General features: G+C 41.7%; 1 protein-coding gene and 1 long non-coding RNA gene across 4 annotated transcripts; one reads left to right on the top strand and one right to left on the bottom strand.

Moving 5' to 3' along the window:
• Window positions 1–41,456: 41,456 nt before the first annotated feature.
• Window positions 41,457–110,872, bottom strand: TMEM260 (transmembrane protein 260). 3 transcript variants are annotated; one of them, XM_047736644.1, is made up of 16 exons: window positions 110,596–110,871; window positions 105,690–105,721; window positions 104,816–104,967; window positions 87,549–87,726; window positions 86,352–86,465; window positions 73,015–73,194; window positions 70,960–71,000; window positions 67,458–67,541; window positions 65,479–65,593; window positions 64,016–64,185; window positions 61,428–61,599; window positions 57,216–57,364; window positions 49,923–50,099; window positions 48,385–48,438; window positions 46,360–46,450; window positions 41,457–42,383 (listed from the first exon to the last, which is right to left on the bottom strand). In XM_047736644.1, the coding sequence occupies exons 1-16, from the start codon at window positions 110,753–110,755 to the stop codon at window positions 42,129–42,131; spliced, it is 2,124 nt and encodes a 707-aa protein (XP_047592600.1). In that variant the 5' UTR covers window positions 110,756–110,871; the 3' UTR covers window positions 41,457–42,128. The 3 variants fall into 3 exon arrangements, with proteins under 3 accessions (XP_047592600.1, XP_047592602.1, XP_047592601.1); XM_047736646.1 differs by lacking the exons at window positions 61,428–61,599; window positions 64,016–64,185 and having other exon boundaries at window positions 110,596–110,872; XM_047736645.1 differs by lacking the exons at window positions 64,016–64,185; window positions 65,479–65,593 and having other exon boundaries at window positions 110,596–110,872.
• On the top strand, window positions 110,146–122,877 carry LOC125104180 (uncharacterized). Its single transcript, XR_007128602.1, has 3 exons — window positions 110,146–110,326; window positions 111,489–111,608; window positions 122,764–122,877. It is a non-coding gene; the product is annotated as an uncharacterized LOC125104180 (long non-coding RNA).
• Window positions 122,878–144,179: the final 21,302 nt, after the last annotated feature.

Raw genomic sequence — 144,179 nt, 5'->3', positions numbered from 1 at the left:
AGATTTAATCACATTTCTCCAACATCCATTGAATGAAAGAAATTATCCCTACACACGAAGGCTTCCTAAAAGTAGATTTGGGGTATGAGCATGAGCAAAGAAGAAATACTCCAGAATTTTAGGGCTGTAAGAAAACTCTGAGATCACAGACTCTAGTCCACAGATGGCGGATGCAAGAGGCAACCATTCTCTTGGGAGACAGCATGGCGGCTGGGCCTCATGACTGTCCAATGAGGCCCCAGGAGTCTCATCTCCACCTCTCTCTAGGCCCCTGCTACCAACAGGGCTGCAGCAGCACTGACGTGGGATCTGCTATCTCTGTTCTTACAGCACCAAGGACAGCTGTGGGGTTACCTGCTGGGCCTCTACCAGTATTCTGACATTCGGCAGGGCTCCCATTCAAAGTTGACTGGGAGCCTAATCTAGGCTTGGGAGGCCCTTCCCAAGGGCACATTTAGGAGGCCAGGGGAGCAAGTCAGTGAGTCTCTCTGGTGGCTGAAGCTATAAGACAGAAAACTCAGGAACAGTCTGGGCTCTGCTTTTTCACCAGGGTTGGTGATGGCCCCTCATCTGTTCAACTCTCCCTTGGCTTCCATGATACTACAGTAACCACCCACTAAATTATCTTTCTGAGGTATGAGGATGATTTGGTTTCTCTCATTTGGAAGCTTAGAGTCATAAATGAGGTATAGGACTAGTTTCATGGGTCTGAGACCTGGACCTTCACACAGGGCTCTCGTCTTAGAAAGGCACTGTGCTTCGTTTAATGTTCTGCTGTTGCCATATTGAAATTCCTAATTTTTGAATAAGGGGCCCTGCATTTTTATCTCGTATTGAGCCCCCCAAATTATGTAGCTGGTCCTATGAATATGCCTTTATTTCATAAGATGAGCTAATTAAGACTGAGATGAAGCCAGTAATTTACCCAAAGTTGCAGGGGTGGGTACAGAATGTACCCAATGTTCAGTCCAGTGGAGTCCAGTTTGGGACTGAGAAACTAGCATAAATGAGTGAGAAAGGGGAGAGGGAAATAATTTTATTTCTGTTGCTTTTTCCAAGATGCAGAAGTTTCCTAACCCAACTCCCCCCCCCTTTTTTAAAAGATTTTATTTATTTGAGAGAAAAAGAGAGCACAGGTAGGGATTGAGGAGGGGCAGAGGGAGAGGGAGAAGCAGACTCCCTGCTGAGCAGGGAGCCAGATGTGGGACTCCATCCCAAGACCCTGACTGAGATCATGACCTGAGCCGAAGGCAGACGCTTAACCAACTGAGCCACTCAAGTGCCCCCAACCCCAAATCTTAATAACCATTGTTTTGCTTCTCAATTTTTCCCATAAATAAGCAGGAGAAAGGGTAGGTTGGAAAAGGCTGGCTGGTGTCACAGACCAATTGTTCTGAGAGAAGGAAACATTTGCCATGTTGCCAAAGCCGACCTCATTTCCCAATTTCCCAAAGACCCAATTTCCCCAGCTGCTTTGTTGACATAGCAACAGTGAACTCTGAAAGGGTTGTTATAATATTAATATGTATTTCATGGTGGGCTTGCCCTGTGTTCTTCTCTAACCTTGTGATCCAGACCTGAAAAGAGGGGCTGTTGGCATCTGGCCACTGAAAATCAGAAACCTGAGGCCCAATTCTCTGAGTGGGATGAGAAGTAAGTAAGGAGCAGTTGCCTCCATCAGCATGTTCAGACAGCTGGTAGAAAGGTGGGGTACTCCAGCCCCCCAGGCTTCTCAGCCTTCTCCAGAGTGAAAGGGCTGGCTATGTAGATATTTTAAGTTAAAGCTGCACCTTGGGATACATTTCCATCCTCCTACTACTCAGGGTGTTAAATGTAGCACCTGTGAGCCATTGTGTAGAAAATCAATTATACCTTGGGCGCAGTGATAAGAATTCATCCCCCCCTGAGCTCAATTTTCAAAAGGCTTCAAAAGGCCTCCCACCTCTTTCCTTTTTTCCAATGCAAATGAGCAACACTCAGGAAATTTGCATGCCAAATTCCAACAAGGGTTGCAAGCGAGTAAGTGGTCATATTTATTAGTAATAGCCGTAGTTAGATGAGTACGACGTATTTAATAAATGTATGTTCAGTGAGAAGCATTTTTGTAGCACTTAACAGTTTTCAAAGCTTTCCCCCCTCCGTACATCATCTGATTCTTTTTTTTTTTTTTAAAGATTTTATTTATTTATTTGACAGAGAGAGATCACAAGTAGATGGAGAGGCAGGCAGAGAGAGAGAGAGGGAAGCAGGATCTCTGCCGAGCAGAGAACCCGATGCGGGACTCGATCCCAGGACCCTGAGATCATGACCTGAGCAGAAGGCAGCGGCTTAACCCACTGAGCCACCCAGGCGCCCCATCATCTGATTCTTAAACAAGCAAACAAACAAACCTAAAATCCCTTCAATGAGGATAGAGGGAGAATTTTACCCTCATTTTCCCGATGAAGGAAATAAGGCTTGAGGAAGATTTTATCTTGCCTGATGTTGCAGAGCAGATTCATAATGGTCAGTTATGACTGGAAGTTGAAGGTGACTGGCTGGCCCTAAGTCGCCACAGTGCCATCCCCACGTGGTATTTCAGAAGGGACAGAGGGACAAAATAGAAGTTGTATCAAGGGACTGCAGAAAGGGCAATCAAGAATAGCTAAAATCTGTTAAAGATTTATTATGCATCTGTCAAGGATATCAACTTTTTAGTTGGAGATAATTGTAGATTCCCATGTAATTGTAGGAAATGCGAGAGAGCCTGTGTCTCCTTTACCCAGTTTCTCCTGGTGGTAATATCTGGCAGAACCATAGAACAGTGTCAGAACCAGGATATTGACATCCATCCAGTTGAGATATGCAGTATTTCCATCACCACTGGGACCCTCCTATTGGCCTTCTATAGACATACCTACTTCCCTCTCAGCCCTTCCCCTTCTTAACTCCTAACAACCACTAGTCTGTTCTCCATTCCTATAAATTTGTCATTAATGTAAGTGGAATTATGCAGCACATTATCTTTTGTGGGTTTTTTTCCACTCAGCATAATTTTCTGGAGATTCACCCAGATTGTTTCATGTGTCAACAGTTCATGCCTCTTCAGTGCTGAGTACTAGTCCATGGTATGGACATGCCACCATGTATCTAACCATTCATCTGGGCAAGGACATCTGCATGGTTTCCAGCTTTAGGCTGTTACAAGTAAACATTCCCATACAGGTTTGGGTGCGAACATAGGTCTTTATTTCTCTGGGGTGAATGCCCGGGAGTAGTTATTGGGTTGTATGGTAGTTGCATGTTGGGTTTCTTAAGCAATTGCCAGACTGTTTTACATTCCCACGAGGAGCATATGAGTGATTCAGTTTTCCCACATCTTCACCAGCATTTGGTGTTGTCACTATTTTTTATATTAGTCTTTCTGGTAGATGTATACTGATATTTCATTGTAGTTTTTTTTACATTTCCCTAATGATGGTGAACATACTTCCATGTGCTTATTATCATTTCTACATATTTTTGGATGAAACGTCTCTTCATGTCTTTTGTTCATTTTCTATTGGATTTTTTTTTACTGTTGAGTTTTGAGTTTTTGAGTTTTATATATTGTAGATACTAGTCTTTTTTTTTAAAAAAAGAAGTTTATTTATTTATTTTTAAAATAATCTCTATACCCAAGGTGGGGCTTGAACCAACAACCCCAAGATCAAGAGTCACACGCTCTACTGGCTGAGCCAGTCAGGCGTCCTGATACTAGTCTTTATGGGAATATTTGCTCCCACTCTGTAGCTTGTTCTTTCATTGTCTTAACAGGGTTTTGTGCAGAGCAAACTTTAAAATTTTGATGAAGTCCCATTTATCAATTTTTCTTTTTATGGATCGTGCTTTTGGTGTCAAGTATAAGAACTCCTTGCCTAGTCTTAGATCCTAAAGACTTTTTCCTTATGTTAGCTTCCAAAAGTTTTATTTTAGGCCAAGGTCCATTTTGAGTTAATTTTTGTATGTGATGTGAAAATAAGGGAGGGCCTCCCCTGCACCCCACAGCCAAAGGATGTCCAGTGGCTTCAGCACCAGCAAACTTGAAAAGACTATTTTCCTCTATTCAATTTCTCTTGCATCTTTGTTAAAATTCAGGTGAGCATATTTGTGTGGCTCTGCTGCTGGGTTCTCTATTCTTTCTCGTTTCCTTTTTAACAACCTCTTGCAATAGATACTATTGTTATTTCCATTTCACAGATGAATAAACTGAGGAGCAGAGTGGAAGCAAGTTTCTATCATCCAGCAGTTGCTATCGTAAAGGGCAACCCATGAACCCATGAATGCTAGCAAGGAAGAAAAGGGAGAAAACTATATTAAAAATGGGTTCAGTGGCATTAAAAGTCATTCTACAATAAGTCAAATCAGCAAGAAGTATCCATGCTTGCTTTGGAGACCTCCTCATCGAGCTTATCAGAAAAGCACCAAGACACAAAATAACTAATCTCAGACACAATAAAGTGGCGGCCAACTGGCTTTATCAGTCTATTAGGCTCAATAAACATCACTTTGTTTTCCCTCCTAAGCTAATGAGACTCATTATTTGTTCAATAAGGTAACCATCAAGTGAAGAAAAAAACAGTGTCCATAGGGGGCCCTCTACCTGTTGACAGACTGCTGGGATGGGAAGCCTGGCACTGTCCTGATGGCTCGAGAGACTTTATAAAAATCCAGATTCTGGAGCCATTTGAGCAGAGTCTCCAAGCTGGGGCTGCTTCTATTTATTTTTTCACCTTTCTTCCCATTTGTGCAAGGTTTGAAAGTTCTCCTTTCACTGGATGGGCCAGAGGACTAAACGAAGTCTTAAAAAATGTGGCAGATGTTACCTTTTAGAGAAGAGGAGTCCAGTCCCATTTGAGGGACTTGAGGGGACATGATAAACCCTTTTAAGGTGTGTCCTAGATTTAGTTTTGTAGGAAGTTAGAGCTTCCAAAAGTTCCCCACCTACTTCTTTCTCATACACAGGACTGGGTGTGATTGCTAGAGATCTAATAGATTTTTAATTTAACAGAGATGGCTCCGCAGGGTCGAGAAGCATATTTTATGGACTCTCAAATAGTCAGTTGTGAAATGCAAATGAACCCTGATGTCAAAAACTCTGTATCTCCTGATTCAAATTGTTTAGGCAGAAGGGACTTTTCAGGTAGAGGGTGGTGGTGTGTTTCGGTAAGATTCTAAGACAGGTAACTGGAATTGTCATTCTTTTCTCTGATGATCAAATCGAGGAATGGGTAGTCAACGTATGGTCACTCCAAAATGACCTGTTCTGTGATTTCTCAAAGCTTTAGATTTGTTGTCTCCTTAGTGTACAAACCACCTGGAACAGATATATGGTTCAGTCCCTAACACCCATCCCACTCTAGATCAGCCTATAAACACTGCTCACCTCTCTCTCACCCCCTCGGAAGTTGGGAACACTGACAGAGACTTTCTGACACCCTCCCTTTTTCGTTCTTAAAGTCCATCCCTAGGACACGGGAAGATCCCACTTCTCCAACCCCTTGCAATTGGATGGGCCATGAAGGAAAGTGACAAGTACGGCCCCAGGGTTTAGCATTAGACTGTTGCACAAGACCTTCCATCCCTCTCTTCCTCTGCTCCAGTGATTATGGAAGAATGTTTGGAGATGCAGGCACCACAAGATTTCTGAGCCAACCCATGTGGATCACCATCTTGGAAAGTCTCTGGACTCCCAGTAGACTTTGCATAAAACAAAAAGTAAATGTTTGCTGTGTGAAACCAGTGAGATTTGGGGAGTCCATCCTTCCTCCCTCCTTCCCTATTTTCCTTCCTTCCTTCCTGACAAAAGCTGCCCCATGCAGCACCTCATTTGAATGTATCTGGAATCTTAGAAGCTTGACTGGACTCACCTTCTACAACTAGACCTTTAGGACTTGTTTGAAGTTACATGAATACCTTTGAAGGAAAATCCTCCTCTATCAGCTAAGGTTGCCCTTTTCCACTGACTGGGCAGCTTTGGGAGGGACACACGTGGAGCCATGAGGGAGAAAGGGGACACTTACTTAGGCAGCCAGATCAGCCCAATCAACCTTGGCCATCAATGAGATGACAGATGTTACAGCCGGGTCACCCTCCCATTCTGGGGATTATTTGTTTCTAGAGTATGATTACATTCAAGCTAAGACCCTTTTCAAGATAGGAGATAAAGTCAGATGGGGGATCTTTGGGAAATGTTTCCTTTCTCCTAAGAGGAAAACACTGGAAGAGGTAGTCTTTCTTTTTCCTCTGGATTCCGGGGTCTGGGTGTGAAGCCCGGGACTGACTGCTACAACCTTCTCGCTCTCAAAGGTGAGGCCAACACTAAACCTGATGGAGTAAAGAGTCTGCGGTTCCTTGATGACATCTTTGAGCTGCTGACTTCATCAGCCCGGGAACTTAATGTACCTCTTTTCTTTCTGTTATGTGAACTAATACATTTCTTATTGTTCAAAGATATTTGATTTAGAATTTCTGTTATTTGTAATCAAAAGCCTCCTAACCGATAAACCCTGGCTATTAGCAAGGCAAGTGAACCTTACCTCAGTCGGCTATGACTACCACTCTCATAGCAGACATTGCTCTGAGCTCAATTTCTCATTTAAAGGGGAAACTACATTTAAAAAAAGATCATGTACAAACTTGCAATTGTTTCAAATGCTTCATAGTAAGGCTTTTAGACTCCACTTGAGCTAGTGAGAGAATCTGCCTTCCAGCTGCAGGGACAGGGTGCTGAGCCTTCTTGGCCAAAGACGGGAGCATGGTCACTCCAGCTCCAGTCTCCCCATGGAGGTCCTGCCCTCCCCCCGCCCCCACCTGCTGGGCTCAGCATCTCCCCAGGGGGAATACACAGGTCGTGGAGAAAAATCATCACAGTTGCAGGGGAGTTTCAGATGGAGGGTAAGGAAATCTGAACAGAGCTTGCTGGCACCCTGAGACACCTTTCTTTCTTTTTTTTTTTTTTTAAAGATTTTATTTATTTATTTGACAGAGAGAGATCACAAGTAGATGGAGAGGCAGGCAGAGAGAGAAAGAGAGGGAAGCAGGCTCCCTGCTGAGCAGAGAGCCCGATGCGGGCCTCGATCCCAGGACCCTGAGATCATGACCTGAGCCAAAGGCAGCGGCTTAACCCACTGAGCCACCCAGGCGCCCCTGAGACACCTTTCGAGATGAGTTACTCTCCTTGGTGCCGGCTTCCCAAGATGGCGTGGTCTTTTATTATAGGGACCCAGGTAAAATATGGAGACTATGTGCCTGTCACTCCAGTTCTGAGGGATCCTAAAAACTCAGAGAAAACCTGAAATTCTTGATAGGACTCCTTTATCCCCTAGAGGAATACCTGAAGGAAAGTCTATGCAGATCCAAATTATGCCTAAAGGATCACCTGGGGAGGCATTAAAAAGGGATCAAGTTGGGACCAGCTACTCAGTGGCTACAAAGCAAGAGGCTCAGGAATGATGACCGCGCGGGGGGTGGGCACAAGTGATGACAAAGGTGTTCTTTGTGTGTGTGAGCATTTCTTCCTCTAAAATGTACGTGAATCCTGTGAGATTGTTTTTATATTATGTTATGTTTGTATTTTGGGGATGTAGATGTGGTTAGATAGGGTGAATTGTTAACTATGATAAGTGATAGGGGGCCATCTTAGGTCCCTTGCACGCACTCATTCATTCTTCCATCCATCGAGAATATGTTTATCAAATAATGACGACTTCATGTCAGACACGGCGCTAGGCACATGGAGACAGCAGAGATACTGTCCATGAATTCAGTGTATTGGAGAGACAAACCAAGAAGCAGGTCAAGATAACCTAACATGGCAAAAGCCATAAGAGATTATACCTTGGTAACTATGGTTTAGGAGCACAGAGGAAGAGTGCTGCCCCCAACATGTATCCCACAGCACAGAAATTCTACCTGTGCAGATGTATTTTCTCCAATTAAGAAAGTCTTCTTAAGAAGTCTTCTGTTCGAAAGATGTTTTGCCTTGGGTTCTCCCAAAAAGGAGGGTCTGAGATAAGGGCCTGTGGGCAGGCAGTTTATTTTGAGAAGTAACCTTGGGGATCTAGAGTGGGGGGGGGGACCATAGAGAACAGGGAAGGAGGGGGAGGCAAGACAGGGTGCATCTGGGAACTAGCTACCATCATGGGCAGGTGGGTTGGTCTCTCAGGAGGAGCTTCTGAGCAACCGTGCAAAAGGCACAGGAGAGGGGAGTCTTAGCCATGGGCCCCCGTCTCTGTTGGTCCAAGCGTGCTCTGGGGAAGTGCTGACTGTGGCACACCCACACGTTTGTGTGTGTGCGCGCCCACTCATGTGCGCCTGTGCAGACACGCGTGTGTGTGAGCGTGGTGGACTGGCTCCTGCAGGCCCCGGGGAGCAGAACGTAGAGGGAAGGAAGCACAGGTGAGAAAAGGGGCTCCAGGCTGCAACAGAGCATAGCAGCTGCCATCGTCCCAGCTGGGGGAACAGGCAGTCTGAGTCTACACTAGCCCGGGCCCCAAACCTGTCTGGCAGAAAGGAAAGGTTATCTCTGGGGGAAGAAGTCACTATTACGTCAGGCTAGCACCCGTGGCTGAATGCATTGTTCACATTATTCAATTCTAATCAAGCTTTTATCAAGCTTTCTACTAGGGTGCTGGGATGCTCATTCAGGGTCCTCCTAAGGAAATGGAGCAGAGAACGGGTACAACTTGACACATTGCCGGGAGGAGAACAGTTTGGGGGCAGTGACTGATGGTAGAGACAGGAGACCCAAGGGGCCGATTCAGGTCCCCAACTACCTGAGGAGAGCCTGGCAAGAAGCCTGGGGTCCCCCGTGGAAAACAGGAGAAGGCACCCAAAGCAAATCACTCCAACCTCACTCAGGAGGACTCCCTCTAGGAAGAGTTCAGATGAAGATGCTTCAAGACAGGACGGCGTGAGGGACTTCCAGAGGGGGAGGCTGGCACACTTTTGAGAGCTCCGAGAAGCCTGCATCCTTAGCCTACTTTCTGAACGAACACCACACTGCAAAACTAGGCCAGTCCACGTGATTGAAACAGAAGACATGCTTCCGCAGAAGGCGAGGCCAGTTTCTATAAAGATGGGTCACTAGGTAAGCTTTCTCATTGCTTCCCCAAACTTGGGTTTCATAGGAGTTGAGTTACCCCACTGCTGCTTTCCACACACAGAGCTGGGAGCTGACACACCTCTTCCATGGCCATAATTCTGCATTATAACAGAGTAACTGTCAGAACCCCTAGCGTCAGTTCTGACTCCTCTTTCCTTATTGGTGTTCGAACATACTTTAGATATGTTTCAAAAGAAATGCCCTAGTGGGGCACCTGGGTGGCTCAGTGGGTTAAGCCTCTGCCTTTGGCTCAGGTCATGATCTCAGGGTCCTGGGATCAAGCCCAGCATTGGGATCTCTGATCAGCAGGGAGACTGCTTCCTCTTCTCTCTCTGCCTGCCTCTCTGCCTACTTGTGATCTCTCTCTTTGTCAAACAAATAAATAAAATCTTTAAGAAAAAAAAAATGCCCTAGTATTTTATCTTGGAAGGCTAAACATAGTCTGGAATTCCTCAAGCACCCTGGGCCCCCATACACCGCACTTGATTTGTTTAGTTGAACGCGCAAACCTGGAGTTACAATGATGCATGGCTGTAATTCTCAAACCAGAAGAAGATAAAAGAGAGACAGTGAGCCACAAATAAGGAATCAGAGTTTCAAATCTCACAAGCCATGGGCATAGTTACTAACTAGAGCTACTGTTTCTCGAACACTTATTCTGGGCCAGGCCGCATTTGGCTCTTCCAATACAGCATGAAGTAGTGTTTGTTTCCTTTTTTGTTAGTTTTTTAAAAAGGTTTATTTATTTATTTTGAGAGAGAGAAAGAGAGACACAGCATGGGGGGTAGGGGTAAGGGCAGAGGGAGAGACTGGTAAGCAGACTCCCTGCCAAGCGAGAAGCCTGTCACGGAGCCACAGGACTCTATCCCACAACCCATGAGATCACGATCTGAGATGGAGCCAAGAGTTGGACGTTTAACTGACTCAGCTGCCCACGCACCTCATTTTCCCTATTTTACAATTAAGGAAATTAGATAAAGTAACTTGCTCCAGTTGCCCAGTTTGAAGGGGAAAAGCCAGGACTCACACTTGTGTCTGATTCTGAACCCCAGGCTTCAGATGCTGAGTTGGGAAAAAAGTGATTTTTATGAACAAGAATAAAAATATAACTCATGAAAACATCCTCTCTCCAAAGGGATAGAGTTGAGACATTTCTTTTCTTTTTCTTTCTTTTTTTTTTAGATTTTATTTATTTATCTGAACGAGTGAGAGAAAACAGGGGGAGGGGCAGAGGGAGAGGGGAAGTAGGCTCCCCGCTGAGCAGGGAGCCCTATGCAGGGCTCCATCCCAGGATCCTGAGATCACGACCCAAGCTGAAGGCAGACACTTAGCCGACTGAGCCCCCCGGGGTGCCCCAGTGGAGCCATTTCTAATAATTTGTGAAAACTGCTCCAGGTTCTCCGCTTCATGAGCAGAGATGTTAGTTACCCTTTCTCCTCCTTGATGATTCCTCTACAAAATGAGGCCACCCAGCCACCACCTCCCCCGGGGCTCCCCAAACTATGACCAACTCAGTCTACACACTCCTGCTAATTACCCAGAGTTAGAGGCGGTGGTGGGGCCCGCTGGCCATAGAATATCTTTCTTCCATGAGGAATATCGCTTTCTGGTGCCGAAGACTCTTCTTGGAGACCCAGAGCTAAGCACATAGTAATGTCGCCGGGCCGAGAGACTTTTCTTTCCTTTCTTAACTCTAAGGATGTTTGATTGCGTCCCACAGTGCTGAAAGGAGAACGCGCTGGGTAGATCCATCGTCAATTTTGGCTCTTCCTGACGGTCAGGCTGTGGGATGATTGATCCGCCTCTCTTTATTACAAGACTTCCTCTTTCACACACACGGATGCCCACTGAACCCTTCGGAGGCCACTTGTCAAGTAAAATGAGGCTCTTGAAAACAACTGAATGAACAACCTCCTTTCTCAAATTTTAATCGATACTTTCATTTTGCCCTTGCTCTTGGTGGGGGACTTAGCATTGTCAATGTGCACCTTTTTTCCATCCTGCCCTCTTACCTGCTCTAGGGGTCTTTCACCTTCTCCTCGTGAAGCAGGATCGATGTTCTCTTATTCTCTGTCATTTGGATGTTACCTTGGGCAAGCGGGAAGGGGTTTTTTTTGCAGGGGATGTTGTTGTTGTTTTAAAGAACATCAGGAGCTCTGGTGCCCACAGAAATCAACAACCAGGAGAAGCAGGAAGTGGATTACTACCGAAATCCTTTTTGTTCTAAATTGTAATCAACTATATTGGATGCGAGCGTTGTCCATTTTAAAAATTTAATAATGGGTTTTGGCCCTCTTGGTTCTATAAAAAGGGCATTTATAAATATTAATATGGAATACCATGGAAAGAACAATACATAACAATAATGAGAATCACAAAATCCCATCACATTTGACACTGTCATATCACCAGCTTAAAGATTAGCAGGTTAACCTTAGAGTTAAAAATATTGCTTCGTGATTAAAAAAAAAAAAGTCTCTGCATTAAAAAAGCTCCTTGTTGCATTATATATTCCTTTTGCCTTCCTTATTTTTCTTCAGGTTATGGGATCACTGCTTCGATTAACATTTTTGGGGAGAGTGGGCTTAGGGGAAGGTGGTGGGTTGGGTTATCTGCCTTCTTTCTTGCCCACGTTGCGCTCAGCTTGGCTTTTGTATAATTCTAACCCCTGACACTGCTTGAGTCAAAGGCCTGGTGACTAATACCCCCATTTTAGCATTTTTTTTTTTATCCACCCGAAGCACCATTTTAAATGATAAAGTTACCCAAGGTGTCAGTTTTCACCAGTATTTCTAAATACATCTAGTAAAAATGCAGCAATTTCATAGAAAATCCAAGCTATTGAGATCTAATCACGGCTTAAGCGGTGGCTTTATTCAAATCTGGATCACCAATATGGCTTAAGATGTAAATGAAGTGCAGAGAGAAATAAAGCAAGAAAATCTGTGATGGCCTTTCTCTGTGCTGTTTGATGCCCGGCCCTTATCAGTCAATTAATGCCGCTCAACTTCAGCGGCAGCTTCCGCGGAGCGGCCCCAAGAGCGGCGGTCCTCCTCCAGCCCGAGCCAAACAAAACACACTTTCAGTAGCCTTAATAGGAAATGGGGGGGAAAAAAAGGTCAAAATAGACAGGCTTTGCCAAATAAATCCCGAAGATCCATTCTAATTTCCACCCGTGGATCTCTTAAGTTGTCCTGGATGCCCTTTATGATACGTTGATCCACACTTAGTTTCATTAAAACTTTGTGACTTGGTATTTTTCAACCTGATAGCTTCACTGAACTAGTTCTCAGAGTGTTTGCTAAGCCGCTATGCATAAAACTACTTTGCTTCATGGTGGCTTCTAATATCACCTAAATGCAGGCAGCGGCCGTTCTGGAAATGAACCTGATCTACATGCATTCCATCTGAGCTTGGGAATTACTTTGCTTTTGCTTTTCCTGGATGTCTTAGGAGGGAGAGGTGCCGGCCTCCGCAGCCCCCACCCTAAGCTCTCCTGAAACCGAATGCTAAATTATCTCCCACCCCATATTTGTTCTGGAAGCAATCTACACGGACCACGACTTTTATCTGCTAAGGTTTCCAACTGGGATTAACAGATGCTAAAACATTTGGGGAGGAGGGAGAGAAGGAGGGGCCCGCAGAGGAGAGAAAAGAATTAAAATGAAGGTCTCTTCCAACAATGGCACAGCAAAGACGGGGGAGATCCGGGACTCAGCTTAAGAAGCAAGAGGTTTCGGTTTCGCTGAGGGGTGCACCATGAACCTGGCTTCACGGACGTGAATTTTAAAAAGGTGAAAGGAAAAAAAAAAAAAAAAGCTGCTCTGGGCTCTGGGCTCCCCTGAACTTTAACTCCAGGCTGGCTGGGCGTCTGTCCTGATTAGTGCCACCTCAGCTTCCCTCTTCACCCTGACGTCTGACAGAGGTCTTTAGTTCTTTATCAATGGCCGTGGGCCATCTACGTCACTGCAGCTGACAGAACCCTTGGCAAAGGGTTTTGAAAGAGGTGGAGATCATTTTTCTACGGGGAAAGAGATTAAACATAAAATAAATAAATCAGCCAGGCAGGTAACAGACTCCTAGCTCCAGGTGAACGTGTCCTTGTCCTATATTGAGGTAACACAGTGTCCCCCAACGTTCCACCCAGCATGACAGGAGGACGGTCTTGCTCTTTGGCATCCCCTTGCTGGGATTAATTGTGAGAAACCAGTCCTCCCTCAAGCCGACCTGGCCTTCTTCCTCGGGCTCTGTCTCAGGCTGGGAAAGGAATGGGCCAAGAGCCAACACCAGGCCTGCATTAACACTGATCGATTGTCAGGCTTTGCGATCCAATCAACTTGGGCTGGAAACCTGACTCATGAAGCAGCCAGCTTCTCGAAGAGATGATAGGAGCGCCCTCTGCAAGGAGAGATTAAATGAGATACTTTGTGGGAAGCGCCTGGCCTGGTTGCTGGCACCTGCTTGGTGCCTCATAACCAACAGTTTCTGTCATGAATGTTTTTATTGTCCCAGGAGGACTCTGCAAGTACTGAGAGCTGGCCTGAGAGTGACTGTCCACGGAGACTCCTGGAGAAAGCACACACGCCCCAAGGCATAAACCTCCACTTGGCTAAGGGTTATGAAAGCCTCTCCCTAGAACCACACAGAGCCCGTGTCCCCCCCGCTCCCTGCTTGGGAGACAGGGATATTTAATTCCAAACCCTGCCTGTTCCCCAGATGGTATGTGGGAGAAGGTGAGAACCATTACCGGGCGGGCTTGAGTGCCCAGGAGTCCTGGGACAAAGTGAACAGGCTCATAGGGGAACTCTCAGAACACAGCACAGTGGGGTCCGCTAGGGGGACTGTGGCCCTGCCTGCCTGCCTTCTCCCCTAGGCTCTCCCCAGGGCATGTTCCAAGATGGCCGCAGGTGCTCTGCTCCCAAGACCCCACTCAACCAACAGTTACCGACAATGCTCAATTCTGCTTTCTTTGTCAAGAATCTGTAAGCTCTGGTAACCTGGTTCAGAAAAGCAAAGCCTTGCGTTGAGAGACTGATGGGTGTAAAGACCAGAGGGGTGAAGGGGGAATCAGCCATTCGGTATACTTCCTATAATCCCGAAGAATCCGGTTTGGAGCTGTGGCTTCAGGCTTCCAGAGAAGTGTGCTGATCACATTTACTGATGCATGAGAAATGAGCTAGCCCCCTCCTTTGGGTGGCATCAAAAATTCTCTGAAGACACGGGGTGCTGGTACAGGCCTCCTTCAAAGACGAGTAGGTGGAAAGAGCATTGGGTAAAGGGGTCAGGAATCCCTGTCCTTGCTCTGCCACAGAATCACTGACCTCACCTCTCTGAACCCTAGTGTCCACATCTTGAAAATGAGGGATTATATCTGAAGGGTAAGATGACACAAAGAGCTTCCACTCCTCACTTGGGATACCTTGACTCATTAAAAAAAATTATTTTTAACAGCATATGGGTATTGCTTTCACAATATAAACTTTTTTTGAAGTGTATTTATGAAATTTTTTTAGTCATCTCTATACCCCACGTGAACCTCGAACTCATGACCCTGAGATCAAGAGTCACATGCTCTTCTGACGCCTGCCAGGTGCCCCTGTGATATAATCTTTGACAATGAAACTAAAGTAAAGGGCTGGGACTAGAGGTTCTGGGAGACCCAGATTTAATGGTATGTATGCATTGCAGAGGCGGCCAAGTCAAGACACAGTGTGGGACAGCCGAGGAAGCCATCTCTGAGCTCTTGTCAAGCTCAGGCAAGACAGGGTCTGGAATATTAGCACCAATGCAATCAGATGAAACTGGGCCTATAACACCCAGGTCTTAGTGAGACCTGCTTCTCACAAGCTGGACAATGGTTTGACCAACGTAGCCTCTCCCTTCATTCAGGCTGCTGGTTCTTTTAAACACGCCCTGGCACCATGAAATGGGATTTTGGAGGGACGGGGAACAATAGGGCAGCAGCTGCCCGGCAGTCTCTCTCGGCTTGGAGAATGGTCCCTATTGCTGAGGCCGGGTTTCTTGGATGATCATTCAAGGTGAGTGTTGATTTGTGCTTCGCAAAGGCTCTCTCTGCTTCCCTGCTGCAGCTTCAGTCTTTACTCAGAGGCCGTGGGTATAATACCCTGTGACGAGCCTTGTCTGGTCCAGCGTAATCTTCCTGGGTACCCGTGCCCTTTTCCCCATTTCCTGCCCAGCCCTTTGACTAATAAGGTCTCCTGGGGGTCTAGACCAATCATTCTGCATATCAAACCTTGCCAAATAACAGAAGTACCTAATGAGTTAATAACATAGATTCCTGAGTCCCATCCTAGAAGGTTCTGGTTCAGTGGGTCAGAGTGGGACCCAGACATCTGCATTTATTACGAAGCACTCCAGGTTATGTCTGATGCCACCAGGCCAGGATTGTGATATCCACTGTGACCCATTACTGGAAGGTTTCTTTAGGGCTTCCCAGGTGCAGCGGTCTGGGCCGGAAAACACAGTCACCCATGGACAAGCCATCTGGACAGGGGAATCTAAATACTGATACACACAGGTGGGTACCAGTGATGGGAACTCCACACCACCCACGGATGTTCTGACCCTCCTGAACACCTCTCTTCTACCCCTCCACAGTGCATCACTCCGCACCCCCAGCACCAGCCACCCCCCGGCCTTTCCCCTCTGCCCAACGGCAAGTTAAGGCACAGATGGAGCAAACTTCTGAAAGCAAGCTCGGCGTGAGGCGCCCTTGGCTTGGGAGAATTCAGTCCAATTTGCCACCAGTGTCTAGGCGGGCTTTTGATTATGTTGATGATAAAGACTGTAAACAAAACAGCCTTTCTCTACTAATTAGTTCCCTTCGAAGAACTCTAAATATCTTTAATTACGCAGTTTGAAAAGCAGCGGTTACCCAATCGGGCTGATGGGCCTCTGGGCTCCTCTCTCTGCCCACCTGAATGACATATTTTCTTGTTTTCTCTGCTTCACACACCTAGGATGGGCTGGCAGTAAATCCTGTCAACTAAACGCCTGACAAAAGTGCTCTGATGTCAAGTATAAAGAATGCCACCTACAGCTTAATGTCTGAAAAAAAAAATCCCAAGGGCTGAAAACAATGAAGGTTTCTGTCTTCTTAATGCCCAGTATGCAATCGAGTGGAAATGCTACTTCCATCCGTAATTTACAAATGAAATTAAAGTTGTTGAAAGACACAGGGTAAACCAGAAGCCTTTGTTTCTCTGCAGAACAGGAAAAATTTAAACCACTAAATGTTTTAGCAGATTTACTAAATTTCCAATTAAATCATGAAATCTATTATTGCAGAGCTCTGAGAGGGTAGTGTGTCTCCGCACATGCGCGCTCCCTCTCTCTTTCTCTCGCCCCCACCAACATGTGCTATCCGCAAACCAAATTGTGTCCCCCATCAACAGCCTTGTTCTGTTCGACCTGCAGGGGAAACCGGGGTGCAGAGAGAGACACATGAGCTCAAAGGGGAGTGAGGCCGGTTCAGCAGTGGTTTGAGGGCACGGCCTAGGCTAGGTTTTGGAAAAAAAAAAACAGCAATTTGCCCAAGTGAGGGTTTCGGGAACCCCAGCTGGTGGAGGCGGCCCAGCTGATCAGGAAAGTCCAGGGAGCTCCTTCATGGGGAGGGAGTCAGATCTGCTATCCAAGAGCACCCTCTGCCAGTTGGCAGGGAGGGCTGGCTGGAGAGGCCGGTGGCCCAGAGGTGGGGGAGAGGGCAAACAGGACCCTGAGTGTACTAAGCCAGAGGGGCTGGGGCCCAGGGCCCAGAGAGATTCCATCTTCCAAATCAGACAGAGCGACTCACCTCTGGAACAATAGGCAGGGCGGGCAGGGTGGATGCTGGTTTTCCAAGGGCTCTCCACGTTAATCCGCCCCCACCAAATCCAGACACTAGGAGCCTGAATGGTCCTCCAGACACCCATTCAGTAGAAAATGACGGGTGATTTTTGCCCTTGTCTCCCGAGATCTCTGGTGAGCACTCTGGCTGACATGTGTTTGTAAAGATAAAGCACCAGGCTACTTTGGGGGCCCTCCCAGGCTATTACAAAGAGCAAGTGGTGCCAACTCAGGCTCTGCATGGCTTTTTAGAATTGAGCTGTTAATTTTTTTTTTTTTTTTAATACACACCTCTCTCTGAAAAGGATTTGTAGCAACTTACAATAAAGGCAAACACAATAAGGTCATTCAACTAAAATTAGAAAAGCAAAGCCATAGAAAGGAGAAAGAAGCAAGCATTGACTGTCAGGTGTAATAGAGTCACTGTGATTTAGCTTCAGATTAGGTACTGAGCTTCCTGGTAGCCAGGGCAAAAAAGGATACCCACTTAGATAGTCCATACAACCTACTGGAAGGAAGCAGAACAATTCTCCAAAAGAGTTATGGTTGTTTTTTTTTCTGGCATTACGTTTATCTGAGGGGACTTTGTATAGGAACTCCAAAAGCATCATACAGTGTGTTTGACAATCTTTCTATATAGCAAATGTAGAGGCAACTCTGATACAGCTATTTCTTACTATAATTTTTGGCAATTGTCAAGGGCATACTTCCATCACTCACAATTCAATAATGGTAAATCCTGATGGGAGGAAACAAAGTGGGAAATGAGGAGTAGACAAATGTCTCAAGTTTTGGCTCCTGAGTATTTCATTCACTCATTAACTCATTAGATATTTCTTAAGTCAGGTTCAGATGTGGGGGATACAGCAGAAAACAAGCAGGCAAACTCTTACTGTCAGATACTAAGAAAAAACTTAGTATCCTCAAAGCGATGGGTGGATAGCAGGCAAGCTTCCTTCAGCTTAGTTGCTAAATAAGAGCAGTTTTAACAGATGGGTACTTTCAGATGTCCAGAAATCCCACCTCAAGTTGCCCAAAACAATGAAGAGATGTGGTTTCCTTAAGTCAGCAGCTCAGTGACGATCTCTCTATGCTATACCACCTTCACTGTTGGCTCCATCTTCCGGCTGAGAGCAATATGGCTATTGAAATTCTGGGAGCCACATAGATAGGACAACCTTCTGAGCAAATCAAGAGACTATTTCTTCCTGTGGCTTTCACTTAGGATGGGGGAAATGTTTTTTAGCCTCTGTACCCACCCCGTTCAGCAGACTCTCTCTTTTGTCTCATGGGACAGAACTGGCCCCCATGCCCATTCCTGGTCCAGTCCTGGTGATGTGGGTGAGGTCACCCTTTGACCAATTAAGCCACCCCTCAAGTTTGGGTTAGAGTAGGCTTCTCCTATAGTACTTGGTCAGGTGGGAAAGGAGAGTACTTGAGCAAAATTAGTATTGTGTTAAGCAGGAAAAGAGGCAGGGGATAAATGGATGTTGAGGTAGGCAGCTAACACTGCCAATTTGGTCTTTCAGTGTCCCCTCCCTGGGTTATCAAGATTAGGTGAATAGTGATCAAGGCTGTTGGAAGGTCAGTCTGCTTGGCTTCCTCCAGAAAAGAAGATCCTTACTATTTGCCTTATTTCTTGAGCTAGACTAACCATTTCCCATACCTTCTGCCACTTCCTCAATTTAGGTCTTTATTCTACTCGTACATGTTAAAAAAAAAAAAAAACCTCCGAAGTGGTCTTCCTATCTCCAAGTTTACTCAAATCAAATCTGTCTTCCACGCTGTTAGCAGAATAATCTTGTTAAAAATAAATGTACAATACCATTCCCCTCCTTAGCAACTGATTTCACTTCCTATCTAGTATAGAATAATGTAAACAATCTTTGCATTAGCACAAAAAATGAAATATTTAGGTATACATTTAATAAATATGCACAAGATCTAGAAGAAGGGAACTAAAACAACTCCAATAAAAGAAATCAAATAAGATCTAAATCAATGGAGAGACAGTCTATGCTCATGGATAGGAAGACTCAATATTGTTAAGCTGTCAGTTCTTCCCAACTTTATCTATAGACTTAATGCAATTCCAATCAAAATCCCAGCAAGTTAATTTGTGAATATTAAGAAACTGATTATACAGTTTATATGAAAGGCAAAAGACCCAGAAAAGCCAACACAATATTGAAGAAGAATGAAGTTGGAGGACTGGTACTACTTGACTTCTAAATTTACCATAAAGCTCTAGTAAATTGAGACAGTATGGTATTGGCAAAAGATGAGGCAAATAGATCAATGGAACAGAATGGACCCACAGAAATAGATTCATACAAATATTATCAATTCTTCTTTGACAAAGAGCAGAAGCAATTTACTGGAGAAAAGATAGTCTTTTCAATAAATGATGCAGGAACAAATGGATATCTACATGCAAAAAAATGAATCTAGACACTTTACACCATTCACAAAAATTAACTCAAAATAGATTACTGTCCTAAGTGTAAAATGCAAAACCGTGAAACTTGTAGAAGATAACACAGGAGGAAATCAAGGTGACCTTGGATTGGGTGATGACTTTTTAGAAACAATACCAAAAGCATGACTATGAAAGAAAAAATTGCTAAGTTAAACTTTATTGAAATTAAAAACTTCTACTCTGCCAAAGACATTGTTAAGAGAATGAGAAGTCAAGTTACAGACTGGGAGAAATTTGCAAGGACTTGTACCCAAACTATACAAAGAGCTCTTAAAACTCAACAACAACAACAAAAAGAACTTGACTAAAAAATGGGCAAAAGTTCTGGACACCTCACCAAAGAAGGTGTACAAAAGGCAAATAAGCACATGAAAAGATGATCAACATCATATACCAACAGAGAATTACAAATTAAAATGAGCTACCACTAACACACCTATTAGAGTGGCTAACCACTGACAACATAAAATGCTGGCAAGGATGTGGAGCAACAGGAACTCTCGTTCATTACTGGTGGGGATGCAAAATGGTACAGCCACTTTGGAACAGTTTGGCAGTTTCTTACAAAGCTAAACAAAGACTTGCCATACAATTCAGCAATTGTGCACCTTGGTATTTTACCCATGTGTGCAGTTCCATGTGAGTAGTGTGCCCATTCTACAGGGTAGCAAGTTAAGGCTCAGGGAAATTCAGGAATGTAGGTAAGGTTGCTTAAAGATGGTGGAGGTGCTTTTCAAACTCAGGTCTTTAGAAGAACAAAATTCCTAACATTTGCTTGTGGCTTCATCACAGATGGCCCAGAAAGTAGCCTGGTAGGGAGTTCATTTCAGACTGGAGACGGGTCTGCCCAAAAACCTGAGCTAAATCTAGTAGGGTCTGTCTGTAAAGTGAAGGACTGAAGAGATTCTCCAACCCCATGAATAAATAGAGGCACTGGACTCGGTCTCCTCAAAACCTCAGTGTGGCGGAGGAGGGCATTGTGAAATTTCACACTACAGCAACCTCTCTGCCTAGTGTAGTGTCTGGCCCTCAACAGATGCACTTTAAATATCTGCTGGCCAAATAAAAATGAATAATATTTTATTTTCTAATATTTATTAAGTGCTTATCTTTTCAAAGACACTTCCACCTACACTGTAGCTGATGTGCACATTAGCCATAAGGACCGTGTCAAACAGAATTCATGGCTCTCATGCTATGATGAAGAAGTAGGGACCAGAATCCAAGGCTCCTCCTGCCCAGGGCAGGGCGCATTCCCTGTGTCTCAGAGCTGTCCTCAAAGAAGCAAAGGCTCAGTGAGTAGCACGGCTCAAGGGAAGGAGGCTAACATATACTAAGCACCTGTTATGTATTATATAATTTAATGTCCACACAGTCCTGGGGGCTAGATATCAATATTGCCATTTTAGAGATGAGAAAACTGGGGTTCATTGGAGGTCATCGCTTGCCTAAGGTCACAAAGATAAGAGGTACCAGAGTCTGGATTCAAACCCAATTCTCTTCGACTCTGAAACTCATGAATTTTCTTTATTTGATGCCAAGATACCTCCCAGTTTTCTAAATCAGGAAACTCCAAAAGGGTGCTATAAAATAAGTCCATTTTGTTTGGAAAGGAAACTGGCTCTCTGTTATTTATTTATTTATTTATTTATTTAGATTTTATTTACTTATTTGACAGAGAGAGATTACAAGTAGGCAGTGGCTTAATACACTGAGCCACCCAGGTGTCCCTGGCTCTCTGTTATTTCAATAAGAATTAAATAGTGGTAATGATCATGGCTTGTGGGTCCAGCTGAGGGTTGCTGATCTGAAGCAGCATCAGCAAAGGGAGGGGCCTATTCACCCCCTCCTAGCTTCTGTACTGCTCAGCTCATACCTATGGCTTTGGACTCATTTCTGGAAACTGCCTTTCCAGAGGAAAACTGACCTTTAACCCCATGGCCCCAGAAGTGACCACGATGGGCAGTATGAACCTGTGGAGACCAATTTTTTGAGAGGGTGGTGGTGTGTGTGTGTGTGTGAAGAGATTAGTTGTGTCTAACCTGGAGAAGACTGAGGGAGGCCTTGTGTTTGATAAACTATGGAAAGTGCTATTAGAAGAGGAGCCGCGGATTCACCTAATGTGCTCCAGGAAGCAAAACCATGATCAGTGTACAAGAAAGCCAACTTCAGTTCATAGAGAAGAGCCCCTTCAAATCAAGGATAAAGTGGAGGTCAATTCTAAGTTAACAGGGCCTCAGAGGCTACTCCACTCCCTGACTAGCGGGGGCAGGCGTGAAGAGGGCCTGCGGCAGCTGGGGAGTCACTATTTGGTCCACTGGGAGGTGGTTCAGACACGGAATCCAGGAGCTGTCGGTGAATGGGAAACTGCTCCGTCATCTCCTAGACCCCCATTCAGGTCTGGGCTGAGGCATCCTAATGGGGGAAGCAGGCCGTGCAATGGCACAGGGCTCTCACTATACTTTGGAACATGGTTGTCATGTGGGGAGCTAAATCCTAGCTCTGGTGACCCTGAGCACAACTGTCAAAGGGAGGCCCTTCCACTCCCTCCACATCTGTTTCTCTGGTCTCAAGCCGTCCTTACCTCCCCTACAAAGTTCCAACTTCTGAGGGTGGTACACAAGAGCCTTCAGCAGATGGCCTCAACCTACCATGCCACCCCATCTCCCTGTGACTCGGCCCCCACGCCCACTTATGAGGCACACAGGCCTACTTATTGCCCAGACACACCACATGCTTTCAATCCCCTTGCCTTTGCCCGTGCTGCTCTCCCCACCCAGGACACCTTACCCTTGTTAGGCTTGGTTAGCCCCTTATCATTTGGCTCTCGCAGTTCTCTAGAAAGCCTTCCATTTTCTCTAAATCCGTTACGGCGCTCTCCCATGGACTCCCATGATGGCCCAGGCTCACCCCCAGGGCAGCATTTATTATGCTGTGGTTGCCCTGTTGACCCACCTGTTTCTAGTCCTCAGTTGGAAACCCCTCAGGGGCAAAACTGCCAGGTTTCCACTCAGTTGCCAGCCACGTGGGGCCAACCCCGTTAGTTGGTTGACAGGTGGCCTCTGAGAGAAACAAAAGTTTGTCCGGTAAATATATAAACAAAAGGTATTCCTAATTCAAGTCACTATGTTTAAGGTCCTATATAATTATGTTTTTAAAAAGAGGACCACAAACTCAACTGACATTTAATTATAGGAGTTCAGAAGACAGGTTTGGGGTGAAATCATGGAAGCCTCACTATGGAGGAGGGAACATGAGGTAAGTGATGAAGCGGTTGAGAAGGGGGAGGGGAGGCAGGCAGGGGAGTAGAATTAGACACCAGAGTGGAGAGCCCATCCTAGAGATGGGAAGGCCTTTTAAGAGCTGGGTTTGGAGGCCTTGGATACCGGGCAGAGGACTTTGGGCTTTCTCTTACAGGCAGGGTTTGGAAAGAGGAGGGACATTGTGACTGTGCCATGTGAAGAGGCCGAGCTTGGTGTCTTGCAGGATCTCTCAGAGGCTGGTTGGGAGCTATAGTGATGTACCACAGGCAGCCCCGGTGGGGTGATGGTAATAAAAATGGCGACGCTAGCACCTCTGGTAGGCTACATCTTTGCCTCCATTCTTCACCTGCTCCCACCCACTCACAGCCTTGCCACGAGGACAGAGCATACCTCCCCCACCTCTTGATGTTGAGTTTGGCCAAGTGACTCCCTTTCACCCATGGAATGTTAACATATGGGATGTCAGCAAAGGCTAGAGACGCGCTTGCGTGGCTGGAATTTCTCTGTTGGCTTTGGCCATTCCAATGAGAGGAACATGGTCTCATGCTGGTCCCAGAAAAACGAGAGGTACTTTGAACAGCCTGGAACCGAAGCCAGCGGTATCCAATTCGGAGGTCAGCCGAACTCCAACCTAATCGCAGAGGCGTAAGCAAGAAACAAATCCTTGCTGTCGTAAGCTGCTGCCCATTTTCCTGCGGCCCCTCCTGCACAGAAGGACGAGTCCCTCTCTCTACCTGTTCTCCCTGCTGTGTCAGGCACCTCAGTCTCTCAGCGGTGTGCACGTTTCTCTTGACTGCCTCCTCATCAGCACTTAAGCCGGCTCTGCTCTCTCCAATCGTGACATTAAAACCTCCCTCTTGATCCCTAGCCCTCCTCCAGGAATCTGCCTGTTTCTCCTACTCAGTCAGATTTCCTGGAAAGTGGTCCATCCCGGCTGCTCAATTTCCCTGCCTCATCCCTCTGCCCTGAAATCAGAGGGTTGCCTCTGCCCGCTCCTAAAGCCGCCTACCTTGGACTGCTTCCTCTCTGCCACACTTGACTGTGGCCTACTTTCTCCCCGCCCAGCTCTCTCCCCTCAGTCATGTGATGCCTCATGGGCTGCTGACTCCTCGTCTCCTTCCAGGGCCCTACTTTCTCTGCCCTTCTTTCACGTTCCTTGGGGCTCCGTCCTGGGTCCTCTTTTTCTCCGATTCTCCACCCTGCCTGTGGGAGATCACATGCACTCTGGAGGCTTCGTGTATCACCTATCCGCCCATGGCCTCCAACTCTCCTCTTCAGCCCAGAACTCACTCCTGAGGGCCAGACTCATAAATCCGGACTCCTCATGGAATCTCATTCGTTCATTCAACAAACTTTTTTCTTGAGGACTCCTGGCGGCCAGACCCTGTTGTAGATGCTGGATATAGAGTAGTGAACGAAACAGATGAACAGCCCTGCCCTCACGGAGCACCTATTTTACTAGAGCAGGGGAAGTCAGACAAGAAATAAACAAGAGAGACAAATAGTATGTTAGAGCCGCTGGAAAGTGGTGAGCAGAGGAGGGATGTCATCCGTGCAGGTTTTTAAAGGCTTACCCTAGGGGCGCCTGGGTGGCTCAGTCGGTTAAGTGTCTGCCTTCGGCTCAGGTCATGGTCCCCAGGGTTCCAGGATCAGGCTCCCGGCTCAGCAGGAAGTCTATTTCTCCCTGTCCCTCTACCTTTACCCCTCACTCGTGTGCGCACGCTCTCTCTCTCTCAAATAATAAATAATAAATTATAAATAAATAAATAATAAATAAATAATAAATAAAAAATAAATAAGTAAATAAAAGCTCATGCTGGCTGTTGTATTACAAATACATGGGGATGGGGTAAAGGGAGGGGTGGGGGGGCAGACAGAAATAGGGATACCGATTAATTGGGTTCTACTTTTGAGTACTTTGTAGGCACTTCAGACTCAAAATTGAACTCATTACCTTTTCCCAAACTTGTTCTTCCTCCCATGTTCTGTGACACAATGAAGGGCACCCAGATTCCTGACTCCAGCCAAAACCCAGAATCCCTGACCCTTTCCCTCACATCTAGCCAGTCACGAGTCCTGTCCATTCCTAGCGTCTGAATACCTCATTCGTCCTTGCATTCATTATTTCCCCATTCACCAAATACTACTGAACACCTACCAGGTTCAGACCAGTATCAGCGAGATGAACAGACACGATCCCTGTCCTCTGGGTGCTTAGCGTGGGAAAGAGACAATAAAAACAAACAAAAAAAAATGATCTCCTCTCACAGTAAGGGCTATAAAGAAAATGAACTAGTTTCAACAAAGAAGAAAACATGAGAGAAATCTTCAGTAAGGTGGCCAGGGAGGCCCTCTGGAGGAAGACACAGGGCTGAGGAAGGCTGGGTCTTGTGACAATGGAGTCTTCATTTCCTAGGGCTGCCATAGCAAGTGACCACATGTGGGGTGTCTAAAGACGAGAGAATTTTGTTCTTAGAGTTCTGGAGGCTGGAAGTCAGAAATCAAGATGTCAGCAGGGCCATGCTCCCTCTGAACGCGCTTGGGAAGAATCTTCCCTTGCCTTCTCCTAGCTGTGAGGCACTCCTTGGCTCCTTGGCTTGGAGACACACTGCTCCAGTGTCTGCCTCCATCATCACATGGCCGCCTTTGCTCTGGGTCCATACCTTTGTGTGTTCACTCCTCTTCTTGTAAGTACCCTTGTCGGGTGCCTGGGTGGCTCAGTGGGTTAAGCCTCTGCCTTTGGCTCAGGTCATGATCCCAGGGTCCTGGAATCGATCCCAGCATCAGGCTCTCTGCTCAGCAGGGAGCCTCCCACCCCCTGCCCCCCACACCTGCCTCTCTGCCTACTTGCGATCTCTGTCAAATAAATAAATAAAATCTTAAAAAAAAAAAAAAAAGGATCCCTGTCACTGGATGTAGAACCCCCCTGAGTCCAGTATGACCTCATCTTAATTACATTTACAAGGATCCTACTTCCAAAGATGGTCAGGTTCTGAGGTTTTGGGTGAACCTGATTATTTGGGAGCCACTATTTAACCTGGTGCAAATGGCAAGATCTTTTGCAGGCAGGTGGAGCGGTCTTCACACAGGCCCTCAGGGAGGACAGGGCTTGGAACAGTTGAGGCCAGTGAGGCCGAAACGTGAAAGGACCCAGAAGAGGGAGCTTGGAGAGAAAGGCAGAGCTGGATCACAGAAAGAGGAGAAAGGGAAAGAGAGACAGAGACAGAGAGGGAATGAGACACCAGTGATGCAGCGGAGGCCCACAGGACAAGAGTCTTTGAGAAGGCAGCCAGCACAGAATTCCAGGTCAGCATGGCATTGGTATGTGATGGGACGAGGTCTCCGGAGGACAAAAGGGGAAGAAGGGCACAGAAGTCAGTGGGACCGATGGTGAGGGAGAACGAGACCCTTTCTTAATGGCTTCTGTTTTCTCAAAAACATAGGAGACAGCTAAGAGGTAAGGGAAGGGGGCAGGAGTTGAGAGGAGAGAAGCGAGAAGCAAGCTGGTTTGTGTTGAGGGTGAGAGACCACGCGCATGGGGGTGGCTGGGGGGTTAGTGGGTCTCCAGGACAGGCCCATTTCCTTCATGCCCACGGCCACCCAGCCCCCTCAGGCCAGCACCCCTTCTTGATGGCAGCCACCTCCCATGGGCTTCTCTTCTGCACGCCCTGGGTCTGCTCCCAGGCTAGTCCCTCCACTGCTGTCACCAAACTCACAAAGCATCCCACTGCCGTCTGCAACTTCCCGGAGAGTCCCTTTGCTCTCGAGATATAATCCAAACTCTTGAATGTGGCTCCTAAGACCCCATATGAGCCGGTCCATCACCCTGCCTCCCAGCTTCCTTTCTTGCCTCTTCCACTTCCAATTCCACCTCTCAACCAGCCAGAATTCTTTTAGGATCCTTAAAGTTACCATTCTCTCTTTTCCCTCCAAGGCTCTGCACTTGCTCTTTCCTCTTCCGGCAATATTCTCTCGCTCCTGCTGCAGGAACCCCTCCCCTCCTCCGCCTGCTAGCTCTCCTCCCAGTCCCCTCTCCCCTCTTCCCACTCAGACTGGCCTGCTCCCCAGGACAGCCTCCCACTTTTGAGTCTGGCTATGGGTTCTGCATAATCCTCTATGCTTCCCTTACTAGAGCAGTTACTGTGTTGTAATGTAATTGCTTTTCTGCCGACCCATGGCTCTCTAAAACTATAAACCCCTTAATGGACCATACCTTTATTTTTCATATTATTTGACATATAGCAGGTGCTCAAAAAACCCCCCAAAACAAAAAACCCTATACCTGTTAAATAAGGAAAACAGTTCATGTCTATGCTGAAGGTCATAAGTAACTCAGAGCTTTTTTTCCCTAAAGATTTTATTTATTTATTTGGGCAGGGGGAGTGTGAGCAGGGGGAGGGGCAGAGAGAGAAGTGGACTCCGTAACATCATGACTGGAGGTGAAGGCAGAGGCTTAACTGACTGCGCCATCCAGGCACCCTAACTCAGAGCTTTACAACAGTTGATTCTGCTTCCCCTCCAGGCACAATGCCATTGCACTGGTGACATCAGGGAACCCCACTCTGCGTGGCCGTCGGGACACTACTGCCTGTTCATGCTCTGGTTCTCAGTCAGACTTGTAACTGTCCATCTTAAATTTCATGAAGCTTTGTGAGGTTCCCCCCGCCCCAGGATAATCTCTGCTGTGTCTTGCTGCTCCCGTCCACTTCCTGTCTCTTCTGCAATCCTTGGTCTCTTTTATTCGGTTGTAGGTTATGCTTTTCTTTATAAGTGGCCCTCTAGCTTCTGAAGGCTTGGGACAGTGTAGGTACTGTAGTCTCTTGGTCATTTGGCTTCGGGTTCCCAGAAATTCCTTCTTTAAGCTGTTCTTTTCCTGTAGCACCGTCCCAGTTCTGACACGTGAGGGGCACTTCCACACTGCCTTCCAGCAACCTCCCAAGCATGGACTTCCTCTCACATCCATGTTGTCCAAACATGGCTTCTCAAGTGACAATGGAAAGTAGAAGGGGCTCCCATTTCTGTTTTGTGTTGCTTTCCTGTGGGCAGGCTCTCTGTCCTTTCTGGAAGCATGTTGATTCATTGCTCATGCATGCACACCCATTCCTACGAATGGCCATGACCGCTTTGTGTCTTTCCCCATTCCATTAGTGATATAGTTGTTCCTTTTCTCACTTCTAGTCTTCACAGCAAGAAAGTTCCCACCAGCTTCCATGTCATTAGTAGGTAACCTGCCTCTTGTCCTTCTGCTGTGTTCTAAGCAGGTCCTGATCAGAGGAAGAGACACAACACACTGATCTTTGCTAATTCCTCTACTGCTACAACAGAGGAAATAAAGTAATACCCGACCTCCCTTGCCCTTTCTGTGTTGACTCAGTAACTGTAAATTCCAGGTGGAATAATCCTATATTACAAATTTGTCCATTTCTGAATGCACTTTTTTTTTTTGTTAAAAAAAACTATTTGTTCTTGTCTATAGTTTATAAATAAACTTCTTTAAAAAAAAAAAGCATGTTTTCATCTCTGTAATCGTTTGGAGTATAGCAAATACACTGTGTTAATGTTCCACATTTACTCCACTACCTTCTAGAAGGCTTTCTGTACTGTAGAGCCTGGGCAATGAAAACTGCATTTGCCAGATGCCCTTGCAGCTGGAGCTTCAGATGTGAGCATGGCTCAGCCCACTCAGATGTACTCCATGGGATTTGTAAGGCAGGACCGAGACATAGATCTCATTTCTGTTCATTTTGCTGGCAAGCTCAGTCATGCAGATTCAGTTTCCCTGTGTCTGATCACTAGCTTTGCGAGTGTGGTGGGCCGGTGATTTGCTGGCAGGGATTCCAGTGGGCCCTTGTGTGGCTCTGGTTGGAGCAGGTGCAGGGACCTCCTGACCACGGTGGCATCCCGAGGATGGCAGTGATGCTGAGGTTCTGGAGTTGAAGGCAGGAGCAGTCGCTTCCAATTTTGACAGAGCTTCCTGGTTGTAGAAGCTGTGTTTAGCTCTGACGGTGGTTAGGTGGTACAGAGCAGTGCTGAGATCATTCTGGAAGGTTAATGAGCCTGTCTCCTCAGACCTCCCTCCAATCCTGAGAGCCATTTAGTGCCTCGTCATGGTCCCTTCCTTGCCTCCCTAGCTGGTATGGATACTGTCCTTTGCAACAGGACCTGACTCATATACCATGGAAGTACTTATTTGCAATATTAAATATAGTTTCTGATTAGAAAGATCTCAAGGCAGGAGAAGCAGCTATCTGAAAGGCAAGATTTAGGTCTTTTATTGGCAGCTGCAGCTACAGAGGAGCCAAATTAGGGCTCTTGCCATTTGGAGTGTGTCTAGGACCTTTTGTGACAGCACCACCAATAGGATTTTGAGGCATAGATAGGAGGCAGAGAGCTCTGGAGACACTAACCTTCACATTAACTTGAACTTGTCCTAAAACTCAACCATAAATTGATGAGCCTGCAGGTCTAATTCTTCTGCCACAACCTTTCTAATGACCAGTGGCCTCTCTCGCTTATCTCTCTGTTGTCTCTCTGTTCTTCCCTCCTCTCCTGCAGGAATCCTTCAGTGTCACCATCTTTTCACACAAGATACACACACACACACAAACACACACACACGCACACACGCATGCACACACACAGGGGCCTCCATTTGCAAAGAAACCTTGTAATATAAACGACACACCAAAGTTTCAAGGGAGACATGATGACAAGATCTGCGGTAGAGCACATGCCTGGGAGAAGGAGCCAGTATTCCTATATGAAAAGCACAAGAAGGAGAAAGTAGTTCCCAAGGTAGGGGGAGAGGCTGACAACAAGCACAGGTCTAGGAATGGGCAAGTCTCTCCATATCTGTAGATGTTGGTTCCACTTCCCTACAATTTTAAGATTAGGCAATACTTGCTCAAGGTACAAAATTCACAGCGAAAAAGGACACACAGCAAGTTTCCCGCCACCCTTAAGCCCACGCTCCTGCTTCCCCCTCCAGGGACCCGCTCTCCGTGGGTTTCTTCCTTAGCCCATTTTCCCCGTGGAGCGCCTCTGCTCTGGGGGTGGTGGGGGTGGGGTGGGGTGTGGAAACCTCCAAAATGGTAGGGAAGAGCTCCATAGGGAGAAGAGTCTGTGGTGGGGGGCAACCAGGATTCCAGAATCACCGACTGGGGCCAGGTACGTGGATGGGTCAGATCACGCCCGTGGGCAGGATGTGGGCACTTGCCGGCTCTTGGCCACCCTCCTGGAGATCGCTGATCCGCCTGCAGGAAGTGGGTCCACGCTCTTCCGGTTAGCGCCATGTTGTGTCAGCTTCTGTGATGCTGTGCTTCATTCCCACGGCTTTCCCTTCGGCTGCAGGGTGTGGTGCTTGTGGCGAGTGTTTGTTTATATATGTCATGTCGTTGTGCTTTCGGGTGGCAGTATGTGCACGTGAGGCAGAAGGCTGCTTGGGTTTTAAACTAAGAGGGGCTGCCGAAGACCCTCTGCCCCCATCGTGGAACGTTGCCCCATTAGTTTACCCAAGAAAAAAAGAAAAAAAGTGCCAGTTATAACAGGTAGTGAGAACAAGGGAGCAGAAAAGAGGAAACCTGAATAATCCTTTGGCAATTCTGAGTGTGACACAAGATTCTCTTCCTTCTTAGCGATTCTGTGCCTCGTTCCTGATAATTTTAGGGTCCGCTATGTCTCTTGCTATGAGAATTAGCATCAGCAGCTTTCAAAATGACTTACCAGTTAACCCCTCCAGAAATCTTAAGACATTATTCTTTTCTTCTCCAAATTTCCCATCCCTAAGCCTTCTAATTCTCCTTCAAATTTCCATCTGTAAAGTTAATACAATCCAATAAGAAAATAATGTGCTCTTGAGACGCTGACATGCTCAGAGCCATTTTATCCTGCCCTAAAACCTGGAAAGTTTGAATTTTCCTTAGGATAAAAAAAAGTAAGAAATAATAGAATAATTCACTGTACTGTAACAATTAAATCCGTCAATTTAACATTGCCCATTGGTAAATATAATGCTCGCACCGACCAAAAGTCTCCCATGTATTGACAGACAAAAACAAAGTTATAAATCTAAACCTCCTATTCTGAACCACATTCCTAAATGTAAATAAGCATCCAAGCATGTTGCTACATATCTTTACAGAAGCAATTACAAACAAGCCTTATCAGTCGCTAAGTCACCAACGCACACAACGCTTATCTACTATGCCCTCTACTGGATAGAGTACACAAGGCAAGTCGCATTATTTCCAATTAATTTTTGGCATCATCACACTGCATCTGTTTTAGGAATGCAAGGCGTGAAATTTATAGTAGCAGGTTTAATATTCCATCCAGCCAAAATTATTTCGCTACAAGGACTTACCTTTGGTGGAATATTTTGGGGTGGATTTCTTTTTTAATACATAGATTGCTTCTCCCCTTCCTGCAACCCTCTGTCCAAACTCTCAAGCTGTCACCAAACTCAGTTACGTGGCAGGAATAATTTCATGCTGAGTAAAATGTGTTTAATTTCACATCCTGTAAGAATAATTACTTAGCATAATGCCACTTAAAATGTATTTTCTATCTGCAAATGCTAATGAAGCTACAAAAACCTGAATCATCTTCGGGAAGAATTAGGGTATTAAGGGGGCTTCTCCTTCACTCCCTCTTCTCCTGTATGACTGCCTGAAGAGAGAAACCAGGGCCACAGGAATAATCCGAGACCAGATCCTGCTGTCTTTAAACTGGGTGTGAGTCCAGTGGCTTGCAGGGAACTTAATCCCACAGACCCCTGCTGAATCTCCCTAAGATGCTGGAAACACAGCCAAAGGCTCCCTGAGATGCTCAGTCTTCACCCAGTTCCCAGTGGGTGGCCGCTAGGAGGGAGCTCAGGTCCAGGGCCAATGAGGGCCACCTACCCTGATGGCAGGGCTGGCGGCAGGCCTGTGGCCTCTGGCCTTAAGGAACTTGTCTCTTGATCAGTGGTGTGCCCAAGTAGTAAAGACCACTGTTGTAACTACTATTCATCTTGAGGCTTAAAACAGGCAACACGGATGACAAAGAGCAAAAGGGAAGAGAGTACTTTGCCATTAAAGTAGTTTAAAAAAAAAAAAAGTTTTATTTTGAAATAATTTTAGAAATACAGAAAAGTTACAAAAATAGTTCTGGGAGCTCTTGAATACCCTTCACCGAATTTTCCCTAATTCAGGATTGTCCATGACAGTACAATGATCCAAACCAAGCAACTCTTAGTACAGTGGTGTTGACTACACTACAGACTTTAATGCAAATTTCACCAGTGTTCCCACTGATACTATTCTTCTGTTTTGAAGCCGAGCCAGGATCCCATATTGTACTTAGTTGTCCTGTCTCCTTAGTCTCCTTTAATCTAGGACATTCTCTGTCTTTCCTTGCCTTTCATGACAGGCAGAGTGGCAGGTAGAGGCATAGGGAGAAGCAGGCTCCCCGCGGAGCAAGGAGCCCGACGTGGGACTCGATCCCAGGACCCTGAGATCATGACCTGAGCCGAAGGCAGCCGTTTAACCGACTGAGCCACCCAGGCATCCCCTTGAAGAGTACTTTTGAAGAGTACTGGTGAAGTGTCCCTCTGTTTGGGTTTGTGTGATGTTTTCTCACAAGGAAGGTGAGGTTATACATTTTGGGCAAGAATATTACAGAAGTGCTGATTTCTCCTCACCGCTCTGTAGAAGTGGGACCTGGTCCTCGCCTGCAGTGGAGTAAAGCGAGGGCATGTGTGGAAGGCCTGAATGAACCAGTCCGCCTCTGGAACCAGAGTGCTGGGTCTCAGGGGAGGTAAGCATGAGCCTAAGAGCACGTGACAGGCTTCTCACACCTGCCTCTTCCTTTCTCTGTTACTATGGGTGATGAAGGGAGAAGTGAGAACATTTCTTTGCTATTGGCAGACAGCACTGTGGGGGTTATTTTGTTTTGCTTTGTTTTTGAAGTATAGACACCCTACATGGGGCTCAAACTCATAACCCTGAGATCAAGAGTCGCACACTACTGACTCAGCCAGGCACCCCAGCACTCGTGCTTTTTAAAAATCTGGTGCCACTGAGCTCTGCAGGATGAGGGGTGGCCAGGGAAGGCAGAGGATGGTGGATGATGGTGGGGAAGAGGGGGCTTGGGCAGAGGAGGACCACATGGGAGTGGGTCCAGCACAGCCCCCTGTGGGCTCAGCAGGGCTCTAGATAGCCGGAGGATGAGATGCACACCTCTGCCTGCGTGGGAGCTTGTTCATTCGCGTGAGGGAGTGGTGGTCAAGTTTCCCATCAGCATTTGTAACAGTGAAGACACAGGCGGGTTACCCTCGGTGGGGTGAGTGGGTAGCAGCGGTGGTGAAAAGGACCCTTGGGCAGATCTGTAAGGTTTGCATTTTGGCTTTCTACCCTTTTACAGACAGAAGCTCCACAGGGGACAGGCCCTTGTCTGTCTAGTTCCCCCTCTCCCTCCAAAGACCTAGTACCCAGGCCTGGCACATCGGAGGGACTCAGAAAAGGTTCTGATGAAATGAATGAAGAAAAAAATAGGTGAGTGGGTGCAGTACTCATCTGCAGAACATACTGGCGGGCACCCCACTTATCCCCACCGGGACACCCATGACTCTGGTCCAAGCATGGTTTCGAAAGCTCAGCAGCAGTTCTGAGTTCACGACTCCAAGCCTTCTGCCCCGTGCCAGTCCTCTAAGTACTCTGGGAATCTGTGTCAAGGAGACTATTCTGGAGAATAGGAGAAGTTTCCGGGACCAACAGAATCCAGGCTGTTTGGGGGAAGGTAGAAACAGATCCAGATCCAATGTAGAGATGGCAAAATCTAAGTCTGAGGAGAGAAGGCAAATGGTAGTGATGTTGAAGCTTCCTTCCAGGTGGACCATGCTTTGGGGAAGCCAACAGGAAGAGGGAAGGACCATCACAGTACTGGGGTCACATGGGATGGCTCGTCCTTGTGTGCGCACTCGGATGCTTTCCTTATGAATGGGACGGCTTCCGATTCTTCGTCTGCTCAGTGCTTCTTGGTTACTCTCTTATAACTGCCAGTTTTCCATATAAGTTAAGTAAATAAGTTATTTATCATTCAATTAATAATTAACCATTTATCATCTAAATTGAACTATTTAAGTTTTCCAGATAAAAAGGGAGGCCTTTTTAAAATAAAGGAGAGAGAGGCAAGGCAGCAGGCAGCAGGGGGCTCTTCAGACTTGTTTTGCTCCGGTGTATAAAATGGATGGGAGCTGGTTTTACTGGCATGTTCATGGAAACAGCTGGCCCTGTGAGCAGCTGGTATAAAGCCCATGAGTACTTTATACAGAGCAACCCCTTCATCCTTACCGACGTATCCTCAGTGAATCTCTCCTATCTCCATTCTACAGAAAAGGAAATCAGGGCACAGAGACACTTGCTCCACGTCATCCAGCTAGTAAATGGCAGAGCTGGGAGTCTAGCTCTGATCATGATACTATATAGCACTTCTGGTGCAATCCACAAAAGGCCCGTGCATTCTGGAACAGCCTGGAACCTGGGAGAGTGAAGGGAAGAGTTGGGAAGGACTAAGTTCCTGCTCTTTGCTCTTGTAGGGACAAAATGAGCCAGGCAGGCACATGTTCTTTCGTGTTCTTGTCCACCCGGGCCATCTGCACGGGAGGGGCCCTGCCCTTCGCGGGGGGCCGTGGTGAGTTCCTGCGGGAGACTGCGCTCCGTGATGGGCACTTTCAGGGATGAGATGAAGGTTTTTGTTAGGGTATTTCTTTAATCCTGTGACAGTCCTGCACTATAATAAAAAAGGAACATGGAATCTCCATCTTACTAAAATTTCAAGAAATCGCTTTAAAACCAGGTTCTAGTTTTGCTTGATTCTTCCGTAGGTTCACACATTCTGCTTTGTTCACACATCACCTTGTTATTGGCTCGTAACAGTCAACAAGTTCAGGACCTGAGATCAACGGACTGTCCACGGGGGATGTGGAGGAGGAGAAAAGTACTGTCACATAAATGCTAACCCTGCGAAACAGATCTCCTTTACCTTTAGCCCAGAGTTCTGCAGTGTGGCTCGTGTGGTCTTTGTCTCAAGGGTTACACCAGACATACTTGCTTCCCAAAGAGGAAGGGCCAAACTACTTCCAACTCTGCCAGGAAACATAAGACATTTAGGGGGATTTCAGATCACGGAAGCCATTCAATGGCTACTAAATGGAATTAGTTGCTTTATCAACAACCATCATAGTTATTGATATTACCACTGTTCTGTATTTTTTTTACAAATCACACATATGACTCAAGAGCCAAATGTGGAAAGAAATAAATCACTATTACCTAAACACTGGATTGATAATGTTCACAACTAGGGAACCAGACATTTAGGTCTCTGAAGAGGAATCTGCCTTTTTGGACACAAAAAAAATTTAATAGAGTGGCTGAAGCAAACAGAACGATCATGAACACTAGCTCTAGATGGCATTGGTTTCTGGGAACAGAAGTCGAATCCCCAACTCAGTGAAATTCCAGTGGAGCTGGGACATATTTCCTTCTGCAAAACACAGAAATACTATTATGTTATGAACCCTGCTCAGAAGGGTTAAGGAATATATAAATTAGTGCAACATTTTTCGATTGGAGCTTCCAGTAGTTTATTCAGCTGGAATATAATCTATGCTAACAAGCTCCAAGATTTCGAAGTGACATTTTCTTATCACACTTACGGTGTTTTAATTTGGATACATGTTCCTAAACTCAGAATGGGTAGGAAAATTCTCTGCCAAAGGCTAAGGACACAGGCTCTGTCTAAAAGGGAAGGGGGGAAAAAAAATTATATCCCAGAGGTTTGGAGAAGGGGAAGAAAGCAGGTCAGTGTATGGACTTTTAAACAATATCTTACAATATAGTTCTCAGTTTTAGATACCATTAACGTCTAGAAAAGTCTATCATCATTTTCATATGGCAGCGTTATTTGGGATCTTTAACGTGACATAAAGTGGACAGTGCAGTGTAGCCGGTTTTATGTAGCTGTGATGGAAATCACATTTACTGAGCCAAACAGTTCATGCTCTGGTCTCAGCTCTGCTACAACCTGGCTGTGTGAAGTCAGTCAAGTCGCTTACTGAGTGCAGGCCCGTTTCCTCATTCACGAAATTGAATTTGCCGTGCTAGTTATACTAGATGATCCCTTACTAACTTTATGGCATTCACGTCCAACAAAGTTGGATAAGTCCCCATCAGCCAGTGGCTTTCCAAGGTATTCTTTTCTGTGAACCACAATAACAAATACATTTTATATTATGACCTAGTTCACATACATGTATATGCAAGTGCTTTTTACACACACACACACACACACACACTCTCTCTCTCTCTCTCTCTCTCTCTCTCAATACATAGCCTGATACATCTATTACACATGTAACCACACATCCATATGTAAGGAATGAAACTAAAAGTTTCATGAAAGAACACGGACCCGTTACCTTGGATGCATCATCATATTTTTATTCTATCTCATTAAGAAAAAGATGGTCCCAATTTCCACTAAATTGACGCCATGACCCAGGCTGACAAACACCATAACCAGGCACAGCCCCATATGCTGAGGAATGGCCTCGAGGGGAATGCAGGTGACTGGGTAGAATTCTAGTCACTGAGGGGCGCCTGGGTGGCTCAGTGGGGTAAGTGTCTGCCTTCGGCTCAGGTGGTGATCCTGGAGACCTGGGATCCATCGAGTTCCCTATAGTGTGGGGCAGCCTGCTCAATGGGGAGTCTGCTTCTCCCTCTCCCTCTGTGCTCTCTGTCTCCTGCTCCCTCCCTCTCAATAAATTTAAAAAAATCTTAAAAAATAAATTCTGATCACTGAAAGAAAAACACTAGGTAAATACACAGCGGAAGGAATATTGGAGGAATGTATTCTAACTGTAGCAAACAAATTATGACACAATACTAAAAACAACTGCTAAGTACAAGTGCTTTCCATCAGTGAACTTTCTCGTTTTAAGTGCTGCATAGTTGAACTTCGGGTTTTCATTCTTTTAGAAACGAAACTTTTTGAAACTTCCTCTCACCTGTTAGACTGTCCTTTAACTCTTCAGTCATAGGAACCCTGGTGTTTTGATAAATGAATGAATCATCTTCCATTTATAAACAATCCCTTTTAAAGTTTCTGTAGCTTTTGCTAAGAGTATTTTTTTAAAAGAGTTTATTTATTTATTTATTTATTTGAGAGAGGGCGAGAGAGCACAAGTGTGGGGAAAGTCAGAGGGACAAGCAGACTCCCCACTGAGCAGGGAGCCCAATGTGGGGCTCAATCCCTCCACCCCCAGATCATTACCTGAGCTGAAGTCTGATGTATTAACCAACTGAGCCAGCCACCCAGGCACCCTTGCTCGAGTATTTTAAAAGAGTCTTTGCTTTTTGTATAGTAACTTTTAAAAGCGCTGTTAATAAAAGGTAAGAGTTATATAATGTTTTCCTTCCACTTCTGGGAACCCATTTTGAGGGGCGACAGTGCAAGAAGATTCTAGTCCTTGTAGCTTTCACCCTGTCCTCAGATCCCAGACGGCCCTCTGCTGCAGTGTTTGAGTTCACATCTTGGCATGCCAGGGTATCCCTGGGATTTCTTGGGTCTCGAACAATCCAGGGTACCAGGTGACCCATGCAGGTCCCATCCCACCATTAGCCCACGATGAGAAAACTGGGTCTCACTTCCCAAGCAGTGCTCTCTTTTGGGTTCAATGGCATGCACTTTCCTATAACAAGCAACAACCACAGGTAGGAAGGGTATTTCCAATGGTCCCACCATCCTGGGATTATTTCATTGAGATGAGAGAAATCTCAAAATATCTTCTTTAAAAGGTTCCATTACAAAATTACCTCTTTTTAGGTAACACTTCTACATAGATGATGATTGTGGTGTGCATATTTTCAAAAACAGGACAGAATGTCCATTTATCAATTTGTAATCTAGAATATATAGAGATTATACTCCACCTATTATATTTCTGTCCCCTGGTATTACTTATACAGGTTTACAACAATTGAAGTTATTAGGTTAAATCTCAGATTTGGATTTCTATTTACCTTTCATTAGAATGTTATTTAACATCCTCCTCACCTAATGGCAATTATGGACGAGGCAAGACTACTGGGGAGCTGGAGCAGCTCCATCCCTAGGATGGAAACTCGGGCCAGTTATCTGCCTTTGTGTTTGATCCGCATCTTGCAAGTTTCTCTACCTTATCAACTCGACTTTTCTGAAATCACCACAATACCTATGTCACTGAAAATTAACCCTAACCAGTAACACCTGGGATCTGAGGAAAAGATCCAGAAATTTCCATTTATAGGTCAATAACTGTGGTATTCCGCAATTATTTTTTATTTTTTTATTATTTTTATTATCTATAGTTTGGGAACCTCTACCCACCTCTCCACCCCCAACTTTTTTCTTTTTGCACTATGACCTAAGCTAACCTTTCCGCGTATACACTTTCCACCAAATGTACATTACAGTGTTGAAGAGCAAATCAGAATTTTTTTCAGAAAAATCCCTTTCTCAAGATATATTCCTATTAGTTTGCTTTCCTATATCCAGGTAAGCACATTGTGTTATTCCTGAAGCTTTTTTTGCACTGTCCTATGCTGATCCAAATCAAACAGACCTTTCGAGGGTACTGACAATGATGTCTTCATCGAATATGATCGCCGCTAAAGCTGTAGCTCCCTGTTTGCTCGGTAACGCTGTGCCAAGATCTTGGCCTTTAGATGGTCCCAGAATCCCTGGAAACGTTCCTTATTTGTTTGTGAGTATAAGCTCTAGAATGATTCTGCATCCACAACAAAATAGGAGGATGAATAAAGCAGTCTTTTCTTCACCTAACCACAGGACTTGGAGCCACTGAGAAGACAAGTAATACTTTATGTTGGTGCATTTACAAAATATACCAGCATTAAAACAGAGTAAAAGGATTTGCTGTAACAGGATCCATTTTTTCTCCAACCTTTGGTATTAAAACTCTTCTTTCTGAATACTAAAAGTATTAACATTTCTAAATTCCAAGGGATACTTATGGGAACTGTGATTAAGGATTCCCATTGTTTAACTTTTAAAATATAAATTTAAAAACCAGTCTTCATATGTCCTAGCCTGATGACTTAAAGAAATTAGCTGGGTATCAAAAAATCACTGTAACACTCAATCAAAATGGGCTTTGTTTAGATATCACAAAGGCTAAGGAAACAATGGTTCTATCATTAGAAAATACTAGGAAGATGGACAGAGATAACACTTCACAATGTCTATTAGATGATCTCAAGAAAGTACACTAGAAATTGATGCCCTTCTATTTTGGCTTTATTATGGGTCATAGGAAAAAAGCATTTTTTTTTTTTTTAAATGGGGCCTCTTAAAAACACAAAGAAAAGAGGATTCAACAGTAAGAAGGGAGCCCAGCTCTCATCAGTGGGCATGGGGCTGGAGGTGGGGGGAGTTAGAGGGCACAGAGCCGCTGTGTCCTGCCTTGCATGCCCTCGGCTGGGCGCCAGCCTTGGGCCGGGCAGGAGGGCACCGCAGCGCCGGGAGAGGCAGGCGATTTTGCTGGCTCCCACAGAAAGCAAGATTGCCTACTGATGGCCTTAAGAATGGCAAATGAAGGCCTCTCAGGCCAAAGTCCAGGCAGAAGTTGGCCTTGTGGGGTTCCTGTCGTCCTGCCAACCCGTGGCACTCCGGGGACACTGCTAGGAGAATCCTGGCCAAATCCTGCATGAGAAGTCACCTCCTTCGCATGCTCTTCCATGTCGGGGGGTGAGACTAAAGGAGACCCCTTCTGTCAGGTCTTGTGGTGCTTGTGCACCAGCCAAAGAAAAGGAAGAGCAAGAAAAAGAAAGCAACTTGTTTAACCGCGCACAAGAGAAGGGAGAGAATGCTTCAGAAGAGTTGATCTGGGAACAAGCCCGACGTGCCCAAGTCTCAGCTCAGCTTGCTGTTTTTTGCAGGTACTGAGGGTTTTTAGCAATTCAAATAATTAAGACCCTATCTACTTTGGGCCATCATATAGATATCATTGCTTTCTTCAAGAGAGACTGGTCCAAAGCCACTGCCACACAAAATACCGGGCAGAACAATCTGTGCACCATGTGACCACAGTCGGAACCGGACGTCCATCCAGACAGACATGCGGAGCGCCTCCGCGAAGACACAGAGGTACTAGGCAGATATCCTCAGAAAGAGGCCGCCATTTGCCATTCTTAAGGCCACCAACAGGCAATGTTGCTTTCCGTGAGGTCCTTCCGACGCCACATGTGGACAGATGCCCACGGATCTCCAGATACTCCCTTGCCTCACCGGTGCCCACCATCTCTTTCCTGAACCGAGAAAAACAACGCCTGGACGGGGAAAGTTCATTTGAATTTGATCGTACTTTTCCTCTTGAAGAAAAGTGGAAATCCGAATCGCACACGATTTCTTTCAAACGGATAAACTTAGACGATTTCTCAGGGCTTCCATCCATTTTTCCACCACGTCGCATCCAACAGGTTTTTGTTTTAAGGTAAACCAGGTTTTTGGTCCTTCCCTGTGGAGAAGTTACTTTCAAGTCAGTGAAAGTTCTTGGCCCATGATGAAAAGTCTTTGCCAATTAGTACTCAACAACTCCAATTCATTTTTTTTCTGGTTCAAGATGAGTAGGAGCCTAATAAGGCTGTGATAAAAGGGCAAAAGGCACTGAGAGCCAAAAGCGGATTAATGAGCTCCTCCATTTATTTGTCTTCCTAACAGCTGAACTGTTACAACTATTGACACTCTTCAAAAGGTTCCGCTCTGAACCCTGTCCAGGCACTGCAGGCTCCAATGGACATCTTCAAATCCAGAGAATGGAGGGGCAAGAGCTTCCCCCGTGTGATGCCAAAACCAACAAAGCCCCATGGATCAGGTAATGAAACTTCAGCTTTTCCCCCTTTGAGATTTATTTACTGGCAGCTGACAAGGGGCAAATTCAGCTCGAATTGTGCAGTCAAGGCCCTGTCAAGCTTTGAGAGGCACCCTTGTCTTGAAGCACCTTCATGACTGGCATTTCACTCAAAAGCCCTCGGCACTGGTCCTTAACAGCTTATGACATCACAAAGGACACTCCAGACAGATGCCTACATGGCATCCTGCAGCATTTTAAAAGAGAATTAGTGGTTTTAATTATGGTCGTAGTATGAAAGGGAACCATGCAAGCTCCACGGGAGACCTTTGATCAGACCCTTTTGCTAGTACAATGCCACGGAACTGTGACTATTCCTGGTAAGGGGCCTTTTCTTGCTGAATGACTCACCAGTGATCTTTGAATGCAGACAAGCTTCTAGCCCTCCCTCTTCATTAGTGAGCATTTCTATACAGGGGCCTATATAGCGCTTGGAGTCTAGGAGCTATACAATTGGGGGGAAAAGAATCCCTACAGATTCTGGCCTCTACTTAGGAAATGCTGAAGGACTCGGAGTGACTTTATTCATTAAAACAGGTTGCTATTAATTAACTGTCATAATAAAATAAAGAACTATTATTTGCATTTCTTACTATGTTCTCTTTAAGTAATATGTATAAAAGATGCTTGTAGCAGAAATGAATTTATTGAACCACTTCCCCATCCCCCTGCCCCCCCCCAATCCCCGCCTTTTTTCTCCTCTTTTTTTTTTTTTTTTTTGCATTTTGGCAGCAGGAGCCTACTAATTATTGGGCCCGGATTTACGAGCCCAAACAGAAGGAAAACATAAATATAAAATTAACTAAGGAAATACAAAATCCTTTTTATTTGCCACTTTATGCAACTGAAAGAAAGCAAACAAATTAGCTTTATTTTTTAATCATTTCAGAGAACTGTCAAAGACAATAAAACCCCCAACTTTTTTCAGAATGTTCACTGGGTTGGTGTTTAGCTTGAAGTGTGAGATTATGTAACAACCATAGCTACTCAGGGGGGAAAAAAAAAGGATTTTTAACTTGAAGCAGAGCAACGTTAGCTCTTTTAAAAAAAAAATCGCTTTTGGGAAACAAAAAATGTGTCTTTGGTCTGGTATTACCATTTTATGAATTTAATCTTCAACACTGATCCCAATAAAAGACTCACAATCGGTATTTAAAGTAAGTGAAAATAGCCCATTCTCTTCTAGCATCTAATCAAGCAAAGTCATTAGGTGAGAGACTGAGGAAGTAGGAAGGTTTTCAGGAAGATTCTCACTGAAATGCTAATTGACACGGGGTACACAGAATTTGCATACATAGCACATCACAATCATTCAAACACCCCACTCAACAGGACTGCTGTACCAGATCTGGGAGATGACTGTCTTGAATTTTTAAAAAATTTTTTTAGTTTTTTCTCTTAGAGGAAAAACTTTTGGACTTTGGAATTCTGGAAGCTGAACGATGAGCAGATTTTTCACATCTTGCTGCCTTAGACATTTTTCCTATTTCTCAGACTTTGCAGTTCTTTTCTTAGGTGCTTTAGAACAACGAAAAGATCAGGCAGCTGTGGATCATTCCGCGCTTTCTGGGTGTAGAGACGGAAGTGTCTGATGGTTTCCGATAACAAGACTTCGGGGTCTACACCTCTTTCCTGAAGACGTAACATCCGCTCACAGGCGATGGCATAGTTTTTGTGCCAATTCACTGGGTGTTCCTTTTGTAAAGAGACGATCTCCTTATAAAGCTGAAAAACAGCAAAGATGTTGGTATGCCATTGTTATCCCTTGACTTTTTTTCAAAACACAGAGGAATTAATCATACAAGAGGAAAAATCCAAGCAGCCTATAGTAAAAAAATCGAATCATTGCCAGGCCATGCAGAAAATGCAAGAATGTGACTGTAATTATTACGGTGGCAGGAGGCAAATGTGCTTCATCTGAAACTGCTTCTGGGGTTTTTCGGATGTTGCAGAGGGAACCCAAGACACACTGTGTCTGGACAAAATGCTCTTCCTCCAGAAAGATGTTCTGGGAAAGGGATTTAGCTCTAATTCATGGAAAGCTATTTACTCAACAGACAGAAAGGTTGAAACTCTAAATTTAGCTGTTGGAGGAAAAAAAAAATAGCTTTCGTTAGAAAACTGCATAGAAATAGAACTGGAAGGAATTTAAATTTTGACCCTCCTTTTCACATAAATTTCTCTCTCGTTAGAAAGAACAGTAGTAACAATGGCAACAATAAACCAGCTCCAACAAATCCATCATTGAATAGGCTGGGCGTAGGAGAATTTAAGAGACATCCTTAGAGCGAGATACCAAAAATCTTCAGGGCATCCTATAATTACAATTTCGACAGTTAAAATTTTGCCCACAGAAATCAGGAATTTTGTTTTGCAACATCAGAGATCATAGGAATTTGGACAGAATTTGAGCCTTTGATATTGAGTTTTCCAGGGAGAAACATTAAAATTTAACAAATAAAGTAGATCCAAATCTGCGCATTGGAATACTAGACTTGCTTATTTGGAAATTCCACAGCCTTCTGGAAGATTGGCAAGTTGGAGCTGGATCTTGCAGGATACGAAGTCGGCCACAGATGCGGTGAACACATAGAACAAGGAACAAGGAATGATGCTTTCTCCAGGGACAGGGGCTTCTACCGTTAGAACTGTATCCATCATGTCATTCAGTGGAAAGGGACCCAATATACTAGCTATTGCCCCAACTTCCACTCCAGGGCAGATAAATGCATCCCTACCTAACCTACTTTTAAATCGCATCCACAGGAAAAAATCTCAGAATTCATGTTCGATGTGTCATTTTGGTATTTAATAAGCTTTAGTCTTTAAGCTGGCTTTTAAAGCAGTTTCCCCCTTCGCTTCTTTCCCTCCAAAGGAAACAGTCACCTTGAGCTTGCATGGACATCACAGCTATGAAGCTAGCCTCCCACTCTTCCATTCTCTTGGTCAGATATCCAGTGTTTCTCTACCTTTCCTCATGGTCTGTTGACTCTACCATTGCTTCTCTTCCCAACCGTCCCTTCGAAGAGGGAGGGACGCGTGTGAAGCACACGGCATGCTGCCAGGCACAAAGCACAAGCTCAGAACTGTGCAGGTTCTTTACCTTCCCAAGTGCTCAAAGTCCTACCAAGGTTCTGGAGTTCGAAACAGAGGCCAGCCCTTCAGTGAGCACTGTTCCAGTGGCTCAAGAGAACAAGAGGCCCAGTCGTGTGTTCCCCATTACGTATTCTCTAGCTATGGAACAAGCACACTGCCCGTTTCTAGAACACTGTTACTGACACACCATCGACTTATTTCGGGTGGTGCATGAAGCCACATGTGCTGTATCTGAAGAAGCTGGTCACTTCTCATCCCGTGGAATTATATTTCCTCTTCTATGGGTTACTGTGACATTTGTTTTGGCACTCTATTCTATTTACTGGGGACACCCATTTATCAAATGTATTCCTAAAGATAACAAGGCTATTCCCTGCTTCCCCACTATTCCTGAACTTTAGGTCCCCCAAACTTAAAGTTCTGTATAAGCTATTGAGTGGAATACTATAAAAAACAACAAAAATGTCCTACACCTAGTAAGAATATTCTTGAACCACCAGTGCCAGGAGGTGGATTTGTGTGGACCCATCACGTATTTGACCTTATTTGGCTTGCAAACAAGGTCACACATCTGGAGACATACACACAGAAAAGACCCACCGATTTGTGTCCACTGAAAAGAGTAAAATTTACAGGCCCAAAGGGACAACATATCTGTGAATTAGCTTCAGTAATGGCCTAGCCACTGACCATGGGATGGGTCAATGATAAGAATATGAAATAACAGTAAGTCTCAGATTTCTCCTCACTAAATACTGCTTGTTTTTCATACAATCACAGAGTATTAGAGATGAACAAGATATGACATGAGAAGGACACGTGAGATAATTGATAAAGCTTAAAGCCCACTTCTATTTTTAGAAGAAATCGAGGCCTGTAAAGGTGAGCTTACAGTTGGCAATTAACGGTCGAGCTGGCCTTGAACCTGGACCTTGCTATTGCCAGATGGAACTCCAGCTTATCGTCTCCTGTAATCCATCCCTTGCTGTCCCTGAGTGGTGCCTCGGAGGGTTCTGCCTCTGTCCCTGTGGACTGTCCTCCCTCACCCACCCTCTCACTACTCTGACCCGCCGTGTGTCTGGCCAGCTCCTTCTGACCTTTTCAAGGTGACACTCCAGGGACGTCTCCTCCGAAGGCTCCCCTCCCTTCCTCACCACCCCTCTCCAGGACAGGGGATGCATGTACAGCTTGCTGTCCCCACAGCTCCTCTGTAAATCCTGTGTGTCCCTTGCAAGACTGAATGTAACTGAGGACTCTATCTTTTGTCTCCCTCTGTAGGCTGCTACCTCTTGGGTAGCAGGGACAATGCTTGGTTATCTTTGCCACAATACTGGGTACAGGCTAGGCAATCGAGAAAAGCTCTGTGAGTAAATGAGGACACAAATAAACAATGAGCCCATGATCACAACATTTAGGAGTCAAACGAGTCATGCTGACGGGATACTGTGCGATTTGGACCGAGCACCAAACTGGTGCTGGGTGGGCAGCCTCACAGCAGCCTGGAGGTAGCACAGACACCTCGGCTGCTCACACACATGGCTCCAGGGCTTGGGTCTCACTGGCCCTTGCCAGGACATCTGTTTGCTAGACAGCAGGCTCCGAGACAGTCTCTGAAGGCGTCCCAAGAGCCCAGGGCTATGAATCGCAGAAAAGCAGGGACTCGTTAAGACTGGGGAACAGCAAGTTCTGTCCTCATGTTCCCCACCAGCAAGGACCCCCACCCTCGATGGCTAGTTTGGCCTCCTGGGGCCACAGTCCCAGCTCAGAGCCAGTCTCCAAGACCCTTTATCTTTCTCACGAAGTCCCAACCAGCCACAAACCTATTGCTTCAAGTGCCGTGAGGGGCAGGACGCTTGCATGGAGGGCCACCTGTCAGAACTTGTCTGGTGGAGGCTGGGTCCTGTTCCAATCGCTTCCTATGTGTTTCCTGTTGCTGATGTAACAAATCACCACCAACACAGTGGCTTGAAACAACACGTGTGTATTATCTTCCACTTCTGGCAGTTAAAATATGTAAAATCAAGTTGTGGTTGTTTTTATTTTTTCTCCAAAACCAGCAGGGCTGTGTTCTTTCTAGAAGCTCTAGAATCTATTTCTTTGCGCTTGGTAGTTTCCAAAGGCTACCTGCCCTCCCTGACTTGTGGCCCCTTCCTCCACCTTCCAGGCCAGCCACCCGGTGCCTTCGAATCTTTCCGTCCGCCCTCCGCCTGTATTATCACCTCTCCTTCTCTGCCTCAGACTTTCTCACCTCCTTCTTAGAAGGGCCATGTGATTACACTATGTCCACATGGACGATCCAGGATCATCTTCCCACCACAAGACCCTTAATCACATGTATAAAGTCCCCTCGGTCATGTAAGCCCGTCCATCTTTTCACAGGTTGTGGAGATAAAGACACGGACATCGTTGGGGATGGGGTATCATCGGCCAACTGCACCATTTACTTTAGACATTATTTGTGATACACGAGTAGTTTTCCATTTATACTGCTTTACAAATCAAATAAAACTAGACATGACAAAGTAAAAACTTTACTAAAAACTCTCCATCCAATCACCACCACCTTCCCACCAAACATATTTAGGGATATAAAAGTGTAACATACGTTATACGCGTGGGTGTAGAGTTGAGCCTTCACACTTGAAGGTATGTTCGCAGTTTCTGCCAGGTTAAAGATGAAGAACGGTGTTTTCATCCTGGGAGTCAGGGTTTGGGGAGGGAGAGGAACCTTCATTAAAACCATGTTGTCAAGTTTCACATTTAAAGCTACATCTGTCTGACTTCCCACTGATAGAGAATATACAAAACCCTTTACTGAATACTTTTTCCTCTCTCATAGTCACAGACGTTTACTCAGAACCAACAACAACAACTTCTTTCCCAGCTGCCAACACGTGGCATTCACAATGCTTGCCAAAGCTTTGAGGAAAAAGCTTAAATTCTTCATCACGATTATACATCGGTTCTCCACCAGATGTACATCACTGTCACAGGAGAGCAGCTGGGAAGAGGGGCACAGGGGCACTGAGTTCCTCAGCACAGCCCTGCAGTGCCCATCGCAATGGCTCATGCCATGTGTGATTCGTTCTTCAAAGGCAGTCAGACTCTCGGACCATGTGTCTCATCCAAACTGTCTTTGGCAAACCCATTAAGTCAATACCTGCCTGGATCATGACCTGCTTTCTTCTTTTATGTGATTTCCTCCCCAGCTTTCCTACTTTCAGTCATAGTGAAGCATTGTGCAAACATACGGTATATCTTTGATCAGTTCTTCAAAGCAAGTGTTTGTCCCTATAACTAGGCTGATCACTTGCAAACTGTCTTTCGACTTTTTCCAAAAACACTGCTGCCTAAACCGCAGTATGGCTGTTTTTGTAATTGCTATTTTGAAGCTCCATTTCTTGACTTTTTAAAAAAAAACCTCTTTAAACTTATGTAAATCCTTTATATCATAACTCAATCCTCAGTGCAAAGCACAGTCTCTGGTTCAGACAGGGCCCCCTTCCTTTGCTGAAGGAATGCTTCCCATGTACTTGATATCCCTGTCGGTATGCCACTGAGGACTTTATTTTTTTTAATATATTTTTAAAAATTCTTTTAAAAAAAGATTTTATTTATTTATTTGACAGACAGAGATCACAAGCAGGCAAAGAGGCAGGCAGAGAGAGAGAGGAAAGGAAGCAGGCTCCCCGCTGAGCAGGGAGTCCGATGCAGGGCTCCATCCCAGAACCCTGAGACCATGACCTGAGCCAAAGGCAAGGCTTAACCACTGAGCCACCCAGGCACCCGAGGACTTTAATATTGTATTTAGGCCAAAGTCTGTGAGTGTTAGATATCTTGAGTATTTTATTTATTTCTTAAAAGATTTACTTATCTGAGAGAGAGATAGTGGTGGGAAGGGGCAGAGGGAAAGGGAGAGAGCCAGATTCCCTACTGAGGGTGGAACCCCACCTGGGACTCGATCCCACCACCCTGAGATCGCCACACCAGCTGAAACCATGAGTCAGATGCCTAATCGACGGCACCACCTAGGCGCCCTGGTATTCTGAATATTTAAAATAACGACTGGAACCAGCGGCATCCAGAACGTCCCTGTGAAGGGCTCCGTGAAGGAACAACAGCATATCAGCACTCAACAAGTCCGTCTGCTCCATTGGACTGTGAGCTCCTAGAGGGTCGGAACCGTGTTGTATTCATAGGTGTAGCTTCCAAACGCGGCATGGTGTCTGGCCTCTAGAAGTACTGGGTCAGTGCTTAAATAATTAGCATATTACCCATGGATTCAGGGCCTTATCAACTTCCCCTCAATGAATTACACTTTGGTTTAGTTGAGGCAGGAGAGCCTCGGAGCAGCCCAGAGTTCCTGAGTCAGGCAGAGGCGAGTTCTAGACTCTATCACATGTAGCGATTTGGCTCTGGACAAGTAACTTCTGTTTTGTAAAACCTCCAGTTTGTCCTTTTGTAAAATGGGGATAATAGCAACCTCTTTATAGGTTGTTATGAGGGCAAAATGAGATTATGAACGTAGAGCGATCAGCACCATCCCTCAAACAAAATGCTCACAAATGCTATTTTGTTATCACCACTGAATCCCAAACAGACTGCAAACATGTAGGTGTGGGCTAGTCACCTTGCTTGCCACATCTCTTCGTTGGCCACAGATTCCCAAGAAGATGGATCAAACCTGCAGTTACAAGAAAACAGTGACATTTTTCTGCTGGCTACATTTATTGCTGCGGACATGTAATCCTTGTTTTATAATCTCACGGCAAATAAAATAGATTGGATCTTGAAGTACTGATAGAGATGGAAATAACTTCTCCTAGAAAAGTCTAATCGCTAGGAATTTGAAAGTTTGGTAAATGTGTTCTTAATCTGCATAATGAGCCCCAGAGCCCCATGGGAGCGGACTAAGGATTAGTGGGAAGAGGCTGGAGGCATGGAAGAGCCAGCTGTTCCTTAAGAAGTGCTAGCTGGGCAACAGGGATGGGGCAAGGCCTGGGTTGCTCTACGGACGCAGCCAAGAACCAAAGAGCTGAGAAGCAGGGCGATAAGCCTGAGAGAAGGGACTCCTGGCTTTGCTACCATCATTGCTGGAGCCAGGATGCTGCTCACTGGACACTTGCTAAACCATCTGCTGAATTTTTCTTTCTCTTAATTAAAGTTTCTTATTATGTGTCTTTTTTGATGGAATGGACATAACAAGTGGTGTTGGGTACTTGTACTTTGGCCAGCTGTTTGCAGAAAAGGTTATATTCTTTCTTTCTTTTTTTTTTAAAGTGAGTTCCATATCCAACATGGGGCTCAAATTCACAACCTTGGGATCAAGAGTCATACACCCCAATGACTGAGCCAGCCAGGTGCCCCAGAATAGATTATTTTCTAACTTTTCCTCATGATGGTCACTGAGTGCTTTGATAGAGACCTACTTATCCATCTCCAGTTGGTGCAATGTGGTCTGATTGCTCATAAATGGATCCAAAACCCCTTTGTAGCATTTTTCATATCATCTTGCCTGTTCCTGAATTATAAGCAATAGTTATCAAATCTTTAAATAATTCATAACTTAAAAATATGCAAGGGAGGCACATTCCTATCGATGGTGACCCAATTTCCATGAGAGAGAGTCAGCTCTGTAGAGATGCTTATAGGAAGACTGATCATCCCCCAAAAAACATAACGAGGCTAATAATGAACAACTGTGAAGAACAAGTTACTCATCAAGGGCCAGTCTCCCCCAGAGAGAAGTTATATGCCGTTCCTAAAGAACAAATAGGGTAAGTTCATGCATTGTGCAAATTCTTACGAGACACAGAGTATCTTGCAAAGCTCTACTCCTCAAAATGGATGTCTTCCATTTTGAGAGTGCGAGACAGAGGATGACAATATGGCGTCAGGAGAGCTGGAAGTGGAAGATGCTGTGCCCCAAACTGTCGGGGAGCCCCCTCAACCACAGCCCCCCTTGCCCTCCAATCTCCCTACTGTTCTTTAAACACGAGGACAAGAAATGCATGTTCTCTATTAGGATTCGCACAGGCAGCAAATAACAATATTAAGAACTAATTTAAAAAAATAAAAAAATATGCATGGGCATCTCAATATTTAGTAGGTTTTTTAAGCACACAAAACTGCTATGATCTGATGAAAAAACACAGCTGCCATTCATACCTTCCATATTCTTCAGTCCAGTTATAGATATTTCTTGTAAGTTTAATCCACTCCTCAGGGTTGAATACAATCTCTGAAGGAACTAATTTGTCACAAGAGCCCCAAGGCCACAATGAATAGTTCTTTTTCCAGGTTGGGTCACCTTCATGAATTCCTATGCAAACAAATGTTTTTTTCCTATTGAAAACAGAAAAAAATATATATATTTTAACTCAAAGTTCTAAATGTTAATAAATATAATTTACGAAGGGTCATTTTTGACTCCTTAAACCGTTGTTAAAACCATGTGTAAACATTCTGGCTTATTTAAATTTTTCCCATATGGGCTGTTTAGAATTTACATTAGTGTAAAAAAGCTGTCTGGGGGAGCTGGGGGTAAGTTAACACACAAAAACGATAAAACTGATCTGTTCATAACATTGTAAGAAATCACGTGGGGACAAACATTGTTAGTGTCCATTTCTGTGGTCCTGTCTCACAGTATACAGACACTTTGACACTTTTTTTTTTCCATTTTACAGGTGGAAATATACAGCTGCATTTATTTCCCTACTTAGATGTCTCCTTCCTCAATTCCCACTGCCCTTTATTTTTTGTCCTTTTTATTATTACTGTATTGTACTTATTGTTTGCATTCACAAATCTCCCTGAGTAGCCCAGAAGCACCTGAGGATAGGCTCTCTAGCTCTAAATTAACTCTGAGTCACACATAGCATAATGCTTAGCTAATTCACAATATTTGCTGAATAAAATTAGTTAAACTGAATAAAGTATGAGGAGCTTTGAATCCTGCAAAAATCAGGAATAGAAATGGTTTAAATAAGCTCGGTTCAAACTCACTATAACTGAATAGCTCTATTCCAATTCATGGTGAAAGCCTGAGTAGCTATTACTAACTATAGTGAGGGGCGGGGGAGCATATTAGAAGAAAGTACTTGAAAGTGGAAAAACTTCATGAACTTTGAAATGAGATACTTTTGGCATAGATTTTAAGGCTTTTCCCCACCATTTATGACCCCTATGATTTGGAGAACATTACTTCACTACCTGTGTCTAGTCTCCTCATCTGTGAAATGGGTATAACCCTTGCAGAGCTATTTAAGATTAAATGAGGTAACTGATACAAAATACAGTGTTCGAACATGAGAAGAGTTCTGGTTCTGGGGAAGATGGAGTAAGCACACTCTCCCCTGTCTCTCTCACTGTGGACTAGACTTCGTGGACAGAATGTGTGGAATTGGAGGACTTGGAGACACCAGAATTCTAAGTTCCACCAAACTTGTGGTGAGTTCACCATCTTTCCCCTTCTGGTTCCCAAAATTTAGAGGGAAAGGAACATGTCTCTCTAATCAGAGGAGCTGTGGTTGCAAGAGCTGGGAGCAAACCCTTACTGCTCTTTACCTCCCTGTGTCCTCTGGCAGCCTGGTCCCAGACATAGATAGTCACAGAAAGTATGTGGCAGAAGAGGGAAATTAAAGCCCCAGTTTTCTGACCAGAGAACTGGAAAGAAGGCTCCAAGGTGGGGGAAGGGCCAGGGTGAAGACAGAAAGGAGGGAGGTCAAGACAGCAATCCCATAAAGTTGTGTATGAACTTCTGGCTTATCTCTGAGCTCAGTATGTGTGGATCTGACTGTTAACAGACTTTGAGAAATGAGCCACTGGACAGATGGCCACCCAGGTCCCAGACTGGGTAATGGGCAGCACACACAGGGACTGATTTAGATAGCCCTCCAAATGCATTGAAAACAGGACCAACACTGGAACTATAGGGCTCAGAAGGCAGGTCAGAACTTGCAGCCTGAGATTTACCTGCTGCTAAACAAACAAAATCAACATTCTCTTTAGGATTTAAATAAGGCCCAAATATTCAAAATGTTGAGAATACAACCCAAAATTATTTAGCATACGAAGAACCAGGAAAATCTCAACTCACATTGGAAAATGCAATCAATAGATGTCATTTCCAAGATGACACAGGTATTAGAATCGTCAGACAAAGCCTTTAAAACACCTGTTATAAGCATGCACCAACAAGTAAAGGCAAGTACTCTTGAAATGAATGGAAAAACAGAATATCTCAACAAAGAAATAGAAGATATAAAATGGAACCAAATGGAAATTACAGACCTGAAAAGTACAATGATGTAAATTAAAAATTCACCAGATGGGCTTAATGTTGTCTGGAGAGAGAGAGAGAGAGAGAAGATAAGAAAGAGAGAGAAAAAGAGAGAGAAAGTGAGAACTGGCAGGTAGGGCACTTGAAGACAGATCAAGAGAAATAATACAATTTAAACCAAGTGCAATAAAACTAAAAAAAAAAAATGTACAGTCTCAGGTATCTGTGGTCTGATGTTCATGTCATCAGAATCCCAGATGGAGAAGAGAAAAAATGTAAAGCATAAAAAGTAAAGAAAGAATGTCTAAAAAACTCTCAAATTTTGTGAAAGACACCCTCTTACAGATTTAAGAGGCTCAGTGAACCCCAAACAGATTAGACTCAAATCCATGCCAATAGACCATAATCAAACTGCTAAAAACTGAAGACAAATAATCTTCAAAGCAGCCAGAGAAAAACAACACATTGCACAGAGAACAACAATTTGAATGACTGTGGATTTCCCAAATAGAAACCATGTAGGTCAAAAGAATGCAAAATAATATTTCTGAAGTGCTGGTGAGGGGAGGGGAGGAACCAAAAAACCCCCACTAACAACTCAGAACTTCATATCCAGAATTCTTCAAAAATGAGGAAGAAGTAAAGACATTTTCAGATAAAGGAAAACTAAGAGAATTCACTGCTAACCATCTTGTCCTAAAAGAAATGCTACAGGAATATCTTCTGATGAAAGAGAGATGATATAAAAGGGCAACTGGACAATCAGAATCAAAAGAAAGGCAACATATCTGGTAAATATCTGCATAAATATCTTGGACTATTTTTTCTCTTAAATTTGAAAATGTACATATGACAGTTGAAAACAAAAATTATCACGGGTCTGATATAAGATACATGACAACACAACCAAAAGTGGGGAGGTTAAAGGGAATTAAATGGCAGTAAATTTTCTATATTCCACTTGAAGTAGCAAAATATTAATCCTGAGTAGACTGTGAAGCGTTCAGTACATATACCGTGATTCCCAAGATCAACTGCTAAAAAAAAAAAATCTACCAAAAGACACACTAAAAATCTCAAAAAATAATTTAAAATAGAGTACTAAAAAAATCAAATTTTCCAAAAATAAGGCAGGAAAGGGGAAGCAGTGGACTAAAAACCAGAGAGAACTGAGAGCAAATCATAAAATAGTAGACAGACATCTAAATATATCAATATTTGCACTAAAAGCAAATGGTCTAAATGCCCCAATGAAATGATAGACATTGTCAGAATGGATAAATAAAACAAGACCTGAATAAATGCTATCTACAAGAACCCCACTTCAAATATGATATAGGTGGTTAAAAACAAAAGGATAAAAAAATATACTATGACAACACTAATCAAATTAAAACAAACAAAAAAACCCCAGAAGAATTCTTTTTTTGTAAAAACAGAGAAGATGTAAATACCATTCAATGGCATTTTCAGCTAATATGAGGACAATCTGACATTTATATGCCAAAAAGAAGTAACAATATAAAACCCCCAAGAACCCTGTCTCAATCCTTGCCCCCCCTTATGAAAAGTAACTCAAAGTAGATCATTGATCTGAAATGTAAAATAAAACTATTAAACTCCTAGAAGAAAACATGAGAAAAATCTTTGTGACCTAGCATTGGGCAACGAGTTCTTAGATGCGACACCAAAAACCATGATCCAAAAAAAGAGAAAAGTATAATCTGCAAAAGAAAAAAATGATAATTGGATTTCTTTGAAATAAAAAACTTTTATCTGCAAAAGACACCTCGAAGAAAATAAAAAGTCAAGGTACAAACTATATGAATCATATTATTTGACAAAGGATTTATACCTAGAATACATAAAGAACTCTTAAAACTCAATAGTTAGAGAAACAATCCAATAATCCCATCCACATTCACACACAAACCTGTCCATGAATGTTTATAGCAGCTCTATCCCCAAAGTGCAAACAGCCCAAATGCCTTTCAACAAGTGAATGGATAAAGGCACTGTGGTATACTTCTACAGTGGAACACTACTCAGCAATGACAAGGAACAGACTATAGGTACACACAACTTGGATGGATGTCAAAGGCATTGTGCTAAGTGTGATACGCCAGCATTCAAAGGTTACATACTTTGTGAATCCATTACATGACATTCTGGAAAAGGTATAATGACAGCAATGGAGAACAGGCCAATGGTGGTGGGGGTGAAGGCCTTGGGGACAGTGTGACCACACAGGAGCAGCACAAGGGAATTTCTGAGGTCATGGCTCTGTTCTGTATCCTGATTGTTGTGGGAGTTTACACAAGTGTACACACGTGTTGAAATTCATAGAACTCTACATCAAAAAAAAAAAAAAAAGGATAGAATTTTATTGCATGTTAAAATAAAATAAAATAGTAAGTGTTACTATTAGCTTCCTTCCTTGTAAAAAGTACCCATTTAGAGAGCTTTCATATGATACTGATGGCTCAATGCTTAGGGGAAAAAGTCTCTATCAAGTGCCTCTCAATTGTTCACGTCCTCTGACTTAGTAATTTCACTTCTGAGAATATCCTAAAAATTCAAACTTTCACCCCCTCCAAAGAAAAACTATACACACAGTCATTTAAAATAGTCTATAATTTTACCATAGTTATAAATTAGGCCATGTTAAATATCTACTAATAGTTCCATTCCTCTATTATTAAAATATAGTACATGTACCTACTAAAAATATTCAGAGTGTGTAAAAAGCATTAAAAATGGTTTTATGATATTTATTAAAAAAAGGATTCTTCTGCATTATGCTTTCAACTTTGTAGAAAATATGTATTTTTATTTGTATTTCTGAGTGATAGAACCATTTTTTCTAGTTTAAAAAACAATTTTCTTTTCTTAAAGATTTTATTCATTTATTTGAGAGAGAGAGACACTGAGAGAGAGCATGAGAGAGGAGAAGGTCAGAGGGAAGAAGCAGACGCCCCGTGGAGCTGGGAGCCTGCTGCGGAACCTGATCCCGGGACTCCAGGATCATGACTTGAGCCGAAGGCAGCTGCCCAGCCAACTGAGCCATCCAGGCACCCCTAAAAAATAATTTCTTATTCTATAATGAACAATGCTACTCTTTAAAGTAAAAATTTTATTTTAAAACTGTTACCAATCAGCAACATTAATCATGAGGCCCTGGTTAGTCAAAAATATTAACAAAAATTGATGGCCCAGAAAGTTCATCACCATGTTATATTGTAATAGCCAAAGCCCAGAAACAACAAAAGTGTCCAAAAACAGAATATTTGTTAAGTCATTGTGCATCTATATAAGAATATTAAACAGTCAAGAAATGACAGTAATAAAGGCATTTTTCAGAGTACATGGGGAAATGTGTCTGACATGATACCAGGTGAAAAGAAACTGAACAGGCAACTAAATATGATCCTAGCTAGTACAGTATGACTGTGTGAGAATGGTAAGTGTTTGTGTGAGCACATAATTGATGGTAAAACTGAATCGAATTCCAAAAAGTTTACCAAGATGTTAAGACTATGACATCTGTCTTAAAGACAGAGGTTACTATTCTTTACACTTACCTGTCTGTATTTTTTAGAGTTTCCAAGGAGCATACAGAATTTCCATAACGAGGCCAGGCCTCATCCATGGCTATGGAATAACACCCTTGACCACCTGGACACCCCCCCCTTCCCTCCACACTCATCCCTTCACCAAGCCATCTAAGCCCTGTGCTCCACACTTCCTGGGCCACCCCCAGTTTCCCTAGAGCTCAGCCAGCCCTTTCCAGGACTTCACACAAGCACTTCCCTTGAATCAGCTTTCTCCCGCCTGCTTGGCAAACTCCTAGCTTGTCTTTAAGTCCCTAACATTTTGTCCATACCAACACTACCATGCTTCCCAGATGACAGTGTAATTTATCTGCTTCAGACGTCATGCATGGCCCGAAACCCTCCCTGAAAGACCGCAAGAGCAGGAGCCGTGCCCAAGCGTCCGTAGCTTGTACAGTTGTTGGGGCATCTTGGCCACTCAGTGCTTATTAAGTAAATGAAGAAGGAATGCCACCAGGCAGAATTAATTGCTTCTTCATCCATCTCCCCGTTAAACCACCCATTCAGTAAACACAAAGCCTGGCCGGTGTAGAGCGTATCCCATTATATTACAGACAGTTACACGCATACCCATGTATATAGATGCAACTAGACTGTGGTCTCTCTGAATCTGGAACTCATCTCACTTTACTGCCAAGGCCTAACATGAGCTGGAACATAGCAGATTCAATAAAAGTTTGTGGGGTCACATTAAATAAAATTCATCCCCCCAAAATTCCTCTTTATGGATGTTAATGGCTCTTGGTATTTCATTCCAAAATAGAACAATTAAATGTTACTCTAATAACACATTGATACCAATTACTTACTGCTTCATGAGCCACAGTAAACTCAGGCTCTGAACATCACATATCATATTCTTAGTAAGGGATAATTTAACTTGGGAATTTAGAGAGAATTTTTCAAGTTCCCTTGGTAAGAGAACAGAAACTACCCAATAAGTTTTCTTCACACCCCGGACAATCCCAAGCACTTTGTGGCTAGGAAAAATGTTCAACACTGTACCACTGAAGGAGTTATTCATTCTCGACCTTAACTATGAATAATTTTATATTCTTAAGTATAGAATTCACAATTCTCATATGTTATCTCAGCCAGCATAACTGTAGGTGTTTTTCTTATTTACAAAAATGCCTTATCCTTTATTAAAAAAAAAAAAAAAAACTCCTTAGGCTATTTTTATATTGTGATTATTCCTGGAAAACATTTGCTTTACACTTAAAAGGGGGCCACAGTGTTGATCGGGGGAAGCTATAATTGCTTGCAATCCACCTGCAATGATTTCAAGTAGACAGGCACATCTCCAATTTCTCTGAATTGTACTAAGATCTTATTTGCTATTCTTGTTAATCTGTCTTTATTTTTCCTTTACCCAGAACAATAACATTTATTTCTGCCTGGCCTCATTTATGCACATATATTCAATTTAATTACAAAGCTAATCTCACCGGTGACAGGAAAATAGGAGTAGAAAATTGGTCTTTTGGATGAGGCACAGCTGCTACATAAACAATTTTAGAAAAGCTTAAGATTTTAGAAAAGCTATTATATGAAAAGAATGCTTACTGTTTATTTATTTCAAGAAAATGATAAAGATTAAATGTGACCATTCCACTAGGTAATACTCCTTCCACAGGATTCCACCGGTCTCCAGGAAAGTTGACACCTGGTAAATGCTTCGCCATCTTGGGTAAATACCACTCATAAGTCATCATCTATCAGAAAAATAACAAATGATGTCATATTTTTGATACATTTGTTAAAGAATCAAGTTTATAAAGTATAATGGAAAAGTTTGAAGCTATAGATATACTCATTAAACATTAATATCACAACTCACATATGTGGCACGGACTTCTCCTCTAATGACTTAAACCTTGGATTTCACTTCTTAAGCTGTGACTATTATTGGTAACATAAGCACCGGGTTTGATCTCACCTCCGTGCATCTGACGGACTACCCAGAATGATCTTACCCCATTCTCCTAGCTAGAGGATGTGTACCCAACTTTCAGGCCAAGCTCAAGTACCACTTCCTTTGTGATGCACTCCCTGCCCCCAGGTTCCACAGCAGAATGATTGCTCCTACAGCACTTTGTACCTACCTCTGTCATAGCTCTGACCCTACTCCTCGCTCACCTGTGAGCTTCTAGAGGGAAGAGACTATGTCTTCAGCTCTGTGTCTCTGCACCTAGCACGGGGCCTGGCACTGACTGGTTCTCAAATTCTGTTTGCTGAAATGAAATGTTTAGGGTGGCCAGACCAGAGATACAGAGATGTGTCATTATTCTTTCGTTCATGCATGTACTCAAGAAACAAGTATTGCTCACCTACAGTGAAGAAGATAAAATACCTGCACCTGAGACGCTCAATGCGTGATCATCTAGACCTCAAAGACAAAACCTCTTTTGGCTAAATTATGTGACTTTACTAGTACATCCAAATTAACTACATATCATCACATGTTCTTTGGGGATTTTATTTATTTATTTGACAGAGAGAGATACAGCGAAAGAGGGAACACAAGCAAGGGGAGTGGGAGAGGGAGAAGAAGGCTTCCCCTTGAGCAGGGAGCCCGACGCAGGGCTCGATCCCAGGACCCTGGGATCATGACCTGAGCCGAAGGCAAAGGCTTAACCGACTGAACCACCCAGGTGACCCTCCACATGTTCTTTTGATTGAAATAAATCATTGATATCAGGAAAAATCACTTTCTCTTAATTCTATACTTATCTATACTTTTATATGTACAGATTTACTTTTTTTAAAGAAAAGACTCCTATTTACACTTTCAAAGCTTTGTTATAGTTTAGATATCCTCTTTTGAACAACTATGTTTATGTTTTACTTGCTTTATACACGTAAGTTAACTAGAAATGACAAATTACTTTTAATCTAGGTATATTTTATAAAAACTCAAAATATATTTATTTTTTAAAGATTTTATTTATTTATTTGACAGAGATCACAAGCAGGCAGAGAGGCAGGCAGAGAGAGAGAGTGGGGGGGGAAGCAGGCTCCCTGCTGAGCAGAGAATCCAATTCGGGGCTCGATCCCAGGACCCTGGGATCATGACCCGGAGCTGAAGGCAGAGGCTTAACCCACTGAGCCTCCCAGGCGTCCCTCAAAATATATTTATTGAATTAGATTTTATTACCCAACAGTTTCAGTTCTTGGGGATACTAACATTAATTCTATACTTTCTACACGCTTTGACCTCAATAGTTCTCATATAATTCTCAAGGCAACCTTATTGTGTGAGAATAATTACATTAGACACCACTGATTGCCCACTCAACGGCTAAAACCCTCTTCTCCCTCACACAATCCTGACTTGGATCAGGTTATCCAGTGAAGCTAAATGCTTGGGTCTAGTCTTTCTCCTCTGCTAGAAAGTAGTTTAGGAATGGGCATATGACCCACTACTGGTTACAGGGACCCGAGGGAAGGTCTGCTAGGGGCTTCTGGGGCACATGTTACTCTCAGCAGAGAGAGAGGAAGGTACGGGGAGAGAGAGAGAAGGATAGAGAGGGAGAGGAAGGGAGTGGAGGGGAGAGTAGGGGAGAGGCACTTTGCTCCATTTTAGGACGTGATGTTTGGAACTGGGCACTCATCGGTTCAAGATGGATGGAGAAAAGTGGCCCCAGAACGCTGACATCACTGAACTGCTTATATTATTCATCCTAAAACCTCCTATCTTCAGACTACTTCTTATGTGAGATTAAAAACTGCATAGTTTAAGCTACTCTCAGGTATTTTGTTTCTTGCATTCAAAAGCATCCTAACTTATATGATGATCATTTCCATTTTATAGATCAGGAAACAGAAGCTCTGAGAGGAAAAAAAATCATTAGCCCCGTGTCACACATCCTGGAAGTGACAGAATGAGGACTTGAATTTAGGTCTAATTAACTTTGAAATCCATGCTTCTCAACGATGGTTGCTGCCATCCTGATTTTAAGTACTTAAAATCATGGTGGGATACCATATTATGAACTAACAGCCTAGCTCTTGTCAGAATCTACACTGAAGATCAAATTAATCAACTTGTGTAGATGATATAAATGCAAACTGCTTACAAAAATGTGTAATGTGCAAATTTCCCTATATTTGCAAATCTGTTTCTATAGTTTTCTTCAAAAAGTTCAAATTATTCATTCATTCAATAAAATTTAATAAATATTATGCCTAATAATTTGCTCAATCAAAATAATCATAGTATGAAGATTAGTATCAAGATGAGGTATTTCTCTTTTCCTGATGACTCGTCTAAAAACACCAGAGATAGATTTGTTCCCTTTTAAGTATTTACGGTTTAAATTATAAATCTTATATAAAGCTTAAATACATTTCTTCAGTTCCAGAAGACTGTTCTAATAGACCTGGAAATCTTCACAAGTCCTCTCCAAACATATTTTTGTCATAAGGCCAAAAGTTTACACACAAATCCTATAGCAGAACTGTGGTTAATAATTTCTATTTTGAGTGAAATGTTTACTCATCTGCAGTATAACTTATTTTATTTTTTTAAATATTTAATTTATTTGTCAGAGAGAAGGAGAGAGAGAGAGAGAGCACACAAGCAGGCAGAGAGGCAGGCAGAGGCAGAGAGAGAAGCAGGCTCCCTGCTGAGCAAGGAGCCCATGCGGAACTTGATCCCAGGACCCTGCGATCATGACCCAAGCCGAAGGCAGTGGCTTAACCCACTTGAGCCACCCAGGCGTCCCTGCAGTATAACTTATTTTATATTCAACCTAATGTATTTTAATCCTGGGACCAGTAGGCAGTGTTAATTTGAATGGCTAGGTTGGCTGAATGTCAAAGAACTATTTTTTTTTTTTAATTTTATTTATTTATTTGACAAAGAGAGAGACAGCTAGAGAGGGAACACAAGCAGGGGGAGTGGGAGAGGAAGGCGAGGCTTGATCTCAGGACCCTGGGATCATGACTCGAGCCAAAGGCAGACACCCAACAACTGACCCATCCAGTCATCCCTATCAAAGAACTATTTAAAAATAAATTTACTGTGGAAAGAACCAAGATGCCCTTCAACGGATGAATGGATAAGGAAGATGTGGTCCATATATACAATGGAGTATTATGCCTCCATCAGAAAGGATGAATACCCAACTTTTGTAGCAACATGGATGGGACTGGAAGAGATTATGCTGAGTGAAATAAGTCAAGCAGAGAGAGTCAATTATCATATGGTTTCACTTACTTGTGGAGCATAAGGAATAACACAGAGGACATTGGGAGAAGGAGAAGAGAAGTGAATTGGGGTAAATCGGAGGGGGAGATGAACCAAGAGAGACTGTGGACTCTGAGAGACAAACTGAAGGTTTTGGAGGGGAAGGGGTGGGGGGCTGGGTGAGCCTGGTGGTGGGTATTATGGAGGCCACGTATTGCATGGAACACTGGGTGTGGTGTATAAGCAATGAATGCTAGAACACTGAAAAGAAATAAAATAAAATGGAAAAGATAAAAATAAATTTACAATACAGTACTTTCATGGTTTGTCATGTGAACTAGAGACCTAATTATTATTTGATTCTAACACAAAAAACATAAATTCTTAAAACATTCAGTTTAGATGAGAAGGAAGCAATCCATATGGCTTATACCATTAGTTAAAGTAAACAAAAGAACATGATATATATTCTACCTAAGAGTAATTGTGAAAACTATACCTATCTACCATTAAAAATTAGTTTAAAAAATACTTGTTTTAAAGTGATTACTGTTACTACATTCTAAGTATCTTCTTTATATACTTACTTCCTGATCCACTAGTGAAATATCTGGTCTCAGTCCCTCACAATAATGCATGTAACGGAGAGAATTCCCTGGCAAATCTCCTCGGAGTAAGATAACTGCGTCACGAGGCATAGAGGCTAGAAGGTTCTTTGCAAATTTATCAATCACGTAGTTTGTCCTTTGGTCACAAATGCTAAATAAAAGGATAATGAAACATTAAAATAGCAACATACTGCTACAGTCTGTACAAGAGTGGGTTTATTTCCTGCTACATTCCTTTCCCATCACACACTCTACATGTAGTGTTTCAAAGTAGTCTAATTTGTATCTTCTAAGAAGATGCATATATTTGAAAAAAGAATGCTGTCATCTGAAAGAAAAAGAGAAGGAACTAATTGTGCAACTAAATAAAAATTAGTGTACTGCTTTACTGCTGGAATTTATAATCATTTCTATAAAAAAGGAATTGGTTAGTGCTCAAGAATGAATCTTTTTCACTAAAAAGAAGTAAGGCTTCTGATTTCACTTGGAATTAAGGTAATTTCAAGTCAATTCCAGTTAGACCAAAGAAATTATCAGAAATGCAAAAGGAAATCTGGCAGTTTCCAGCATAACCTGGTGTAGCATTGGTTTAACTCTCTTGCATGCAAACTTGATCCTTTGGATCACTTCCCCAAGCCACAGGCTCCCTGTGGTCCTCTCTCCCTTCTAGACAGAAAAATCATTTGGGAAGAAGTCCAATGAGAAGGAAGGGAAGGAAGAGTTGGTTGAATTGTTTACTGTTCTCCAGGCATGTTTTGCTACTGCCAACAACAGCAGTATAACTCCTTTCAGTGATAGAGTGGACTTTGTAACTTCAGAGAAAACTGGCACGAATTCTGAGGGCTTCCCATAAAAAAAGAGAAAGACTACCAGAGAGCAAAAGCATTAAAAAAATGGAACAAGCATTGTCCTTCCTGTTATTATCAGGTCTGTCACATGTAATGGTTCTAAGAAACTCAGCCTAAATTTAAATCACTGGGCTAGCATCATGTAGCAAATGAAAATGCTAGAAACAAAATATTCACCCTTGCCTTTGTAGTTGATGCAACCACTCCCCACTGTGATTCCCTACTTTGCAGGGTGATGGTTCCCATTTTGCCCCCTAGCAAAGTTGCTATCTATTTCATACCCCTGGGACAAATGCAAGAATTAAAATAAAATAAAACTGCTTAGCCTGTGCTAGTAGCCCTGGTGTTGAACCCGGGTTGCCCTAAAGACCCAAGTCAGGAAAAGACTGGGACAAAACAAACTTGGGAAACACAGTGGGTTTTGTAAGCCCTTGTTGAGCAAGCTATGGAGTTGCATCCGAGACACACATCCCCTCTCTACCAGACCTCCTAGTGACGCAGGCGTCCTAACACTGGCTCTACCCTGGTATTATAAAGAACATCAGTTTTTAAAGTTAAGTTGAAAGGGGAAATTCAAGCGCCTAGGTGGCTCAGTAGGTTAAGTATCTGAATCTTGGTTTCTGCTCAGGTCATGACCTCAGGGCCATGAGATCAAGTCCCTGCATCAGGTTCCCTATTGAGAGCAGAGTCTGCTTGGAATTTTCTCTCTCCTTCTCCCTCTGCCCCTCCTCCCGCTTGTGCTCTCTCTCTCTCTCCCTCCCTCAAATAAATAAATAAATAAATCTTAAAAAAAAAAAAAAGGCAGGGGAAAACTGAACCTTTTAAAATACCAATCAAGGGGCGCCTGGGTGGCTCAGTGGGTTAAAGCCTCTGCCTTCGGCTCAGGGTCCTGGGATTGAGCCCTGAATCGGGCTCTCTGCTCAGTGGGGAGCCTGCTTCCTCCTCTCTCTTTGCCTGCCTCTTGCCTACTTGTGATCTCTGTCTGTCAAATAAATAAATAAAATCTTAAAAAAAAAATAAAATACCAATCAAATCTCACTACAATGAAACTCCAGTGGCATCTTCCACTGTTGTAATGTTTACTCAAATACTGCTGGAAATGAATGAACTTTGATCTAAAATTTGGACATGTTTTATACCAGACTGAGATTTTCACTGGCAATGTTATTCAACAGATTTTGAATAGATATAGAGATATAGAGATAGATATATAGAGACATATATCTCTATATATCTATCTCTGAATGCCTAAGAGCTAAGAAACTTTTAGAACTTTATTTCAAAATAATTAACATTCACTCCTATGGAGTGAACTAGATAAGGACCGGGTGTTACTCAAAAGATGAAATCTTGGAAGCATAAAAGGGAGTTATTTTAGGACGTAAAAAAGGCCCAAACGTCTCTACTCTCCATCTAAGTGGTATTTTAGATCATGGACTTTTATTATATCCTCCAGATCCTACCAAGTATCTCTAGGGTTCCTTAGAGGAAAATGTACGACTAGTTTACATGACCCACCCATGCCCTTGTTTACAATGCCCTGAAACCACACAGCATGCACGCTGAGATTCTGTTCAAAAGTTTAAGCAGCACTGCCTTTAGACTCAGCTGTCTCACTCTGAAAACCGGAGGAGGTTAAATGGAAATAAAGCCCAAGACTCTAAATATCTATGTGTCTCTTGCTTGAGTGCTCCTTCCATAAAAATAAGCATGTGTTACCTGAAATTAGAATATATTTGGTAAATTATAAAAAGAGCTGCTGAAAGCCACTCCAGACACTGAAGCCCCCTGACATTCAGTACTCGGTTACTCTCGGAAGCCAGCGCCGCCAAACCCAGGCCCGCGAGGACGGCCACCACCGCATTGCTCTGCATCCAGAACCTCTCCACCTGTCAGAGACATGCAGACAGGACATCTGGCTGACTGGTTATGGCAATCGGTCAGGTATTGTGGATTTAACAAATACACTATGTACCCCGAACTGCTTAAGCCCGCGGTCACTCGGGTCTTGTTTGCAGACTTCCCCAGTGCAACTCCTCGTCGCTTTATTTTCCAATTTTCAAGCATTTCTCCTTTCCAGTTGGACACACGAAGCTCCCTTTTTTGGATCCACATATTCGTTTCAATTCTATGGCATGCACCTTGAACTTCTGGCACTTGAGAAGTGGAGGAGATGGAGAAAGCCTTTTTTTTTTTGCTTTACTTCTGAGGTCTCCTCCCACGTGGGGAAGCGCCCCTAGTGGGAGAGCCCTCACTTCTCCCTGTGAGACCGTAAGCACTGAACTGAAGGGGAGTCTGCCAGCCAGGAGTGAGCCTGCATGGCCCTGCCCCTTAACCCCCACTCTTCCTCTGGGAAGTGATCTGCCCACAGGATACACATGTCCAGGACAGACCCTTTCCGTGTGGCCCCTGCCGGGCAGGTGAGGGGTGCCTGTGACAGGGCAGGGCGGTAGGGTTGGCGGGAGTAAGTCCGTCCATTCTGGAATTCAGTAAGAGGAAGCACCCTGCGCACAGGTAGAAACCACCTTCTCCCATCTCAGCATTCCCATTATAAAGGGGATTCGCATGTTGTAGTTGTCCAGGTTTATCTCGTTTCTCAACTGACTCGGAACTCAGATGACCAAGAAGGGTATTATTTACGAGGCCTCTTGAACACACAAATAGAAAAGAGTTGGCTTGAGTCACTGAAAAGGAATGGTCTCCATTCATAGTTTCTACTACAAAGAGGAATTACTCCAATCTCAGAAATGGCAGCCAGGGGAAAACAGAAACGTGGTGGCTCTTTCGCACAGCACTGAGACCACTGAGGTAAAAACCATGGGAGTGTGTGCATAAGAGCCCCCAGCTACAACCTGTCTTTCTTTGCTGTTTGTGTGTGTGTGTGTGTGTTTTTAAATTCCAGGAGATCTTCAGGAGTACTTATATCTGCAAGCACACACATAAAATAACTAACTTAAAACTACATTACCTTTATTTTTCTACCTAATTATTGTGTTAACTAATTGCTGCATTTTTCCCCCCTAAAAAAAGGCCTCAGTCTTATTTGGTTCAAGAATTTGACTTTCGATCTATAAAAATTAGCTGTTTCTGAGATCAGCTGCTCTTCTACAAGATTCATAAAGATAAATTTGTACACTCTCCACCAACTTTCTGGACAAAGGATATATCTAAGTAAAACTTACCACACCCATGAAAAGTGGTTTTGATATATCTAAGTTCGCTCTCCAAGCAAAGAACAACGAATAAATGCAAAACATTCCAGTAAAAAGCCATACCAATGATGGATTTTGTCTGTCCCTATAAAAAAATTTAAATATGTCCAGAATTATTTATATGCACGAGTATCAAAAATATTACATAGTTTTAAACTACAGCAAAAAATTAGAGCTATAAAACTTTCCATACTTAACTGTGGACAAAGAAAGATCTCAGCTTAAAAAAAATTTGAGCTGGAATAAATAACTGAAATAGAGGAATCCACTACACACTGTATTACATATTACAGACAACTACACTTGGAACTATGCAGCAAGACATACAAAGTTCAAGTTCAGAGAAGAAATGCAAATGATCAATCTTGTTAAATTTAAAATGTAATTAAACAGATCTGTACCCCTGAAACAAATAATATATCACATTTTAATTAAAAAAGATGTAATTAAACATATGCACAACAAAAGAATAACTTCATGCCTCAAAATCATAACTATTTTTTTTTCAAAGATTTTATTTATTTATTTGACAGAGAGAGATCACAGTAGGCAGAGAGGCAGGCAGAGAGAGAGAGGAGGAAGCAGGCTCCCCGCTGAGCAGGGAGCCCGATGCGGGGGCTCGATCCCAGGACCCTGGGATCATGACCTGAGCTAAAGGCAGAGGCTTAACCCAATGAGCCACCCAGGCGCCCCAAAATCATAACTATTTTAAAACAGCAAATCTCAGTATTGGATGCAACGGATGCAACTGAATGAGCACATATATGAGTACAATCCTTGAGAAAAATTAATTTGGTAACATATATCAAGAGCCTTAAAAATAATCACAGTTGGGGCACCTGGGTGGCTCAGCTGGTTAAGCATCTGCCTTCGGCTCAGGTCATGATCTCAGGGTCCTGGGATCGAGCCCCACATGGGGTTCCCCGCTCAGCGAGGAGTCTGCTTCTCTTCCTTTGCTCCTCCCGCCTCTCCTGCTTGCACCCTTTCTCAAATAAAATCTTTAAAAAAAAAAATCACACTCACTGACACAGTAATTTGACATGTGGGCATAAATCTTTAGGCAAAACCAGAAATGTGTATAAAGATTAAACTAGAAAAATGCTTTAACATAGGGGCACCTGGGTGGCTCAGTGGGTTAAACCTCTGCCTTCAGCTCAGGTCATGATCTCAGGGTCCTGGGATCAAGCCCCGCATCGGGCTCTCTGCTCAGCGGAGAGCCTGCTTCCCTTCCTCTCTCTCTGCCTGCCTCTCTGCCTGCTTGTGATCTCTGTCTGTCAAATAAATAAATAAAATCTTTAAAAAAAAAAGCTTTAACATTACTTATATTAGAAGTGGAAGCAATCTGAAGATTCCCAAATAGAGAAACACTTAAGTTAATTCTCCTAGGTCAGAGAAGGGAATTTTATATAGACATTTAAATGACCTTAAGTCTTTTTACCATAAGGGCAAATGCTCACAATATAATGTTAAGTGTCAAGGAAACAGAAATATAGATGTATGTACATATACAAATTTACATAAAATACTCAGGTTAGAAAGTAAATGGACAAAAATAATGGAGGTTAAGAGTGCTGTTATTTTTTAGATTTTCTTTTATCATCAGAGGTTACTTTCTTCTTCAGAGGAATTCAAATAGTTGTTTACTTCTTTTGCAATGCAACAATAATGAGTAGCTATAGGCACAGTACGGGATAAAACCAGAAGTTTAAGATATCAAATGACTTGGTTACTTAGATTGTAATCTACTGCTCAATCTTCCAAAATCATTAATTTATTATCAGAAAAAAAAACAGGAAGAAGGTAATATATATTTGCTGTAACAGAAATTACTGGAGTCATTTATTTGGAATATAAAATAATACTGGCAATGTTCTTCAAGGGCATATTGAAATATGAATTGAATTACTGAATATGGGAAAAAGAACAGGAAAATAAATTATATTACTTACTTTCTTGCTAAACATATATTTGCCCAAACTGCGAGGCCTTGAATGTTGAGTGAGAGTTGGGTCCTCATACTTGTTACTTGAGAACTGTAAAAGACAATCTAATTTATTATGGATAGAAAATGAAGTTGGTTAGTTCCAAATACAACATTCTTTGTAAAATACATCTGATTATGCACTGAGTAGTTTTTTGTTTGTTTGTTTGTTTGCACTGAATAGTTTTGAGGGCTGGAGGCAGATGTTAAATTATTTTGTCTTCTTTCAAATTTGGGAGAAAAAGTACCATAAGAAAGAGTTAAATGGTTCTAAGATGTTTTCTAATTATAATATTTGCTTACCAATTTATAATATTTGGGATAGGATCAGAGCAAGTAATTCTTCTGTATTTGTAATACTGGTATGCTGTATTGATAATATAGTAGAATAATAGTAATAATAAACCAATATAATAATAATATACCAATTATAATAATATAATAATAAACCAAATAATAATAATAATAATAATAATAATAAACCAATCTGGATCCCCAATTGGTTTAGTAAGAAGTCATGTGAAATGAATTTTTGAACTTCTGTCAACAGTGTAGACACGGCCTCCTGTGATTTAGCAAGTGAAAAGAAAATGCGGGGTGCCTGGGTGGCTTAGCTGGTTGAGCATTCATCTCTTGATTTTGGCTCAGGTCATGCTATCAGGGTCATAGATTGGGCTTGCTTGGGATTCTCACTCTCCCTCTCTCTCTGCCCCTCCATCCCACCACCTCTCCTCCTCTAAAATAAATAAATAAATAAATAAATAAATAATAAAGAAAATGAAAAGAAAGAAAGAAAACAGAATTAATGCAAATACTTTTCTGGAGATCTGATTATTAAAGAAAAAAAAAAAGACAAGAGAGGTGATCTCCAATCATTCTTCTTCCTTAAAAGGCTTCCTTGTTGTCCAGGGGCACCTGGGTAGCTCAGTCAGTTAAGCATCCAACTCCTGATTCTGGCTCAGGTCATGATCTCAGGGTTGTGAGCTCGAGCCCTGCCTCAGGCTCCATGCTGGGAATACAGCCTGCTTGAGATTCTCTCTCCCCCTCTCCTTCTGCCCTTCCTCCCCACTGTGTGTAGGCATGAGCTCTCTCTTCCTCAAAAAAAAAAGAAAAAAAAAAAAGGGGGCTTCCTTCTTTTCTGTATTATTTTGGTTCAAAAATGTTTAAGCCATGAGAAATGTATTTTTTCCCTATAATTAAACTAAATTCTCCCATTAACTAATAAGCGTTTCCCAAGTGTTATCTGAGTTCTGAAATAGCTCTAGCAGTCTCTAATTTTTAAAAAAATAACAACTCTATACACCATCTCAAAGAACTTTCTTCTCCCTGCTGGCAGTTTTACTGGAGAAAATGTGATGCCATAATTATGGAAACCACACAATGTGTATTTTACTAATGGAGACTCATCTACTATGAGAAGATATTCTTACTCATTTTCAAACACACTTGAAAAATTGATTCCAGCATGAGGCCCATTTCAAACCATTCTTCAAAAGGAATGAAGTCAGTCTCAAAATTAATTCTTGGAGATCTGTTGCTTAAATGTAAGCTCTAAAACATGGTCACTGCCTAGGGTTAGATTCCATAATTTCCTTGTACAGGATTGCAACTTAGAGATATGCATGGGGAAAGAATTTAATTTGCTTGACTGGAAGAGGAGAGATGATTAGGTCCCATCATTTTGAAGGATTTTCTAGTAAGTTAATTATGAGTTGCTTTTCTCAACTCTCCTGTCCACCTGAAACAATTAAAGACTAGACATTCTCTCACTCAGTCAGAGAGTGCTAGGATTATGCCTCCAATCTACATTCTGATTTGGTTCGAACAAATAGTGTGAGTGCTCATCACTTCTGTCAAGTCTTTTTTCTAGGCATATCACCTAACTGCTATTTCTTCAATATAAAGGAGGCTTTTCTGGCCCCCAATAGGTAAGTTTTATGTGCGACTAATAAAAGTTGGATGGATAGTCTAGCAGTACTCTTGAGAGTTCTCTGGAGTTCATGTGGGATTTATTAAGGCAAAATATACTGCCAATCTCAAATGAGATCACAACCCTACAAGGTAGGCTGAAAAGGATAGGCAGTGAGTCTTCAGGCCTGCAGCAAAGCAGAATACCATAAAAGCCCACAGACGTTGGTGAAGCTTCTTGCTACCTTTCCCCAATCAAAAAGAAAAAGGAGCCATAAAGGTTTCAGTCGGACATTAAAAAAAATATTTAAAATCAGTTGTGAGAACCAACAAAAGGTTATATAAAAATAATTGGTGGCAGGAAAATATTTTCAAGATACAGTAAAAAATGAAAATGAGTAGGCTAATAAAACAGTGTGCACTTTATGATCGTATTTTTAAAAATAAAAATATAAAAAATATTGAAAGGATACAGACAAAAATGTTAATGGGTTAACAACAGTGGTTATCTCTATACGCTGGAATTATAGTAATTTTAATTTTCTTACCTTCACTTACCTGGGTTTTCTAAACTTTCTATAATGAAATAATAATAATAAACTTTCTATTATGTATCACATTTTGAGAGAAGGGGAAAGGGACATTTAAAAAGGAAAGGAAGACAGATGGAAGGAAGCAAGCTAGCAAGTTAACAAGAGGGAAACTGTAAGAATCTATGAATTGCCTCACATACAAGGTTGAAATATTCTCCCCATATTTTATTTCTTTTCATGATTTTTTAAATTTTTTTTCAGTGTTCCAAAATTCATTGTTTCTCCCCATATTTTAAAAACAGTTTCCAATAGTTCTGGGAATCACAAGTTAATAATCGGTTAGGAGACCACTTTAGTGTTATAGAAGACTACTCTTCCATAATTTTATATTGAAAATATTATAAAAATAGTACAGGATTGGTTTGGATATTTTTTAGGTTGTCTTAATCTGTGTGGATTTTAAAGCAATTATTAACCCATTTTTCAAAGAACCCTAGTAGGTTATACAGATGAAATATATTTGCTTAACTGGCTCTAAAAAGGTTGGATATTAATTTAAGTCAAAAATAGAGCTTAAGGACAGCCTAAAGAAAAAGTCTTAAGACACATTAAACAAATGAAACTCTAAAGAATTTAAGAACACAGCTCAATCCTAAAAAGAAAATAATCAAATTACTAAATACAATTTTATAAAATCTCTCTGAAAAAAAGAGATGAAATCAGAACAAAGGATAAATGATGTGTAAAGCAACAGTGCACTGGGTCATTTCATATCCACGTGGAAGTGGAAACATTCTAGTGTTGACAGTCTACTACTAACTGTTGTATTTATCGCTCATTCTCAGCTTTCTTTTATGGAAGGAAATGCTAGAATGTTTGACAGTCCACACAACTAGTGACCGTACCCGCGAGAGCCACTTCTCAGACACACTGCTTCACAAAAGACAAGCCCAGAAGCCCCCAAAATCACTTCGTCTAGGAACTAACAGAGAATTCACTTAAAACCAGTTTCAAATATTTCATACTCACAGCAAAATTTTAGACATACTGGATCCTGTTTCTGATTTGGCCTAAACATAAAAGAGAGAAGTTTATTTGCGTAAGCCTTCAGCTGCAGCTGTGCTAAGCTATTGCATTTTAACTATCTGGATTTAGAATATACATGTTTCCTGGGGTGCCTGGGTGGCTCAGTGGGTTAAAGCCTTTGCCTTTGGCTCGGGTCATGATCCCAGGGTGCTGGGATCGAGTGCCGCACCGGGCTCTCTGCTCGGCAGGGAGCCTGCTTCCTCCTCTCTCTGTCTCTGCCTGCCTCTCTGCCTACGTATGATCTCTGTCTGTCAAATAAATAAAATAAAATCTTAAAAAAAAAAAAAAAAGAATACACATGTTCCAAGTAGACAATGCAACATCTCTCTTCATTCAGTCTTTGCTTCAGAGCCTTGCTGAGATTTTAAAGAGAAGTCACTAGAAACTAAACGCACACATCCTTGAGGAAGAACTGCAGAAATGACGGGCTAAAAATCAGTCAAACTATCATTCCAGTAGGAACGATTTAACACACTGATAAATTAACTGACCTGTCACTTTTGTTACAGAGCGTCTTTAAGGCACTTTGATTAGAGCTCATTATGACATGTTAGTCTATAATTTCACAATTATGTATGAATTATACAGGTTTCAAATCTGGAATGGCCCTCAAGCAATACTGTAATGGAATAACCAATATAAGTAAGCCAGAGTATAAATTTAAAGTATCAGACTCTCTAAGTCAAAAAGTAATTAATAATTATCCTTTCATAAGTTATTTTATTATGAAATATCTCCTCCATACAAACAACACATATGACATATATTTAAGGGATAAAGAGGTGTTTTGTTTTGTTTTTTAAGATTTTATTTATTTATTTGTCAGAGAGAGGGAGAAAGTGAGTGAGCATAAACAAGCAGAGTGGCACAAGGCAGAGAGAGAGAGAGAGACAGAGAGAAGCAGGCTCCCTGCTGAGCAAGGGGCCCCAGGACTGGGGCTGACTCGATCCCAGGACTCTGGGATCATGACCTGAGCCTAAGGCAGCAGCTTAACTGACTGAGCCACCCAGGTGTCCCAGGGATAGAGTTTTTAAAAATCTATAGAGCCACCATTCATTTAAGAACCAGAACAGCATGAACACCATGAAGTATCTCACAAAGCATTCACAGGCCTCGCTTTTTCTCACCCCCTAGTGATAAAAATTACCTTGAATTTCGTGTTAATTACTCCCTACTTCCTAAAATGACATAGTTCTACTTCTTCCCTATGTATCCTTGAGCAATAGATTGTTTTGCCTGGTTTAGAATTTTGCATCAGCCGTGTCATATAATATGTAGTCTTCAGAGATCTGCCTTCTTGCCTGAGACAAAAAGCACAAACCATGAGAAAAAGATCCAATGTTTTTATTAAAGTTAAAAAAAAAAAAAAAAAAAAAAAAAATATATATATATATATATATATATATATAGTGTTTGTCCTTTTATTTTTCAGATAACCTTTACTCTAACCACAGTGTTTTTTCACTAATTTATGTTTCAGGGAAAGAAAGGCCTTTGGAACTTTAAAAAAACATAGTGAAATTATATGTTATAAAGTATTTACACACAGGTATTACACTAAATACTATCATGAACTCTATTTGTCAATATGAAAAAAGAAAGTGTTTTGGTCAAGGTACATTAAAAATTTCGAGAGTTTTTTTTTTTTCTTCTAATCTTTTTCAAATATTTTAAATTACAGACCAAGGGACCAAAATGGTACCCAATGCTAAGAAGAATGAAATGCTTCAAATGCTGGCAGCAGAGTCTTTTTAATGTTTGTTATCCTGAAAAACATATTCAGGACATACAACATTATGATATCAGGTTAAGTAATTCCAAGGTTTTCCTAATGTACGCTAAAGGCCACATTCCAAGGAGCAAGTTTGTTACACAAATAGCAGAAATGAAAATTCTGCACTGTCATTGATAGGCACTGTTTTCCTTCAGTCAAGACCCAGGCAGAACACTGAAGCTTCATCACTTACTTCCTGAAAAGGGCTTTAAATATAAATTTACCAGACTGAATGTTCCGTATTCTTCCCTGAGAAAATGCGTCAAAAATCCTAGCAACGTCGTCTGGTCTCCCCAGGTCCACCGAGCTTGATTGAGGTAGGATGAGATAGGAAGGTAGACGTAAGGCAATAAGCCAGCAGAGAAGTAGACACCGAACTTCAACAGAGAGCCCAGGGAGAGTTCCTGCAGCAAAGCATATCATATAACAATGTTTATTTTTAGTCGATTCACCCTGGAACTTCAAGAACACATCAAGGAAAAATCAAAATGTTTACTCAGCGCTGATCTCTCAATTTCTATTAAGTCACCACAGAATACTACGTTAAACCTTCTGAGTGCTGTGGATTACTAGAAAATTGCATCAGCCTGAACTCCTTTGCATGGCAGGGGAAATCCAAGTGAAGCAAATAATATTAGGGAAGACTCCAGAGTATCATATTTACATTTAAAACCATGGCATACATGCAGCATTATAAGTCTGGGATAACACGCTTGCAAATGATTGTTTGGCTGATTTTGAACATACCGAAAATATTGTACCAATAAAATTCCCTTCCTCACCATCACCAGAAGAAGACTTCAACTATATTCTCTATTATGATTACACACTGATGGTATGATTCTTTCTGCAAGGGTTTGGGATATTTCATGGAAATATTTGTCACAAATGAAGTTAGCTTTTACTTAACCTCCCAGTTCAACCAAATGCTCTTTTCCCTCAGTGTACATACAAGAAGGAGTACCAATGGAAATTTGTTGTGCGTAACAATGTTGTCTCATAAGAGAATGTATCTCTCATCTGCGTATGTGTTTTAAGATTTATTATTTATTTCAGAGAGAGAGAGAGAACAGGGGGAGGGGAAGAGGGAGAGGGACAAGCAGACTACCCGCTGAGTGCAGAGCCCTAAAGGGGGCTCGATCACATGACCCTGAGATCGTGATCTAAGCTGAAATCAAGAGCTGGACACTTAACCGACTGAGCCACGTAGACACCCCCTCATCTGCATTCTTCTAAAACAAAGGACAAAACCGACAGAGTCTTACAAAGATTACATCCACAAAAATACTGGCATACTAAAAGATTCAAATAGTGGTTGCTTTAGTAATTGGGAAAAGGGATCTCTTACAAATATCGTAACTGGAAATTGCTAACTTTTCCTTTATAAAAAAGGGAAAGTTCATATGTATACAAGGAAAATTCATATGACTACAAGAACCAAGGTTCACATTCACCTGAAAGAGAACAAGCAGTTGACTTATATTAGCATTTTCAAATAGACACTCTTCATTGAAAATGGGGTGTTTTTACTATAGGACTGATTTCATTTGCTATTTCTAAAGGGGTAATGAGATGCATAAAAATAATGGCATGAATATAAGTATAAGAAATATCTAATCGAGCAATATGCCTTTGCTCTTCTTAAAAGTAGTTTAAAAAAAAAACAAATGTTCACATTTTGACATTCTCTGCATGTTCTAAAGTATGATTTAGAGTGGCATGATGCACCTGCTGGAGAATCTTCCTTTTGTGCAAGAAATCAACAGAGAGACGATTACACGAGAGCTTTTTTAGAGATTGAAGGAGAGTGGCTCTGAGTCCGAGCTGTACATACATGAGAATCACCTGCAGAGCTTTTTAAAAATATCAATGTCTGGGCCTCACCCCAGACCAATTAAATGGGAATTATTCTGGAGTGGGGTCAGCATAAATATACATACATATAAAGATATATGTATGTATACATGCATATACATCAATGTATACACATACACACACTTTTTAAAAGGTCCCCAGATCATCTGAGTGGCCAGGGTTGCAACCAACTGACTCAGGACTTCCTTTTTTTTTTTTTTTTTAAAGATTTTATTTATTTATTTGACAGACAGAGATCACAAGTAGACAGAGAGGCAGGCAGAGAGAGGGGAGGAAGCAGGCTCCCTTGACCTGAGGCAAAGGCAGAGGCTTTAACCCACTGAGCCATCCAGGTGCCCCTTTTTCCTCTTTTTGTAAAAGATTTTATTTATTTGACAGAGAGAGACACAGTGAGAGAGGGAACACAAGCAGGGGGAGTGGGAGAGGCTCCCCGCTGAACAAGGAGTCCAATGCGGGGCTCAATCCCACGACCCTAGGATCATGACCTGAGCTGAAGGCAGATGCTTAACCATCTGAGCCACCCAGGCCCCCTAAAGATTTTATTTATTTATTTGACAGAGAGAGATCACAAGTAGGCAGAGAGAGAGGGGGAAGCAGGCTCCCCGCCGAGCAGAGAGCTTGATGCGGGGCTCAATCCCAGGACCCCGAAACCAAGACCTGAGCTGAAGGCAGGGGCTTAACCCACTGAACCACCCAGGCGCCCCCTGACTCAGGACTTCTTACTTTACCTCAAGTCATCTGACCAGTGAGATCCAACCCTGTCACTTCATTGGTAGGCCTTATTTTTTAGCCTCTGCTATCTAACTAGCGAACATGAAATGTCCTTTGAAGAGTCATACCTGCCCACATTTCATCATTCATCAGCTGCTGACCTAAGCACAAAATAAACAGGCCCTCAGACCAGCCTCCTAACTCGTCCACTCTGAGTCTTCCGTGTTTGATACAAAGCACATGGCTCTTCTTTCCATTAACTAACACAAAATATTTACTTTTTAAGTTCTTGTCAATCAGTCAGTTGCACCTCTCTATTATCTGAATGCACTTGCTCTGATGTCAGAAGCCTGTCTAGGAGTAAGGACATCAGGACGGCAACACAGATCTTTCCTGACTTCAGTCTTCCTCACAGAAAGACCAGCTAGCGACTATCTACAGACAAGACATCACGGCATCACTCCTCCCTCACACCAGCCCAGCTCGGCACTAACAGCCCTCCCCCAGGGGTAATGGTTTTTCTAGTGGCAAAGGAGAGTCCAAGGCAGACATCCAGCTCCCCCAGCACGCAGGACACTTCCCAAGAGGCTCATTCGGTTCTCACCTCTTGACTACCATGGTGGAAAGGAGTCTGCTGGGCTCAGCTACTGGGGATCATGCGGACAGAAGGCGAGCAGGGCTTTTGGCAATCAGCACTCAGATCTGGAGGACGGTGTTCCCGCTTGCAGCTGTGCCTAAGCAGAGATCCGAGCCAAGCCCTGCGTCCGTCTGTAGAGCTGAACCGGGAGCTGATCCCACCCTCAACTAATTCTGATTTACTTGATCTGGGGCATACTTTAACATAATAAACTCCACATGTGACAAGTCCATACCTATCATACTTAATGGTGAAAGACTGAAAACTTTCCTCCCAAGATCAGGAATAAGACAAGGGTGCCCGCTCTTACCATGTCCTATTCAACACAGTCCTAGAAGTCCTAGTCAGAGTATTCAGGCAAGAAAAAGAAATAAAAGGCATCCAAATCAGAAAAGAAGAAGTAAAATGGTCTCTATTTGCAGATGATGTGATCTTATATAGAGAAAATCCTACACTCTACCAAAAACCTGTTAGATTAATAAAGGAATTCAGTAATTAATTAAATTAATGCCAAAATTAGTCATGTTTCTACACACTTACAATATAACTATAAACTCTGAAAAAAAAGGAAAATGATCTCATTTACAATAACATCAAAAACAATAAAATATGTAACAATAAATTTAACCAAGGAGGTGAAAAATCCGTACACTGAAAACTACAAGGCACTAATGAAAGAAAATGACGAAGATACAAATAAATGGAAAGATACCCCTTGTTCACAAACTGGAAGTATTAATATTTTTAAATGTCCATATTACACAAAGCCATCTATAGACTCAATGAAACCCCTATCAAGCCTCCAGTGGCATTTCTAACAGAAATAGAAAACCAAATCCTAAAATTTGTATGGTAGCAAAAAAGACCCCAAATAGCCAAACTAATCTTGCAAAAGAGGACTGAAGCTGGAGGCGTGACACTTCCTATGTCAAAGCGCATTGTGAACCTATTGTCATCAAGAGTTCAAGATGGCAGGGTAGAAAGATTCTGAACTCCCCCCGCAGACACAACAAATCTACAAAGACATGGAGACTATCTGAACAAGGGCCTCTACAACCAAGAATAAAAGGGCCACATGAACATGTGGGAAGAAGTACAGACATGGTCTCACTGAAACCCCACCCCAGTGCTGCAACCCACAGTCAGGAGGGGGTCTTATAATACAGGACTTCTCCCTGAGGAGCAAGGGGTTTATGCCCCCAAATAAGGCACCCCAACCTTTGGGTCCTGTACCAGAGAGATGATCCCCCACCAAATGTCTGGTTTTGAAAGCCAACAGGTCAAATGTTCAGGAAAATTATAGCGCTGTAGGGGACAGGGACTCTGCTCTTAAGGACTCACAGACAGACTCACTCGCCGCAGAACCTGGTACAGAAGTAGCAGTCTGGAAAGTGCTAGACCGTAAGTGAAGAAGATTCATTTGCTAATCTTAAAATGTCTGTTGTAAGGGCAGAAGCCTGGTAGAACTCTCTCTGGGGACAGAGATGCTGGAGGGTGCCATTTCTGGCGTTCTTCCTCTATCTTGCTAGTGCCAGTGTGTGCGCCCAGTCCTGTGTGCCACTCCATTGCAGCTCTGCCAAGTCCAGCCACGCAAATGCCCGACCTCACATACCACTCCACCAGGGCTCCACCAAAGTCAGCCAGGGTACACAGTCTACACGGGAGATACCCCTGAAGTGCCTGGATCTGGTGGCCAAGGGGAATTGCATTTTTGGGTCCTATGTGTCTAAAACTGGATAGACAGTTCTTGGCAGGCTACCATCTCCAAGGGACTGCACTGACAACAGACTAAAACCACCCCTGGTTTTCCTATGAAAAAACTTCAACCTGAGGGTAGGTTTCAGGTTTACCACACATGGAAGGGCTACAGAAGTGCTCTCAGTGAACACAGGCTGAAGGATACCATCTTTGAGCTCTCAGCTGGCCTCACCACAGCCTGCTGGCACTTCTCAGAAAGAAGCTCAAACATTCCTCGGGAACCCTGAATTTGCAACAGTCCCTAAGGGGAGATCCTCCAGATCACCTGGTTGGGAAGCTAGCAGGGTCTACGACTGCAGTCTCCTATGACTGTATATATTTGCATACCTTGAAGATGCTGACTGAGGGGCTAGTTTCCAATCAGCCTGAAACTAGGTGCTGACTGAAATCCCTCCTTCTGGAACCCTCACAGGTCTTGATAGAAGAACTGGAACCTACCAAGAGAAACTCAGGCTGCTTAAACAATCATAAAGGTTTGAGAGAGAGCCAAGAGCTAGAGCAGAGTTAAATAGTGAGGTTCACCTCCTACGTGGGGTCACTCCTGCAAGACTGGGAGAGACAGCTATTTTGCCTAAAACCTAGGAACAACCACAGAAAATCAAGCAAAATGAAGAGACAGAGGAGTTTATTTCAAACAAAAGAACAAGATAAAATCCTGGGAAAAAAATCTTAATGAAACTGAGATAAGCAATTTGCCTGACAAGAGTTAAAAGTAATGGTAAAAAAGATGCTCACCACACTTGGGTGAGGAATGGAGGAACACAGCAAGAACTTCAATGAAGACAGAGAAAACATAAGACAGTACGAAACAGAAGTCACAGAACTGAAGAACACAATAACTGAACTGAAAAATATACTAGAGGAGTTCAACAGCAGACTAAATGAAGCAGACAGAATCAAATGAACTAAAACACAGGGCAATGACACTCATCCAAACCAAGCAACAGAAAGAAAAAAAATTAAAAACTGAAGACAGCTTAAGAAATTTATGGGACAATATCAAGCAGAATAACGTGTATTATAGGAGTTCCAGAAATAGAAGAGAGAATGGGGCAGAAAGCTTATATGAAGAAACAATTGCCAAAAACTTCCTTTACCTGGGTAAGGAAACAGACAACCAGATCAAAAGCCCAGAATTCCAAAGAAGATGAACCCAAAGAGACCTACTCCAAGATACATAATTAAAATGCCAAAAGTTAAGGATAAAAACAAGAGAAAAAACAACTTGTTACATAAAAGGAAATCCCCATAAGGCTATCAGCAGAAACTCTGCAGGTCAGAAGAGAATGGCATAATATATCCAAAGCACTGAAAGGTAAAAACTTCCAAACAAGAATACTCTACCTGGCAAAGTTATCACTCAGAGAGATAAAGAGCTTTCCAGATAAACAAAAACTAAAGGAGTTCACTGACACTAAACTAGCCTCATAAGAAATGTTAAAGGAATTTTTTAAGCTAAAAGGAAAGGGCATTAATTATAAAAAGAAAAAAATTTTAAAAATATCCCTGGTAAAGGTAAACATATAGTTGTGGTTTAATCACTTATAAAGCTAGTATGAAGGTGGGGCATCTGGGTGGCTCAGTTGGTTAATCCACTGCCTTTGGCTCAGGTCATGATCTTGGAGTCCCAGGATAGAGCCCCTCATCAGGCTCCCCGCTCAGCAGGGAGCTCTGACCCTCCACTTCTCTCTCTCACACACACACAAATAAATAAATCTTTTCAAAAAAAAAAAAAAAAAAAAAGCTAGTACAAAGGTTAAAAGATAAAAGTAGTTTTTCATGTGTGGTGTAAGGAAATGATCCAATTTCATTTTTCTGCATGTGGCTGTCCAATTTTCCCAACACCATTTACTGAAGAGGCTGTCTTTTTTCCATTGGACATTCTTTCCTGCTTTGTCGAAGATGAGTTGACCATAGAGTTGAGGGTCCATTTCTGGGCTCTCTATTCTGTTCCATTGATCTATATGTCTGTTTTTGTGCCAGTACCATGCTGTCTTGCTGATGACAGCTTTGTATTAGAGCTTGAAGTCCAGAATTGTGATGCCACCAACTTTGGCTTTCTTTTTCAATATTCCTTTGGCTATTTGAGGTCTTTCCTGAAGATGTGGTATATATACACAATGGAATACTATGCAGCCATCAAAAGAAATGAAATCTTGCCATTTGCGACGACGTGGATGGAACTAGAGGGTATCATGCTTAGCGAAATAAGTCAATCGGAGAAAGACAACTATCATATGATCTCCCTGATATGAGGGAGAGGAGATGCAACATGGGGGGTTGAGGGGGTAGGAGAAGAGTAAATGAAACAAGATGGGATTGGGAGGGAGACAAACCATAAGTGACTCTTAATCTCACAAAACAAACTGAGGGTTGATGGGGGGGTGGGGGGGGTTATAGACATTGGGGAGGGTATGCGCTATGGTGAGTGCTGTGAAGTGTGTAAACCTGGCGATTCACAGACCTGTACCCCTGAGGATAAAAATATATTTATGTTTATAAAAAATAAAATTAAAAAAAAAGATAAAAGTAGTCAAAATAACTACAGATAGGGGCGCCTGGGTGGCTCAGTGGGTTAAGCCGCTGCCTTCGGCTCAGGTCATGATCTCAGAGTCCTGGGATCGAGCCCCGCATCGGGCTCTCTGCTCAGCGGGGAGCCTGCTTCCTCCTCTCTCTCTGCCTGCTTGTGATCTCTCTGTCAAATAAATAAAAATAAAATCTTTAAAAAAAAAAATAACTACAGATATAGTAATTAGTTTAGGGATACACAAAATAAAAAGATGTAAAGTATGACATCAGTAAACCACAACGCAAGAGGAATAAAAATATAGTTTTAGAATGCATTCAAACATAACTTGTTATCAACTATAATATAGCTTGTTATATATATATACAGACCGTTATATATGAGCCTTATGGTAACCACAAAGCAAAACCCATAGTAGATGGACAAAAGATAATGAGAAAGGACTCTAAGTGTAACACTACAGAAGGTAACCAAACTGCAAGGTAAGAAATCAAGAGAAAAAAGAAACAGTGAGGAATTATAAAACAGATTAAAAGAATCAATAAAATGGCAATAAATACATAGCCATCAATTTCTTTAAATGTAAGTAGGCTAAATTCTCTAATCAAAAGGCAGAAAGTGGCTGAACTGATAAAGAAACAAGACCCATTTATCTGCTGCCTGCAAGAGACTCACTTCAGATAGAAGTACATACGTGGACTGAAAATGAAGGATGGAAAGATGTTTCAAGCAAATGGAAACCAAAAGAAAGCATGGCTAACTATCATGACATCAGACAAAATAGATTTTAAAAGAAGACTATAAATAACAAAGACAAGTATTACATAATGATAAAGAGGTCAATCCAGCAAAAGATACAACATTTATCAATATTTATGTACCCAATGGAGAAACACTTAAATGCATACAGCTAATACAAACAGACCTAAAGGAAGAAAATGGCAGGAATAAAAATAATACTAGGGGACTTTAATACCTCACTTTTATCAATGGATAGATCAGCCAGACAGAAAATAATAAGGAAACATCAACCTTAAACAATAAATTAGATGGAATAATGGAGATATATATATATATATATAGATACATGTACCTATGTATCTATAAACATCCTATCCAAAAGCAGCAGAATACACTTCCTTCTTTCTTCTCAGGTGCACACGGAACATTCTCCAGGATAGATCATACGTTAGGCCACAAAACATGTCTTAGTAAATTATAAGACTGAAAGCATATCAAGCTTCCTTTCTAAACACAATATGAAACTAGAAATCAATGACAAGAGGAAAACAGGAAAAAAATCACAAATATGTGAAGATGAAACAAGATACTACTGAACAACCGATGGATCAATGAAGACATCGAAAAAGAAATTAAAAAAAACCTTGAGACAAATGAAAATGGAAATACAACACACCAAAAAAAAAAAAGAAAAAGAAAAAGAAAATAAATACAACACACCAAATCTATGGGATACAGCAAAACCAAGTCTAAGAGGCAAGTTCGTAGAGACAGTTAAAAAGAAAAATCTCAAATTAACAATCTAATTTACACCTAAAGGAACTAGAAAAATATGAACAAAGCCCCAAATTACTAGAAAAAAGGAAATAATAAAGATCAGAGTGAAAAGAAATGAAGTAGAGACTTAAAAGACAATGGAAGGGCGCCTGGGTGGTTCAGTGGGTTAAAGCCTCTGCCTTCGGCTCTGGTCATGATCCCAGGGTCCTGGGATCGAGCCCCGCATTGGGCTCTCTCTGCTCAGCAGGGAGCCTGCTTCCCCCTCCCTCTCTCCACCTGTCTCTCTGCCTACTTTGATCTCTGTCAAATAAATAAATAAAAAATCTTAAAAAAAAGAAAAAACAATGGAAAGGCCAATGAAACTAAGAGCTGGTTCTTTGAAAAGATTAACAAAATTGACAAACCTCCAGCTAGACTAAGAAAAAAAGACAGATGGCTCAAATATATAAAATCAGAAATTAAAGAGGAGAAGTTACAACTGATACCAAAGAAAGCCAAGGGATCATAAGAAACTACTGTGAACATGTGAATAATTACACACCAACAAACTGAACAATCTAGAAGAAACAGATGAATTCCTAAAAACATATAATCTTCCAAGACTGAATCATGAAGAAATAGAAAAATCTGAATAGATTGATTACTACTAAGGAGACAGAATCAGTAACTTAAAAACTCCCAACAAAATTCCTGGACCAGACACCTCTCTGGTGAACTCTACCAAACATTTAAAGATTTAATATACATCCTCCTTATACTCTTTTAAGAAATTGAAGAATAGGGAATGCTTCCAGATATATTTTATGAAGCCACTGTTACCCTGATATCAAGACCAGAAAAGGACCCCAAAATAAATAAATAATAAATAATAAAAAAAAAATAAAAAATTTTTAAAAATTACAGGCCATATCCTTCATATCCTTGATGAACATAAATGCAAAAATCCTCAAAAAATCCTCAAAAAATATTAGTAAATGAATTTGACAATACATCAATACATTAAAAGGACTATACACCATGATTAAGTGGAGTTAATTCCAGGGATGCAAGGTGGTTCAACATCAGCAAATTAATCAACATGATACACATTAACAGAATGAAAGATAAAAATCATATGATCATCTCAACAGATGCAGATAAATTTACAAAATTCTTTTATGATAAAAACTCTCAACAAAGTAGGTATATGGCCATTGAAAGGCCATATATGACAAGCCCACAGCTAACATCATACTCAACAGTGAGAAGCTAAAAGCTGCTTTTCCTCTAAGATCAGGAATAAGACAAGGATGCCCACTCACTCAACATTGTATTGGAAGTCCTAACCAGAGCAGAAAAAAAATATAAAAAGCATATAACTGGAAAGGAAGAAGCGAAATTTTCACTATTTGTAAATGACATGATTTTATATAATGAAAACCCTAAAGATTCCACCAAAAAACTGTTCGAACGACTAACTGAATCCAGTAAAGTTGTTGGGTACAAAATCGATATTAAAAAAAAAAAAATCTGTTGCTTTTTTTTTTTTTTTAGATTTTATTTATTTATTTGACAGAGATCACAAGTAGGCAGAGAGGCAGGCAGAGAGAGAGAGAGGAGGAATCAGGCTCCCCATTGAGCAGAGAGCCTGATGCAGGGCTCGATCCCAGCACCCTGAGATCATGACCTGAGCCGAAGGCAGAGGCTTAACCCACTGAGCCACCCAGGTGCTGTTGACTTTTTTACACACTAGCAATGAACTATCAGAGAGAAATTAAACGAATTCTGTTTATAAGTACATCACAAAGAATAAAATAGCTATAAATAAATTTAACCAAGGAAGTGAAAGACCTGTACATTGAAAGCTATAAGACACTGATTACAGAAATAGAAGAAGATATAAATAAATGGAAAAATATTCCATGCTCACGGATTGTTAGAATTAGTATTGTTAAAACAGCCAAAGCAATCTATAGATTCAATGCAATCTCTAACAAAATTCCACAGTCATCTTAGAGATAGAACAAACAATCCATTTGTATGAAACTACAAAAGATCCCAAATAGTCCAAGTGATTTTAAAAAAGAATGACAAAGCCGCAGGCACCATGCTTCTTGATTTCAAACTATCCTACAAAGCTACAGTATTCAAAACAGTATGATATTGGCATTAAAACAGATACATAGGGGCGCCTGGGTGGCTCAGTGGGTTAAAGCCTCTGCCTTTGGCTCAGGTCATGATCCCAGGGTCCTGGGATCGAGCCCCACATCTGGCTCTCTGCTCAGTGGGGAGCCTGCTTCCTCCTCTCTCTCTCTCTGCCTGCCTCTCTGCCTACTTGTGATCTCTGTCTGTCAAATAAATAAATAAAATCTTTAAAAAAAAACCAGATACATAAATCACTGGAACATAAGAGCCCAGAAATAAACCCATGCATATATGGTTAATTAATTTATGGCAAAGAGGCAAAAATATTCAAGCAGAAAACAAAAAATGGTGTTAGAAAAACTGGACAGTCCCATGCAAAAGAATGAAAATGGACCACTGTCTTACACTGCATAAAAAAATTAACTCAAAATGGATTAGACTTGATTGTAAGACCTGAAACCATCAAACTCCTAAGAGAAGACATAGAAAACCTTCACACACACACACACACACACAAAAGAGTATTATTCAGACCCAAAACGAAAATCCTGCCATTTGCAACAACATGGATAAAACTTGAGAGTATTATGCTAAATGAAATGAGTCAGATAGAGAAAGACAAATACTGTATGACCTTACCTACAGTGGAACTGAAAAAAATGGAACTCCCAGAAACACAGAGCTGATTGGTGATCACTAGAGGTGTGGAGTAGGGAGCGAGGGAAATGGGCAAAAGGTGGTCAAAGTCTGCAAACTTCCAGTTATAACATGAATAAGTTCTGGGGAATATAATGTACAGTACGGGGACTATTGTACTGTACCAGATATTTGAAAGATGCTAAGAGAGTAGATCTTAGAAGTTCTCAATACACACAAGCGTACCTATGTGAGGCAATAGATGTATTAACTAACCTCACTGTGGTGATCATTTTACCATCTCTCCATATATCAAACCGTCATGTTGTACACCTTAAACTTACACAATGTTATATGTCAACTGTATATCAATAAGCTGGGGAAAAAAAAAAAAAAGGAGAAAGAAATGAAGACTGAATTTAAAAAAAAAAAAAAAAGCCCAGCTAAGATAACTCACAGCAGGATGTTAATGCATCCCCATCTACCCATCCACCAATCCACAAGAAAAGTATTTGGGCCTCTTTAGTTTGCAATCTATGGGAAAGTCTTCACTGAATTACACTGTTTAAGTTATATCTCCATTATTTAACATCAAGGGTTTATATAATAAAAGACCAGATAAAGAACCTTCTGTATATTCTACAAAACCACTGTTAGACACGATCTGTTATGCTGCTGGGTATTCCTCATGTAAGGTTGGACGTGACTGACTTCACAGCACTCAGTTCCAAGAAAAAGCTGATCTTCCCTGTCAATTGTTATTTCCATTTTTTCTAACACGCAGTAAGAATTTTATAGCCTCCATATTATCCTTTATGCTTTGTTGCCAGAAGCTAAAAACAAAATATATTCGAGTACGGTAAATACAATCACCTAAAGTTTTGTCATAATTTCCCTATTTCTGTATAATAATTTTACTAAACCTGTGTTTTCTAATATAATTCTGACTATAGCAGCAAAGAATGAAATGAGAAACAAATGAAGAATGCAGCTGAGGTATAATAATACAAACAATACAAAGAAAAAATAAGTAAAATGACTCCAGTACTGGCTTTGTTTTAAGATTGTTTTAACCTCTAGGAGCAAGACTGACAGAATAAAGGGCTTCTGTCAAAACCTCATGTCTAACTCAACTCCCTGCTTCTTCGGTCCATCTCACAATGACTTACACAGTATAGTAATTTTCTTACATTGCTTTACACCACCATTTCAATCAATAATCATTTTTTCCTTTGAGGAAAAAGGAAAACTATAATAAATAATTTTTATTCTAGAGAAATCTGTTAGGAGAAAACAGAGATTTTGTTTTTTCCAGAGATTTTGTTACTTGGTTCACAAGAGCAGTGATGATGTCTGTTTTGTCGGGAGAGCTCAATCTCTAGCACCTAGATCGGCACTGATCAGGCCCTCAACAGACAGTGGGATAAATGAATAAACTCTCATCCATACACTATCCTTTGTTTTAGGACATACAATAACACAATCAAGGAAATCTGTTATTTCATTTTCACTCCTTTTAGCCTATTATTATCAAGGTGCTGCTCAGAATCAGTAAGAAAATTATGAATCAGACCAGCTGTCAGTGCAATCAATACTGCATAATTTTTGTAAATCCTTTTTTTTTTTCAGTCAATGTTGTTAGAGCCTCGGGTCATTTACACTTTATATAAAACTAAAAAAAAAAAAAAAAAAATGAAAGCCCTGCATTTTATGCCATAAATATCAGGCCTTAACAAAATATTGTGAATTTTCATTAAAAACATCCAAAAACCTACCTTCTCTTTTAAAAGTCGGAAGAGAATCCATGGTATTATGCACAAAATATAGAGTACTATTGTATGCTGATTACATAAGCTAAGGCCACAGCAGAAAGCACCAATTTTAGCTATCTGAAAAAAAAAAAAATCTAAGTTAAAAATTTATCTAAAACTCTTAAGTAAGCACAACAGTAAAAAGTTATTCTTTATATGAGAACCAAGCATTTGTACCATAGGTCAGGCTCAAGTCAACTTCAGACACAGTCTCACTTCCACAGACACTAATATTTAGCACTGCTTTTTTTTTTTTTATAATATTGTCCATTCTCATCACATCACTGCAGTTTGACCTGATATGACTGTCTTCAAAGTAAGTTTTAGAAAGTCCTGCGTGATAACTAGGTAAGTCCTACCAGTAATAGGATATTGTGTAATTCCTATTAAAGTCTATAACTAAAACTCGGGCATTCTTTCCATTTTATTTTTTCTCCTATTAAATTACATAAATAAAATAGAACACTTTCGATTTAAAAACCAGGTTACAGATGCTGTTTTTGCTCTCTTTGTACATGTGCAATTTTCATAATCAGAAGAAAGTTTACTTTAGACCAAAAATGAACTCTAATAGCAGCATAGATCCGTCTATGGGAACCATGGTGTTCTTCCATTTGTATATTCTTTAACAACAAAAGGCCGTCTTTATTAAGACGGATTGATACCTCCCGTTGTACAGACTGTAAGCTCTTAGAAGACAGGGTTCCCTCACATTTCAAATGATCTTGATATTAGTGTTTGCCTTATAATTCACTGGAACCTCTTCCAAACTACTTCGTTTATACATTTGATAGTTAAAAAATAAAGTACAAATTTGGTCTTTTTTTTGCAATTAGAGAGTAAGTCGATGTACCATAATGGTATATAATTTAAGGTGGTCAATCCAAATAAAATTTGGCATCTTACTAACACACACACACACACACACACGCACGAAACTTCTGAACTCTGGGAGAAGAAGAGAAAAAAAAAAAGCCCCATGCTTTATAAAGGCTATCATGGTTCACAGTAAAAGAACTCAGAATATTTCCTCTCTCAATGCGCCCAGATTACCTTGACAGTAATCAGGACAGATAAACAGCACCCAAAGTTAAAAAGAAATACAGCATCTGTCTAAAAATTAAAACAAAAAGTGATTTCACTTTGATCAAAATAGGTTACCTTTGATCTTTCTTTTGCAGTTGCTGCCTCCTCAAAATGTACAGTAAGAGCCATAAGCAGCCCCACAAACAGATTGTTTAAGCTAAAAACCTCGGCTGCAATGGACCACTGCCATGTTAGACGAGAAAACGAAAACACCCCCGCAGCAAGAATTCCTCCAGCATGTGAGCCAGAAAGCCTGCAAATACAGATAACATGAAATCTTCTTTCCCAACAAAAAGAACCGACTTTCTTTCCCTTTTTATAAACTGTAGCGGGAGAAATTATGACAGTCGCCCAGCACTATCCCAACACATTATATGATTAATACATGACTTCGTATAATAATTTCTTCCAACAGATTTTAATTAGGAAGTCCATATATTAACTTATTAACAAACAAATGAACAAAATTCATTCAGTCTCCTATGGACTAAAGGAGGTTTAGTTCTTAGATGGAACCTCTAGGATTCCAGCCAGTTCAGAAAGCCTGAAGAGACAGTAGCTAGAGAGATAACAAACCTGTTACTCACAAATTAGAAGGATGGTCTGGTTAAGATGGGACTACGCTGAATTCTAAGAATTAATGAAATGGCAAAACATCTACTCAGGAATACTCATTCTCACTTCCTGTGGAATGTTTGGGCCTAGGCACTTTCCACACGCCCGCACTAAAGTTTATCTCCCAGCATATGGCAGATGTCTTTGTCACAACATCTGGTGATTCTGAGATCTTGAAAGCTAAGTCCTTAGTTTCTAGTGATTTCTTCTTTACACATAGCTGAAGTTGAAAATGACGTATTTTTTTTCAAGATAGGGATGGGACTGTGAACTTCAATAGCACAAAAAGAATCAAAAGCCACACTTGGAAATAAATTTATCAACCCAACGCCAGTGAGAGCCAGACATTTCAAATCCAATCAAATCAATCAAATCAATCAGGAATCTGGATCTCAATTCCAAGATTTGATGTGAAACTAGTAATAGGGTGGATAGAGCATATAAAAGCAAAATAACTTCCTATTTTCCCATATATCTAAAATGATTAAATATCTATTACCAAATAGATAACAAGTGTTATGATTCAGCAAGTATTACCATGTCTGATAGTTAATGATAATATATGGCCCTAAATCACCACTTTTAAACTAAAACATATTGTTTTGGATAAAAAGCTGTGGAGTCATTCTATGCCTTTTAATCAAGCATCACAGAAAAAAAAAGTTAAATTTCCCAATAAATGGTACCTAGCCACTAATCACCAATATTATTATCTCCATCACCCAGTTAGGTTCCTCAAAATTCCCTGATAAGACATGCCTATTCCCAGCACCACACCTTTGCTCATGGTGTACCCATGAACCAAATGTCTTCTCAGATTCCTTCTACTTATTCAAGCCTTACTCTTTTCTCAAATTCCTTTCTAATTCCCAGGTTTCTAGCTCATCTTGGAACATGTGTAGCATGTAGTTACCTTTAATAATTACTTCAACTTTGTTTTTAAAATGTGAACTGGAATTAAGTTTCATTTATATGGGAAGTCTTTCACTCCAAGCACAGAAAGGGAACTTCATGAATGAATGAATTAATCTTAAAGGATGAGTGACATTTTTAAAGGAATTTCTATGTTTCATCTGCCAATACTACTTTGGAACGTCAACATAAGATACAAGATTCCTTCCTCTACTTAAAACATAAATTAGCTTCCTTGGAAAAATGGCTGATTCCAGATCTGGGGCAGGTCAAGTACAAAATGAATCCGAAATCTCTTGTGCCAGAAAGTAAGGAAGGGTTCAAAAGAGGACATGACAAAAAGGACATGGATCCAGCTTAAATGGGCCAAGTCAGGAATAGTCTGAACAACAATAATTACAGTAATAGATTATAACCCAAAGAATAAATTATCTATGAATCTAAAGTGATATAAATAAATAAATAGGGGAAGAAAAAGTCCACAGAAAGTCAACAACTAATAACTATAGAAGAAATGATGGAATTTGGCATCCATTATGGTAATAATGGATACCAATATTAGTGAGTAAAAGTTTTACAGAAATATGTATATAGTCTAAAGGTATCTCCCTGTAAATAGATTAATTACAGAAGGAAAAATGGTAACTCTACAGGGCCAAACTTGGCAGATACAATCTTAACCAGATGATCAAAGTTAAAGACCAGTAATGGGACAAACTTCATATACTTCCTGATCTATTCCAATGAAAAGAACAGAGCATCATTTCTATGGTATTCTTGCCAAAATGTATTACCTGAACCTACAAACTCATTTGAAGAACATTCTACAAAATAACTGGCCAATATAGATCAAAGAAAATGTCAAGGTCTTGAAAGACAAAAACAAAAAGCAAAAGACCATGAGTCTATATGAAAGAGACTAAAGGGAAATGACAACAGAATAAAAGGCATGATCTCGAATTCTCTCCTGCTAAACAGGGTATTACTGGAACAACTGGCAAAATCTGAATCACCTCCATAGATAACAATGTTGTATCAGTGATAATTTCCTGACTTTGAGAACTACACTGCGGATATGTAAAAAAAATGTGTTGTTTTTAAGAAACATACCATGAAGCTTTTAAGGGTAAAGGATAGCATCTATGCAACTTACTCTTAAATGGTTAAAAACAAAAAAACACACATACTGTTTGTGATCAGTGATATGGAGCATCTTTTCAAGGGTTTATTGGCTATCTGTAGGTCTTCCTTGGAGAAGTTTATTCATATCCACTCCCTGCATAAAAATTAGATTGTCCTCTGTATTGCAGAGTTCTTCTCAACTTCCTTTCCCTACATTTCTCTCCTGCTAAACACAGCCAGAGTCCATTGCTTGCACCTAAGAGCCCTGGCTAAAACACACTGCCTTCCCTCTTTGTAGTTCCTATTAAGGTTTCAAGGCAACTTGAAATTGTATAAGCAAATTCTGAAAATAAATGCTGAGGAGGTCATAGCTTTGTGAAAAACAGAAGAGAGCAGTATGTCTGAGAACATAAAGTTGCGTGTTTATCCATATATAGGATATGTAGTATAGAAAACATTTTGGAGGGACGCCTGGGTGGCTCAGTGGGTTGAGCCTCTGCCTTCCTCAGGTCAGCTCAGGTCATGATCCCGGGGTCTTGGGATAGAGCCCCACATCGGGCTCTCTGCTCAGCAGGGAGGCTGCCTCTCCCTCTCTCTCTGCCTGCCTCTCTGCCTACTTCTGCCTATTTGTGATTTCTCTCTCTGTCAAATAAATAAATTAAAAAAAATTTTGGAGGCTTCATCATCTTACTATTCGATGTGGAGTTTTCGTGGGGCTACTATATATAAGCTAAGCTTGTATGAACTTCATTGAACTTTACTAAACTGTGAATGTCCATTGAAACATATGTATTTTAACATACTGCCTTTAAGTTTGCTTTATGCTAAGATTCAGAACAATTAATATTCATGGGTCATGTAGGGGATTAAGAAAACAAGGAAAATGCAAAACACCTGTTGCGGAAAAACTCCCAAGCTGAAGGATACCTACAAGGATTTGTAGGCAGCAGTAATGGCTCAGCGGAGGCTAATGAGGGGCCGGATCTGTCAGCGCGGTTGTGGAAGGTCTGAAGCAGCCAGAGGTGGCTGGGAAAGGCTGGGGAGAGCCAGGGTTAGCGGCTTCACTACACAGCTAGGACAGAACAAGAGGGAAGGGAGTTTGAAATAAGCCAAGGGGCGCAGGCTGGATAGGGAAGAAAGCAAAGCAGCAGGGGGCTGATGAAGACAATAAAAAGGAAGAGCAAAGGGTTCTAGGTCTCAGTCAAAAGGAAGATAAGTGCAGAGGCATCGGGGAGAAGAGTGAACTGAAAGCTAAAGTCAGGCCAGGTAGTACAAAGTGGGTTGACCCTTAATTATCACTGGAACCATTAAAGGATGGAACTGGCTTCAGTTAAACAAGACTGTTGTTGAGGGCTGCCTGTGATGGAAAATAGTTTAATAAAGCTGTTTTCAAAATCGTAAGATTTTCAGTAAAACTAAGTATTTGTCCCAAAGACAAGCAGTACAGCATACACTAGTAAGTCTGCAAGGTGAGTGCTTGTAGGAAGACAGGTGTGTGGCCTAGGGCCATGACACTGTGCATGCTATCAGGGAGGGGTGAGGGCCCACGTCAGCACACTGAGAGCGGAGTCTCATCTGCTAACAAGCAAAGGATGACATCAGCAGAGGTCAGCATGAGGACTTTTTTTTTTTAAGATTTTATTTTTTTGAGATTTATTTATTTTAAGATTTTATTTATTTATTTGAGAGAGACAGAGAGAGCATAAGCAGAGGGGAGGGGCAGAGGGAGAGGGAGAAGCAGACTCCCGGCTGAACGAGGAGCCCAAAGTAGGGCTCGATCCCAAGACCCTGAGATCACAACCTGAGCCAAAGTCAGGCAACTTTGTTAGTTCACCGATTGAGCCACCCAGATGTCCCAAGCCATGAGGACTTTCTGAAGACTCTTGAGGTCTTCAATTCATTCACTGACTCTGTCGGTAGGCAGTCTCGCTGTACTGCGCAAGGCATATCACATTATCTGAGCTTGCTTCCTTTCACCCTAATAAGACAGAGATAAATGACTAAAGACCAGCTGAAGTCAAAGATGACTTCATGAAGACAGTTCAGGATCGTGGTGAGGCTCAGTATTAGCTTCCTGCTGTCCACATCTGTCGCCTCTATGCTCTGTAATCACCCTAGCATTCTATTAAAATAGCACCCAGCTGCCATCTAACTGCCACATATAACAGGCTCTCAGGACCTTGCTGCTGGATTGATCCCAGCCCAGAGCACACTCTACTGAGCTGAACTGGGCTCCACATCCCTCCAGGTGTTCCCTCTGGGGTTCTGGATCTTCCATCTTTGTTTTCTCTGAATGGCTCCTCTTCTTCCATCATCTCCTTTAAAGCTGGTGTTCCCAAGATTTCACTCTCAACACAATTCCTCTCACTCTTACATACTCCACTTGGGTGGCCTGATCCACTAACCTGATGTCACCTGCCAACCACAAACTGAAATAACCAAATCTCTCTCTAGCGCTACCTCCCCCTTAAGTCTCAAAGGGATACATCTCCAATGGACTGCTCTACAACTCACCACAAAGCCACTCCAACTCTCAGTGTCCAACGGACCCTTAGTATCAACACGTGCAAAGGTTATTTCTCATCCTCTTCCCCAAATGATTCCTGTTCCGGTGTTGTCTTAGTGATTGTCATATCCACCTAGTTTAGTTACCCAAGATAAGAAACCTAAGAGTCATCATCAAAGCTCCCCATCATACATACCACATCCTGCCAGTTTTACCTCATAAACATTTTAAAAACTCATCCTCCTCTCCATGCATACCATCACTGCTCCACCTCAGCTGTCAGGCTCACCCCCATTCAACAGCTTTGTATGTGGTCTGCCTCCAGCCCTAGGCCCACCATTGCCACCAGAGTGAAGGACCTAAAACATATTTGATCTTGCATTTTTCTGCCTCCAACCCCATGAGGACTCCTCTTTGATTATAAAACATAACAAAGGGACACCAGGGTGATCGGTTGGTTAAGCTTCCGACTTTTGGTTTCAGTTCAGGTCACAATCTCGCAGACTCTGCTTGAGATCAAGCCCCGTGTAGGGCTCTGTGCTCAGTGCAGAGTCTGCTTCAGATTCTCTTCCTCCTCCTTCCCCTCACACACACACACTCTTTCTCTCAAATAAATAAAATCTTAAAAAGAAGCATATTATAAGCTCATTACAACAGAGAAAATCTTTTATGATCTGCCCACCTGCAGCTTCATTTGTGATCTAACAACACTAAATGAGTTTTAAGTTCCTGTACTTACAAGCTCTTTCTCTTCCATCTCTGCATTTTTTTGCAGAAGAGGAATGCTGTTTTGCCTTTATGTGGATGATTCCCACTGACTCTTTCCAACTCAGCATAGGCATACCTTTCCAAGAAGTTGTTTTTTTGTTTTTTTGTTTGTTTTTTAAGATTTTACTTATTCATGAGAGAGAGAGGGAGCTCACTCATGCCCATGAGCAGGGAGAGGGGTGGAGGGAGAAGCAGACTCCCTGCTGAGCAAGGAACCAATGCGGAGCTCGATCCCAGGACTCCAGGATCATGACCTAAGCCAAAGGCAGATGCTCAACTGACTGAGCTACTTGGCCGCCCCACAAGAAGTTTTTCCTAAAGTATTTTCACTAAGACCAGGGTGTTTCCCCTTCTCCAGAATCTATTAAATATATTAAATGGATACTGAATAGACAGGTTTTTCTGTATTTCTAAAACTTTGCAAACCTAAGGAATAGAAATTTTTAACTGTAACCTAATCTAAACATAGTAAGGAAATCAGATTTAGGGAACTTAAAATCCTCTAAATAATGAATGGCAAAGCCAAGAGAATTATATTTGGACTACTGATATAGCCATTTCAGCATATTTGTGCATTTTAAAAATAAGTCTATTTCACTTCACATGTTTATGTGTGTGTGTCCCTACAAAAGCCTTTTGATTTTTGGGAAGCTAAATGTTTTTCCACCTATATATTTCAGACATACTCTATTTTTAGTTTTTAATGCTCTTCAAATAACTAAAGTTTTTAATGATCTCAACCTATATCCAAGCATTTCCAATTAATGCTTTATTATAAAGTTATTTATGGAGATGCCTGGGTGGCTCAGTGGGTTAAGCCTCTGCCTTCAGCTCAGGTCATGATATCAGGGTCCTGGGTCAAGCCCCACATCTGGCTCTCTGCTCAGTGGGGAGCCTGCTTCCTCCTCTCTCTTTCTCTCTGCCTCTCTGCCTACTTGTGACCTCTGTCAAATAAATAAATAAAATCTTTTTAAAAAGTTATTTATGCTATTATTTAGAATTTATTCTTTATTTTTTAAATTGCAAAAAAAATTTTGAAAGAAATGATGGTTTAGTATTGGGATAAATGTTAACAACCAAGTCCTTCATTGGTGCTGTGCTTTATTATTATAAAAGTGGTGGCTTAGTAACAAATGAAATTGAGGGAAAAATTAAAGGATTTATTTTGATTTTGTTATAACATCAATTTTGATTTTTTTAAAAAATAAAGTGATGTCCATATGGATATATCTTACAGAAACTAGGGAATAATAATTTCTCCACCCTATACTTTTTTTTTTTTTTTTAAGATCTGAGATTAAGAAATAGAGAGTGCAGGAGAGGGAGTGGAAGGAGAGAGAGAGAGTCTCAAGCAGACTCCTCGCTAACTGTGAAGCCTGAGGGTAAGGCTCAATCTTACCACAGAGGTCAGTATCTGAGCCGCCAAGAGTTGAAGGCTTAACCAACTTAGCCACCCAGGCTTCCCTTCACCCTGTACTTTAATTCAAGTGTTTAAATATTCTTTGGACAAGAGCATAGAAATAATAATTTATTTAAAGTAATTTTTATATTACTTTATTCCTTGTCTATAAAATATTTGAAAGGAAATGAGAAAATACAGGTTTATAGTTATTCATACATGTTGTCTTTCGCATACTGACGTGTAAATAAAGTCCTTTAGGTTCTCTCATGTTTTTCTGAAATTTCAAACGAAACGCCTCAAATTTTTCATCTTATGTCTTACTGAGCCAAATATTAATGAACCACCCAATTCAATAAGTCACTGCAAGTCTGAGATAGAAGACATTAAATGTGCAGAAGATTTACCTAAGTGATGCTGTAAAAATCACACTGGTGAATATGGCTGAAGGCGAATCTAATTTTTAAGCTTGTTAAGCAAACAAGAATTCTGAACAAATCCTTTTATTATCTGTGTATGTGTATCTTCAAAACAGTATTTTTGTACGAATTCGCAGAATACCTAGAGCCTCCAATGAATCCATCATCTATTCTGATTGCTGGGGCCTTTGTTAGTTTATAAGACTGGCCAAACAGGATCCCTCTCAGGGAAGGGTGTTCTCTGCAGAGTGAATGATTAGACAAGTTAGTTGTAACCTCTTTTTGCGAATAATTCTAACGAGAACACATGCTCCACAATTTTTTTTTCCTGAAGAGGCTGTAACAAATATTTATAATTTCAGGGGGTGGGGTGTGAGGAGATGCAGAGTTAAATTATGTCAGTAGAAGGAAACACTGTTCATAAACTTTACTGCATGCAATACTGTTAAATGAATTGGTAGTCTAAATTTCTGGCTAAGTAATCTTTCTCTTAAAAGCAATGGAAAGAATAGCCAATCCGACATTATTCCTAGTGTTTATTTATTTATTTACGTTATTTTATTCCTAAAGCATGGGTTTTGAATGAAACTGTTGTTCTGAACCCACAAAATGAGCTGTTTGGTATCATCCATAAGGTGAGATGTACAGATGGGCTAAAAATATAAGTAGCACCAAAATAAGGCAAAACAACAGTCATCTACTCATAGACTCAGTCTGATTTTTTTTTTCCGGATGAAACTGACATAATCAAAAACACCATTGTGATTTCAGTTGGCAATCAAAGAGTCCTACTTTTCATTTTCATTTTATTCTTTTGAATAAACATGCTTATCATTATTTTACAAAGCAACTAAGGAGTTAGGGAATTTAATTATCTACATTTAACGTGATAAAGTGGCATCTTAAAATGAGCTCCCTAAATTAAAAGATACAGATTCTTCTACCGACATCGATGAAACGACTTCACAAAAAAGAAAGAGGAGAGAAAGTCGAATGAGGTTGCAAATAAAATAAGAAGTCTTCTCATCAGAACTCAAGAATAAATTGCAAAATAGTCTCCACTATTTTCCATTTTAACTTAAGGACAACTTATGATGAATTAGATACAATATAAGAAAAAGTACTTCCCATTCTCAATTTGATTCTCATAAAGCCCCATAGAAAGAGATCAAAAAAGACATTTCTTCAACTGAAATACATATGTTTAGAATCTAACCTGATTTCTAGAAGATAACATCTTATGAGGATATATGAAAAAATGACTGCATACTTACACCACCATTACTGTGATAATTTTATTTTATTTTATTTTTTTAAGATTTTATTTATTTATTTGACGGACAGAGATCACAAGTAGGCAGAGAGGCAGGCAGAGAGAGAGAGAGGTGGAAGCAGCCTCCCTGCCAAGCAGAGAACCGGATGCGGGGCTCGATCCCAGGACCCTGGGATCATGACCTGAGGCAAAGGCAGAGGTTTAACCCACTGAGCCACCCAGGCACCCCGACTGTGATAATTTTAATAACACAACCACTACATTGTAAAAGAGAGTTACATGTTCCTACTAACAATCAAAATCAAGTTTTTACACTGTGAAAGAGGTATGCTGAATATAAGGACTCATCTTAATGGTGTAAATCAATCATACAGATGATTGATAACATCAAATAACCAGAAGTCACTGAAGTATATTTTATATAAATAAACACTCTTATGTGACACATAATATGTTTTCCAGTATTTTGCAGTAAATAAATCTTCCTAATTGCTCTTTGCTTGGGTTAACACTGACATCATGTAGTTCCCATTCTAGTAAAGCAGTGGTTACTCAATAGGGAGAGATACACCAAGAGTATGACAGATGGTACGGGAAGGGTGGTCAAATATTTAAAATCTCACCCAGATGACACAAATAACAAAAATTCTCCACTGAGTTAACGAATATAGGATGAGGATTAAGATTATCCTCACAAACGTGAAGCTCAGAATTCTATGGTTAATACATAACTGCCTTCTTTTTGGTCCATGAAATCCATGAAACCTAGATAAGATTCCTAGGAAAGGTACTGATTGTGCAGTTTTCTCACTGATGGAATACTCTTCATCTGTTGACACAATGGATAAATCAGGAGGTTACAATTTACACCATTGACACAGGTTTGCTATTGATGATAAGGTATATTTTTCTTTCCACTACGTGGTATTTGATTTTCATGTGTAGTCACATGTTTGTCTAACCCTCAATCAAAAGGCAAATAACAGAAACCTGAAATTCTTTCAGAACACACATTTGATGTGCCTCATAAAATTCATGGATGTGTTTGTCTTCAGTGTTCCTTCCTTGCATGCGAAGGACCCAACATGGAGGGTATACCACCCTCCTTCTACGCTGCAAACTCCTGCTGGAAGGCTGAAGGATCAAGTAGGCAGGCCACAATGCAGCCTCCAAGACTGATCATTAAATAAATGACTATTAGTGTCAACTCACACTGATGACTAAAAGAAAAGTAATGGATTAGAGGAGAGAAGTAAGATAAAGCAGGACACAATGAACAGCAAATCTACCACCCCCATCCTCCTGAGTGCTTATCTTTCTGGTCTTGTTTATGAAAATATGTACGTGTTACCTTCTGGCTCAATCACATAATCAACACCCATATATTCATCTCTTCTGTGTCCTTGGAAAAAGGTCAAACTGGGAAGCTAGCTACTGCTGAGCCTCTCTTTCCATGGTAGTTCACTCAACCTAGTGGCAGCAAAAACACAACGAGCATCTAATACGTTCCAGGCATTCTGTGGGCAAATTATAGCCAGTGGCCATGTAATAAACAGTTGAACCTAAACTTTCCTGTTCATTTTAAAGCTTGGACCTAATTAACATAAGTCAATCATTTAGGGCATAGTATATTAAAATAACATCATGGAAGCCACCACCACTGCACCTAAAAAGATATACACTTACTTCTACCTTTAATAAACTTGCAAATAATCCCTTTTCCCACGTTTTATGAAAATTTACTTTCACTCCAGATAAAATCCTCCCAAGGTTTGTTCTATTTCATGAGATTCAATTCAGGTTCTGGCCTAAATTTTCAGCTACATAAATACCAACTACCAGTACACTAAAAGAACAAAGTATTATTCCTGATTTTAAACCACTAAATAAAATTGGAGAAAAAACTGTAGAGTTACACACACACACACAAAACAACCCCCACAAAAAAAAAAAAAAAAAAAAACAACCCACAACTGATGGGGAGGGAGTAAGATTATGAATAGCATCTGAAAATAAGATATAATCACACAATTCCCATTAAAATTCAGATTTATGCACTAACCAATAAATCATAAAGGTTTAGAACAATACTTTTTATTATCTCATCAACTTCTACTTGATTATCTAAAAGAAAAAACGCTGGGCTTTTTTCGCCATCATACACTTTACTTCTTTACTAAGTTCTCATGGTATGCCAAATAACTCGTATAAGGAGAGGGAATTCTTCTGAAAGCACAGGCTGCTTTAAAATAACTCCCAAATTACAAACTTTCATATCTTGTTCGAAATGTTTAAAAACACAAAAGACCTCAAATAACCTTGTTCCTCAAGCTGATAGTGTTACTCTGTGTTCAGCAGCTAACCTGAATGGTTAAAAAGTATATCCCAGGATATTCTTCACAGAGGCCCTGGCCCTGGCTGGTCATCACACTAAGTCCCTTTTCACTCAAAACTTAGAAGGTGCTGCATACTTTTTAAAAACACTAAAATACTAAATGTAGGTGCGGTAAACTTAAAAGATCCAAATAACTAAAATCAGCAGAATGAGGGTATGGAACAGTTTGCATCAGCAACACTACCCAACTCGATAAACAGAGACTTAATGTTAAGTAGTCTTATCAAACAAAGTTATGAAGCAGATCCTGGTACATCAGTTCCTTAAGACCGCTTTCTGTTTTTATGGCTCTGCAAGGCAGCCCATCTAGGTGAGTTACGATCTAGAATTTTATTTGTAATTTTAAGAAATATCATAGCCGTAATGACTGATGCCTAGTTCCGGTGGCAAAATCTCGGCAGGAAACAGATTTAGCCATTTGAATATTTTATAAGTTTTTGTAATTGAGGAAACTTTTCATAATCTGACATTTGTTAAAACCACTTATTAGAAATTATGCAGCACAGTAGCTGTGGAAATATGAGCTAGCTTCACAATTATAAAGTCAGCCTATGTAGCCCTTTCCTATTGTATATAGTGGCATAAACCCCACAGCGGCCTATCAGCTAACTGGCAGGCAGGGGGCTGCTCTATTCAAAGTGAGAGATACAAGCTGCAGGGCAAAAACCTGGCAGCTCCCATCTGACCCCACAATCCCCTACTGGTGACAGCTCCAAGCTCCATGGCAAATTAGGCCTTCTCATATTACAATTGGAGAAGACAGATTCCATTAGCAGTATCTGAAATTGAGTGGAGAGCTGCACTGTTATCAGACTTGACTCATAAGCACTGCTATTAATCAGAGCTATGATAGCATTTATATATTTCAAGCTATCTGCTGCCGCTGTGATAGTCTGCTACAAAGGGTTGATGGGACTTAGGAAAGTGAACAATAGAGCTTTCTGGGAAAAGCAGAGTAAATCAAGAAAGTCTATGACTTCCGCACATTCTGAAGGGATTGTGGTTTACATAAATTTTCTCCCAATTGGAGATTGAGCTCTTCCTCATCTTACACATGGGATTTAGTTGTCACTCAATGGTAACAGCTGTGAAAAGGTGAAGCGGCCCACCGCTCAGAATATTGCCTTCGCTTTTAAAGCAATTAACCCATGAACAGGAGGATACCTGGTGATATCAAAGGGATTAGGCCAGCCAGTGCATTATTAACATTTCCTTGAACTAATTCTAACTCTGACTAGCTGTCAGAAAAGACTCTACAGTCTTAAAAAAGAGTTTTTGCCCTGCTTTTCTCCCCCCTTCAGAATGAAGTGCTGCTATTTGAGCCTAATATGTCCCTCTACTTAGAAGAAAATGCAAATGAACCAAGCTCTTAATATGCTTAACCAGTCTGAGTCAATGCAATTTTAAGACAAGTTTGAGAGAAATATGTGATCAATTAACCAGGGATCAAGACAGATATTCCCCTGAATGGAAATTAATGCTCTAGTACTTTCCATTCTTCTTCAACTACAAAAACTTGGTGACTATTTGTTACTTATGCATAGTTACCTCTGATATTAGGAAGAGCTTGACATTATTTTCTATGGCAATAATCTAAAATACTCTTTGAGCTGGAAAATCCAAATGTCCCTTAAGCAGGAGATTCTACATTCTCTAAGGTATGGCATTTTAATTTCCTATTCTTTATTGAATGGAATCTTAGCTGGAGCTCTAAGAATCGCAGACACAGCGCTCAGAATCAAATATTCCTCTTCCGAAAGTTTAATCGAATTAATTTTTGGCAGCAGCGTAATGTTTAGAATTATGTAACTTATAAAAAATAAAGTAAACCCCATACTTACCCTATAGGTAAAATACTGGCACAAAATGATCTGCCAGAAGATATTTAAATATCACTGCAATTGGTTGTCTGTTCTTTGTAGTGAGCAGGCATAGTTTCAATATACCTTCAATTATCATTAACATTCATATATTCTAGGTAACCTGGTGGACATTAAGAGATCTGATTTCTTCCTGTACAATGTTAACGGTGTTAGAAAGTTTTCTAATGCAAGTTTCTTAGAACAGTACCTTCTAGAAAAAAATACCTGAAAAACTGTTTATTCAATGGTTAGTAACTTTGTCTTAATTTAAGTAAATGCTGAATTTTGGTTATAAAAACTAAAATAGTTCTACTTTCGATTCACAACAAACATTTGTTAATGAATTCTTCCATACTTCCATTTGGCCCATAATAGTTTGGAAAGGATACGCTGACTCTCAAGCCTACTGAGAATAGATTTCCTGCCCTTGACCTACCAAAATAAATGATACAAGATATGCCCTCATCTGAGATCAGAAGCAATTTAAATCCTCCCTGAGGTAAAGAATTTTTATACAATGCTATCAACATACTCCATTCTCTTTTAGTGATACCAGAGCATAAGAAATGGAAACACGTTGATGTTTCAAGACAGTAATTTCAGTGTTCCTCCCTTATTAAGTATATAGAACTTAGTCTGAGGTTGCTTAGAAAATAAGTTTGAAATTTGGGACGCCTGGGTGGCTCAGTTGGTTGGACGACTGCCTTTGGCTCAGGTCATGATCCCGGGGTGCCGGGATCGAGTCCCACATTGGGCTCCCAGCTCCATGGGGAGTCTGCTTCTCCCTCTGACCTTCTCCTCGCTCATGCTCTTTCTCACTGTCTCTCTCTCAAATAAATAAATAAAATCTTAAAAAAAAAAAAAAAGAAAAGAAGTTTGAAATTCAAGTACTAAGCAATGCTAAATCACATTCATATCCGTGACTTATCTGACCTGTAACTTTTAAAATTTCGTATTATTAAGATTTGTGAATTTCAAAATGACACTTAAAGTATTGTACCATCAAACTTAAATAATCATTTACTTCAATGGCCTTAGAAGAGAAAAATCCCAGTTCCTACAAACCCCTGTGGTTAGGTAGTCTTAAAAACACAGATGTACACGTTAATAAAATGAATACTATTTCATATAAATGAAATGTATTAAACTCCCTTCACATTGTGAATGCTGAAAAATACCCCTGAAGGAGACAATATATAAATTAATGCCGTAATCTGACTATTTTTAATTCAATAAAGTATAGCGATGCATACAGCTTTCAAAGTGCTGTTTTACTCCTATGCTTTCCTACATTAGGGCGAAGCAAATATACATGAATTCTTGTCAACCATTAGGAAAGACTGACAAAAAAATGCAGTGTTAATGAATCTTATGGCTCTTAAAAGCAAGAGAAAGATGCAAGGAAGGCAAAAATTACATAGTAATTGGAAGCAACGAAAAAATTGCTCTTTCAATCTAAGTCATGTTTACTGAAAAAAATGGAGCTTTTTACATCAACACATTTAAACAGAAATTTGCTTTTAAAATACAATCTTTGTTTAAAGGGTACAGAAGGTCTTTATGTCCACCCCAAGAGCTAAATATAGTGCATGCCATGGGAACAATTACCTGAAAAAAACCTAAACCTGTTAAAAGAATTAATTTACTGTGCACCAGTCGGCGCTAATCCTACGTGTACAGTAATGTTCTCTGAAGGGATGGGGGGAGAAAGAATCAAACTGTTTCCTGGATCAAAACCCTCCAATATTCCACAACAAAATGGAATGATGATTTGGCCTGTCAACGAATAAAGTCGTAAAATGCCTCCTCAACAAATTCTATTAAAGGAGGCAACCTGTAAAGGAATACACGTACTATATGCTGGACTGGAAAAAGCTGTCACTGTAATGGCTGCACAGGTACTGTGTCCTGCTGTTGGGTTTATATTCACAGAAGAAAGGTTTTAAAGGTTAAGTTCAGGTCATACAACAAATGAAATTGTAACAAGCCAGCTGACATTGTATAATGTCTTCTTCCACTCAATCAATAGGCTACTGTTAGTCCTATTACCATAGAGATGGCTTGCTCTTTCCTGAAGGGTGTCTATTGTTTGACAAAACAGATTTGCCACTTGAACTGGGTTGTTCCCAGAGGATGTGTACCTTGTCAATTATTTGTACTCAAAATAATGAAGTATTTTCATATTAAAATGTATGTAAGAGATAATATCGTGAGATCCCTTTTCTGAAAGAAAGCAACTTTCCCAAGCACAATATTACTCAAACATTCTTAAACCACTCATGTATCCAGTTTAGTCATATTAAGGGTTTTTGATTTAAAGCCTATGCCAGCAAATATACAAATTTACCATTAAGACAGTATTTAAAAAAAGGGGGTCACAGGTTAAGTGTGCTAATCTAAAACCCATTACAATCATGGAGGATAATAAAAGCTATTTTAAAATGCAGACAACTCAAAGGAAAATTATTGTCCAAAGCTATTTGGATTCTGTAAAATCATGATTTTTATGTATGATTTTTATAGTGGTTTTCATGTAGAATGGTATCACCAATTAATATATTGAAAAACATGGAAAAGTTTTCTCAGAAAACAAATTACTTTATTTGCATAAGAGCTTTTGATAGCCCTATAGCATTTAAATGTTATAGAAATGATCTTCTAAAATACAGATAAAAAAATAACAAATAAAAAATAAATTACAGATGAACTACCAAGATAAATACAAGTACTAATTTTCTTTAAATGCCTTTGTCTTAAATATCTTGTGAAGATTATCAATGCACACATTCAATACAAGACAAGTAGTTCTACATTTCAACCTATATATTTAAAATTTTTAAAGATCAGTTTTTCTCTCCATAGAAATAAAAACAGATTATTAATTATAGGATTCAGGAGAAACAATTCTAAAGATTATTCTAATTACTTAGAAAAAGAAAGTATTCATAATACTAATCAATCCAAGCAGAGATACTATTTTCATCATTTCATACCAAAAGATTGGCTATCACTGAAAACCTGTAAGACTGAAATAAGATGAATTAAATAATATAGATACAAATGTAGTAACTGATCAACAATTACAATATTTGAATCGAAAGCTTTCCACAAATAAATTTAAAAGTAAGCTTTAGGGTTAAAATTATGTTAACTTTTACCCTTTTAAAAATAATTAAAAAGGAAATTTAGAAAGAATTTGGTCAAAGGGCAATTTTATGACTAACGCAAATAAAAACATTAGTCTCCAAAAATGGCATTTGAAATTGTCTATTCAAATTATATTATATTTGCATACAAAAAATTGTTTTAATTTGGTTCTCCCTTTGCAGAAAGCATAACTTGTATTTTTTACTGTACTCTCCTTAGGCATAGGTTAGACTGGTTAAGAATGAAGGAGACAGGAGCAGCAAAGACAAAGAAGTTTACCAACGTCCTAAACTAATGACCCATTTTTGTAAAAGCAAGGTAGCCTTCCAAACTAAGAAGATCTTCCATCAATGAAGTAAGTGGGGTCTAATTTGCATACTTTCCCTACAGCTATAAGGCAACAAACTGAAACCTTACCGAAACCATATCCCAAACTGATTTCCTTAGTTAACAGCCTCATTTCAAAGAGTATACAAGATGCATATATTTAGAATACAATATAATTAGGCATTAACTCTGGACCTGGTAAGCAGCTGCCCATCAGCAACACTGTGAGTAATTAAATGGTATTTACCATTTCCCAAAATAGGAACTTCATATTGTTGAAATAAACTGGCCCATCTGCATCTTCATAAAATGACAAACCTTTTTAGTTCTGCCTAACTCTAGAACTGTGATAATGAACTGGTGACACCTTGACCCCATTGCAGGAAGCACATCCAACTGTGTAATCATCTGAGGGGTCAAGTACGTATGAAATTACTGGAAATTAAGAAAGTGAATTCACAGCAGTGATTAGGAAAAAACCATTCAAGCAATGAAAGAGTCTTGTTTTTGGGGTTTCATTTAATGTATGTACCTAGGCCATCAGAACGCTTCGTCTCCAATTAGCCAAGATTAATATTAACTCATCAACTACTTTACCTGAAAACGGTGAAAAAAAGTAATGACGCGGCTACTGCTCCAAAAAAGCCACACAGGAGATTGACACGGTAGGCAACTGAACCAAAAGGAAAGAGTACGATTGCCAGTTTAGCCACCAGAGTGAACAAAGGATAGCCAGGAGGATGGGCAACCTATGGAAAAATCAGCGAGTTAGAAGGTTTTCACTTCTGCAAGAGTCACACTGGCTTTAATTGCAAAGTAGCCCTTTGCTCAGGCAAGTATAAAGACTAAGAGGCGAGGACAACATGTCTGAATAGTGGTTTTCTATTGTAATCCTTTTGTGCCAATACAAATAAATATTTTCTTTAGCGGATTTGGCAACGTCTATCACATGGTGTGTCACCTAGAGAAAGGGTGACATATTTCATTGTCAGTTCTTAAGCAGTTTGTTCTCTGGGTTCACAGTACATTAGGGTCATTTAAAAGGCTATTGAAAAAAAGCAGGTTCTGAAATTTCGTATTGGTTAGAAAGTTGAAAGACCACACCGCTATCGGATTACCACCATGCTGACAGTCCTAAGGTCTTGCCTAAAGGGATCATGAACCATAATAAAGTTTATTAAATAATAAACTTATTAAAACTGTTAACCCGATTTATTTTATTCTCCATAGCTTATACAAAATTTGGGGTGATAATAAGCTAGCTACTGTACATATAGTAAAGGCTTTGCTTTATAATTTAGTTTAATTGGATTTAAAACTTAAAGTAAATTGTCACGTACTGTACTTATAAGTTACTAAAAAGTGGGGTTTGAAAATAAATTAATCTACTTTACTCCATGCTTAATTAAACTTTCTTAATTCCTAAAACTGTTAATGAGAGCATTGATTAAACAATAAAACTAATACTTACTCCAAGCTCATGTGCAGCTGTGATCAGTTCCCCTGTGAAAAAATAATGTAAAACCAATAATTACTATTAGAAAATGACACTCCTCCAAAGTTTTCAAAATCCAAATGCTTGCACTGGGGTTTTGCATTAATTTGACTGGATAAAACTGTAAATCTGTAGAGATTTAACAGCATGAAATAGTCTAAGGATATTTTTTCCCTTAGGTCTTACTGAACAAATGATCTTTGTATCAGTCTTTAATAACTGGTCAGTGGAAACATAGGTGAATTCTGGTTCTTAAAAAGTGCTTATTTTCTTTCCTAAAAGTTGTGCACACTTGCAAAAACATAGAAACTTCTCATAGAATGTTAGTGTAATATGCTGTAATGGTCCTCAAGAATCTAGTATAAAAATGTCTACAAAGATGCAACTTTATGATAATGTAAAATGTGCAAACCTCTGAGGCATGGACACTCCGTAACATGTACCATTCTGCCCTAAGCTGGCATTTGAATACCTTCTCTACATTGATTATGTCGGGTATCTTTAAATAATTGCCAAGCACTTATTAGCTCCAGGTTATTTTGATAAGCTCTGACTACCATATATTTTTGCAAACCACTAAATCATTATATTATTTACATAGTCCTTGTAATTTCTCACCATCCGTGATTATTTCTAAAATTACGATGCAGTAATTCAATGTCTATTCGTTAATATTTTAAGCATCCAGAGCACAAGGACTATTCATGACTCATTCCTGAACACTGCAGTATAGGACAATGTAAGAAATCAGTGTTGATGGGCTTATGAGAGTTCCTAGTATTTATTAATGTATTAATGTCCATATTCTACCCTTCGATGGGTATCAGTGCTCTTCTTTAATTTCTAGGTCCCAGCCACGATGTAGATCTTTACCCTCTGGCCTGGATGACAGCAAGAGCTTTGGCCAGTTTTCTATTTCATCTTCCTACTGAAATCAACTCTTGCCATGCCATCTCCCCGAAACAGGTTGGATTGTCATCACTAATCCAAAATTTCTCAAAGGCTGCTCTCTGCTTCCTAAATGAAGTTCACATTCCTCAGCCCTCTAAAGGCTCCAAGGTCCCTTTTTAAGGCATAGATCAGTGAAACCTATGTTTGCTTCAGTCAAATCTGATTACCCTCTGTTCCTCTGGAATGGTTCTTTTGCATCTCTTATCACTCATTTTCTCACCCAGTATTCTCTCCTAAATCTTTCAAAGCCTAGTTCAATTGCCACCTTCTCAGTGACACCTTTCCTTATACACACCCCTCCCCAGCCTCCCCCACTAGAATTAATCCACTTCTTCCTCCTCCATAGAACCTGCTCTAACTTCTCTATTTAGCACTCATTTAGATTGCTTTATATTCTGTTAGTTGTTTTCATTTCTGTCTTTTCTAAGTTGAAAATATTATCCTATCCATTTCAGGGGCCTGTCGAAGACACCACCACCTCCTCCTCCTCTGGTCCCACAAAGAAACTAATTCAAGTCCTGCATACAGAGGTTGACAGTTAAGACCAATCATATTGTCATCCTTGCTACTCAGACACCCCTATTTTAGGGTGAATGACTGCTCGTGTCATGGAAGCCCCATAAGGGCACCCAAAGACAGATACTACTTATCTAAGTCAGTTAGATAACTCAAGGATACCCTCAAGTTTTCTGGACATATTCAAGAGCATTTTGGAAACCAAAGGCACTTTCGGTATCTTGATAGACTTCTTTAAAGAAATAGTTTATGGTCTAAAAATATTTAAACTAACTTCCCTTGGTAACTACTGTCAAAGACATTTTATCCAGAATGGATTAGCTTGTCTTCAGTCCCAAACTGCTTTAATCAGCTTTTTGGTATTTCCGTTGGTATGATGAAACACAGTTAAGTTCAAACTTTCAAAGTCAAGGTTTATTCTCCTCCATGTAAAATGTATTTAGAATTGCACTTAACATTAAGAAAAATACCCTACTTTCTCTAACTTCTTACCATTAAAAAATCGTAATGCTGTTACTCTTTACCGAATTTCTGTAGGTATAAAAATCAGGAATGTGACAAACTTCCATCACCTCCTCTTATCAAATGTTAAAACTAAAATCTAAATAGGGAAGATAGCTACAGTTCAACATCTATAAATATACCCTCGAAAAAAGCTAAAGGGGAAACATTATTCTTAAAATTGAGCATGATAAAGAGAAAAGAGAATGTGACTAGGAGGGGAAAACGAGCCTCCTGGATATGGTTACTCCCACCTCTTAACCTACGGCTTCCTCAAAGTTAAGTCCTATTAAAACCTGCACCAGAATTACCTGGATTCTTTTTAAAAATGAAGATTCCTTGACCAAACCTACCTATATTAAGACCCTCTGGCACTGAGGGTCAAGTTTCCCAGGCAATTCTGAGGTACACTCAAGTTTGAGAATTACAGTTTTTCTGTCTGAGATGCAAATGGGTGGCAAGCTCAGAATTGTTAGCAGATGCTTAACCTTTACAAAAACCAGCTCCCTCTGTGTTGTACTTTTTCTAATATTAATTACATAACTATATTCTCATCTATCAAGTCTGTTAGACAGTATCCTTAAAATATATAAACACATAAATAGGCTACTTTATTTTTCCCAAGTATAACAAATGATGTGGAGGTGAGATTCCTATACTCTCCTCCAAAGGATCATGAGTGTTCCCACCTATAAACCAACTGTGCATCAAACAATGTAAAAAATAATTTTGGCAAGGCTACCCAATGTGATAGATTTATGGAGCATAATTTAAGACTCATCAAGAAGAAAAATACATACTTTATATTGGTTTTGAGATGTGTTCTGTTTATTGATTAGAAAAAAACCCACAACATTCAAGGAGGACAGTACCTTCAACATATAAACAAGATTATCAAAAATATCATTATACAAATTTTACTGGCAATACTTGAAAAAGTTTATCATTCCCAACAAACACCAAAATATTAGATGTAACCACTATTTAGCATCACACTAAACAAATCAGAATACCTAAAGAGTCTGATACCTTAATGTAAATAAGTAACTTTATTCTACTGGGAAAAAATAACAGTATTAATAAAGACACCAATCACAGATTTAAAATAACACTATATATGGGATGACAGATTTAACAAAGAACTTAGAGCAGAGGTTAAGAGAGTGTATGTTCTAAAGTCAATCTACTTGAGTTCTTTCCTCAACTGCCCCTGCTTTCTAGCTGTGTGATTCTGGACACAGCTTAGCCTCAGTTTTGGATGGAAGATACTGATAGTACCTACCTCACAGGGGGTTAAGAACTGGATTAAAACAACAATACATGTAAAGCACCTGGAAGAGTGCCTGGCCTATAGTAAGTGCTCAGTAAGTGTTAATTATTTTTATTCATCTCACCCAAAACTTCAGGCTGGAAGAACCATGGTAAGCAACTGTCAATGTTTTCTTCCTTCCTTCCTCTCTTTTTCTTTCTTTCTCTCAAGGTACAGAACTACTCAATCTTTAAGTAATGCTCTCCATTGTCAAAACTCTCGAAACTATAGGTATTTCTATTATTTAATGTAAGCCTTGGAAACATAGTAACTCCATTTCCAACTATACTAATGAAACACATTTCCTATTTGTTCAGTAGGATTTGAAAGAAAGAATAAAGGCAATGATTTATAAAAGGAACATCAAGAAGCCTCAGTTAGAAGTTAGCCCGGGAAGATGGCCCCCCCAGTTACCCCCAACTCCTGGTGGTCTCGCTATATAATCCTCTCCCCCGTGAGCGTGGGCTGGATTTACAGATGAACTGCCAGTGGTTTATCAATCACTTCCACGACTCGGTTTGGGAAATGACAGACGTGGGAGATGAAGGTGCCATCTCTTTCTCTTCACAACAGTCGGCTTCCCAAGGGACCCACGTGGCAAAGGACGGGATTGAGGTGAGAAGCTTGAATCCTCCCCCAAGATGAGCCCTGGGAAGACCGAAGCTCCCGCCCACCCATGACAACAACCCTGTCCTGAGGAAGGGCACCCAGCTAACCTGCGCCGAGAATCCTGATGCACAGGAAAGGTGACATAACAAACATCTGCTGTTTTAAGCCACTAACTTTGGGGCCATCTTGTTAGGTAGCAAGACGTAACTAGTACACTCCATTCTTTCAATCTATAGATCCCCCTCGAGAAGTTACAGCACTATTGGCATTATCGGATGGGCACTTAACCTGCCAGCAAGACAAAACCAAAAACGAACCCCGGCTCTTGTTCCTCAGCCCAAACGTGTAACAATCCTGTTTAACAATTAGTTAGCAATTGCTGATGTGCTCTCAGTGGTCCGCACTTTTCTTTTTAACAGAAGCAGCTTGCTTTAAGCCACAACTGGCTTCCACTCTTTTAAGCGTTCTCCCTCAAATACTCGGCGTGGCCTGCTCCTTTTCAACATGCAGGTTTCCACTAAAATACCGCGTTCGGCGGCCTTTCCCAACTGGCCGTTCTGGAGGAGGCACTCTGCCCCACGCCCCCGTCTATCCCACCTTCCCTCCGACGGTGCGTCGCTGTTTGGTCAGTAGTGTGTGTACAGTCTCTAGCCGCCCTAGAACACTCCCCGCGATACTCGGTCCCCACCACTGTGACCCCTTTTGTCTGGAACGCAATGAGGACTCAGTAAGTAACATCGGTGGGCTAAAAGGGAATGGAAAGCAAAAACTCGGGTCCCGAAAAATGGCCAGGTGCGGAGGTCGCTAAGTCCCACCAAGCGAAACCAGCCAGTCCCTTCTTCAAAGTCGGAGAACTACAGACACCAGTTACGGGAATGGAAAACAGAAGGTGGTCCTGGCACGCAGAACCCGGCACGGAGCACGGGCGGGCGGAGCGGGGGGCGCGAACTGACCCACAAGGGAGAGGGGCGGGAGGGCGGCCCTGAGATACTTTACCCGAGTCTCCCCCCGGCACCGAGGGGGGCAGCGTGAGGGTGAACACGGCGGCCACGGCGGCGAACACGGCCACGCCGCCGCAGAGGCCCCCAGAGCGCCGCGGCCCCACCCGGGCTGCCCGCCCCCGGGCCGGGCCCCTGACGTCGCCATGGAGACCCATGGGCCCGTGAGGCCCGGGGAAGAAGGCCGCGGCGGGCCCAAGGACACGGCCACCCCGAGCTTCCCCAGCGACAGGCGAGCGCACCCCGCGCAGCGGCTTCCGGGTCGGGCGTCGGCTCCCTCCCCGGACCGCACCTTCCTCCGCCGGGCGCGGGGAGAGGGCATGGCCCGCCTCGCACGAGCCGGCCGGGGGTTCGCGAGTAGCGCGCCACGCGGTGGGACCCACGGGGTTCTAATGTGTTTTACAGTCGCCCACCACGAGCAAGAGCCTTCTTTTAAGATACGAAGCCCTGGCCCGGGGCTGCCGATGTACGGCTCCCCCCCCCCACCTCACACTGACTTGGTCGGGTCTGCCAGAGACAGAGCGGGGTCGCAAACCGGGGTGCGCCGGGCCCGCTTCTGCCCCCTCTGGTGTGGGGTGGAACTACACGAGGGGGACTGCGGTCCAGAGCCGGAGCCCGCATCGCGCCAGCGCCGCGCAAAGCGGGCGCACGGTGGGCGCGAAGCAGGCCGGTACTTCGCACCCATCGCCTGTTGACTACTATTTATGACGATCCCGTGTGCGAATTATTAAACCGCAGAGTTGCTTCCTGAGAGATGAAAGTACGCTCGTTGGTCTATTTTTTTCCTTATGCCACGAGGAAAACTCAACCGATGAGTTGAGAAACTTGAGTGTCTAGGTCAATGCTAGTAATTTACATCCTGCTCAAGTTGTCTCCTGCTCTAATGAACAGGGCTGTTGCGGTAGAGCCTTGACACAGCATGACAAGTGAAACGGAGACACTGTACCCTGTACAGAGCTACGAGGCGAGAAAGAACGGGGACTGTCGGACAACCACACAGCACGGCTCTTAGTAAGATTTTTAAGCTTACGTTTTCCATTATTATAGTAATTATTCTGAAGTGGGAGGGGAGTTGGGCATCCTCTGCGGAATGCTTCTCCAAATACACTGAAGATTAGTGACAATCTGGAACATGTCGTAAGTACTCTGATGGGAACACAGTGTCTCAACTGAAGAGTGACATACACCTACAGGATAGGTGGTTGTGCCGGCAAGGCCCTTGTCTTTCTCAAGTACTTAACATAATACTTTCTCGGCCATACTGGGGGTTCCTGGAGGTGAGGGGCCGTGTGGTAGGCAGCTTTTAAATTAGTGCCCAATGATCCCCCGACTGCGAGTATTGATTGCTGTATGTGATCCTCTCCCTGTGTGGGGGCCAGAGTGCTCATGAGCATAAGGCATGAGTGACGGATGTCACTTTGCAGATTAGGGTTATAAAAAACTGACTTCCATCGTGCTAACACAGGCTGCTTTCTATTTCTTTCCTGAAAGAGCGTGCCAGTGATTCATGCTGACTGAGCCAAGCATGTCCATTTCATCTTTTGTTCCTGAGCTTTATAAAAAGATACATTTTTATCATGGCAAATTATTTTTGAAAGGGCATAATTCTACCCATGTATGGGTAGGAGAGATCAGTGTTGGAAGTAGTAATTTGGGAGTTCTCCTGTAGGGATGAGAAGGATGAATAAGTTCACTGAGGCACAGTGTATCAAGAACAAGGTTAAGGTCAAGTATTAGCCCCTATCTTCATTTCCAGAATGGCAGGCGTGGAGGAGAGAACAGTAGCAGAGGGTAACGTGTCCCAAGAAGCTCAGGAAGAAAAGATGTCGGTGCAGGCTATGTGGTCAGGTTGTCACAGAGGGGTGAAGGACGTGAAGAGGGCCAGATCGAGGTTTTGTGGGGTTTGAGTTCATACAATTTGGAGAATCATCTGAGCAAAAGAATACAAAACTGCAGATACAAAATTAGGTACAGGCATTGGAAGGAGCCCCTGCTAGTGACAGGCCGTGAAACTGAAGTTTTGTTAGCCTCACAGTTGATCTCCTTTGAGGATGAAGTTGGGCCAGTTCTCGGTCTGCGCCCGGCTCTGCCTCTCAGGATGTGCGCTGATGCTTCGCTCCCACCTGGAGCACCATCTCCTCCAGGCTAAGACAATACTGCTTTGGCTCTTTGTGCCACTGGCCTCTCTGCCCCGGCCTTGCTTCTGTCAGACCTCCAAACACTGGAGGGGGCCAGGGCTCACTTGTAGACTAACTTTCCTTTTTCTGTGTCCTTTCCCAAAATAATTTTATTGAAATTTTAAGTAGCAAATGTAGTCTAATAAATCTCAAAACTACACACTGCCATCATTCCCTTTAAGCAGCTGCTTTTAAAAGAAAGTAATTGCACTGCGATTTCCCTATTTATGTATCTAAACAACATTTCAAACCTGGCCAACTTTGCCTGTCTTATTTGCGCTGTATGCCATGCCTAAAATGATGACTGGCACAAAATAGTACTTAACAAATGTTGGTGTAATGGAGGGATACATGCACAATGAGAGACCACTGGTGTATCCATTAGGGAATTGCATTTAGCAGCTGGTAACAGAGACTCCCGTTACAGTGTCTTCAACATGCAGGCATTTATTTTCTTATGTGGGTCTGAAAGCAGTCAGTCCAACATTGATTTGGCAACTCTCTCGTGTACTTACGGAAGAAACTGAGCTTCTTCTTATCTTTCTGCCCCATCTTTCTCAACTTATGTCCTGAAGGTCATCTCTTGACCCATGATGGATGCTAATGATCCAGACATTTCATCTGTATTTGAGAAAGAAAGAGAAAGGATGGGAAACAATGGGAGTGTCCATCCTTTTAAAGAGGGTTATGGAAATGCCATTGCATAATAATGCTACATCTCATTGGTCACAGTTGAGTAACAGGCCACTCCTAGGGGAAAAGGCAGTTGAGAAATGTACCTTTGAGGCTAGATGGTTTTTCAGGATTCTATTACCAAGGAGGAAGGGGAGAATGGATATCAGAATGCAACTAGCAGGTGCTGCTGTAGTTAGATTTGGTGAGTTGGAAGTATTTGAACCTTGAAAGTTCAGGGGGTACGTTTCAGTAGAGTTGTAGATATGGAAACCATGCAGTAGTGGCTAGGAAATGAGGAAATGGAAGTGTGGAGGCGAAGGGAGACAGAGAAGTGGTATGGGAATTCATAGGGATTGAAGTGTCAAATGAGTTTTTTGTAATTTAAGAGAATATTTGGAGAGAGATAGTAATGAAGTAAAGATGGGAGACTTGAGGGGATGGAACCAAGGAAGAAAGAAGAGGAAGGATGAAAACATTAGAGTTTAGGAGGGAAGTTAATGGAACACAATTAAACTTAACCCTTGAGGAGAAAATGAAATATGTAAGGAACATATACCTATTATACATGCTCTGGTTCATTCCACAGTGGGTTAGAGACAGCTACTGTAATACATACTATAAATTAGGAAAATATGAGTACCACTTACGGTTCAGCCAGAGGAACAAAAGGAGATACATGGGTGCTATGAAATTTATTACAGGAAATTGTCTCTTGTGTTTGTGGAGGCTGGCTAGGCAAGTATGAAATCCCTAGGGCAGGTAGTCAGGAAGGGCAGGCTGGAAGTCTTGGGCATGGGGTGGGGGGTTTTGAAGCTGCTATCCACAGGTGGAATTTCTTGTTCATCAGGGAATCCTCAGCTCTGCTCTGAAGGCCCTTCAACTGATTGAATCATGTCTACCCAGATTATTTAGGATAATCTCCCTGTCGTAAAGTCAATTGTCACAGACTTAATCACAGCTACAAAATACCTTCACAAAAACACCTAGATTAGTGTTTGATTGAAAAACTGAAGAACCCAGTAGCCAAGCCAAGGTGATTCATCCAAAGAACATCAGAAATAGAAGATCAGATTGAGGGAAAGTAAATACATGAATGTGTAGGCTTATGGTATACCAGATTTTACTCTGGGACTCTTGAAAGCAAAACAAAAGGAAAAAAAAAGATCATTACCCTCTTAGGTCCCCAAGGAAATCCAAGTCTCCTGGCACCTTTGACCAGCACCTAGCCTCTGTAGACACCTAAAGGAATGGCTTGGTACAGCTGGGCAGACACGGACATTCCAGCTCTCCACTAGGCTTCCACTGATACCCCCTAGCTGATGGGAGGACCGGGGTGGGGATAGGAGCATCTTATTACTGTTCCCCTGTGGCTTCTGCTGACTCCACAGCGAGGAGGAAGCAGGGCAGGGAAGTGACCTCCTTTTTTGGGGCTGCGGGTGAAAATCCTGACTCTCCTTTAGGCCCATCTGATACCATCCTATCAGAGAGAGGGACAGCTCATTACTGCTGGGTGGGGGTGGAAGTCTGGGCTCCCCACGTGGTCTCCACTGATACCGTGGAGATGAGGGGCCCCACTATGACCCAGCCAGGATGAAAGTTCTGGCTCCTTCCTCCGCCTTCTCCAACATCACCCTGGTGGGTATTTGGGGACACTGGAGAGGACGGAAGCTTAGGTCCCTACTGAACCTTTGCTGGGTAGGGGCTGGGGCCATAGTTTTTTCTTTGCTTTTTGGCTCTAGTTGAGATGTTATTTTATTTATTTATTTATTTGGCAGACAGAGATCACAAGTAGGCAGAGAGGCAGGCAGAGAGAGAGGAGAAAGCAGGCTCCCTGCTGAGCAGAGAGCCTGATGCGGGGGCTCGATCCCAAGACCCTGAGATCATGACCTGAGCCGAAGGCAGAGGTTTAACCCACTGAGCCATCCAGGCGCCCGAGATGTTATTTTCTTAACATATCTGTCTTGACATTTTCCCTATTCTTTGACCAGAAAGAGCACGTTTTTGTTGGGGCTTTTTTGGTCTGTGCCAATCAGCATCTCTGGCTTGTCAGCTTCTCTAGCATTCAATCTAGGATCTATGAGGCAAAAAGAAAACCCAGGGAACTCACTAGCATATTGTTCTTCAACTTCTGAGGCTCCTATGTGGTCTGGCTTCTTCTCTCCACCTGAAGTCATCTTATCATTGTCTTACATATAATGTTTACTTGTACTTAGCAAGAGGAATAGAGAAAAGTGTGTCTACTCCACCTTTGTGGAAGCAGGAGTCTCTCCCCTTTGTTTTATTCTTTCTGAACATTTGCAGCATCTTCACAGACATTAATGCACTGAAATCTGTCTTAAAAATTGTCATTTAGAAGTCATTATTATAACTAAGCCCAACGTAAAATAGTCAGATGTGTCTTAATCTTACTAATACCTGTGAAATTTTAGATTCAGGACTTTAGATTAGAAATCAGATACCTGGAATACCACCCAATAATCCATCTACAATAGGACGGTACAAGAAGACATAAATTTCCCTGTACAGGGCCTTAGAAAAATAATTTTAAACACTCAAATGTACTAGTAACCAAAAGAATTTGAAATAAATACCAAACGTCATTTTTGATCTTTCCAATTGTTGAAAATACTTAAAATCTATAGCGTGTTAGTGATGAAGTAATTTGGTATAACATTTTAGAGGGCAGTTTAGCTACATGTATCAAAAATCTATAAGATATCTATATAATTTGACCTAGAGTTGTCAGTGAAATTATGAAAATGTGTTCAACTTCATTAGTCATCAGAGAAATGCAAAATAAAGCCCCTGTGGGATACTATACACCTACCAACTTAGCAAAAATAAAAGTCCAACCATGTTTAATGTCATTAAGTGTGTAGAACAATGGAAATGCTAGCAGGAGTGTAAATTGGTACAACCACTTTGGAAAGCACACGTTTTTCTAGGAAAGACAAAGATATGTGGAGGCTGGATACTAGCAATTCTTAGAGAAGCCAGAGACCATTACAAAAAAATGTTCATAGGAGTGTTGTTCATAAGAGCCTCAAATAAGAACAACCCCAAGCACCCCTCAGTAGTGGAACAGAGGAATAAATCCCGGTATATTTATACAATAACATGCTATGCAACAAAAAGAATTGAACCAACTACAGTTAACCACTTTGGAAAAGTATGGATGCCTCTCATAAAAAATACCAAGCAAAAGAAACAATTGTTTAATAGTAGAGATAGAATGATTCTAGTTATTTAAAGTTAAAGTTTCACTAAGCTAAATGGCTTGGAGATGTATCCATAAAGTTTTAAGCTATAAAGAAAATAAAAATCATCGCCGATGTCAGGATAATGGTAGTTACCTTGGGGGTTGTTGGGGGACTGTGATGGGGAGGGGTACCCGTACTGTGCTGTCTGTGTTTCTGTATTTGACCTGGGCAATGGCTACTTGGGTATTCTCTTTATAATTATCCTTTAAATTATTTATAAATGTTTTACACTCTCTCCTATCTATATGTGATACATCTCACCATGAAAAAACAGGAAGGAAGGGAGATTGTGGCTCAGTTGTCTAGCAGACAGTTTTTTTTTTTTTAAGATTTTATTTATTTATTTGACAGAGATCACAAGTAGGCAGAGAGAGAAGGGGAAGCAGGCTCCCCGCTGAGTAGAGAGCCCAACGCGGGGCTCGATCCCAGGACACCTGGATCATGACCCGAGCCGAAGGCAGCGGCTCAATCCACTGAGCCACCCAGGCACCCCTAGCGGACAGTTTTGTAATGAATGCTAAGCAGAATATTACTCTGAGTTGGCATGTGATAACTCATGATTGTCCCTGCATCTTTTTAGTTTGGTGTAATATAAGAGATTATAGGGAAGTGTTTTATACTCAAGGAAAATAGATTTCAGCATGAAAGTAAATTTCCTTTCAGAATCCCTTCTGGTGATCTACTGTAATGGCATACTAAACTCACTTCTGAAACCAATTTACTTTTGAACATAAATTTCTCCAGACCTTTGGCAAAAACAAATACTTGGTTTTATAGTGTGATGTCTATCAGCAGTCTTCAAAGTTTCGATGAACCAGTTTCTTTAAACAAAATTCTAAGATAGTGCATAAAAAAGGAATACTATTTAAAGGCACAAAAGCAACAATTAGACAAGGAACCCTAACGACTCTCCAAATTAGAAGTGGAGGGGAGGATCGTAGTGATGAACCCCATCCTCGTGCTGTCTGTCTATCCTCCTCATTCATCAGGAGATAATGTCTTAAACCGATAAATCAACAGGTAGCTTTGGAGGCCTATTATTGGGGGAGTAGTCATGGGAAGGACCCAAACCAGAAAAGGCTGAAAGTGGTTGACTTTGAAAAAGGAGACTAGTGGAAGGGGAGAAGCAGGATGGAGGGTACTGCTTTCATTATAAGTTGTCATGTACTATTATACATTTTGCCATGTGCATTGTATTACTTTGATAAAGAATAAGAAAACATTTGTAAGGGAACAAATGAGAATGAAAAAAGGCCAAAACCACAGCTGTTTTGAGTTGCAGCTTATATGTGTATGAAGAGCCTGAAATATGAGAGACCTATACATGTCTGCCCTTGTGCTGTTCCTGTTCAAATTACATTTTGAAAATTTTCTCATTTACTCATTCTGCTTTGATTTGCAAATATAATTGTAACCATATTAAGGAAATTACTTGTTTATGAAGTATTTTGAAAATCTTTGTTCCAGTTATTTGCTTTTGTGTTAAAAACGACCCTAGGGACACCTAGGTGGCTCAGTCCATTCAGCATCTGACTCTTGGTTTCTGCTCAGGTCATGATCTCAGGGTCATCGATCGAAACCCCTTCTCCCCTCTGGCCTCCACATGTGGTAGGGAGTCTGCTTGAGATCCTCTCCCTCTCCCCCATTCACATGTACAAGCACTCTCTCTCTCTCTCAAATAAATAAATAAATCTTGAAAGAAAGAAAGAAAGAAAGAAAGAAAGAAAGAAAGAAAGAAAGAAAGAAAGAAAGAAAGCAAAGCAAAGCAGGAGTGCCTGGGTGGCTCCATCATTAAGCATCTACCTTTGGCTCAGGTCACGATCCCAGAGTCCTGGGATCAAGCCCCACTTCGGTCTCCCCGCTCAGTGTGAAGCCTGTTCTCCCTCTCCCACTCCCCACTGCTTGTGTTCCCTCTCTCACTGTGTCTGTCTCCGTCAAATAAATAAATAAAATCTTTAAAAAAATAAAAAGTAAAGCAAAAACAAAACTACCCTAAAACTTAGTGGCATATAACAAAACCATTTACTATGTTTCACAATCTCATGAGTGAGAAACGTGGACATGGCTCAACTCTAAGTTTCTCCTGTTCTGTGTGGTGTGACTGGGGTCACTTGGTGGCATTCAGCAGGTCCATGGTCCGCAAGGTCCAAGCTGCCTTCATTACATGTCTGATGCCTGGGTGGGGATGGCCGGAATACTGGGCTCAGCTGAAACTCTTGCTTTGAGGGGCCACATAGGGCTTCTCCAGCATCACATTCTCGAGATACTTGACCTTATTGCTGCTCAAGTTCCCTAAAGAATTATGAGAGGCAAGGATGGAAGCTGCAGGTGTATTTGTTTTATTCTGTTTAGTTTAATGTTTTGGCTTTAGAAGACCCAGAATGTTGCTTTTGCTGTATTCCATTGGTCAGACAAGTTACTAAGACAAACTCAGATTCAAGGAAAGGGAAGTTAGGCTCTACCTATAAAAGAGAATGGAGGGTGCCTGGGTGGCTCAGTGGGTTAAAACCTCTGCCTTCAGCTCAGGTCATGATCCCAGGGTCCTGGGATTGAGCCTGGCATCAGGCTCTCTGCTCAGCAGGGAGCCTGCTTCCCACCCCCACTGCCTGCCTCTCTGCCTACTTGTGATCTCTGCCTGTCAAATAAATAAATAAAATCTTTAAAAAAGAGAGAGAATAGGAAAGAAATTATAGCCATCTTTAATATTCCCTCCAATAAGACCCTTGATTCAAAAATTAAGAAGATATATGGGGCAAATATTATTTTGTTCTTCTGCCTGACCAAAGAAAACGCATTCGACACAGGATGGCTGGAAAAGTCAAACCATTAACACAATACACATTTAAGAAAAATATTTGGCCCCCACACAGAAGACTCTCATAACAGATATTATGATACTAAAGTCCAGTGGACTTATACCTGAATAATATGACTAGAGTTGTTTAAATCTTTGTTCTAATTCAGAGTCAAATAATGAAGTTTTTTACATTCAGATGTAAAAGATTTATGTAAAGATGATATTAAAATGTACCTATCAGATTGAATATGGATATTGAATACTAAAACTGTGGATTTATCCCAGTGCCTGTCATAGTACCTACATAATAAGTACTCAAATAGTATTCGATGATTGGCAGTAGAAATGTCATAGGATATCTAACTTTACCAATTGTTTTCAGAAGAGATTATATCTAAACCACCCACTCTAAGGAAGATCCTTCCCTAAACCAGACTTAAGAAGATATAAATTAAATGACAAAACAAATTTAAGAGACGTATAACTACATAGCTAATTTAGAAAGAAATTATAGCACATATGTGACATTAAACATTTTCATAATAGTTCAGGGAGCAGCTCGCGAGAGGCAAGGATGGCTCTAGTAGTTATCCTTGTGAATAGTCCCAGCTCTAGTAATTATCCTTGTGAATTTCAACAAGTTTCTCAACTTTTATGGTTCTCAGATTAAAAAATGAGAATGGCAAATAAAATAATAAATAAAAAATGAGAATGACAATAGTGCCATCCTCAATAAGTTTGGCCTGAATAATAAATAAAATAATAGAAAGAACAAAACCTGGCTCATTGTGAGCCACGATAAATATTTGCTATCATTACTATTATCTAACCTTTGGAAGAAATACTCAAGGATGTGATTTTAAAATAGGACAAGTAAAACTTATGCTTTTCTACTTCCATTTCAAAGTTAATATATTAGAAATGAAAATATGTGAAAGAAACAAAGCATTCATTTGCAGCCTAGATGTGATCTGGGAAAATCCTTGCTCCCTGGGAATTCTGTCTAATTTGGATAAACACCCAATTCCATGGTCAGTGGAAGTCCAAACCCCTTCCTAATATTTCAGGGTGGAAAACCTCGCCACCATTTTCTCCTCTGCCTCTAGCTCTTCTGTCATGCTGCATCAGCCCAAACTCAGCCCTCTCTCCAGTTTCCATGGAAATCCACTTGTGCCAAATGAGTTGGTTCTAGTAGAATGGAAAGAAGTATTTCACCAACAGCCATCATCTCAGCTTCCTACTTGCTCTCCTCCTTATCTTCCTCTCTCCCAAGATGCCTCTGCAAACTCCAACTTCTTCCCCCTTTTTCTGTACAGCATGTCACGTTGCCCAAACTAGCATACCCAAAGTCATCAGAGGCATTTAGTTAATACAATAAAGGAGCTTCCATGTGACAGGGTTTGCAAGCTCTGAATCACAGGAATAATGATCTAGCACCTGACTCTCAGCTTAGTATATTTTCTTATTTCTGGGTTCCAGCACTGAGGCTTTCAACATCTAAAGAAAAGTTACTGAAGTATAGATATGAAACATGTTGATGAATTCAATGTAGTTGATAAAATGAATCAAATATTTTCAATTATATGCATACAAGTCATGATTCCACATACAATTGAAACTACAATGCACTATCACCTCACCCCTGTCAGAATAGCGAAAATTAACAGCACAGATCTTGGTGAGGCTGTGGAGAAAGGGACACCCTCTTGCACTGTGGGTAGGAATGCAAACTGGTGCACTCTACAACCTAGCAATTGCACTACTAGGTATTTACCCAAAGGATACAAAAATACTAATTTGAAGGGATAACACACACCCCAACATTTATAGCAACATTGTCTATAATAGCCAAATGATGGAAAGACCCCAAATGTCCATCAACTAATGACTGAATAAAGAAGAGGTGGTACATATAAACAATGGAATATTACTCAGCCACAAAAAGGAATGAAATCTTGCCATTTGCAATGACGTGGATGGAACTACAGAGTGTTATGCTAAGTGAAACAAGTCAGTCAGGGAAAGACAAGTACCATATGGTTTCACTCATATGAAGAATTTAAGAAACTAAACAAATGATCATAGGGGTAAAAAGAGAGAGACAAATGTAAAACAGACTCTGAGCTACAGAGAACAAACTGATGAAGACCAGAGGTGGGGGCAGTTAAATAGGGAATGGGGACTGGGACATGTGCTTGTTGTGATGAATGCATAGTGTTGTATGTAAGTGTTGAATTACCAAATTGTACATCTGAAACTAATATTATAATGTATGTTAACTAACTAGAATTTGAATAAAATCTTTTAAAAAAAAAATAAATAAAGTCTACCTATCACGGAGTATGCAGTGGTCTATGAATATAGGCAGTGGAGATCCTTTGGAGGATCAATAACCCAAGACCCTATTGACCAGTCAAGCTGTGACCCTGTTCTTTACTTCTCCCTGACCTGAAGTTCTATGATTAGTCATTCAGCCACACTAAACACCAAAGTTGGGAATGTTGCCTTTAAAATTGTCAGTTTCCTTGTGATGATCTAACCTTGGAAGTTAGGGAGAAAAAAATGTAAAATAGGTGTCAGACTGTATTTTAATGATTTTCTGAGACTGATACTTTTCTTTCCCATTAGATAAATAGCAGTACAGTAGTAGTTGGGGTTTAGAAGAAGGCAAACATTGGCTCAAAGTGTTTTGAGAGTCAAAAGACAGCTTAGTGTTTCACGACCCATGGGAAGAGTGTCTTGTTAAATTTGTCTGCCTAAGTAGGATAAGATGGATCATCTTTCTTCTGTTTGGACCTTAGGAATGAAATGGGACAAGTGAGGGAGAAGTCCCTTACTTCTCAGTTAACAGAGCCCAATAGGAAACTGGCTGTTCTCTGAAGGATGGGAGCTGCAATAAAGATGAGAACTTAAGTACAGTAGGGAGAGGGGGTAGCTGTGGAGTCTGAGCCCCATGGATTCTGGGGCTGGCTTTACATCCTGCTAGATGACAGCCAAGATCTGTCTCTATTTCCTGTCTCTCCGAGATGGGAAAGGTGAGGATGCTGAGAGTTGAATCCCCACCTTGGAAGGATAGTAACAGCGAGTCCAAAGGAAGCCAAAGATAAGCCAAGATGAAGAACACAAGAGACTTCCATCAGGCATCAGGAGAAGGAATATGGGAGACCTGGCAGTTAATGCCATTCCCAGTGTGGGTTTTTGTTTTTTGTTTTTTGTTTTTTCCACAAACCCAGTAAAAGGGCTTTGTTTTCTTGTAGGAATACACCTTGTCGAGTGCATCATTTGACAGAATCACGAGATTGGGCTCAGGATTTGCAATAAGCTGACTCAATGAGTCACTCGAGGCACCATTCATCACATTATCATTTGGATTCAAATATGCTGAGGGACAAATGAGAACGTCCTCCCCCATGCACATGAAAGAAGATGGGTTCAGTAGGTTTTCACCTTAGAAGGCAGCATCCTAGACACGAGGGTGGTACACAAGCATACACGTTTGTAGAGATGAGGGAAGGTTGCAAGAGTGGTAGAGGTGGGGGCAGGGAGTGAGCAGGCAGCATGCACGGATTGCCAGAAGTGGTCATGAACGGTGAGATGGGCCTCTCAGCAGAATGGTAGTCTTGCTGGAGGCTGGGAGCATGTAGTATCTGACCTACCATGGCCCATGCTCTTTTCAGGACTAGAAGGCAGTGGTTAACTCCATGGGCTTTGGTGTTAGACTGCCTGAGGTCAGTCCCACCATGATCACTTACTGGCTGGGTAAGTTGCTTAATTTCTTGTACCTTATTTTTCCCATTTATAAAATGGGAGTATTATGAGAATTTAAAAAATAATAATAATCTAGGGTAAGTGCTCAGCAGCCAGGCTGGCACAGAGTAAAGACTTCAACAAATGTTTCTAACAACATTTTTATTATATTAATAGCAATTATATATTACTAACATTATTATTATTCACCTCCAAAATATCAACTGGGATTCTATCTACTGTGTGTATTGGTAAACAATTAGACGTATGGTAGGCATTATTTCTGTCTTCGCAGAGTTTACAGACCTTATTGTGAAAGACAGTAAATAATCTGGCCATTACAACCCTGTGTGATGAGGGCTATACAGGGGACATGCAGGACATTATAGGGTCACATGGGCGGCTTTAAAGAAGCGGAGACCTGAAGTAGAGAAAAAGTTTGGAGTTTGCCACATAAGGGCTGCCTGGGGGGAAGGAGAGAATGGGGCGTGTGCAAACACCTGGAGTTGAAGAGGACATGGTATACTCAGGCAAACAGATCTGGGGGCCTAGAGTGCAGAGCACAGGGTAGGCTGTGAAGGGGGAGGCCAAATAGGTTAGAGGTGGGGGATGGGAGCTATGTCATGCGGAGAAGGTAACCCAAGTGGAATGCAGAGGAATTTTAATGTACACCATAAGGGCACGTTGACTTTATTTCAATAAATCAAACTTAATTTATTTTGAGTCTCTATCCCACTTGGTTGTCAGTCCTTATTGAGGTTCCTTTCCACTTTATCCAGGTCATATGAGAGTCTTGAGGCTTATACAGCCATGACACTCTGAGCTTAGTCTGTATGGTGGCCTCTACTGGTGTGCCCATTGTCCAAGGCCATATTCTCCCTTGAAGGCAGATGTCATCAACACCAGTGCCAAGTTTGGGTCTGCAGAAATATTCCCCTTGGATACGAAAGAGATATCTCTGTGTGTATGTAGCCTCATCCTTGTTCCCTTTACCTGACTATCGGCATTCTTCATCCGTGCTTAGTCTCAAGTGTTGTTAATAAGTGAACCTGGGTCTCTACCTGCTTGGAAACCTTCAAGAATCTGATCTGTTCTCTCTGGTAATATCTCTCACCCCTCTAGTTTGGCTATTTCTGTGTCTTAAATCCTCAGTTCGTCTGCCCTTCCTCTCCCTCTCTGGGACAAACCAACACTCGTAAGCCCAAAGGTCACAAGTGAAATCTGAACCTGGAGTTGTCTTCTTACTGGTAACCTCTCTTTTTAGTTCTCCAACCAGAGCCAAGTGAACACAGAGATCTAACTTCTTTTCTGGGATGGAGAAGGAAAAAGTATCTAGAGCAGCCAAAACAAAACTCAAGCTGGTGTTGTATTTTATCTGCTCACACATGTAATTCTAAGGCCTCTTTCCTAAAACTCTTAAGAAATTGTCAAAGGGCTTTATGATTTATGCTATAGAGAGTTCACTCTGACTACAGAATGGAGAAGAAAGACAAGTAAGACTAGAAGCAGGGAAAGTGGTTATCAGTAACCAAACTAGTAATCTAGGTGAGAGCTGACTTCGGTCCTAAGGAGTAATGGTAGTGGAGACAGGGAAAAATGTAATCAAACACATTATAGTACTTATATTTAAATAAAGTGCTTTCAGGATGCCTGTGTGACTCAGGTCATGATCCCAGAGCCCTTGGATCAAGTCCCATATCAACTCCTTGCTTGTGCATTGGCTCTCTCTCTCTCTTTCTCCCTCTCTGACAAGTAAATAAAATCTTTGTAAAAAAATAAAGTGATTTCTCAGGCAATAGTTAGATTTACCAACACTTTTTTGATATTATTTCTTCTTTCATTATGACATTTCCTTCTGGGTTCATCTTTTTTTTTAAATAATGTATCTTTTAGTAATTTTTGAATCTCTGTAGATCTATGCTTATCTTTTTTGTTTCACCCTGATTTTTGAATGATGATTTAGCTGGGTATTGAATTTTATTTTATTTTTTTTTAAAGATTTTATTTATTTATTTGACAGACAGAGATCACAAGTAGGTAGAGAGGCAGGCAGAGAGAGAGGAAGGGAAGCAGGCTCCCTGCTGAGCAGAGAGCCCGATGCGGGACTGGATCCCAGGACCCTGAGATCATGACCTGAGCCGAAGGCAGCGGCTTAACCCACTGAGCCACCCAGGCGCCCCCTGAATTTTAGATTTATCATTTTCCCCTCAGCACTTTTAGTACTCTATTTTTTTCCCTTGTCATCTATTGCCAAGAAATCCATCAATGTAATTATCATTCTTTCACCTATTTTGCCTTCTTTTTTACCTTGGCAAGTTTTAGTATTTTGTTTTCTTCACCTTTATTATTTTTTAATTTTCTGTGATATAGCTGGACATAGAACTTTCTACATAGAACTTTCATATTCTTCTTGGTACTCCCTTGTTCTTTAGGTTTTGAAAAATTATTAGCAATTATATTTTCAAAGATTGCCTCTTTATTATAAAATCTTTCCTTTTCTTCTGAACTCCAATTGGATTTCTCTTTGGTTCTACATCTATTTTATATTCTCCATTTCGTATCTCTCTGAGCTACATTTTGAGAGATTCACTCAATTCCTTCTTCCAACTTACTAAATATTTCTTCAGTTATACTAGCAAGCTCATCTAATGAATTTTTTAATAGTACATATAATCAACTGTATTTTTCACTTCATGATTTCTAATTCTTATTCTTTATTGTCCTATTCCTATTTCATAATTATAAGATTTTTTCCTCATAACTTCCAGTTTTTGTTTTATGCTTGCTATTTTTTTCTTAATGTCCTGAGACTTGTTCTATTGTATTTATGTCCTTGGATATGGATTCTGCCACTTCTAGGATCTGTTGACTCTATTAGACCCTCATTTATCTTGAGATGATTGTTTGCATGCATATTCTATTGTGAGTTTCTCCTCATATATATCTAAGACCATATCATAGTTGCTTCCCCTTTAACATGGAAGTATCGACAGCTTTGAATTAGGTCTTAATAGCTCAGCTTGGGGTTCTACCATAAGTGACACTGGTGACAGGTCTTTAGTTCTGATCTTATTTTGTGACTCATCACTCATCCCTAACAGTTTGTTCATTTTCTTCTCTTCCTTTCTCTCTCCCTCCCTCCCTTCTTTCTTTCCTTTTTCCCTTACTTTTTATAATGGAAACTTTATTATTTTTTTAAAGATTGACTTATTTATTTGAGAGAGAGAGAGCACGAGTGAGGGGGCAGCAGGAGAGGGATGAAGAAAATCTCAAGCAGACTCCATGCTGAGTGTGGAACCCGACATGGGGCTCAACCCCATGACCCTAGATCAAGACCCAAGCAAAAACCAAGAGTAAGACAACCAACCCGTTGTGCCACCCAGGTGCCCTTATAATGGAAATTTTCAAACATACACAGAACTATGGAGAATAGTGTAATGAATCTCTAGTACCCATCACCCAGGTTCAGCACTTACTGATATATGGCTAATCTTATTTCACCAATTACTCTCCCCTACTTTTTGCCTCACTGGATTATTTTTAAAGAAAATTCCAGACATTATATAATTTCATCCATAAATGTTGCAGTATGTGTCTCTCAGAGATACGTTTTCTTTTTTTAAAAAAAAGGTAACTATGGGGCACCTGGGTGGCTCAGTTGTTAAGCGTCTGCCTTCAGCTCAGGTCATGATCCCAGGGTCCTGGGATTGAGCCCCACATCAGGCTCCCTGCTCAGTGGGAAGCCTGCTTCTCCCTCTTCCACTCCCTCTGCTTGTGTTCCCTCTCTTGCTGTCTCTCTGTCAAATAAATAAAATCTTAAAAAATAAATAACTATATTACCATTATAACACCTAAAATTTAATAATTTCTTAATATTATCAACTATCCTATTAGTGTTAAATTTCCCTGGTTGTCTCATAAATATTTTATAATAGTAGATTTATTTGAATGAGGTTCATCTAAGATCCAGATATTGCCTTTGGCTCATCTGTTTCTTTTCTTTTTTTTTTTTTTTTTGTTTAAATTGTATTTATTTATTTGACAGAGATCACAAGTAGGCAGAGAAGCAGGCAGAGAGAGAGGAAGGGAAGCAGGCTCCCTGCTGAGCAGAGAGCCAGACTCAGGGTTCGATCCCAGGACCCTGGGATCATGACCTGAGCCGAAGGCAGAGGCTTTAACCCACTGAGCCACCCAGGCGCCCCGGCTCATCTGTTTCTTAAGTCTCCTTTAATCTGTAACATTTCTCCTTTCAGAATCTGGGGAATTCTACAAGACAAAAGAAGAAACTGGATAATTTATCCTGTAGGATTCCCCACATTCTACCTTTATTACTGCATCCATGTGGTATCACTTAACAACTATGCACCAGTCCTCTATTGCTTCAGTAAGGCTGTGTAAGAAAACACTACAAAACCTCAATGGCATAGAACAATAAGGGTTTATATTTGCCCATGGGGGAGTCCGCATGGTGACTGCTGATCTTGGCTGAATTTGCTCGCAGGTCTGAGGACCCGCTGGCTGCTAACTGGTCTCAGACGGCCTTGGCCGGGAGGACCCATGTGACATAAGTCCCTTCTGTGGGTCTCCCACCTTCCATTGGGCTGGCACAGTCATGTCCTTCTCATAGTAATGGCAGAAGAGCAGAGAAACCACGTGGGGTTAAAGACACGAGGTCAGGAAGGAAGGCCTTATAAAAGGAAGCTCTTAGGAGGTGGCTGAGTCCTGGGGGCACTGGGTAAGTAGACAAAGCGGGAAGATGGCATCTGGGATTAAAAAATAATGCAAAGTCTGGCTGAAGTTGAACTATAAGATAAAGGAATAGTCACAGTGGACAGAGCAAGAGCCCAGATCCTGGATTTTCTTTAAACGTTTATTCAACTCTTACTGTATGCTAGGCACTTCAGCAAGTCTATTACATAAATTATAGAGCAGTGGCTGAGACTGTGGATTTTGAGCTTCCCTGCTCAGGTTTGAGACTGCCCTCCACCAGCGAAATGTACTAATGCACATACAATGCTTACAGCACGGCCTGCTCCATAACAAACACTCAAAAAACGTTAGCTGTGATACCTGATCTCATTTTACGTTCCCAGCAACCTGTGAGCTAGAAGCCATTCGTATTCCCATTTTACAGGTGAGGTAAGGGGGTTATGGAGAGTTTAGGTAACTTGCCCATGTCACACAACCAGTAAGTGGTGGAACAAGTGTTCAGACCCCCATATTTCATCGCAGGGCCCCCACTTTAACCACAGTGGGAAACCATCTTGTCTGTACCCCTTGATTGGATACTGAATCCTTGAGTTAATATTTGGAGTGCCTTTGTCTTGGGCTAGGGTTGGCCCTGGAGCTTGGGTGTGTGGATGTGTGGGGTTGGGGGTGGGGGTGAGAGAGGGGCTGGGTTCATCCTGATAGGTGACTCACCTATGGGGATCAGTCAGCTGCAGGGGACAGGAACCCAAGCAGTAAGGGCAGTGTGGGGCTCCCAGGGGAGGAAGGAACAGAGGACACCGAAGGAGCAGAGGTGTGTTTAATAAGGCCACAGATGCAAAGGGGTATGTCAGGAAATCCCAGAGCAGGCAGCAGGTTTTTCACGGAGACCAGGTGAGACTGAGAGACACCTTTCCAAGCAGGGTGAGAAAAGAGGCGGGCTAAAGAAAGGCCAGATGTGGCCAGCATCCTAACGAAGCATTCCTTAAACTGGTGGATCATCAGAAACATGTGACAGAACTTTTTAAAAAAGTGTGGATTCCTGAGCCCACCCCCAAAGATTCTAATTAGCAGTTCCAGGTAGAGCCAGGAAAACCGCAAGTTTCAGAGCTCCCCAGATGACCCCGTTGATCGGCGTGCTCTGGGGCTCCCTGATGGAAAGTTACAGCTCCTCATTTGACTGATAGAGAAGTAGACACCTGGAAGGTAAGGGTCTCACCTGAGCCACACAGCTGGTTGATGGCAGAATCGGAACTTGGCTTTATAGTCCAATGCTCTTCCCCAATATTCTATTCCTGCCATGATGCTGCAAGGGTAAAATGCTTTAGGAGGAAACACTCTCAAATATTAGTGTATGTGTATTGGTCTGAGATTATCAGCTGGTGTTCGTCATCATAGACTGCAACTATAATTACGCACAATGGATTGTATTTAACAATCTCTACAGTTCCTAGTTGTGTGGGTCTGTCCCCACGTGGCATGAGAGAAGCTCAGAAACAGGAACCCCCGTGGTTTGGGTTTTGGTTTTTCACCTTCTATATCTCCAACTTCTCCCATGGCACATTGAATAAATTGCAGTTAAGTAATCAAAGTGGTTTTTAAAAGCCAACATATTATGGCATGATCGGTGGTGCAAACGCCATGTTGTGGTAGGAAAATATTTATTTTTGTGCCACTCTCAGAATTCTCTTTCTCTTTTCAAGTCTGGCAAACCTTCATTGCTTTGAAATGACAGCTTGTTCGGTAAGTAAGAGAAACCCAAGAAGGAAGAACAGATGACTTCCTTCTGAAAGGCAGTTTGGGCAAATGTGATCTAAGAACGGTGCGCCGATGAGCTAGCTGATCGGTTACACACTCAGCTCGCCCCATTAAATGCCTGAGGCCGCAGTGCTGATTTTCACTGTGGGGTTAGAAGTATACCGCACTAAGCCTTGTTCCCATAGCACCTCTCCTTTAGAAAAAAGGAAAATGAGGTCTAGGAAGTTGGAGCAAACTCCCTCGATCGCACAACTGACACACTGAAGAATTTGGAGAAAGGGCACAGGCTCTTCCCATACACAGGATTGTGCCGCTGTCCAAGTAAGAAGTTGGTGTCTGGGTTTCTGCGTTTTGTTTTTGTTTTTGTTTTTGTTTGTTTTGTTTTTTTTTCTGATCAAAGATAGTCTGCAAGTCATACAAACACGGAGGCTGAAGGAATTTCAAGAGAGCAAAGGAAGAGTCAGGGTCAGCTTGGAGGCTTTGGTGTCACACGCAAAATCTCCATGAATGTTCTTAGAAGCCTGTGGAGTATCCAAAAGGGGCCTCTTGGGGCTTCTGGTCCTGATAGAATCTTGGGGTCAGCAGCAGGACAGAGGGTGCTCATTTGCCACAGGAAGCTGAGTCCAGGAGGGACTGGCTGCCCTGGGTTTCCAGGACTGACGGCCCGGGAACCACATCAGAGGAAAGATGGCTCCTGGACGTCCATATGGATGGGGCTCTGGTTGGAGGCTGGAGAGGCCGCTCATCGCATGACTTGGCTTAAAGTTGTACTTACATAGCAAGGACGCTGTTTTTATTTAGATTCCACTTTTATTTGGTGTGGCTTTGAAAGGGGCTAGGTGGACGTTACTGTGCACAGGGAGAAGAGGTGTTCCTGAAACGTCCCAAGCTACCTTCTCGTGTTCCTGTTGTACAAGAGAAACCATCAGCTGAAGAGAGGCACCACCACTGCCTTGCTGAAAAGAGCGCTGGGATACTGTCTGTTCCCGACCTAACTTGGGTTCGTACAGAGAGGGAAGCACAAAGTCCCATACAGGCGCTGGGGATCCATCCAGGCCCATCTGGGGGCAAAGGAAGCCAGGCACACTGGGCCCCCTCACATGGCTCCCTGGGCTGTGGTCCCTAGAGGGTGGCCTCGGGGCTGGACCTGGGCTGAAGCTCCATCTGTCCAGGCAGACCCAGGGACATCTGCGAGAGTGGTCTTAGGCTACTTCTGGTCAGAGCTGGTGGTCCCTGAAGTCTGAGCAAAGAGCCTTAGATGTCTCAGGGAGACAGGTGGTCCCAGCTACAAGGACCTTGCAGACTGTGGGGGAGCAATGGTGGCTGACCCCAGGAGAAGGAGGTGACACTGGGTCTGAAGTTCCTGAAAGGACCAAGAGCAAAAGGACTGTGGGTCACTGGGAACTGAGGGGCCACAGTGCCTGAAGAGAGTCTCACTGATCTGGTTTTCCCAGTGGCGGGGCGGGGAGAGAAGTAAAGCAAAAGGCAGTGCTGAAGGCCGGGGAGCTGCTGCTAACAGGGGCTAGAAGCACACGGAAGAGCACGTGCGGCCTCCAGCGCGGACACCCGAGGAGACTGTGCTCTTGTCATGACCCTTCTGCCGGGGACTTGCAACAAGGACCACTGACACACAGGAGTCCATTCTTCCCAGGTCACCCCACTGTACATCCAGGCCCTGGGCCACAGCGACACTATTTTATAAGTAAATTGACAGTGTTATTGCCTGGTGATAGAGCGTGTGGCTGGAGGGGGAATTACTATGTCTTGCCACCCCACTGGAGCTAAGTGGAGCTAATTCAAATCCAAAAATGCACTCTGCCCAATACTGTCAGGTGTTCATATTGAAGGTAAAGTCTTCAGTTCTACCTTAATCAAATCCATGAACATAATCCAGTCTTACCAAGACACTTCAAGGGACACTTATGCAATAAGATGGAAAGAATTTTTCTAGGCCTTTCAACCATGTACCTTGCCAACCAGCTGCAGCAAACCTTCCGAATCTTATGGCACTAGAGCACACTCTAGTGGTGGTGATACAAAGTAGACACTTCCAAACCGCTCAATTTATCTGTGGACGGGGAGCTCTAGATAAATACTGCTTGTTTGGGCAAAAGGTTAGGTAGGCTTGCCTGGAGGCAGCAAAGGAAATGAATAGAACATTATATGAGGACTCCAAGCCTTATAATTCTCCACTAAGAATAAGGCACGTTCTGTGTTATTCGATGTTCAATGCCAAGGGCAAACAAACAAGAATTATTTAAAAATCTTAAAACAATCTAAAATAGCATCCTACCCAGTGAGGTTTTAGGAGAGCTTTTGATTTTTCATTTCTTCTTAAATCCATGCCACATACAGACTTTCGCCTTGGAGATTCTGTTTAAAGAAGGGAGAGGAAGCAGATAATAGATATAATACCTAAAACAAACTCCCTTCAGCCATGACAGTGTTATTACAAACTTGAGTGAGTGCCATTATCGCATATAAATAAAAACAATGGACCAGAACCAAGTTTGCATAAGGAAATATCATTCAATTTTGTTGCAAGCCTCGGTTTAGACTTTCCTCTGGTTTAACAAGTGATGGTTAATATAACTAAGAATGTCTGTCTTTGCTTGAAGATAGCACTCTTGCGAAAGCACACGTATACATTTAATCAAGTAAAAATGGTGCCATCTTTTGTGTATGTATCTCTCTAAACCGAAGGAAATATATTCGCTTAGTTTGAAGTGTAAATTATACTCTTAAAATCTAACTAACACAAACCAGAAGGAAAAAAAATATCCAACAACACACATGTAAAAAAAATAAACTTTTTTTTAAGCTAGAAGCTTTGTGTTCTATTGTGCTTAGACTTAAAATATGGAACTATTTAGAAAGAATTAAAGAGATTATGTTTATTTGATTTCAAGTTATCTCAGCAAGAAACACATTTTTCATACCTCTTTGGAAGAACAGCAGGTCAAATGACACATTTGTGAGTGACTGTTTGAAATATTTCAGCCACGCTGCAGGGTCCACCTGACCTGAGCACCATAGATTGAGGGAACAAAGGCTTGTGTTTTAAATGTTCCTTTAAGAGCCTTTCTGGGGAGCTGGGTAGGGGGGTTTTGCAGGAAGCTGTCACAGGCCTTGCTTTTTATTTTTATCCTATGACACTAATCAGTTTAATTATATTTCTGACCCATGACTTCAGATCAAGATTAATTTTCCCAAATGCAAACATTATATAGCATCATTCTGCAATTTTGCAGGAATAATACAATTTGTTTCAAAGTCACCCATAATCCGGAAACTCCAAAGTTTCCCAATATCTGTATATTCATTCCTCTCTTTGGGTAGATTTTGTTTTTGAATCCGTTCAGTAGCGAAGGGAGGTCTTTAGTCTTAATGCTAAAACAAGGAGAACAGGTTTGTTTGTAAAAGAGGAGATCTAGGACCTAAGAAAGTGATTGGCTTTATTACTTGACTAGATGAAAATCATACATCCATGAAAGGTTAAATGGGCTTGTGGTTTGCTTATTAAATAGAACAATTAATATTACAAGTGCCTGAAGACCATGCTTGAGGGGACCTCACTGATCATTTCCGAGAGGGTAATTAAACAGAGAGCAGAACATGATCCCCGTCGAGGGTGTAACTCAATATAAGGACTTGTGAGTCAGATGTCGAGCCCCTTAGAACTACAAACCTTTGTCTGCGGCCTTATTAAAGAAATTCTCCCATCTGCGTTTAAAGGGATAGATTGGCCAGGCCTCAGTAAAACGCCAGGACCCTAAGATAAAAAATGGGCTGACCTCGCTGCTACACCTGATACTTGCAATACTGATTTCCGAGCTCCCCTTTCCCCACCTCCTTTGCCCCAGGCTTTCATAAGCCAGAGAGAGAGAGAGAAAAAATGAATTTCACTTCCCAAATGCTAGAATTGCTGGTGCGGAACGTCACTAAATATGAGCAGCTGTGCCGGGGCACCCGGGGCCGTGGAAGGAAACCTGACAAAAGACTCGTCATGAACAGGATCCCCGTTCCCTGTTCGCCTCAGTTTCATGCACTTTAAGAAAGGCAGGGAGATTGCAACGATGCACTTAAAAAAAAAAAAAAAAGTGTGTGACGGGGGAAAGTCATAGGAGAAAGGGCATAAAACAGACGTTCCTAAAGCAACAACATGGGACCCAGGTAATGCCAATATTGCTCATGACCACTGCTTCCAAACATTACTGTATAAATGTGTCGCTTGCAGATTCTGAATCACTAGGTCTGGGTTGGGGGCCTGAGACTCTGCATTTCTGTCTGAAATGCTCCTGTAGGTTGTTTGTGCTGTCGGTCTGAGGACCACCTTCGCTTTTTCCTTTTATTTTTTTTAAAGACTTATTTGTTTCTTTGGGGGGTAGGGGCAGAAGGAGAGGGAGAGAGAGGATCTTCAGCAGGCTCCACGCCCAGGGTGGAATCCAACTTGGGGCTCGATTCTCGCCCCTGAGATCATGACCTGAGCCGACCAAGAGTCAGCTGCTTACCTAACTGAACCCCCCACAGGCGTCCCAGAGGACCACCCATTGCTAGAGCAATTCTCTGCCTTTCAAAAAAATCCCCCTTACCACAGATTACTGTTCCAAAGTGGTTTCATTTAATAATTGTTGCTCGACTCAACAAAAGATTTCCCGAAGACAGGCACTCCGTCTTCTGTCTCCCTGATACCCCCCTAGCACCTGGCGTGCACCACTATCAGAACGAGAAAGGTGAAGTACTACCCGAAACAGAGGCAAACGTTTTTCAGAGGTGATGGCAGCTCCGCTGTGAGGAAGGACACAGGCTCAAAGGCAGTCATGGGATGCAGGAGGAAGAGGTGTCTGAGGTCTCTCTTCGTGTCTTTATAATCTCTCGTGAAGAGTGTTTGACAAGATAATCTCTGGTCTCTTTCCACGTCTCAGAGTCTGCAATGGCGGAGCTGTCCTGCCAGGACATAGAGCCGGAAAAGATTGGGTTTGGGGGCGGGCAGATGGGATAGAGCCTCTGGGACCTCAATTTAGCTGTGAGGCTTAGATTACCCATCTCTCAAAGTGAGAGGAGCATATACCTACCTGGGAGCTGATTTTAAGGATCAGAAAGGACCCACGTAAGCCTCCAGCACAGTGCCTGGGAATAGTAGTGGCTCAATAAATACTAGGTGCTTCATCTGGGCTTGCCCTAACCCGAGGGTTTTCAACCAAGACAGCTGCACATTAAAGTCACCTGGGGGAGCTTTGAAAACCCTGACCTGCCCCTCCAGGCCACACCTCAGCCCAGGGGATGATAATCTCTGAGCCAGTAAATAGGGCCATTTTTAAAGCCCCCAGGTGGGTCCAGCATTCAGCATAGGTTGAGAAACAGGTCTCAGTGTAAGGAGCAGTTACTACTTTCTGGCCTAGGAACTGGCAGGGGCTAATTAGCCTCCCCCAAGGGTGGTGGGGAGGGAAGGGGAAGACTTCCCACATCCCTCCCATGCGTACCCTCAAGGCTTGTTCCTCTCCAAGTTCCTGTGGGGACAGCAATCTGGCAGCCTTCAGTGCTAATGGGTTTTTCCCTAGTTAGTGATCTGCCCTGGGGACATCAGGGCAGTACAGTGCCCTCCATCCCAGCCCAGCCCAGCCCTCCAGATATTGGAGCATAGACTACTTTGTTTATCTGTAATTCGGGGTTATCTACTTTCTCTTCTCCTTCAGCTGGTATGATTATTTTATTATCATCGCCTATATCTTCTGGGGTTTTACCAGAAGTGACATCAAATGGGGTCACATAAATAAAATAGCCACCAGAAAAATTCACCCCAATATTCAGCCCCTGGAGAGCTCACCCCACGAGCATGTCTGATGTTTCCTGAGAGGTGCTTCACGTGTGTTCTTGATCAAAATCCTGGTTCTGTCACATCATATCCATGAGATCAAACGACCTCAAAGGATTATGAAGAGTAAATAAATAATATACATAAAGCACCTTAGCCTAGTGTTTGCAAAAAGGTGGGTTTTCAATAAATGTTAGGGCTTTTAAAAACATTTATTTATTTGAGAGAGAGAGCAGCAGTAGAGGGAAAGGGAGAGGCAGATTCCTCACTGAGCAGAGAGCCTGACTCAGGACTCGATCCCAGAATGCTGGGATCATGACCCGAGGCAAAGGCAGATGCTTAACAGACTGAGCCACCCAGGCGCCCCTGAAAGTTAGGGTTTTTATCATGAGTAGGTGGCACCCTTGCCAGTCACCACAGCTCTTTCCCTGACGCTGTCATTCTTTCCCCATCCCGTTGCTCTCTCACAGAGCTCCTGCCATTGTCTGGAGACCTCACGGGGACTGATGGCAAACTTGGGCAGAGTCCTACCCTGCGGGAGACACATTCTGTTACCCAGGTTCCAGGCGGTATTGCTTGGGCCTCAAGGTCTCACTAAGATTTGCCTGACCTTCCTTTTCTCTTTCTGACTCCTGCATAAGCCCTCACCTTGCCCTTCAGCAGCCTTCTGCCCTTTCTTCCTGGAATGTCCCTGCTAGGGCAGCTGCCTGGCTTGATAGCTCCGTCCCCAGTAGGCTGGCTGCACTGCATCATGAGACGAAGCTGAGTCTCCCGGGGAAGCACAGTCTGGGCCCAGCGGGGACACCGATGAGCTCCCCTACCATGAGAGGAACCAGGCCTTTAGGGGGATGGTGGTTTGCCCAAAGCCATCCACATCCTCTTTGCTACCAACTGATAAAGTTACTGCACACCTATCATTTGGTGGGTGATGGATGCCAGACCCAGTCCTGCCCTCATTATGTTAAGTCTGAGAAGATACAGGATATGCAGGAAGGAGTAATTCACACACTCCAGGTTGCATTTAAATAAGGGCCAATTAAGAGAAATGGATTGTAACAGCTAGAGGTCACAGAAGAAACAGATAGTAGGAGTCAGCTTGACATAGATGGGTCAAAAAACTCTCTAGGGGCACCTAGGTGGCTCAGTGGGTTAAGCCTCTGCCTTCAGCTTGGGTCATGATCTCGGGGTCCTGGGATTGAGCCCCGCATTGGGCTCTCTGCTCCCTGCCCCCCCCCCCCCCGCCGCCTGCCTCTGCCTACTTGTGATTTCTATCTCTGTCAAATAAATAAAATAAAAATATTTTTAAAAAAAGACTCTCCAGATGAGATGAATCTAAGAAAATGTTTGAAGGGAGAACAGTGGTGTCCCCAAGGGTAGGAGCTGATCACGGTGGTTCAGCCCAGGGTACAGGCAGAATGGCAGTGCACTATCTGAAGAGAGTCTAAAAACAATAAAATCAACTAAAAGTGATTCCACTTTTTATTATCACAGTGCATGAGGAATTCTAGACAATGAAAGACTATCCTGGTAGTAGTCCTTTATTGCCTTAGTAATTCTTTTTTTTTTTTTTTTAACATCTTAATTTTATTTTTTTTATGTTCCAAGATTCATTGTTTATGCACCACACCCAGTGCTCCGTGCAATACGTGCCCTCCTTAATACCCACCACCAGGCTCACCTCTTCCCACCCCTTCCCTCCAAAACCCTCAGTTTGTTTCTCACAGTCTCTCATGGTTTGTCTCCCCCTCTGATTTCCCCCAACTTACTTCTCCTATCCATCTCCCAGTGTCTTCCATGTTATTCCTTATGCTCCACAAGTGAAACCATATAATTGACTTTCTCTGCTTGACTTATTTCACTCAGCATAATCTCCCCCACTCCCATCCATGTTGATACAAAAGTTGGGTATTCATCCTTTCTTTCTTTTTTTTTTTTTAATTAATTTTATTTTTTACAAACATATATTTTGCCTTAGTAATTCTTATAAAACACTGAGCTGGGTGCTTCTTATGTACTTTCAGAGAAATCAATAGTCTTTTTGTCTTAAGCGTTTGAACTTCCATTTCTTCTGTCAAATAAATTAAGATTTGTATTTTAAGTCTCCCACTTCATACCATACTAAGAGTCTGGTACTTTGGGGGTCCTTTCTGGAAAGTGCAGTGTTCAATAAAAGGTCATTATCCAATTTAGAATGAAAATGGGACAACAGAGAGGGGATTATGGACATAAACAATATTTGAGGAATGGACAGGGGGTCTAGAATCCTAGACTTCTGCCTTCAGCCTTTATATTTATGACTCCCCTACATAAGCCCGCTGTCCCATGTCCAAAATCAGTCAGCCCCTGGTTTGGTGGATAGTTGGAATGTGGACCCCATGAGCTCAGGGGTCTTTTCACAGATGTTCCTAAAGCAACGAGGTAAGTGTGGGGCCAGAGGAAATGCTCCATAAGCATTTCTTGTGTCGGGGAAAAAGAAATAGTTCAAGTCTTTCTAACAGAGGTTAAAGGCTTTATTCAGCTGATGCAAATCTGGATCTGAAGACACATTAACTCTCCAAGACGATGGAGTCTGGGATCTCACCGGCTGAGAAGGGAGGGATGTGGGACCCTGTGGTCTGGCCCAGGTTACAATTTCTTTATCTGTAACTGCTGCAATATTTGCTGTGTGGCCAATAGTTGGAAACTGCTCTGGGTTTTGATGACTCTTGCAGGAGATCCCTGGATCAGTCTCATCCCAGGAACTGGCAGAACAGTTCTCCCCAGAGCTGCTTTTGTAAGCTTGGAGGTTGTGCATTAATCAAGGTTCATGGGAGGGGAGGTAGGAAAAAAAAGGAGGTGGGGAGAGAAAATAAAAGGGAAAAAGAAGGAGAAAGGAGGTGAGGATTGAAGCAGAGAGAATGAGGTCTATTTTTGTCTCTTTACAGTTGAACAAGTGAATGAATGAATGAATGGGCAAATTACATTTTCTCCCCTTCCTCCCAGTCATACATCTGCAGTTTGAAAAGTGCTAGAAATATATCACGTTAATTTTTTTTGGATACACGCATATATCTGAGGAAGCTGCCACAAAATGTCCCCCTAAGAGCTCTGCTCTCACACAGATTTATTACCGTTTTCTTTTCCAAAGCTCCTGTTTTAGCAGTCATGGTGAATTAAAGTCAGAATCACTAGAGGCGTTTTAACATTTCTTGAGCGATGAGATCAGGATTTGGTGTCCCTGCTGAACACCTCAAATGTATAGCTGAGAGAGAGCAAATCGGCCAAGTTCTACCAATTTTTAAATCTCGTAATTCTGTGCTTGTATGTAACTTTGATCTGTTCTGGAAACACAGCCTGTGCTTCTAATCTGGGCCTCTTATGTGGGCCCATCATCTTGGAAATGTGCGTCCTGCTCATAAGAGATGCTGAGAAAGAAGGGGTACGTAGATCAGGGTGAGACTATCACCAACCCTGGGGACAGCACCTCCAAGGCCCTGCCGGTGCCAGATCACTATTGTCACCTTTAATAGGAAAGGTCCTGAGTGCAGTTTTCAAAGGTAATGGATTTATAATTAGGACTGAGCTTGAATTTGGGATTGACAGGGGGAAAAGATAAGACAAAATGCTATTTTTGTTTCTAGGAGGACCTAAAACCACACCATCCTCTCTTTTTCTTCAAAGCACTTGTTGAACTGAATGAATCTTCACCACTTAAAACTCTCCCTCTCAGTGTGCTGGACTCAGATTACACAGGCTCGCAAGACCCAGTTGTGAGCATCTCTCTCCCATTTCATGATCCCTGATGTTAGCTCCGTAGCTTTAAATCAGACACGGTGGAAGTATTTTGGGAAATTGCAAGAACCACAAATCAGGTTCCCCTAGCCCAAGAACTGGGAGCTTTTAGCACTCTGTAGCCCTTATCCATCTTTCACAAGCCAGGTTAATACCCATTTCCTCATAAAGCTTCAACGGACTACTTCAGCCTCACAATGATTCCCGCCAGTCACAAGCAGAGAATATATTGTGGCTTCGATCATTGATTTTGTGTTATTTTAATATGCCACCATTTAACCTTTAGTGAGTCTTCCTGTAGATTTTAAGTTCCATGAGATCAGGAACTACATACTATGCATCTCTATACCCCATGGGTTTTGTCAGAATGAAAACAAATAGCAGGAGCTCAAAATAAAATGCGTTAATGAAACGAGTGATAATTAGGTGTTGGAAAAACCTGGGCAATCAGATAGCATTTTACAATATGTACAATCATATTTTCAGAAAATAATTTAAATTAACCACATCTGTAGCGGTATTAATGCCACTTCCAATTTGTTGATAACTGAACTGCTTATGGTTTTTGAAGACTTTCACATGCCTTTTTTGCTAACAACAGCACAGTTTCATTGTGTGATCTGAACACTGATGTGCTGTTTGCTCATGGCAGACGTCCTTCAACACTGCAGGTGGACCGTCAATGGCAGAGAAACAGAATATGTGACAAGGTATCTACTTTTTATTTTTTTGATTTATTTTTTAAAGATTTATTTTGGAGAGCGGGGAGGGGCAGAGGGAAAGAATCTTCAAGATGACTCCCCCAACTGAGCACAGAGCCCATCACAGGCTCCATCTCAGACCCATGAGACCATGACCTGAGCTAAAACCAAGAGCCGAGTGCTCAATGGAATGAGCCATCCAGGTGCCCCAAGTTACCATCTTTTTAACCTGCTGCCTCACTGATCAGTTCTTCAGTGGCCATCAATCTTTACTTGAAAAAGTGATATAAGTTAAGTCACAATCTGTATTCCCAACCCAACCTCACATATAGTCATGATTTCTGCTAAATATTTTTGGGGTTGGGATATATCTTAATACCAAGAAATAAAGCCCCATACCTAATGATCCAGTAATGGATACATATGTTTTTAAATGTTTGTTTTTAATACTAATGACAGATTAGGTAAGGCCTAATCCATCCTGTATCCTGTATCCTGTATCCATCCAGACTGGACCTAGTATAAGTAGAAGGATAAAGATTTCTATCCCACATTAATGCATTTTATGGGTTGCAAAGCCACTTTTTCTCCACTAAAACATAAGGTCATGAACTAATAGAATCCTCACTTTCTGAGGGTTTCATTTGGCTTTAAAAAAAAACAAACAAACCAGTTTTAGAAAAGATTAATCCACAGGATAGGCTTGTAGAAGTACTAGGGAAATAAAACATCTGAGTTTTATGAAATGGTGCTCTCAAACCAATGTCTGCTCCTCAAAACATTTATGTTAAATGGAGTAGAAGTAAATGTTAAGAAGCACTCTGTGCAAAGCTATTTATATAAATGTGCTGCCACAGATTAAAATTAAGTGACTTGTGGCAATCTCCCAAAAAACAAACAAAAAGACTAAAAGGAAAGACTTTTGGGTCTCTTCCTATCCTTTCTCCCACTTTAACTTATGACCATTAATAGCTGTAATGCTCTATGATTTACGGTGACGGATTTCATCCTTTGGTTCATTTTCCATTCTATCACTTGAGTGTTCTCCGTACATCAATTTTTTTTTAACAGTAAATAACGATTTCATGGATTAAAAAAAAAGCAGGTCAACGATATGATTAGCACTGTTTCTAAAAAATAAGATGGTCTCCTCTCCTTTATGTTTAGTGGCTGCCAATCTTCTGCCTTACCCTAAAGAAAATTTTCTTTTTTGTTGTTCTTGTTCTCCTAATCTCCAGAGTTCTACTACATTCTACTGATTTCTTGTTTTCCCAGAATAGTCCATTTACTCTTTTTTGCCTATTGGGGTAGAATGGGATGAGGAGAGGGGGGAGACTGTCTGAGCCAGGTAATCTGACCCTATTTTCCACACCTGTCCTTCCTCTTTGCTGCTCAGTCTCTTGGCAGCTGATTCAGGGCTCATGGCCTTAGACCAACATATAGAGTCCATCTCCCACCCCCCACCGAAAAAAAACCTTGGGACCAGCAGTCTCTTTGGTGTATTTGCTCTGACTTGTACCAGGACAAATATATTGCAAACTTAGCATCCTGACTAAGAAAAGCCTACTATGGTGACATTACCAGAGCTGTGACAAGTTTCACATGCCGAAGAATTTGTATTCACCCAGCAAGAACATAGTAAACACTGACTTTTAGTTTTCAAAGAAAAGGAAACTCTTTAAAATGTCATGGTTTTCCCCAGTGAAACACTAGCGATAAAGAGGCATGCTTGATTTGTCCACGTAGCTTGGTATCATCACTTCTTTTTGAATTGTTATGTCACACGAGTATCCCCTGTCTGCCCTGTGGCATCTCTTAGCTGTCCCTTCCTCTGCATTTCCATTCCTGGGGCATTTTCTTGCCTCTGCTGCTACTGGCCACCTGAATCCAGTCTTGCCACCTTTGGTCTCCCCAAAAGAGAAACTGTGTTATGTCATTCCACTTTGCAAAACTCTTCAACATTTTAGTCCTAGCTCCTTAAATGACAATCAAGGGCCTGGACCCTTGAAAAGGAAAAAGCATCCCTGGCAGCTAGCCTGTGACGTGCCCAACGCAACACGAACTGGCTCGCAGAGTTCACAGACCACAGAATGGCTGACCATCTCCCTTTCCCAGCTAATACAGAAGATCTCACCAGGGATGATGCTAGTCCCAGTGCGATGCTTCTGTCCCCTGGATAAAACGATTAAACGCCCAATTACCGAATCACCCCTGCTCTTAATAGCCCTCCATATGGAACACTTTCTCAGAACACTCTGCACTTTTCTCAGACGCTCCTTAGAACTGCCCAGCAAGATCCTGCATCCTGTCATGAGCCCCTCCCAACTCTCTATTACTGAGAGGCTCCATGGATCTTCTGCTGATGGTTCTTTCTTGCTACAACAAGTTAAATAAAGTTGCTTTTCTGACCAAAGAGGAGTTATTGATGGTTTGGGGCCATTGACTTTAACATACCTCCACCCTCCACAGTGTGTCTGTAGCCAGAACAACACCACATGCAGTTTCCCACACACGTATCTTTTAGCACCTTGGCTTTTAGGACCTTTTCTCTTTCAGAATCCAGCTCACCTGTCAACTCATGTGTGAACACTTCCAAAAAACCTATACATTTTCTTGGGCCAAGTTGCCATTGTCTTGGATTAACTCTGAGCCAGATCCTATAAAGTAGAGGCTCATGTCTGTGGACACTGAACTGAGAGAAGACCAGATTCAAGTTCTGGCAACGTACGACCTTGAGAAATTTACTTATAACTCAAATCAGGGCTGAGCTGGCAAATGCCATCCCCCCAACTAATTCCATTTAATCATCAGGACTCTTTGACACTTAAGAAATGACCCTGAAACCAACTGTGCACATATTAACAGTCCTGGGGCTTAGAACAATACATCTTTTCCTTATTTGGAGCTTAATAAGACAATGTCCAAGACTGCCAAATAAATCTTTGCTTCTTTGCTTCCCTAGTTTGCAAACTAGGACTTATCAACTTGATTTGTTCTAGAGTACGGCTATAATAGATTTATGAGGAATTGTCTCTTAAGACATGGGAGGAGAGAGTCTGAGGATTGGATCCAGGTCCTGACCACTCCAATGAGCAGAAGGTCTCTGTAGGGAAATACATGACAATACCATCTTTCTTTTAGGCTTAATGGGGTGGGATGCATAGACTTTTTAAAGCAGCAGTTCTCAACCTGTGATACACATTAGACTCACCAGAAGAGCTTTTAAAACATATTCATGCCTAGGTCCCACCCCCTCAAAATTCCAGAGGGGGTCTGGGTGTTGGCAATTTTTTAAAGTTCTGCAGGTCAGAGTCAGAGTCTAGGCTGAGTATCGCTGATGTAGATCTGGGCATAAAGCCTTTCCCAGCACCGGGGAATAGAAAGCATGGAAACAGAAAACCACTAAGTGATGACTGATAAATGATCAAATTCTATGAAGACCCCAAGCACACCTGCACGAGGCCAAGACTCCCCCAAACGAAAAGGAAGCAAGTGATGGGTAAATTCAGGCTGTGGAAATGAAAAACATTAACAAATTTGGAAATGTGTACTGTTGCACAGATCAGGGAATATTGAAATGAAATGGGGCCAGAAGCTAATTATATGGAAATACTTCTATTTGCACATTTCTCCAGAAGGCAAAGTAGAGACTGTAACCAATACATCTATAAAAGGGACAAGAATATTAAGTTTTCTTTCATTCCCCTAATATGCTACCTTTCTCAGCATGTATTCTATCCTAGTTCTTGTGAAGGTGAGAATAATATCAAACTCATTAATTGTCTACATTTTAGATTCGATAAGACTTTAGTGGATGGTGTTAATTAAACTACAAAACAACTCCTCTTGCTGTGGTATGCATTCCAAGTTAAAGCAATTAATTCACTCACTTAAACTGATCAAGATTTAATTACCATCACTCTGTGCAATTACTCCATAATTAAAGTAATTTGGTTCATTCCACTTGCTGACAGTGTCATTGAACAGCCATTCACAGAACCAAAAGAAGTGATAATTAACTTAAAGAATAGCTCAGGGCAGTTTTACACCGACAAGTTCACTGTTAGTTATTCCTAAAATACCTAGAATGAAGGAAAATGTGGGGAGAAAATCCTGGCAGAATTTTAAAACAAAAATAATGACAACATAAACAACCCTTTAGGTATTTTTTTTT

Source organism: Lutra lutra, chromosome 7, assembly GCF_902655055.1.
Source record: "Lutra lutra chromosome 7, mLutLut1.2, whole genome shotgun sequence".
Classification (NCBI taxonomy): Eukaryota; Metazoa; Chordata; class Mammalia; order Carnivora; family Mustelidae; genus Lutra; species Lutra lutra.
This window is presented reverse-complemented; position numbering and strand designations above follow the sequence as displayed.

Bases quoted from the DNA above. Each gene is read 5' to 3' on its own strand.
- TMEM260 (XM_047736644.1), bottom strand. From the start codon at position 110,755: ATGGGTCTCCATGGCGACGTCAGGGGCCCGGCCCGGGGGCGGGCAGCC. The intron at 61,600-64,015 runs GTAACACATGCT...CCTTTTATTTAG, and splicing joins CAAATATATTCTAATTTCAG to CATTTGTGACCAAAGGACAA. The intron at 48,439-49,922 runs GTATGAATGGCA...TTGTAACTGCAG, and splicing joins TGGACTGAAGAATATGGAAG to GTTTGATCCATCTTCTTGGG.